Source organism: Pungitius pungitius, chromosome 11 (assembly GCF_949316345.1).
Source record: "Pungitius pungitius chromosome 11, fPunPun2.1, whole genome shotgun sequence".
NCBI classification, from domain to species: Eukaryota; Metazoa; Chordata; class Actinopteri; order Perciformes; family Gasterosteidae; genus Pungitius; species Pungitius pungitius.
The window spans coordinates 13335326-13457221 of NC_084910.1; the positions used below are offsets into that span (position 1 = coordinate 13335326).

General features: G+C 44.7%; 8 protein-coding genes and 1 long non-coding RNA gene across 12 annotated transcripts in view; 4 read left to right on the forward strand and 5 right to left on the reverse strand.

Annotated features, from left to right (window-relative positions):
* Positions 1–630, reverse strand: part of LOC134132886 (uncharacterized) — a 1927-nt gene extending 1297 nt beyond the window's left edge. For both annotated transcript variants that reach the window (XR_009957081.1, XR_009957082.1), the window contains exon 1: positions 1–630. This exon is cut by the window's left edge. This is a non-coding gene — a long non-coding RNA (uncharacterized LOC134132886).
* A 2983-nt stretch (positions 631–3613) lies between these two features.
* LOC134132884 (uncharacterized) lies at positions 3614–8280 on the forward strand. Its single transcript, XM_062565644.1, has 2 exons — positions 3614–3948; positions 4102–8280. The coding sequence occupies exon 2, from the start codon at positions 5416–5418 to the stop codon at positions 7372–7374; it is 1959 nt and encodes a 652-aa protein (XP_062421628.1). The 5' UTR covers positions 3614–3948; positions 4102–5415; the 3' UTR covers positions 7375–8280.
* On the forward strand, positions 8254–12632 carry LOC134132873 (uncharacterized). The gene is made up of 2 exons (XM_062565533.1): positions 8254–12437; positions 12591–12632. Exon 1 carries the CDS (start codon positions 8254–8256, stop codon positions 11506–11508), a length of 3255 nt encoding a protein of 1084 aa, XP_062421517.1. The 3' UTR covers positions 11509–12437; positions 12591–12632.
* Positions 12633–34377: 21745 nt separating this feature from the next.
* Positions 34378–84308, reverse strand: si:ch73-22o12.1 (nectin-2). Its single transcript, XM_037453394.2, has 7 exons — positions 83723–84308; positions 58252–58361; positions 57394–57643; positions 56251–56544; positions 55995–56112; positions 55228–55376; positions 34378–39197 (listed from the first exon to the last, which is right to left on the reverse strand). Exons 1-7 carry the CDS (start codon positions 83766–83768, stop codon positions 38620–38622), a joined length of 1545 nt encoding a protein of 514 aa, XP_037309291.2. The 5' UTR covers positions 83769–84308; the 3' UTR covers positions 34378–38619.
* A 2636-nt stretch (positions 84309–86944) lies between these two features.
* Positions 86945–97757, forward strand: g6fl (g6f-like). The gene is made up of 11 exons (XM_062565647.1): positions 86945–88025; positions 88755–89087; positions 89602–89868; positions 90181–90216; positions 90534–90860; positions 93286–93546; positions 96154–96279; positions 96552–96625; positions 96884–96910; positions 97275–97321; positions 97633–97757. Exons 1-11 carry the CDS (start codon positions 87953–87955, stop codon positions 97637–97639), a joined length of 1578 nt encoding a protein of 525 aa, XP_062421631.1. The 5' UTR covers positions 86945–87952; the 3' UTR covers positions 97640–97757.
* A 321-nt stretch (positions 97758–98078) lies between these two features.
* Positions 98079–104744, forward strand: abhd16a (abhydrolase domain containing 16A, phospholipase). 2 transcript variants are annotated; one of them, XM_037453370.2, is made up of 20 exons: positions 98079–98218; positions 98793–98849; positions 98929–98995; positions 99989–100075; positions 100285–100370; positions 100522–100595; positions 100701–100808; positions 100944–101058; positions 101159–101260; positions 101392–101461; positions 101537–101586; positions 101812–101935; positions 102065–102169; positions 102255–102318; positions 102482–102535; positions 102975–103037; positions 103110–103186; positions 103262–103360; positions 103480–103526; positions 104122–104744. In XM_037453370.2, exons 1-20 carry the CDS (start codon positions 98117–98119, stop codon positions 104227–104229), a joined length of 1659 nt encoding a protein of 552 aa, XP_037309267.1. In that variant the 5' UTR covers positions 98079–98116; the 3' UTR covers positions 104230–104744. The 2 variants fall into 2 exon arrangements, with proteins under 2 accessions (XP_037309267.1, XP_037309268.1); XM_037453371.2 differs by lacking the exon at positions 98079–98218 and adding an exon at positions 98349–98540.
* On the reverse strand, positions 104691–113555 carry vars1 (valyl-tRNA synthetase 1). The gene is made up of 29 exons (XM_037453307.2): positions 113435–113555; positions 112566–112918; positions 112336–112479; positions 112021–112228; positions 111819–111934; positions 111620–111695; positions 111146–111246; positions 110918–111045; positions 110615–110779; positions 110439–110520; positions 110237–110356; positions 109927–110035; positions 109664–109843; positions 109377–109501; positions 109156–109259; positions 108885–109043; positions 108544–108634; positions 108351–108456; positions 108121–108191; positions 107775–107900; positions 107572–107676; positions 107017–107164; positions 106738–106865; positions 106370–106525; positions 106010–106228; positions 105808–105919; positions 105244–105419; positions 104907–105056; positions 104691–104827 (listed from the first exon to the last, which is right to left on the reverse strand). The coding sequence occupies exons 2-29, from the start codon at positions 112914–112916 to the stop codon at positions 104759–104761; spliced, it is 3825 nt and encodes a 1274-aa protein (XP_037309204.2). The 5' UTR covers positions 112917–112918; positions 113435–113555; the 3' UTR covers positions 104691–104758.
* A 327-nt stretch (positions 113556–113882) lies between these two features.
* On the reverse strand, positions 113883–117853 carry LOC119197236 (uncharacterized). The gene is made up of 3 exons (XM_037453389.2): positions 116746–117853; positions 115133–115927; positions 113883–114719 (listed from the first exon to the last, which is right to left on the reverse strand). The coding sequence occupies exons 1-3, from the start codon at positions 117013–117015 to the stop codon at positions 114216–114218; spliced, it is 1569 nt and encodes a 522-aa protein (XP_037309286.2). The 5' UTR covers positions 117016–117853; the 3' UTR covers positions 113883–114215.
* Positions 117854–117994: 141 nt separating this feature from the next.
* ino80e (INO80 complex subunit E) lies at positions 117995–121307 on the reverse strand. 2 transcript variants are annotated; one of them, XM_037453469.2, is made up of 8 exons: positions 121178–121307; positions 120792–120874; positions 120596–120666; positions 120463–120515; positions 120240–120321; positions 119771–119888; positions 119376–119474; positions 117995–118903 (listed from the first exon to the last, which is right to left on the reverse strand). In XM_037453469.2, exons 2-8 carry the CDS (start codon positions 120870–120872, stop codon positions 118697–118699), a joined length of 711 nt encoding a protein of 236 aa, XP_037309366.1. In that variant the 5' UTR covers positions 120873–120874; positions 121178–121307; the 3' UTR covers positions 117995–118696. The 2 variants fall into 2 exon arrangements, with proteins under 2 accessions (XP_037309366.1, XP_037309365.1); XM_037453468.2 differs by lacking the exon at positions 119376–119474 and having other exon boundaries at positions 121178–121283.
* Between the last annotated feature and the right edge of the window lie 589 nt (positions 121308–121896).

Genomic DNA, 121896 nt, shown 5'->3' on the forward strand with positions numbered 1-121896 from the left:
GGCCACCAGTACGGGCCTCACGTTTATACGCAGCACGAGGAGGGTAGTCTGCATCCGGCCCGGTTCATTCAAGGCCCTGCTGCACCCAGTTCATATGGATAAGCTGCAGGACACAAGTGCTCAGAAGTCAATCCTCATATTCTGCATCTATAAGACTCCCCCATTTTGGCTCCTTTGGTGCAGTCTCAGTGCTGAAAATGAATCACCCGGATCTAAAAATAGTCTTCTTCCTCACGCCAGCAGATTTTTTTTTTTGCGAACTGTCAGTACTGGATTGGAGGAAATGCAGCTTTAGATAGAAATAGATGAGTCAGGTGTGCTACAGTAAAGCCTTCATTTCTAGAGCCCTCACATGGACAACTGGGGGTACTGCAGCCACAGCCTACAACTGCTATTTTGTGGTTATGCTTTCCACTAGAACATTTCACTGTACATGTACATATCAACATGTAGTGTCTTGACTATACTAGCTTATAACTAAAGCACTCCTAGTGCCCCAAGATATTCTATATTGGGTGTTAGTGTGCTAAGCATAGATGTGACGCTCTGCTGTGCTCGACCCTCCTATACTTTCAGTCCATACTGCAACCACATGGTGAAATGGGGGAATTACAATAAAAATACATTTAGCTGAAAATGATTAAGTAAATTAAGAAATGTCATTAAATGATTCAACAATGACCAAAATGTTATTTTTTATTGAATCAAAAATGTCAAGGTGATTTTCAAGATTAAATTAATTGGGTGCATAACAGATTATAATCAACATACTTGAGTTAAAAAAACCCCAGAAAGGATCACGTACCAACACTTTGAGACACATTTGAGTTTATGCTGGAGTGATGGACGGCTATATCAGTGTAGAGTGTACCCAAAACTATTTAATCCACTAGAGAGATGAATTACAACAGATTTCATGGACCCGTTACCCTGATTCATCTGTACATGCAAAGGGAAAAATATAAAAAAGTAAAAAAAAAGCTTTCAAGTAACAGATTCTCTCAAAATATACAGCACTGTTGCTACTAATAGTTTGACCATCTGGATAGTTTTGACTTTAAGGAAAGCTTTACGCAAACAGTAAAAGAAAAACCTCTAACGTTACAGCGACTGGGCTGCAAGCCAATGACCTTCATTATCTCCAAAGTTCTGTTCCCTTCCACCAAAATGTCCTTTACACATTCATAAGAAAGGCAGATCCCAGACAATACATTAAAAAAACATTCAGATAAAGCATTGACACAGTATTTCTTCTGCAGTTAACTCCCATGAGTGCTGTTTACACCCTGATTTCATCACGGTCTGAGAGTCTCAGCGCCGCCCGATTAACTTCAGCTAATAGCTTCTCCACAGGGCGCCTGTTTTACACCGAAATCATGCCAGCTGGGTTTGTAAATCAACAACAGCAGACAGATGAGTCTAGACAGGCGCAACGTGGGGAGCGCTCGCACGTTGCTTCTGCTCACCGAGCCACGTCTGCAAGCGTGTGGGGGATAGTCACATTCTGTACTGCAAGTCGGCCCATTGTTAAAATGCGCTCATGCTATTGCACAGAAATTGGTTAAAATAAGTCTGTTCCAACCGTGGCGTTACATTTATACACAGCATTTAAACAGCTTTGTCTTTGATTCATATACAGTTAACAATGAGTTTCATTATATTGTTCGCTGTATGATACAACTGTGCAGAAAGTACACAAACAACCTTTTGTGTCTTGCTGACTCAAGCTGATCAGGTCATAGGAATATTCAATTTCTCAAAAAGAGCAACACACCATTTAACTGCTAAAATTCATATCCAAGCATAGAATTCACATCCACTCAAACTTTGCATTTACACAGTGCAATCCCTCTCCTTGCCATGTAAGCTTCAGAAATCATCACTCGCCCAGTCTCTCTCTCACACACACACACACACACACACACACACACACACACACACACACACACACACACACACACACACACACACACACACACACACACACACACACACACACACACACACACACACACACACACAGTGTGTTTTCTCACACAAACATGGCAGGCGACACAAAGCTTTCCCCGCGGTTCACATTGGGGCCTTGAAGATAGTCCTGCGTGTCGCTTCCTGAGCCCACGTAAGGAGGCGGGACCTCATCGTTTCCGGGATCATCCCAGCCAGAGGGGGCAGCAGAGTGATAATGCACCACGTCACCTCCACCATAATCATCATTTTCATATGCATCCAGGTCCTGCCAGCAACAAAAAAAATGAAATTGTGATGAAATCTGACGAGCTTCTCTTTTATCAGTTTCTGGAAGGATAGAACATAAAAGTTATGATGCATCTTCTGCACAACCTGCAGTGTCTTAGATTAGTCTGTTTTCAGACCTGTACTGTTGATCTGAGACATTCTGCTATGAAAACAATGATTGCCACTCCAAAATTCTGGAATTTTTCATTCCAGGGGATGGGGAATCGAAACTGCAAAATACACATTTTTAATTCTACGAGAACTCACAAATAGTCTATAGTTGAAACACTTTTTGCAACGTGGATTTTTCTCAAACTCTTTCAATCCTAAACACCAACTTCCAGAAAGAAACACTTGAAGAAGCATTACCATTTGTGCATTATGCAACAAAGAAAGTGTAAACTAAAAACTGTATGATTGGTTAGTGTACTTTGGATGTCAGTATAATGGAAGGTTTTTCTCTTGAACAACGTCTACGGCACTTTACAAGGTCGGGTTGACAATGTTTCCATTATTGAAAAAAAACAAAAACTCAGACACCACCTTGATTAAAAAGTTAGAAAACCCCCCCTCATTGATAACATTTACTTGAGCTACAGTAATTGAGTGTACGTCTCCATTAACCAACGTGCTCCCTTACCGTGACTGGCTCTGCACTCTGGGTATCGTAGTATAGGTCCTGCAGGGGTCTGTTCTCGTCCACCGGGTCGGCCTTACTGATTGGCTGCTGAGGACGTACACAAATCGGATAGAATATTTCAGGATTTAATTCAACACCTTTACAAAGCGCCCGACACAATGGCCTTACTATAAAACAAAACAAAACAGTTTCCCCGACAGGTATTTGTGCACCGTGACTCACTCTGGTAGCGGAGCTGGTCGTCTTGGGGGGAGGGGGCTTGTACTTGGGTGGACCACTGAAACAACAACAACAACAACAACAACAAAAACAACGCTGTGAGTCCCAGAAACATTTCATCTCACGGGGCAGTTTGCCAACAACAAACAAAAAATACAGTGCGTCACACTACTCACTCTTTTTTGTTAGTGTGTTTGCGGTACATGGCTATGGCCGTCCCGATGATGGCCAAGAGGATAATGACTCCGATGATGGCTCCTATGATGCTGCCCGTCGTTGCACCCTTCTCTGGAAGACGAGTTCCTTGAAACACAAGTCAAGGAGAGAAAATACCTTCAGACGTGCTCAGAGGTGGCCGCATCGGTCCGTTACATAACGCAGCCTTTCATTTCAGATGTGAGGCCCTGTATCATTTATACAACACAGTGGTTTACAACATTTTGCCCCCGCAAGCCCCCCAAATAAAACCAAGTCCTCCATGAGCCCCTTTTCACTTAAGTTTCCACCAGAGTATTGTGAGATGTGGGGTTCTCTGTGTGTGTCTTCTTGTATTTACTTTTTAGCTTGTAGAATAGATGTCCGCTTGTAGGACAGATGGCGTGACCGGATCGGTCCTTATAAGGCAGACAATGTGAATGGTGGAAGAGAGAGCACAGGAAAAATGAAGATAAAATATTATCTGAGATAACACACCTGCGACCGAAGGGAGAGCCAGTTTGAACCCATTTTCAGGGCAAGGCCGAAGGCTGCAGGAGAGAGTACCAGACACTCATTGTTGTGGGAAGGCGTTTGTTACAGAAGGATGAACTGGGTTGAACCAACGTTCAAGGGCACCAGAGGGATTAAAACAGGTCAGTGCCAGAAGGCAGGCGAACTTTGGAAGGGATTTGCTTGCGATGCATTTCGACGTATTTCATTGTCTCCAGATATATCTGCGGAGAATTGCTCATGTACAACTTTTTCTCTTCTAAATAAATGTTAAACTTTTAACTAATTTCCTGCAGTGGATTCTTCTATCAACCAACTCGGGTGGATAAGGAATATCCTAACAATTTTGGGGGCTCGTCCGGGATAGGAGTTTTCCTGCAGGGGGAATTCGGTCCAAGAGCTTTCACCTGCTGAACACTGCGTACTCCCAGGCCGGCCTCAAAACAAGGTAAGCAGAAACCTGTTACTAATTCTGCATATTGATTAATCTAAAATAAGGAGTACGCTGTGGATTGGTGGTGAAGGAACCAAATTGATACATGAGCAATTCGCTAAAGTTAATATTAAGGAAACCGGTAAAAGTGCACAACAATAGTACCGGCGAGTACTATTGGGTTTAGTAGGTACCGGCGAGTACCAAGGGATCTTCTATCCGACACAAATTAAAGGATCAGGGATCCTATTGGGTTTAGTAGGTACCGGCGAGTACTATTGGGTTTAGTAGGTACCGGCGAGTACCAAGGGATCTTCTATCCGACACAAATTAAAGGATCAGGGATCCTATTGGGTTTGGTGGGTACCGGCGAGTACCAAGGGATCAATGATCTGACACAAATAAAAGGATTTTGAATCCTAGTCTTTGGTTTGGCAACCCCATCAGTTCCTGACGAGGGCTGAAGTCGCTAGGTGAGTGTCCTGGGGATTTGAGGACCCCCGAAAACTGGTCTTTGGTTTGGCAACCCCATCAGACCCTGACGAGGGCTGAAGTCGCTAGGTGAGTGTCCTGGGGATTTGAGGACCCCCGAAAACTGGTCTTTGGTTTGGCAACCCCATCAGACCCTGACGAGGGCTGAAGTAGCTAGGTTGGAGTCCTGGGGATTTGAGGACCCCCGAATCCCAGGGTTGGAGTCCCTAGGAGTAAAAGCTCCTTAAATCCTGGGCTGCAGTCTCTGAGCAGCTCGTGTGTGTGTGTGTGTGTGTGTGTGGGTGCAAGCAAGCAGGAGAGTGAAAAAAAAAAAAAAAAAAAAAGAGGGGAAACTGAGAACATAGACGGTCCGAGAGGTTTATATAAACTTTCGGTGTAATACATTGATGACCGAGAGGTTAACATAAACTTTCGGTGTAATACATTGATGACCGAGAGGTTAACATAAACTTTCGGTGTAATACATTGATTCTCGGAAGGTTAAGATAAACTTCCGTTATAATGCATTGATTTCGAAGGGTTAAAATAAACCTTCGTTAGAATAAAAGAATTCTGGAAGTATAACATAAGTTCTCAGAACAAACGGGGAAGCTTGCTGGAGCTGCGGAGAACATTTACTGTGTCACACTGAGGTGACCAGCTGTCCGAGCGGGTTAAAGCGATATAACTGGGAACTGTTGTTGGAATGGAAGATGAATATGATCGGGAAACTGTTGACGGCGGCTGGGGGCCAGCGCCGGGGTATCGATGGAAAATAATAAACGACCAGCTGAGGCTGTTGTTGGTGGCGGTGGGTGGAGAGACCACCGGGAAAAAGAAGCATGAGGCTGTGGAGCGCACGGAACGCGCAGTGAGAAAGTTGTTAGAAAAGAAAGGCGTTAGTTTGGCAGACAGGCTGTCACTGGCGCAGATTTTGTGGGAGAAGGAGAGAGATTGTAGAGAAGAAAAGAAGGAGCTTGAGTCGAAACGCGAGAAGGCGAGTGTGTTGAAAAAAGGAAAACTTCGTAAAGAGATGGAGGATGTGGAGGACATGAGGTCCGCATTGTTTTCGTACTGGATAAAAAGTAAAGCCGTGGGGAGAAATAACCAGGAACGGTGTAATGAGGAAAGACCACCGGCATACGATGTTGAAATAAACGGTGTGAATTCGGCTTCTGCACCTGCTGGGTTGTATCCTGTATTAAATATAACGGGGGGAGAGTTGGAAGTTGAAGAAAGTGTACCACTGCGGGGTTGTCGGGGCAACGAGGTAACGGGGGAAAGCCGGCCTTTCGAAGCGCGTCAAAATCGGGAGGGGTTTAAAGAATGGACGGACTCACGCACTCCGGGGAGAAGGGACAGCTCAGAAGTGCAGCGGAGAAATAAGGCGGATAAGAGAAAGTATTTAGCCGGGGCGAATGAGCGGGTGAAAACACAATTGAGATACGGGGAATCACCAGACATGGGGGAGAGAGAAAAAAAAGGCTCTGCCTCGGCTCAGGAGGAGCAAAACGGGGAATGCGGGAATAACAGCGACCCAGAGATTCACGGGGAACCGGGAAAAATGTATCCGTTATTCATGTCTTCTCGAGGGGTTAATAAATACAAGCCGTGGTCGCTGGGAGACGTGTCCGCTCTAGTCGCGCAAATGCCTGCACCATCTGAAGGGGGAGATAAGTGGCTAAAACAACTCGATACGCTTACTAACGGACACACGCTGGCGCTCGGCGACTTTAGGGCTGTAGCAGCCAGATGCATGACCGCACATGATTTAGCGGACGTGGAAAACAGAGCGGGGGTGACCCGACAAGCCGATGACGACAGATTTTTGTATTTCGCGACGGAGATCGGGGACGCAATGCGCGAGAAATGGCCACTTCTAATGTCGACTAAAATACCAAAATTACCATGGGACGCGAAGAAAACCCCGCGCGCGTATTTGGACGAATGTAAAGAGACCTGGGTGAAAAGCACTAGCCATCATCCGGGAACGGAGGGCATACAGAGAGAATGGTTCAGACAGGCGGTGCTGGAGGGAGTACCAGAGGGGGTAAAAGCTAAAATGATCACTAATCCAGACTTGCCAGGAAGTGAATCTGCTGTGTGGGAAAGACATTTACTGCACCATTTACAGGACGCGACTGAGGAAGCGACAGGGGAAGAGAAGCAGCTAAAAGAATTACAGGCTCAGCTTCTTAGGCTTCAGCTCACTAAGGTCAAACAGGAAGTGAGCGACAAGAAGCAGAAAGGGAAAGACGAGCGACAGATGACAGTCCAGGCTGCCCCAGCTGAAGGTAACGCCCCAGATTTGTATCCACTCCCACCATGGGAGGAGACGTCGTATGGGACAGCCCAGGGGTGGGGCCCAAACCGAGGGGGCGGTTATCGGGGAGGTTACAGAAGTAATTACAGGGGTGGCGCTGGTCGGAGAGGATCATACGGTGGGGGAGGAGAAAGAGGCGGCTACCAAGGGAGAGACGCTTGTTTCAACTGTGGTATGGAGGGGCACTGGCGCATGGAGTGTCCTAGCAAAAAGAAGAGACAGGGGAGGGGCAGGGGTGTCCCGTCTCAGGGGGCTTGGGCCCCCAATCCACATGCTGCGCCACCTAGGGGACAATACCCTGCACTGGAGGACTGGGGCTATGAGGCGGATGCCTCTCAGTGACACACCCCGATGGGAGACTCCGACAGCAGGGGCAGGGCAGACCCCATGCTGTCACTCACGGTACTGCAACAACAACTTCCGTTTCTCGTTGACACTGGGGCCACATACTCCACCATACAAGCAGCGGGCTCGTCTGCTATGTCCAAAGACAGTGTCAGCGTTATGGGATTCTCCGGGGTGTCACAGAAACTGCCTATAACAGTCCCCCTACCGGTGAAAGTGGGAAATCAGACATTGACTCACTCTTTTGTTGTCTCACCTCAAGTTCCAGTGAATCTTATGGGAAGGGATCTTCTCATCAAAACAGGGGCTTCAATCTTGTGCGGCCCGGACGGACTGAGTGTCACATTGCTGGATGGAACTGTGTTGCATTGCAATGACAATGGACAGACTAATGGCCAGTGGGTGATGCAGCCACTGCAACAACAACAGTGCGCAGACATCTACTGGGGCCTCCTAAAGCCTGAGTGTCCTGACATCCCGGGGGTGATGGCTCTTTACCAAAAGTGGAAGCCTTGGATAACTCTTCTTGATCCGTATGTTTCTCCTCCTGACCCGCCTCATGTAACATTGTTCTATGATAGACAAGGGGATGATTGCTACTGGGATGAATTTATGGGGCACTTAGAGAGCACTGAGTGGGAGGTGACGTCCCAAAACCTCTATGTGGGCCCAGAAGGGGTAGCCGCAGCTGTTGTCCTCTCTCCTGATCAATTGAAATGGTATTTAATGAGCCAAGAGGCGGTGCCACATGTATCGCTGGCTCTGCATCCCAAACATCAGGCTAAAGACTTGGGTCCAATGACTAAACGAGCAGTGCTGCTAGATGACTGGGTGTGCACTCAACTGCCTGATGTTTGTTTTTCTCCTTCCGCTAAGATGTACAGAATTTCAGGGAAAGCGACTAACACTTTCATTTTAACGCACGAACAGGTGTCCAGAGACCACGGAAGGGAGAAGACCGACCATCCCCACACAGCTATCCTTCTTGAGAAACTTCCAGACTACCTCTGGTCTGAAGGCCCGACTGACGTAGGTTTTTGTAACACATGTAAACCAGTAACGTTTGAAATTCAAAAGCGACCCCCCATTTGGCAGTCCCAATACCCTCACGAGCCAGCCGCGGCAGAGGGGATCAGGGACACTATAGAGGGACTCATTAAGTCAGGAGTACTGGAGCCCTCTCAGTCCGCCTGGAACACACCCATTCTTCCGGTAGAAAAGGCAGCAACTGGTAAATATCGCATGGCACATGATCTCAGAAAGATAAACGACATGCTGGTAACGACAACGGTACCCGTCCCGAACCCATACACTGCGTTGACTAGTCTAACACCACAACAACAATGGTTCACGTGCATTGATTTGGCAAACGCGTTCTTTTGCATACCACTACAGGAAAACTTGCGGGATGTATTCTCATTCACATATGGGAACAAGCAACTACGTTATACTCGGCTACCGCAAGGATTTGCTCTTTCACCTGGTATTTTCAATCAAGTGTTAAAACAAGCATTGACAGGTTGTCCGCTCCCAGAGGGCACGACGCTGATCCAATACGTCGACGATATCCTCCTCGCATCCACTTCAGCTGAATCCTGTGTGGAAGCAACAGACACCATCTTACGCTGGTTGGCCACGACCGGTTTCAAGGTCAGTAAGTCAAAGTTGCAGGTCGCCAGGCGGCAGGTTTCGTTTCTGGGGAGAGTGCTGTCAGGAAGCGGCTCAGGGCTCTCAGCCGCGCACAGGTCCAGTATTCTCCACCATTCGCGTCCACAGAGTGTAAACGAAATGCTTTCCTTCCTAGGACTCACGGGGTTCAGCAGACAATTCATTCCGCGTTATTCAAATCTCACTCAGATTCTACGTGCAAAGGTAAACGAGAAGGGGATGAGGAACCTCACTGCTGAACTCGATTGGGACCAAGGGGCGGAGGAGGCATTTATTACACTAAAAACAGAGCTGGCGCAGGCCGCAGACCTTGCAGTTCCAGATTACAGCGCGCCGTTTTACCTGGACGTTTCTGAAACAACAGGGGTAGTAAATGGGGTTTTGTTTCAGAAAAAGGGGGAGGGTAAAAGGAAGGTGCTTCTGTATATCAGTGCCATGATGGACAACATGGAAAAACGACACCATGAATGCACACAACACGCAGCAGGGGTTGCAAAGCTATTAATGAAAACAGCACACATAGTCATGGGCCACCCACTACACGTGCTAACAACACACAGCATAGTAGCTTATGTAAACTCACAAACTTTCACGATGACGTCACTAAGACAAAGAAGGCTGAGCAAGCTGTTAGAAGCTCCAAACCTCACCTTCACACATGAAGGCATCAACATGGCTGATCACATGAGAGAGGGGAAACCACACCAATGTGAGTACAAGGTGGAGCTGGAAGCAAAAGCACGAACCGACTTAAAAAGCACACCACTGACACACTTTGATTGGCAATTGTTCACTGATGGCAGCTGCTTCAGACATCCACAACATGGGTTGCAGTCCGGATACGCGGTAGTCAGAAGTAATGGGGCAGGAACAGAGGTTCTGGAAGCGGGAAGAATTCAGGGTCAACAGTCAGCACAGAGAGCGGAGGTACTCGCGCTGATAAGAGCGCTACAGCTGGCAGAAGGGAAGGCAGTAAACATCTATACTGACTCGGCTTATGCGGTAGGAGCAGCTCACGTGGAGCTGGGGCAGTGGTTAAGAGCAGGTTTTCTGACGGCTGGAGGAGAACCGATTAAACACGAACCAGAAATGAAAGACTTGGCGGCAGCCTTGGCTCTACCAAGCACAGTGGCCATTATAAAGTGTAAAGGACACGAGCAGTCCAACAGCACGGTGGCGAAGGGAAACCAGGCAGCAGATCAAGCTGCAAAACAGGCTGCAGGGTATCAAATGGGGCTCCAAATGGTAAGTGCAGAAGAAGAGGGACAGTTGGGGCCACAACTTAATGAGGAGCAAATTGCAGAAGCCCAAAAGGGGGCGTCTCCACAGGTGAAAACGGTGTGGAAACAAAGAGGGGCTACGGAGGCTGGAGGCCTCTGGAGGTCCCCGGACGGTCGTCCAGTGCTACCACCTGAAGTCAGAAACAGGTGTTTGCAGGAGGCACACGGGATGGCACATGTGGGACACAAACAGATGAATAGGAATCTTTGTCACTGGTGGCATCCGTTTTTGGCAGACATGACACGTGAATATGTTAAGACCTGTAAAATATGCATCACGTTTAACCCAAAACCGACGGTGAAGCCGGAGATGGGGGTGTTTCCGTTGACATTGGTCCCGGGACGGGAAATAGTCATCGACTACACTGACATGATCACCCGATGCGAAGGTAAAAGGTATCTCCTGGTATGCGTGGACGCCTTGACCGGCTGGCCAGAGGCGTGGCCCACAAAAAAAGAGGACAGTAAATCTGTTATCAAATGTTTGATAAACCATTACATACCAAGACATGGGTTCCCTGAGAAAGTCAGGTCTGACAACGGCACACACTTCAAAAATCATGACTCACAAGAAGTGGAGAGAATGTTGGGTCTGAAACATGCTTTTGGTACAGTATATCACCCCCAATCCCAAGGGAAAGTAGAACGCATGAACCAAAACTTAAAACAAAAATTGGCTAAAATCTGTGCACAGACAAATTTAACCTGGGTTCAAGCCCTCCCACTTGCATTAATGGCCATCAGAAGCTCAGTCAATCAGGGTACAGGTTTCACCCCATACGAGCTGACCACTGGAAGACAGTTTCCCGGACCAAGCGCAGGCTTGAAGCTCCAGCCTGACCCGGAGACACCGACAGGTGAGTATGCAAGTCAATATAACGAACTACGAGCTCTCGTTTCAGATTTTGCGGTCCAGGTGCGAGACAGAACCGGAGGGCAGAACACCCCTGATCCCCACACAACAGCCTGGGTCCTCCTGAGGGTCATTAAGAGGAAGTGGTCGGAGCCACGGTGGACAGGACCATACCAGGTGGAGGAGAGAACCTCACACGCTGTGAGGCTGAGAGGGAAAGGGGACACCTGGTACCACTGGAGCCAGTGCGCCCCCACGGACGAACCGGGTCGCACTCTTCAGGACATCCTGACAACGCAGCAGAAAGAGACGGAACTGGGCGCTGGATAGTGCCCGGACGTGCTCTCGGCGGGCAGTGACCGACAGACACCCAGTGCATGGTGTTCTGTGTTGACTGTCTACAACGAAAGAAGAAGACCAGCGACGAAGAAATGCACAATGCTATCCTCTCCTCTCCTCTGTTCTATCTTTCTCAATTCTCCGCAGTTAGTTTAGTTGAAATAGAGAATGTTGAGTACGCTTAATATTTCCATAATTGCTATGGGCGGGGTAACGGTTGTTATTGCATTAGCTCTTATATACTTAGCTGTCACAGGTTCCACCTTGTTTGTTTGAGTGTTATTACAGTGTTGATACTATATAGCTTGGGTTGTTTTTGGGTATATCTTTCTGTGAGTTGTTTGTGTAATCTAGTGGAAAGGAAGCGAGCCACAGTAAGCGACAGAACCAACACTTGGGGGTCCCTTCTCAAAGTCAGACACGAAAAGACAGGGCGTGGTGTAAGGTAAGAGGTTTAAAGGTCCGGGGGGAGGCCCTCCTCCATCAGTATTGAAGGGCGGAGAGGACTTAGAGGAGGAGGTCGACCTGGCAGACTTACTCCATTAGTTAGGGTGATCTCTGTAAGAGATCAAAAGGGGGAAATTGTGAGATGTGGGGTTCTCTGTGTGTGTCTTCTTGTATTTACTTTTTAGCTTGTAGAATAGATGTCCGCTTGTAGGACAGATGGCGTGACCGGATCGGTCCTTATAAGGCAGACAATGTGAATGGTGGAAGAGAGAGCACAGGAAAAATGAAGATAAAATATTATCTGAGATAACACACCTGCGACCGAAGGGAGAGCCAGTTTGAACCCATTTTCAGGGCAAGGCCGAAGGCTGCAGGAGAGAGTACCAGACACTCATTGTTGTGGGAAGGCGTTTGTTACAGAAGGATGAACTGGGTTGAACCAACGTTCAAGGGCACCAGAGGGATTAAAACAGGTCAGTGCCAGAAGGCAGGCGAACTTTGGAAGGGATTTGCTTGCGATGCATTTCGACGTATTTCATTGTCTCCAGATATATCTGCGGAGAATTGCTCATGTACAACTTTTTCTCTTCTAAATAAATGTTAAACTTTTAACTAATTTCCTGCAGTGGATTCTTCTATCAACCAACTCGGGTGGATAAGGAATATCCTAACAGTATGTATTCAGGATTTCTGTGTGAACCATCCACCAGTGATTTGTTTTTTTTTACATTTAAAGCACTTTTTAAAAAACAGGAACAAGAATGAGCAACAAATTGGACATTTGAGGAAATTCTTTGCTTTCGGGTTTAGAAAGGAGATCTGATACCAGACATAACGGAACCATGAAGCCTTGGCTTAGCAGAAAGTATTCCCTAAAAAGAGGAACAATAAGAAAGGCCGTGTGATGGGAATGTCAAAGTCAAAGTATGACTGGATTTATGACAGTTAAAGTCACTCCACATCGTCAGACCCATAGATATGGGAAGTAGAGGCTGCGGATAGGGATTGAGTCATTGTGTGCGTGTGCGGCTACACACGACGTGGCGCTTGAGAGGTGGAGGAAGGCTGCTGATTAGAGCCACACAGGTGATTAAGATGAACCAGAGGAATCATGCAGAGGTTCAACTAATGAACCGTGACCACACTGAACATGAACAGATACACATGCACGCACCACGTGTTTACTGAAGGCGCGACCCGGCTCATTATCCGCCCCCCCCACCCAAGTCCCAGGGGATTATGCTAATGAGGGGGTGTTAAAGGGCAGAGAGGATCTGAAGCTCATTTCATGAGAACAAACCCTGGTCCTAGTAATTGGGAGGGTTGTGATTGAATGTTATTGGTCCCCTAATTACAATTTTCCTCTAACAATAGACTACTTTGACAATTTCCTGAAATATGAAGAATTCCTTTGCGCATGCATTAGTCTCCCGAAGCTTTTTATTGTGCTAAGTAATTCATAAGGCGTGTATTTGGAGCTTTCTGTGAACCAACTACACAATACACTTCATAAAAATCAATTTAGAAGCGAATATAGGAGAATAGAAAATAAAAGGTTTGACATTTAAAAATAAATCAAGAGGATCTGAACCCACTAAGTCACAACAATAATCACTACGCTTTCCAGTTCTTTAATGATGAAACAAATGGGTCCCCTGAATACAACAATCAGAAAATCGTATTCTCATGGGGTGAAGAGAGTTAATTGGGTTGTTTGGATTTATTCTGAGGGTACAAATAAGCTTCCCATTGTTTTCTCCCTCCAGCACAAAACAGTGTGGTGTCCTCATTAGAAAAAGAAAAATCAGGCCCAACTACATGTTTTGAATTCAAATCAGATGATGTACAATCAGCTGTATTTTGTGACTACTTCAATTCATTATGACACATTTTGTCATTATAACATACAACAGAAACAAATGTATTAAAAAATAATTTTGAAGAAGTACACATTGACAGGTGATTAACACATCAGTACTGTAAAAATGAGCCTAGATATTTCTTTTTTGATTTATTATCATAATATATTATCACGTATTTCAATTTAGAAAGTTTAGGCAAATTATCGGTTATAATAATCTACCATAATGTAAAAATTCAAACACCACATTTATAGGCAAATGCTTTTAATGGTTTTGCATCTTGTAGTAAAGCTATTTCTCTGGAGAGGAAAGCGGTAAATTAAACAAATTATACTTGCAACTGTCAAAACGTTTGCCGAACAATGAGCGTGATAACAATTTTGTTTCAGCTCACCCATGAAAAAAAAGACCAGTTTATATAAGAACAAATAACTGGAACTATGAAAATACTATAACAATCCTTCTATTTTTACAATGATTGCCATTAAGGATCGTGATGAAGATTTTATTGAGTCATCTTCAAAGTAACCGTGGTTCAAGTGTTTTACACTTTGTAATAAAAAGGGCATGGAGGGGTTTGTTGTGCACACACCTGCAAAGATCCAGTCTGGATGTGAAGATTGCCAACTGTTGCAACTGAAAGCTTGCATTCAAGACATCCAATCTTATGACATGAACTAAAATAAATGGAATCCGCCACACGGTGGTGCTGTGTTGCTTTAGAAGCAAAACGCTGCCCAGCCACAGGGCACATTCGTTCCAAATGTGATAGATGACTGGTCTTTCCAGTATTGTTTGTGATACTCCTTCCTCATTCCAGTGCCGTGTCTGTTTAGCGTCACAACGCTCCCCCCCCCCCTCTGTTTTGACTCACGGGAATTCTTTGAAAACGCCATTGGACACCTCCCTCGCCTCCCCTCTTATCTCACAGGCGTCATGATCCAACCAAAGTCCTTTTCACTCAGCAGGTTTCTGGTGCCGATAACCTCTGATACGAAAGAAAGGGATCAGCGGAAAAAGGCCGAGGTGCGGCGCTCGTGTGTGAATGACTTGACTCCAGAGCTCGTGGACACCCGCCGTGCAGTGCACTTGGGAAACATCTCAGACAGTGTGTGTGTGTGTGTGTGAGAATCCCTGCAGCGCCTTGCCAAGGCCATACAACGACACAAGCACACTCACACATAAAGAGCACATTAAAGCCACAGACTTGAGAAAAACGCAAAATGCACTCATGTACAAGCACCTCAGACATTGTATTAAGAAGTATCCTCTGCTCTCTCACTCCATGTTTACACAAACACAGCGGCCTGCAGCGTGCCCTTTGCCCCGCTGCCCGTCCTTTCCACGCAAACCTCACATGCATACACAAAGATGTACTTACATGAATATTAAAACACAAAATTAGACGGCATAACAGCGCCCACAAAACATCAGATCTACAGCAAGGGAGTCGAACTCTAACTGACCGTGTGTTTTCTTTACTGTCAATGAGCAAAAGGTCCACAATTCAAACTCAGTTAAAGGTCAGCGGATTTTCTGTAAAGCGATCGATGCAGTGACCATCTAGTCAGAGAAGCACTTATCCCTTCCTTATATGTGAGCTCTCCATTGCCCACCACAGCCTGCCCGCCTAAGCCAGTCAACCATTCTCCCAGGGGCCTCACAGGAGGGGGAGGACGGCGGGGGAGTGAAGGAAGAGGAGATGCGCCTGGACGCTTGGCTGAAATGGAAATGATCGCAGACTCACTTAAAGCAAGTTTAAAATACCGCCAGAATCTCTGGAGCTTCAGGACGTTGAGCACTGGGCGTGGCGGTGCAGTCTGTGGTCAGTTTTTTCTGAAAAGATTCGGTCTCAAAATACTTTTAGCGGAGGGCGGAGGGAGGGGCATCAAGAGTCAAATCAGGAGACAAATCGGGAGTCCATGAAAAACCTGCCACACACAGATGGACACACACTGACTGGAACGCTGCAGTAAAGAGGAGTACTCCAAAAGACGATAGGTTGGTACATGAGTCAAGCCAAGATGACGGCGTCCGAAAGAGCCAGTGACGTTGAGGCTAAAGGAGGTGGGAAGAGGGAGCAGGAAGAGGGAGCAGAGAGCGCCAAGTGAGATGGAGGCTGTGATTAAGACGCTGGCTTTCAGATGAGCACAGAGATTTCCCAGCTGCTGCCTGCGACTGGCTGATCCCACGCCGAGGAGATGAGAGAGAGCAGGGAAGACAAAGATCTCACATCCCTCTCTTTGCCACTCAATCCCATGGGCTCCCTTCCTGTGTGTTTGTGCCTCTCCCTGAGGGGATTAAGGTTAGCATGCGGCTCTATCCTCAGCATCCCTGCGCATGCTGGGCTTTTGCTCCATTTTGTCTCCGCCCCTCCTGCCTTCCGCCCGTCCCTCTCATCATCATCCCTCTTTCCTGTCATCCCGCTCCATCACCGGGTTAATTTGGGATTCGCTTGTTTGGTCCGGTAATACGACAGCCCAAATCTGCAGCGTCTCCCTCTATATCTCTTATCTCCTGTACCTAACAAGTAGAGATAAGCCTGTTTTTATTACCCTCCCTGACCTCTTCCACAAATCTGTCTGCACTCACACAAGTTTTTACGATTTCCAAATCCCCCGAAAACAACAACCTTAAAATAAGAAATGTGTTCAGCTCTTCCGAGGTGATGTTGATTCATTGGAGAAAAGGTTGAGTTTTCAGTCAAAATCAATCCTGGTGGCTTCAGCCTGACTTTTGGGGGACAGTTGACCAGAACATCCTACGGCCGAGGCGTCCTGTCGCGACTGTGGTGAAGTTTCGTCCCGCTTGTGAATTCTGCAGCATGTCCCCATCTTTCCTCCCACACATCTTTTCCAGTGTGCTTTGTAGAAAACTGGCATTTCTATTTAATCATAAACCCACAGCGTTTGATCACTCCACATTAACGTCTTTGAAGGAGCAAACATTTGATTTGGAATTCCCTTTTATTATCCGCAAGTTACTCTTTGTTGCTTTGTAGTTGTAACTGGCTTCAGCTGACGCTTGCCCTCAATGCAAGTTGGAACATAATGAGACGGACTGGGTTGCAGCCGAAAATGCCAGCAGACTGAGACGCGACTTACAGTGCGACCAGGGATAGAAAGACACTAGCATGGCCACAGCAGAGTGCCTGGAGATGAGATTAGGACCGGACAAATTGATGGCCTCTGAAAGAGATTAAGATAAAGAACAGTACATCTAATCTCGTTGCTCACTAAGAGAAAAGAGGAACCCTACCCTTTAGATTCTAAGGTTAAGTTGGTAAAACAAACACCGTATCCATCTATCGACTCATCCATTCAGCTGTGTGCCCATCTGCCGAGCATCTCTGGCAATCTAGTAACCCGACAATCAACTGGATAGATCGCTGCACAGAATGGTGTGAACCGAACAAAGGAAAGAAAGAGGAATTACTGAAAACAGTTTGGCTAATCCGGTTCATAAGCGACACACACACACACACACACAATAAATTATTCACAATCAATGCAAGCGCTACAGAGAGTGCTGTAGATACCTCTGACATTCATTTGATGGCAGTTGAAGACCTGCTACACCCACTTGCACAATCACCATCGGGGGCATTTACTCTCAGCTGCACTCATGATGCCATTACAATTCATTTCAGGGCAATACAAATTGATTGCGCTGCTTTCGGACAACACGACCAGCTGAACGGCGCCAAGAGGACAGATTCACTCCACCGATCTGACTGAATATAGTGTGTGTGGTGTTAGTGTGTGATGCTGAGGCCAAGGTTCTTGGTTGGGGCAGATCAGTGATGCTGGTCATTTCTAATCTGCTGTGATTCCGGAGCTCAACCTCGGATTAAATCCATGTCACGGCCAAACTGTGAACGTGCGGGTGAGTGCGCATTTTGACACTTCAAAAAACTGTTGTGGTAATGTTAAAGAAAACATTGGGAGACAGTGTGTTTCCTGCCACAGTGCATCAAAGCACACTTAGTTGCCTTGGGAGAAGGCAGGAACTCATTCCACCCCAAGCCTCCATCTTCTCTCCCTTTCTCTCTCGCTCTCTCCCCTTCTCTCTGACAAGGTCGCAGTTTGCCTCTTGCTGTCAGCCTGTCAATATTTACAGTCCACTTTAAACTGGCACTGAGGTGGTCGGCTGCAGCCAGCAGAGAAGGCTGTGTTGCATTAACTAAATGTAGCCGTCCACTCGGGATGTGAAGGATCTGCTGTACTACAAGCAGCACTCAGGTTGTCCTTTTTTTCTCACACGCACAAGGTAACGGGTAGAGTTTAAAACCGTGAGCAGATACTGGGCTCAAAAAGCACAGGTCAGAATCCACGGCAGCATTTTTAATTTCTAAACCCATTTTAGCACTTTTGAATAACAAACATATTAAAATAATGATACATTATTGTCTTCAGATAAAAATATTGAAATGTTACATGTTGTATATTTAACATACCGTCTTTAAGAACTATAAAATCAGTTTTTTTTTTTTTTAAATGTCCTTAAATTTGATTTTGCTTTGCCTTCCTAAAACTATATTGATAAAGTGTCCCATAACATATGCAAAATGGATACAATATCACATATGTATTCATTTGGCTGTACAATGTAACAAACTGTGGATTTGGGTTATGTATTAAATCAAAAGGAAATACGTTATTTATTAGTATGTTCTTTTAATCAAATTGAATATAAAAACGGGTCTGGCAGTCGGTTTCTGGTCATGCTGATACCTCTGAGCAGCGTCAGGAGGCTCTGGGAAGTCGCTGCGCTCAGGCCGGGAAACTCTCGGTAACATTACATTTGTGTTTTAGGACAGATCAAACAAACTAGATAAGACGTGTTAGTTTTTGAGCATATTAAGATGGATGTTTCAAGGTTGAGAGAGCGAGGCTAGTTGCTGATAAGATAAGATGTTCACATCTTGGCTCTGTGGCTCCATACTTAAGAGAACTGAGAATCTGTTTATCTTCTCTTCCAAGCCTCTGCAACAAAGTGAATAAATGTCAAAGTGTCCCTGTTAGAGCAAAAGTGAGATATTCTAGGGGCTTATCAAGAAGCAGAAGGCGTCCTAAATTATCAACAAGTGTAACACACAAAAAACACGTTTTTCTGTGATACTGTGATTCCCAGTGTGCGGTGCCAACTGAATATCCAGCCATATCTGACCTCACAATGCGTTCAGGCTTCTCATCCATCATATCGCCCTGCTTTTTTTTCTGCTCCCCCCCCCCCCCGACATCGTCTACAAGTGTCACTGCGGCCTTGAGGCGAGCCAGTCAGGAGCATCTGGAATGTTTACCTGACCTCCTAACCACTGCTGACCTCTGGCTAAAAAAGGAGCCCTCAACTCATTACCTCACCACTCAGCCATACAAGCAACCTCAAACTCTGCTTTCCTTTTACATTTCTTCACCGCGGCCCGGAAGCTACACGGTGCATCGTCTTTGCGTGCCACACTATGCAGCCGCTGTGCAGAGGAATAAAATATAATGAGTTGAGGGAAAGGGTGACATGTAGGACTCTGCTACTGCTCCTTTGCTCCCTCTTCTGTAGGAGTCGGTTCGTTCGTTCCCATCTCTCACATGAGAGTGCTCTTCATCTCGCCCTCCCACCCAGTTCCTCACAGACTGCCAGAAAGGAAACAAGGCACAGAGGAAGAGACTGGGATGGCGAAGAAGGGAGGAGAGTGTAGAACATATAGGACAGAACATAGAACTGAGAGAATAGAAGATTCAACCTGGAGGGTGGAGAGATGTAAGGAAAAGTAGACGATGTGTAGGAGGGTGATAAATCGAAGAGAAAAAGTATGTGTCAAAAAAAACCAAAGTTGCAAATGTTCCACTCTTTTAGCTCAACTTAAAGCGGATGATACATGCTCAGAATGTGTGTGTGTGTGGATTTCCTTTCAAGTGTTTACTGTGTATCTGCTGCATTGTTGACCGCGGCGTCGGCTGCCTAAAAGAGCCTCGCGTGGCGAGTCCCGAGTGGCGCGGCAGTGACAGGCCCGTCTCTCCATCAACCTGCCTCTCATCAGCTACTGATTAATGACACACGGAGCAACAATGGCCCTGCACGCTCTCCAGTCATTCACTTTGCTCTTCATCCAGTGCCCCGGGGGAGAAACAACAACAACAAGAACGACGCGCCCGCTGCAGATTCAGACCCTCATTGAGAAAGTCAATTCCACCATTGTCATTCAGTTATGCATTGCCAGTGGGAGTGGGAAGGGGCGACGGAATACAGAAGAGACGAGAAGGTGGAGAAGAGAGCATTCCGATCAGTGTATGTGTATGAGAACAAAGAATTATTTCATCATTGCTTAAACGTGGATTTGCTGCTTGGTGGCGTGGAGTGCCGGTGATTTATTCGGTTTATAAAGGATGCAACCTGTATTCTGACACACGCAACAAACACAAAATCACTTGCACTTCAAAATCATTTTGTGGCTTTGCAAATAAATCCGTGGGAATAAGAACTCACCGCCGCTTGGATCCAGAAGCGTGTGTCAAAATTCATCATACTCTGTTACAACTCTGTCAACAATACGACACCCTGGCCAGTGCCTTTAAAATGCAAACACGAATGGGTGAATCCGTGCTGGCAGGCGCACACGCGCCGAGGCTAAGCAGAAAAGCACACAGAGCTCTACGCACAAGCGGAGGCACTTTCCTGACCCGTGCACACGGATGCAAATACTCCAACCATTTATGGACACGCTTCAACCCTCATATGTCACGGACAAAAGATGGCTAACGGCCGGACATACATCAAACGACATTACAAGAAGTAGCCGCCTGCTTGAAAACCCCTCTCGGCATTAATAATGAACAGATCTACTTTCTCTTCCTCCACCGGGTATTGACTGCACTGAGGGCCGTGCCCTCAAGTTCACTGTTCCGAAGCAAAAACTAGTTGCAAGCGCAGTTCATGGGAAAATACTCTTACATGAACTATTCATGAAAATATTCAGACATTTACAAAACTAGTACATCCCCCTCTATCTCCCATTTGTGCCCGTTGAGAGGATCCTGCAGGCTGTGCGGGGGCATCTGTGAACCGGTTGTTTCGCAGCAGCAGTATTTATGTTCAGCGTTAGAGAATGTGTTGGGTAATCAATAGCGTTTCAGTGAAGGACACTTAGGAGCCGATTGGAGCCCGAATCCACGCCAGCATGAAAGACAACATGACAGAAACACTCGCCGCTCCACCTGAAGGGACTCAGTGTGACATCTAGCCCGACTGTTGTAAGGAGGGCACACACATAAAAAAAGGACGCATGCGCTCCTGTACACGTGTGCCAAGACGTGCCTGTGAAACCATAAGAGTATCTTCAAATAGTTTTTAAAAATGTACACCGTTGAGTAAGACACGGTAAGACACGGGCGCACAGTATTACAATGTATCCATTCCAACCCGAAAGAACGCCAACAGCGTCCCCGTCACAGAGCAGAGTGCTATAATGAGGAGTGTGTGTATGTGTGCATGCCTGCGACTTGTGCGCGTGTGTCTGCACGCATACGTTGGGCTCACTGTGTGTACACAAGTCATTATTAGAGGTTTAGTGTGTGCTCACCAGTCAGTCAGGCTCCAGTCAGAGGAGTCAGCTTTAGGGCTCATAGCAGCTCCCTGAGGAGACACTAAATACCATCAGGCGTTTAAATCCATCCATGACCATTTTAAATATGCAGCACACACACACTCCATTTTTAATAAGGGCTCCGAGCGAGAGGGAGGGAGAAAAAAGGAGGAGACAGACAGAGCGAGGGGAGAAAAGGAGAGCGGGCAGAATGGGGTGTGTGGTGGGGGAGGAGGGGGTTATGAGGGGAGAGGAGGGGAGCAGAGTCTGTTGCATTGATTTCTTGGCAGTTTGGCACCGGCCGTGATTTGCCTGGAAAAGCCATAGATGTGTCAGAGCCACTTAGGCATGCCAGAAAAGAGGGATCTCACACACACACACACACACACGCACACACACACACACACACGTGAGTGTACACCCCCCCCCCCCCAACTCAGTCAGATCCTTGTGCACATATGAGCTCTTATGCAAACAAACACACAGAAGGGTATGCTCATAAATAGAGAAAATACACAGCATGCACTCAAAGTGTCTGCAGGAGTGTGTGGATTACAAAAAGCACCTGAGAGAAAGGAGCGCGCAAAAGCCGGCGATGTTGCCAGGTTTTTTTTTTTTTTCTGTGGGGAAACCATGCAGCCTTCTCTGAAGGCAGAGTCAAATATAGATACCATTACACACACACCTCGATGGGCAGTAAATTTATCCTTAATCCCTGGCTTAAGTTTGCTCAAAAGCCTGTCTGCTCTCCTCAGCTTTCAGAGCACACCTGACTCTGTGCGGGTGCATGCAGAGCGCAGCAGAACAGCAGGGAGCAGGCGGATGTACGTTTTGATCTGAGGGCGGATGAGACATTAGGATCAAAGACGGGGACTGGAGAGAATCAACCGATCTTAGCACCAAATCCATGAGCAACCTCCAGACAGACTACCTGATTAGACAGGCATTAGTGGCCTATATCTGGCAAGAAAAGTGGAGGGAATGTTGATGAAAAAGCCTCGGGCAGAGGCTTCTGCCAAATGGCAAAAACTAATGTCAAGTTTAAGGGTTTGATTTCCATCGATCTCCTAGTAATACAGAAGAGGAATAAATGAATGAAAAGCTTTTTATAATAATCATATGAAAAATGCAGCTGTAAACTGATTAGTAAACAAAGATGAATTATTACAAAAGACGAGGAGTTTCGTTAGCGTCTTATACAATATGCAACCCCTATATTGTTTGTAATAATATTGTTCCTTGGATGGATATTTTCTATCTTTGCATGTATATGATATGTTTTTATGTCTTTCAACACTACTTATGTATTTTCTTTCTGTTATGTGTCTTCAAGCAAAAGCTCAACTCGGCTTGTTTAACTGTAGTGACCCTCAGCGCGAATGATGTCATCGACCGTACCATAGATCAGACCAACACATGAACACACGTGCACAGCGACGCAGCCCCGGCCCCGTTGCTCCAGGTAACAGGTGGGTCGCGGCAGCATGGCTGCAACCCGGTGATCACACAAAGGACTGAATGACCGGTTAGTCAGGAATGGCTGGCTGACTCACCGACTGAGAGGACAAGAGCGCACTCACCGTCACGCCGGCTGCCATGTGTTAGACGTGGTTCTACTCTCACAATATGAGGAGGGAGGGGATGCGTCACTGTTTCAACGGAGCGGGATGTGGAGATGCTCAGTCATAAGAGATGTAGATTAGACACGGCGGGTTTATTCCCTCTCTGTGCCACAGACAAAAACCGGTTCCGAGACCTCCGTTCATTTGTCTGTCAGTAAAAAGAAACAATAGGAGCGTCGCACTGTTTTTAACGTGCCACTCTGGAATGTTAATCACCACAGAAAACCTATTATCTCGCATCGGCCCCCCCCGACCCTCATTTGTCTCCCTCTTCTTTTAAAACCTGACAAACCCATTGCTCGTTACTAGAAAGTACCATTGTTTCACAGAGCGCACATGGAGAGGGAGACAGAGACATGAGGCAGAGGAGATAAGAGGAGGCGCAGCAGAGAGGGGAGGCCTGCCTGGCTGCTGACATAAATTGGGGATCATAAAAAGTGTCGTCCCAGAATTAATCTGCGAAGAATGAATAAAGTGAGCACCGTGAATAAAGTACCTCAGGGACGTTGTGTGTGTGTGTGTGGGGAACAGTCTTGAATCCAAAATGAAGATGACAATGGAAGACAACATGAAACAAATGACCCTCAAACGCATTCATAAGGCCCGATGATCTGTGTTGACGGGGACGTATGTGGATGCATTTGTTTTTAGGTGTAATTTGCAAAAAAGCTGTTGCGTGTATACATATATATATATATATGCTATTAGTGTGTGTAGATGTGTGTGTCCCTGCCTCAGCTGCGACATACTCCTTGCTGCCCCGTTCTCTGCCGCAGTGCCTACAGGAAGTGGCGCGCACACGCACACGCGCACACACACACAATGAATTTTATGCATTAGGCTGAATGTCAACACGGATGCATAATTTTTGTGGTAAAATGCTAAATGTCAACAAACACCAGGGTCTGTTTTGACTGACGGCAGGCCCTCGTATCACCAGATGAAGTGCCAGGGGCCACAAGGCACCAGCCGTCACACCAGAAGTGAAAGGCTACGACTGTACGCAGCTGTGGCGGGAGGGGTGCAGTAGGCGACAGGGGAGATCGGGGACAAGGAGGGTAATACGATTTGAAGGAGGAGTGTGGCAAGTGCATTTCTTTCTACAGCCCACCCCGCCACACGCGCCTTTACAAAAGAAAGGGAAGCATTATCACACTGAACGTTTCGAGGCAGTGTTTTTTCTTATGACTGAGCCCCCTTTAGGGAAACAAGGTTTAACACAAAAAGAGTTAAAAGCTCCGTTCACCAAAATGATGAAGAACGTTTACTGTACTGCAACTAATCAAATGACTGTATTATGGTATGATCTGTATCTGCAACATTATCTGGGTAATATCAGTAAATCAAGAAGCCTTTGCATTTACACAAGGTTTTGTATCAATTAAAAAAATGTTTTTGTGAGAAACGTGCAGCTTTATTCAGAGAATGTTTAAACCAACAGGAGCATTGACTTATTAATGCAAACTAGAGAATAATGCTCTCAAGGATTCTACTCCATTCCTAAAGAGCCTTGTACAAAAGCTGAAAAACCGCAGGCTTCTTTGCATTTCCCCCTTTTTGCATATTAATGGGATCAAATGATAAAATCATGAGGTGCTTCTAGACTACACATCTTATTCAATGGAAAGTGGTTACATTGAAATCCAAAATTGAATCCAATTATCTGCTGGGCTGGATAGAACAAAAGGTATGCATCGTTATTGAGGGGAAATGACCCTTTGACATTTTTTTCTAATCTGGAAATGACCCTTTGACATTTTTTTCTAATCTGGCCTTTATTATTATTACCACTGCTTTATACTAATTATACCCAAAGGGAAGAGAAAATACAATGAAATCACACATGCACACATTTGTGGTTTCATGACATCCATTTCCTGGAAACTTACCCTAAGCTAACTTTTCTAATAATGTGCCCCCAAACAAGTCAGGAGGTGTTCATTTCTGTCTGGACTCAGAAACCTGTAACTGATAAATAACTGAGAAGTATTGATTGGGATGGAGCTAGTAGTACAAGGTGGTACACAAACCAATTAAGTGGGCTGTAAAACATCTCACGTAATGCTACTTGGCCAATCATATTTATGTGTATTCTGATAAGCATCGCCCTTGACTCGAGTGAGACATACAAACACAAGGGAGACAAAACAGCTGGAGAATTCTTTTCATATGGAGTGCTCGAAAAAAGAAATGGTTAGGTTGGTTAATACTTTATTTGTATTTATTATTTGAATTTGAAATCTGTGATAAAGATATCAGGTTCAACTTCTTTAAATTTGACTACATTTAGGTGCATGAGGAAGTTGTTTCTAACTGGACCTGGTGCAATATTATAATACCGAAAAATGTAATGATTTCCGTTTTAGGTACGTGCATTTAGTCCCCACATTGTGACTGTTGACAGATAAAGCAAAACATACACACAGAATGTGAGGACAGCAGGAAGAGGCAACCAAGAGAAAATAAGTAGGCAGTGATGCGGACATATGGCTTAAACTCTTCCTCCAGGGCATATGACCACCAGCTGAGCTTCTCAAATGAAAAACTACACTATTCATATCAATGTGGGGAGCTGGCATCAAGTACTTTAACAACACATGCACCACAACACGCAGTGAGGTGGGGGGGCTACGCAAACAAAAAGGGCACCAACACAAGGACGCAACGGTTACACAAAGAAGTGTGATAGTCTTGCATTGCAAGTGCTATGTTTTTACTTATGACCTTTAAGGCTGAAGGGGTGAGTAATGAGGGGCAAGGCGACTCAACCGAGCTGCCAGAGAGGCAGCTGAAAGAAGCACAAGGATGGAGGGATTGGTGAGAGAAAGATGGAGGCCGACAAAAATAAGAAAAAAGAAATATGAAGGCACTGTCATCTCATTTTTTTCTCCCCTCTGGCTTCCCCAGCTGTTGTTCTATATCTCTCTCCCTCTTTCTCAATCATGTCTATTTGTCACTCATCCCCCCCCCTTAACCCTTGTGCTGCCCTCCCCAGTCTTGCTCTCTCCTTTTCATTCCCTCTCTTTTTCTACATCCACACAAATGACTCAGTGAAACAGGTCAAGTGTTACAAAATTTCCCCTGCAGCTCAACCTGCCTAATACAAGGTCTGGCTCATTGCACCAAGACAAGTAATACGCTGCCTACTCCCTGGGGGGGGGGGGGGGGGGGGGGGTGCATGCACGCCCGCACGCACGCAACCAATACAACATGAACTCAAGCACATAAAATGTCTACACAATAACATATTTATTTATTATGTACAACGTGCCAACTGACACCACTAAACAAATCAACGAAATACAGCCAAAAAAACCCCTCAAAAGTCAAAAGGTTAAAAAAATGATTCCTGTTGCTTGTGATAATGTAAACAAGAAAAAAAACAGCATCCTCTGAGGCGAAAATAGCTGAACTGAAAATATTTGTTGTCGAAAAACAATCCGCATTTATTAAATAACAGCAACAACCCCAAAACATTTCCTAATCTGCCCTCTAAATTAAAAAGGTATGATTACTTAATTGTGAAGATTTACATCTCGTCTTTGTATCATGTTATAGCAAACATCTTATTTTTAACTGCTAATCTGTGATAATGAAATGTCAAGACATCACGTTGAGCTTTTGTAAATGGTGAAAATGCACATTCCAAAGACCACACAACGAATAAAACAATGTTCTAATTAATCAGTTTTCAAAACCACTGTCCATTTGCAATGGTAGAGAAAGAATAAACTGGGAAGCCATATTTTAAACACACGCTGTCTCTCTTTCCACCTATCCACACTAATGAAAAGCAATTGGGCAACCGAACCCTGAAGCAACAGAGTGAAAGTGGTATTAAGCACAGGGCGGCAGAGTAAAGGGCCTGAAAATAGGATAAATGACCGGAAGGCCTAAAGCCAACACACACACACTGGCCTTTAACTCACCATGACGCAGCATTATGCAAGTGTGTCTGCACGGCAGGCAGAATATCGAGATATAGAAATGCAGCAGCTCCATACATCATATGGAGGATAAACGACCTGCGAGCAGCACCTGGACAGTGTGTTTAATACACATAAATAACTGGGAGCCATATGATGACAAACTCCCTGAGAGAGAGAGAGAGAGAGAGAGAGAGAGAGAGAGAGAGAGAGAGAGAGAGAGAGAGAGAGAGAGAGAGAGAGAGAGAGAGAGAGAGAGAGAGAGAGAGAGAGAGAGAGAGAGAGAGAGAGAGAGAGAGAGAGAGAGAGAGAGAGAGAGAGAGAGAGAGAGAGAGAGAGAGAGAGAGAGAGAGAGAGAGAGAGAGAGAGAGAGAGAGAGAGAGAGAGAGAGAGAGAGAGAGACTGAGAGAGAGAGATGAAAGAGACACCAGCGGCGTTAAACCCGAGCTTGAGCTCCTTTCACAGGATTTTGTTTGTCTGAATACCCGAGGAGCGACGGCCGTTTGGGAGGGTAATGACTTAGTAAAACCGAAATGTACCAGAACATAAATAAATCAAAATGTGAGCGCTGCGTTCACGCACACTGGGAGTGCTCAGCGCCATCTATTTCTGCTGTTCACGCCCCCTCGAAGATGCAGCTTTTGCACGCAGCGAACCGAGCACCATTCTGCATCCATGTTTTTCCGGCCAGTTGAAGGCGGACCGGTCCGAGGAGAAGCCTGTTGTTGGACGAACCCGGCGTTACCGCCAAGGTGACAGAGCACCTCCAGGTGCGCGAGAGCGATAATCGGCCCCGTGTTTACAAGCACTTCGCGTAGAGCTCTTGGGAACGCCAAATTTCAATAACATTTAATTTCCTCCTCCAAGATAAGACCTTTTGTGCGTGCAAGACCATTTGATTCTTTAGCAGCCCTACGCTGGCCGAGCCGTTTCCTCAAACGCTGCCTTTCTCCCATCCTTCGCCGCTCAACTGGGATTCAGCGGCGTTACCCATGATGCCTCGGCTGTGGGGGGGGTTGAGTGACGTTGTTGAAAATCATTGACGGCCCCACGAGGAGGGATTAGCGAGGTGCCAAAGACGTACAGGAGAGGCCCAGCAGGCGCTGCCATGTGGTCACACAGTGGCTCCACGCGAGGCACACAAAACGCGCACTCAAGAGACGCGAGTGAGTGACAGGGACTGAGAGCAAAATACGGTCCGACAATAGCTGGGAGCAGTTTGAGTTCGCGCTTAAACTTCTGTTTCTTGGGGCCGGAATTAATGAGTCAAACCAATAGTGTCATTCCGGTTTAAAAATGATGCCTGCGGGTTCGATACAGAGTGATTGCAGGGAGGGAGAAAAATAGGAATGATTAGAGATTGTTTTATACCCTTCGGAGAAGATGGATTTATACAAACAAACGCACACTTTTCTTCAACAGAGTTACAATGCTTAACGCAGTGGTTCGTGAACTGGGGGGGGCGCAGTGAAACTACAGGGGGTGGGCAGCTTTATCACAAACCCATGCATCCACACACATCGGTAAAACAATAAACAAAAATGATCACAAATACAACTGTAAACAATTTGTAAAGAGAAGGAACTATGCCATATGGTTGCTGCTTAGAAAGAAAAAAGCCCAAATAGAAGAAAGGAAGCAGTGATGACTGGAGAAGATGACAGATGAATGGGGAGGACTGGACTTTAAAGGAGGAGCTGAGTGATGCAGCAGACACACACACACACACACACACACACAATATTGAGCCCAACAGTCCTCGCCTCATTACGACTGTTATTTAACGTCAAGCCAAAGGAGCAGAGAACCAGCCAGTGCAGATGGATATAAACCGCTTTATATCGGTGTATAGTGAGGATTTAATATTACTGGAAATCAATCTTTCAGTGGAATGTTAATGAAAGGCAGGGATACAAAAATCTGATATACATTGTATAACTTGACTTTAAGTGTTTTGTGTGAGCAGTAAACATACAATAAAAGTACAATGCTATGAAATAAAAGGTATATATGGAATATAACATGATAGACCATTAAGAACAAGACAATAGACAGTTCATTCCATTGAACATTGATTCATTTAAACGTCATTATTTTACTTATCAAATGGAGACAGCCTTTAGATTATATCCTTAACATAATTTCACAAAACTGTCTTGGGCAAATATGCACAAAAGGGGAGGAACACGCGCACACAATGGGCTCATTTTAATATAATAGCCTCGCGTATGATATAAATCAGATCTGATATGGTTTCAAGATATTTGTTGAGGGAAAGAAAGAAAATAAAGAGCAGCACAAGCAGTAGATGTTCCACGGCAATCATTTGTGCACATTTGTGACAACCTCCCATACAGACAGAAACATTTGCATGCAGTCTCATCTGCACAGCCGCTGCACGCACAAATGAACGTGAACACAATCATCCACGATTTACTATGGACTCAGCGGACCCCGGAAGACTATCTCCAGTCCCTAAGACCAAATATTTGCAGACCTATTTAGTTTTTATCTCCATATTCTTCTGAATGTTTATATCAGAGGTTATGCAGACGTGCACGTGCCGGTGCGTGCACATTCTTTGTAAGGGCTGCTTGTCGAGACGGTGAATTAAACAGCAAGTGCATTTGATCTGCAAAGCACCCCTGGGCAAAAACGCACAAAAGGAGAGGAACACGCACACACGCAAAGGGGCTTGCATAGCGCATCAAAATAATTTCCGTCACAGAAGCTATTCTTAGGAGCAGAAACAAACCATTCTTTCCCTGATATAAATCTATTTTATTCATACCCCAACAAACCTATATACACACACACTTCGCTCAAAGCTACACTCCCCGGTGGTCAAAATGCATTCACATAATGTTCTTTGTTTTCTGTTTTCTAGAAGAGGATTTGTTCCAGGTAAGTCACAGTAGGGAGACCTTTTGGGGCTTATTTAAGTCGCAAACATGCAGGCAATCGCGCTGAAACTTCCATCTGGCGATGGTGGGCGTGTAGGTGTGTCGGGGTCAGCGGCGTTCAAAGCTTCTTCCCCAATCTCCCTCTTCCCCCACAGTCGCACAAATAACATGAACTGCGAGAAACTAAATCAACACAGCTGCATCAACTCAGCAGTCTTCCACTCCATCTTAAAAAAAAAAGTCTCCTCACTTTTCTCTGTGCTGTTTTTTGCTCTTTTGTTCCTGCCGGGTTCCTCCTGTTTCTTCTCATTTCACCCCCTGCTTTTATTCCACCTTGCATTAGCCACTAGTTACATTCAGCTTTTGCCAATACAAAAGGCTTCCGATGTCGCCCTTCAATCCCCTTCCGTCGCCTCACACCATCACTCCCTCTTTGGCCGCCCTGCCTCCTTCCCAACTACCGTTTCTCTTCCTGACCTTCACTGCCCTCCCGGCAGTCGGCCCAAGTATGTGCTACCCCGGGAGGAAAGCTTCATCCGCCTAACAATGCACTCGGACCAACCAGTTAACTCCAGCCCCGTCAGCAAGGGCCAGGAAGAGCCCACGGGGCCCCCAGGGGAAACAGGAGCATCCACTTCCCCCAGTCTGTCTGCCCAAGTGTGTATATATAGAAGGGTGTGTGTGTGTGTGAGTGTCAGACAGATTTCTAACAAAACAAACAAAAAACTGACTGACCAGAAGCCAGAAGATCGGATGTTATCATTTACCGCAGGAGGCAGAGGAATGATACAATTTCCAATTTCCTGTGATTATTTGTAAATGTAACCCTCTCTGCAGATGGTTTTCACCTGGCTAAACACGATAACGATGCTCTCGTCCACCACACTAATACATTTCCCAGTCTGGTACTTTTAACATGCCTTCTTATTTAAACTAAAATATGTGTTAATATTCTTTAGGACAGTTTAGTGGAAATTGAATGTGTCAAACAAGCTCCTGATTCTTTCAGTGCATTTCTAATATAGTAAGGTAGACAGGCACTGTGTTGATTGATATCTTTGGTAATGAGGTACGGTTTATATTTGACACTGCTGCCTTCCCGGCAATCAACCAAAAACAAACTCCTTAAAAGGTAGCAAAGCCAAGAGATGACAGATTAGTAGACTGTATATCTTACAACAAAGCACTTGCCGACAGCACTGTAGCCTGTGCCACTGAAAAGGATCTAATCCAACAGACAACCATAGTCAAGAGCTAAATGGGTCTTTTCCTGACTCCGTAACGTCAAAAAAATCAATTGTATTAAAAAACTGGCTAAAGCAGTTTGAAATGAAAAATTTCAAATATATATATATATATGATTTCACTCCATTTAAATCTAACAGGAGTGTTAAAGTTAACATTGTGAACAGTGAATAAATGGGTGTATGGAATACTGCCGTCAGAGATTATTAGGAGCTGAGACTGTGCATGATTAGAACAGTGACACAATGTTCATGTTTAGACTTTGTACAATGACTATGAGGGTTAAGTACTGACGTCAATCCTTAGAGGGGGTTTATAGCAACACCAGACATGCAGACAACCATGCAGGTGCTGTCTTAATTCTCAGCCGTGCTGGTCGGCCCACCACTTTGATCCAGACAGAAATAGCTTAAAGATTGGATGGATTCCCTAGAACCCTTGTAGCCGTTCATTTGATTAAGCCTGTTCTATGTCATATACAGCAACATTCTTATTTGTGTTAAAGCTTTGTTGTGGCGTTGAAATTCAGTTAATTTATATCTGTGTATTCACTTTGGATTTCCAACTTTATCCAATTAAAACCGTCTCAGGGTGGATGGTGAATGAGATGTTGGTAGATGTGGTATGTGCCTTAACCCCCTGTAATCATTTTGCTGACCCGACATTTTATATCAACATCTACAGATTCTGATAAGCAACAGTTTCGTACTTGGTCGTAAACCACCTTCCTGCTACTTTGCTTTTAGTGCAAATTGGCAAAACCTACCTGCTAAACATTAGCGTGATCACTATGAGCATGTTAATGTTAGTATTTAAATCCTTGCAGAGTATGGATGGCGAGATAAATGATTGGAAAAAGTTAACAAAGGCTTTGAAGTAGTTGTGTAAACACACAGACATCACCAGACACTTGTTATCTCGCCTTGTGACATACTGTCAGGCTTGAACTACAGGGGCCTCCTTCAGTAAAGTAAACACATGCATGGACTCGGGTCACATGGTTGACTTGAAGAACATTCCACAGTGGGGCCATAAAACTCCTTAAAGACCTTGTTTTCATTCTTCATTGCATCATTGTTCCAAAACTGGAGGAGAAAGCACAATACTAAGAGCTCTGAGCCAAAGCGTCGAACTAAAGAGACTAGGGTAATGAGAAACATATCGCTATCAGTTTAAAAGATTAGCCACTGAAAAGTCAGGGTTTGATACAAATATTCCAACAACAAGACGCGGCAGCTGGAGATTTGATGATTCACCACAGGCAAGAAAAAGAAGAGCCATCCGCTTTTAAAGCCAAGAAAAATATGCAGGGACCAACTTAAATAATTGAGGTCAGAGGCAGAGACTTGCTTAAATCCCTGTGAAGGCCCAGTTCACCGCATCAATCACTCAGAAACCCATGCAGCAGTGCACGCCATTCATCACTCACTCTGGGATTTATTAGTTAGGTCTGGAGCCGGGAGGGTAAGAGGTTAAATGAGGAGCATTGTGCTTGCGGTTATCAGCAGAGAGAGCACCAAGTGAGTCTGTCTGCTAATCCACACACAGACACACACGTACGTGCACGCACACACACACGCTTAATCAACTGTGTGGCTGCCAGAGCTAAATATAGATCCATGTAGACAAACATGCATGTGCAAAACCATAAATACACAAACAAAACACTCAACGGGTGCTCAAACACATAAACAACATGAGCGAAAGCACACACTCACACATTCTTCAGCTGATACACTTGTGCACACAACTTTGCATTAGCAGGGCCACAGCTAGCCGGATTGCCTGGGGGCACCTCCCCATGTCTCATCACTGTAAGATAATGTTGAGCACAGCGGTGGAGCTTGGCCTAGCTGCTGTCACTTTGGCTTTGGATCCAGGTTACGCACTCACAGCTCACATAGGCCTGGTTCTGCGTTATGCCGCCACCGATTTTACAAGAGACACACACCTTGTCAGGGACAAGCACAGATCCACGTGCGAGTGTAGCACAGGCTTTCATTACCAGCCGCAGCTTAAAAGCCTTCCTGCTGCGCTCAAGTCTTCTACAGTCGGCCACAAAAAACGAAAGGAGCCGGACTGTGTGTGTGTGTCTGTGGAGTGCATGTAAGTGCTCTCCATCTCGCCTGCCTCAAATCCAAAGCAATTAGAGAGGCCAGATGGTGGGCTGGACTCACAGCAAATAGCTGTGCAATGACAGAAGACGCCTGCAACTAAAATGAACTGTGACAAGGAGCCAGGATGACACACACAGACACATGGCGGCATCAGAGCACCAGGCACACACCGATGATGCGCCGCCGCGACCGCAACAGACCGACTGTCACAGTTGTGGGGATGTTAACAGCACAACTTGATTTTATTGTTTGATGGCAAAATAGAGGGGGCACTTGTGTGTGAAACAAAATACGGCAGATGCACATACACGCATGAAAGCACACATTCATTCCCACGCCGCAACGGTCCTACACAAACCTTTACACACACACACACTTTCTACGTGTCAGTCTGTTAAAATTTGACCAAACCAACCAGTTTAGTCAGAGTTCAAACAATGCAGCCTTTGAGAGGCGCTCCATTCACCGAGTTTCGGCCTGGCCTGCACATTCCCCAACTGAAAACACAAGCGGCCTCCCACCCGGAAAACCACTGGGGCTACAGTACCGCATTCCTCACATCTACCCTTTTCTTTCTGTGTAGGTGTGTGTGAGTGTGTGTGAGAGCACTGCGTTTGCCTGAGAGGTGTTGGGGCTCCACTGAACATAATGATTATGTGTAGTTTATGCATATGGAAATTCAACCTTCTTCCACCGCTCTTCATAATCCACATATCCAGCTGAGAAATGTACCCTTTAAAGAAATACTGCTGTCTACTATACACTGGTTACCAAGGTAGCCAGTTCGCTACATCCAACCAGAGAAACGTAAAGGAGTCTGGAAGGGAGGCAGAGCTTGAGTACAGGACGATTGCAATGCCCCAATGCCTATTCCTGTACTCAGTTTCATAAGCTTGTTATCACACCTATTGACACAAAGATTTATCAAAACAAAACTTAGACAGCAGCGAGAGCAGGAAATGAGAGTGAGATAAAACACACAGGGCGGGTGGGGGGGGGGGGTGTGAGAAGGATGGGTGACAAGAGACTGAGGGGGCACTTCATATCCCGATCAATTAATCTATAAATCTAATCAGTGAAAATCAATGATCGGCACTTGTATGCTCAGTCATCCGAGCTAACCAGTGTTGAGTCAGTGGGAAGAAGAGAAACGGCAACATTTCAAAAATCAAGAAACCTTTAATAGCAACCAAATACGAAAGAAAGATATAGAAAGACAAAATGGTGACAATTCTAATTTAGTTTTTTCAAGCAGCAAAATAAATTCAACAAAAACAAAATTACAAAAAAACATAAGTAACATTTACACAGAGCAGTCGATAATAAAAGCACATTTGGGATAAAACTGTTTTGTTGTGTGTTGAGTTCATTTGTATAGAAGAAGCACATTTGCCAGTTTTGGCCGCAATCACAGCGCAGCAGTCAAGAATAAAGCACTCAGAAACATGATAAAGCACTGCAAAATAACAGAAAACACAGGAAACTAAAAAAAGGGTAAAATAAATCCTTCATGCTTGCCGTCACAGAATTACACAAACGTGACACCATAAATTAGTAATATCTTTTTCTCTGCTACATATTTATATATTTATACTATGTACACAGGGAAGTTCTTTTTTTTCTTCTTTTATGCAAGTGAGATGGGAGATAATAAGGCTTTGATTAGTCATCAATTGTTTGGAGCGGAACATATTCCAGCGGAATAGGACTGTGTGTGTGTGTGTGTGTGTGTGTGTGGGGATACATTGTGTACTTTAACTGCCTAACCCCTGGGCTAGACCCGAGCCAGGATTGTTCTCCAAAAGCATTTGGTACTAACAAGCCTAACTTGGTGCTCAGGTGGGTGCCAATGATGTGTGTGTGTGTGTGTGTGTGTGTGTGTGAGTGAGAGAGAGAGAGAGAGGAGGCGGTCGCAGAGGTTGCTGAAGTTAGAGCACGAAAACAACATTTTGGAGACAGGAGGAAAGCTGTGCGACTCTAAAAGCCTTTGATGTGATTCGGGAGGGGGAGCAGGTCAGCGTGGCAGCATTGTTATGAAAGCAATATTCCCCGTGTGAAACAAAAAAGGGACCCGACAATCCCAAAAAGCCAGTTTCAGACACAGGGTGAAAGGTGTGCCCCTGAATGGGTGTTTGTCGCTGTTCCGCTGGGTCATTCAGGCGATACCCGATGGGGTTGGACCATTTGGAGGAATACAAACGCAGTGGAGCAGGGGGACACATCACGCTGCAGCTCTTTTCACTGTAAGAGGACTCTGTATATGTCCTGACAGAGCCACTGAACAGGAAGAGAAGTGTGTGTGTGTGTGTGTGTGTGTGTGTGTGTGTGTGTGTGTGGGGCTATGGGAGCACATTTGTGTGGGCTTATGTCAGGAGAAGGCAGACTTGTCAGGTATGACGCGTCTTCTGGACAGTTTGGCTGTGAGAGTGAGCATAATGAGAGTGACTGAGGGGTGTTTGTGTGTGGGCGAATGTTTCTCTGCATTCTGCGTATAAGAGTGTGTCTTCAAACTGCACAGCAATATCTCCAGGTGGCCAGTTTTACCGTGGTGACAAAGGGCGGCTACTCGGGTTACAGCCCCAACGGCAGGGAGATATAACCCAAAGCCTCCGAGCATCATGAAAACACACTACTCCACACACACACACACACACAAAACAGACCTGTGTGGTTACGGTCCACGCAATAAATGTTGAGTATTGTGGGTATTCTTGCATTGTGCTGCGTGTCTGTCGTGACTAAGGAGAGAAGCCAATTGTGCAAAAAAACTGTGCTTATTATGTGGAAATGCAGTCAATGTTAACAAATCACTATACAGGCATTTATCGCTTTTTTTTTTCACCAATACAAATTGACCGTTTAGGGAAACTCTCAGTCTGTCCAACAAGTTTTAACATCTAAACCACCGAGGCAATCATTAGATTAAAAATTACATTCTGACTGCCATCTGAGACATTTGAAGTTTCGGCCTAAAAGACAGACAACACCTTTGTGTGTACTTCCACAACACCGGCAATACTGGCTCCATCCATCTGATATTTACATTGTTATAAATATCCACATTTTCACAAAAAAAATAAAGATGCTTACATATATAGTACACGATACCTCACACCAAGATGTACATACACAGCTTTGTTGCTATTTTCACCCACAAAACCAAGGATTTCATACGATTCATATTTCTCTTGCAGTGACACACAAACTAGTGCAAAAATAAGTCAATGCATTCTTTTTTTAAATCTTTAGAGTGGTTGTGTAAAATCAGCTGTGTCCTGTAAATTGACTGTACCCCAGGTTGACAGAAGTGGCATTTATGTAAAAGGCCATTAAGACAATAATCCTATTGAACACACTGGCTTTCGATATGCCAGACGGGGCTCAAACACTGAAAGCCGTATCCGTTATCTGTCATGTGTTCCCTGTGACTCTCACCGCTCTGCCTCTCTAAAAAGGTTAAAAGCCATCACTATGGCAAACTAGCAATGCCTCGTCCTATACAGGTACTTGAACTGTACGCGAGGGTTTCTCACCTCAAGGTTTATATCGGCTAAGACAGGAAATGCTGGCAAGCTCAGTCCTCCTTGCTCTTGGCAAAGGGTCACCATGCATTTGACCTCGCGACCGGCAGCGAACTGCAACCCTGTTTTTACAACAGGGAACAACAGTCAGAAAGCTCTTCTCCCCCGATTCCCAGTGGGTCAAGAGGTTAGTTGATTAGAAGGCAAGGAAAATCCTGATTAAAAAGGAGCTACACTGGGCCTTCTCTTACAGATTGTCCATCACAAGCCTCCAGTGCCTAAATAAATACAGTGATGCATGCCAATGTAAAGACTCCGCCTTAAAGGCCGCAGCGTGCAGTAACCACGCAGTAATATCAGTCTGAGCGGGCCTCCCGTGGCTTGTTAGAAGGATAAATAACAATCAGGAGACCATCGGCCTTGAAGCGGCATCATGGAAAGGGCCATCTCATTGCTTTTTGCCCGTTAGTCCATTCGACTCCTGGAGAGTTGGTGCGGCCGCAACCTTTGCGTCTCTTCCCACACTTACTACAGTGTGGGAGGAGACGGTGGCATCCATGCGGTGGAGTTCACACTGGTCACTCCAGGTGGATTAGTCAGTTCTAGCATGTCAGGGAAGGCGAGGATGGAATAGAGTAGGTAGGGCGTTTGACACATCGGGAGCAGTAAAAAACCACAGTGCTCCCCGTGGCCCTGACCCCGACACTACCCGATAAATCATGAACTCCCCATAAACTCTCAGAGAGAGAGAGAGAGATAGAGAGAGAGGGAGAGGGAGAAATGAACGATAGAGAAATAGAGGGTGGGAGGGGGAGCAATCGCCACGTCATAAATGATAAGTAGTGGCAATCTGTTGGTCCCAGCTAAGCGAGCAACTTCACGGCTCATTACCAATCAAACTCCTCCTGTCGGGAGCGTTTTGAAGAGACGAGGGTGAGGAGGAGGAGAAAAGAACAGACAAGCTCCTCTCTAGTCCTCCTGCATGCCGCTCTCCCTCCCTTGACCCCGTCAGATCGATTACTCCTCACTCGCTCGCTTACCACCTCTTACCTCCAGGCACAGGACAAAAGTTCTGCATGTGAATGCCTCGATGAGAGCTTTGCCCAAACTCCGTGGAAACCTACTTTCAGATGCTCTGAATTAAACAAAGCATTAGGTTCTGGTGCATCAGAACCTAGTGTTCCTTTTAAATGTTAAGTTGAGCGCGTCTACTGTTGCCGAGGTTTGAAGGGAAGGCAGAGGGAGTGGAAATGAAAGCTCACCAGCAGATGAGAGCAAATTCTTTGTTCCCTCTAAATCACCTGATGGCCACGGTCCATACCTTTAAAACCTCCCTCCCGACCCCAGCTACTGAAAACACACCGGCTGTGATAGCTCAGTGCATTACCAAATCAAAAGGTGTCCCACAGGAGGTTGCAGGCAACATGTAACTGCTTGACAACCCCTTCCACTTCTACAGTTTGGGTGAAGATAAGAGTGAATATGCAAGAGAGCCGCCGCCTTTAAAGCAAAGCTTGTATCGTGAATCCATTATTCTACTCCTACGCAACACAGTTTCTCAGTTTTAGTCTGTCAAGAGTCCTTGTCAAGATCCCAGTGATGGCATGAGCAGAAGAAGTGTGACACAAGTTGTTCCTTTTCATGGTTTGAGTTTCAGTTCAGTTACAGCGACGCGGCTTTGAGAGAATCCCTCCAAACTCTCCTTTTCATTGTGGGGCTGCACTGTGATTGATAATAGGCCATGTTTAAAATCAATTTTCAAAACTAAAATGGAATTAATTTCTTTATCAGACAGCCAAAAAATCTTCGCATGGAATCCTCCATCCCTCCATTTTTTCTCCTCTTCCTCCACCTCCTCCTCCTCCTCCTCCCTTCCTCTTCTATACGTAAACAGCAGTCCGTGAGATGACTGAGCCATCCCGCTGGGACTCCATGTCGTCATCCATGTAATCTCCAATCATGTCGTCCTGGTCGTGTGGGCGAAGCTGAAGGATGGGGGCCCCTCCGGTGAAGTGGTCGTACCTCTCCTCCGCCTCGAGCTCATCGAACTTCCTCCTTTCCACGTCGTCCAATTCATTGCTGAGCAGGATGTCTTGGGCGGTGGGTGCGGTGGGAACATTTTCAGGCCGGCCCCCAATGGTGAGCGGCTGGTGCTGGTGGTTGGTTTTCTCTCCGAGGCCCTGGTGGGACGAGCTCTCGTTGTAGCCGTACATGGGACCGTTGTTGTTGCCGCCTATGACGCCGCCGCTGACCCCACTCGTGCCGTTCTTGCTGGCCTTCTTGCCGCCAAACATGCGCGTCTTCATGTCACTGCCACCATTGGCGCGGTAACCCTGCTGTTGCCTGCGGCTACGGGTGACAAGTACGGCGATGAGAGCGGCGACCAAAAGGAGGGCCAGCAGGGAGCCGATCACAGCGCCTGCCACCACACCGGCATTGGATGGGTTCACCCTGGGCTCTGTAGGAAGGAGGAGAGGCAGGGAGGGAGAAAAAGGAAGAAAGGAATATGGTTGAGAAAAGCAGAAAAAAAAAGAACAGTGTGAAACACGGTGAGAGAGCAAGAGGGAAAATGGAGACAGCATAAAGAGGAGAAGGAAGAAAGGGTGTCAAGGGAAAAAAGGAGAAAGGTAAGAGTTGGAGGATGTCAGTGGTGCTGGTCTGAATTGTGTTCAGTGAAGTGTGTAAGAGTGCTGAGGTGTCAGTACAGTCAGAGTGTGTGTGTGTGTGTGTGTACGTGCTGAGCCTCTTCCTACACTGACATTTCCTCCTTTCCCTCAGAGCTGCTCCTGTCCCAATTCCCACAGCCACGTCATGACAGCAACGCAGCCACGTCTCCCACCGTGTTGCCCTTCAACAACCAGGGTCCTTTCAAGGCTCACAGCAAATCACATGGCAAGGCAAGGGGGGGGGGGGATTGAAAGCCACATGCACTTTCTGAAGGAGTGGGGAATGGCGCGTGCAGGGGGCAAAACAGGTGGAGGCCATGCAGTGGAGGAGGACAATGATGGATTGGGGAGTGGATGTTGGAAATTTGAAGAGGAGGAGGCAGCAGAGTGAGTAAGTGACTGGAATGACTAGTCTTCCTGAAAGCCATGAGCAAGGGGGAAACTTCAGCAACCCCTCTCTGAGCGAGTGAGAGTCACTTTTATCAGCAGCACTATTTGTTTAGTCACGACAGCCATGGTACACATGCACATTCGCAAGAGAAGACATTTCACGTTCATTTTGAACCAAACTGAGGCTTTTACAAAATGTAGATTGAAGAGGACGGTACAAGTTAAACTGGGCTCTCTAGTCCTCCGCTCAGTACCTCTGTTTGTGTTTTAAACCTCCAGGGAGAGGTACGGTAGTGTATTGTTTAGGGTTATGGAGACATCCCATATGACTTGTTAGCCATATCGTACTTCTCTAAGCTCACACTTTCCGCTCCCTTGACTTCCCTCTGCAGTGATATTAGTACAGTGTGTTTTAACAGGTATTTCAACAGCAAAACAGTCTAAATACAAGTGGTTTGCAGAGAAGGATTGGTATTGTTTCAAATGTCACAATTTACTGTGGCAACAGCATACAAGTCTCACCACCACCACCAAATTCTGTTTGCATTTTGTTGCCTGTTTCAGGGAATGTTTCTCAGAAATCAAAATCAGCCTATTTATACACTCACCGGCCACTTTATTAGGTACACCTGTCCAACTGCTCGTTAACACTTCATTTCTAAGCAGCCAATCACATGGCGGCAACTCAGTGCATTTAGGCATGTAGACATTGTCAAGACAATCTCCTGCAGTTCAAACCGAGCATCAGTATGGGGAAGAAAGGTGATTTGAGTGACTTTGAACGTGGCATGATTGTTGGTGCCAGAAGGGCTGGTCTGAGTATTTCAGAAACTGCTAATCTACTGGGATTTTCACGCACAACCATCTCTAGGGTTTACAGAGAATGGTCCGAAAAAGAAAAAACATCCAGTGAGCGGCAGTTCTGTGGGCGGAAATGCCTTGTTGATGCCAGAGGTCAGAGGAGAATGGCCAGACTGGTTCGAGCTGATAGAAGGGCAACAGTGACTCAAATAACCACCCGTTACAACCAAGGTGGGCATAAGAGCATCTCTGAACGCACAGTACGTCGAACTTTGAGGCAGATGGGCTACAGCAGCAGAAGACCACACCGGGTGCCACTCCTTTCAGCTAAGAACAGGAAACTGAGGCTACAATTTGCACAAGCTCATCGAAATTGGACAATAGAAGATTGGAAAAACGTTGCCTGGTCTGATGAGTCTCGATTTCTGCTGCGACATTCGGATGGTAGGGTCAGAATTTGGCGTCTACAACATGAAAGCATGGATCCATCCTGCCTTGTATCAACGGTTCAGGCTGGTGGTGGTGGTGTCATGGTGTGGGGAATATTTTCTTGGTACTCTTTGGGCCCCTTGGTACCAATGGAGCATCGTTGCAACGCCACAGCCTACCTGAGTATTGTTGCTGACCATGTCCATCCCTTTATGAGCACAATGTACCCAACTTCTGATGGCTACTTTCAGCAGGATAAAGCACCATGTCATAAAGCTGGAATCATCTCAGACTGGTTTCTTGAACATGACAATGAGTTCGCTGTACTCAAATGGCCTCCACAATCACCAGATCTCAATCCAATAGAGCATCTTTGGGATGTGTTGGAACGGGAGATTCGCATCATGGATGTGCAGCCGACAAATCTGCGGCAACTGTGTGATGCCATCATGTCAATATGGACCAAACTCCCTGAGGAATGCTTCCAGCACCTTGTTGAATCTATGCCACGAAGAATTGAGGCAGTTCTGAAGGCAAAAGGGGGTCCAACCCGTTACTAGCATGGGGTACCTAATAAAGTGGCCGGTGAGTGTATGCAATAGTTATGTTTGCCGCCAATCAGAACAAAAAGACAAAATCAACTAAATTCTGATTTCAATCATAAAGTATCTGATAACAATTAAGCTAACCACCATTCGGTACTTGCAGAATACGCATTTCAGTCATTTCATCAAAAAGTATGGATGTTTGATACCATGTTAGAGACGACTGATGAGTAAACCCTTTGGAGAATCATGACTGTTACTGCATTGCAAAGGCTTTTCTTTTAGGGGGCCAGGAGTTCAGGCCTCTAAGTGCTTTCTGAGAGTATGACAACTCCCTGCAGACCCTCCGACCGTTCCCCCATGATAATCAAAAGTTTCTTTCTTTGTGCTAAGTTAGAAAATGTTGCCCTGTCCTGCTGAAGAATTCAAGTCAGAGACAGTCTGGCAGGATGGGGGTTCCTGTCTGGACTTGATTTAAGAGTCGGGACCCGCACGGACAAACAGAGGTTTCTCTGTGTGTATTGATAAGGGGATCGGTTTCTGTTCTGACTAAGGAAGCAAGGTCAGCGGGTCAACCAGCAGATGTGTAAGATAAGGAGGGAGGTTCACACCACACCCCAACCAACACTCAACCATTGTTCTTTGTTTACGTTAGGCAAGTTGGTCTGCACATTGGATGTGACCGGATCCTTAGAGGCGGGGGGAGAAGGTTCATCCCCTACGCCAGCTTAGGGCCAATAGAAATCTTTTCTTTGTCTTTTGGGTTATAAAACATGATGTTTTTGCTGATGTTAGTTAGTTGTTCCTACAGCCTGCGTGCTGCCTGAACTGCTCCTGCCTTTGCAAACGCAGCGCTTATACTTGACCTGTGATCTGATGAATAAATCTACCAGAACGAGAGAAGTTGTTTGGCTGAATTCTTCCAGACGTCCCCATCCAGGCTTCCAATTTTTGAACACGAGCCTCTCTTTTGAAATTACTAACAATTTTGGTGACGTCCCGACGTGATTGGCTGACCTGGATGAAGATCGAGGGGGCATCCGTTTTCCGGAACAGGCAGAAGGCCGGCGGCGTGGTTCAGCGTTGACAACAAAGGAGCGCGCTACAGAATGGGTGAGCAGACGAGCCCCTTTTTGTTCTAAAGGAATGAAAAGTCTGCAATTGGACAAATCTAAAATAATTGTTGTCAACTGCAGAATACGTCTCTGTCCTATAAGACCACTAAATTTAAACTAAATTTCAAAATTTTCTGATGATCACATGTAAAGTATAAGCACATAATCACATTGAATTCAACATTAGGGAAAGTGAATGAGTGTCCATAGGGTAGGGAATTTAATTAAATATATACTCAGTAGAAATCCAGAGTTGAAGTTTGCGTCCCTCTGGTGATCGCAGTCCTACTTTCGCATGCAGTAGGTTTGGCGGTTCAGTGTAAGAGTAGGGACCTAGCGGGTAGGGATTTAGTTAATTAAATACAGGGTTTAAAAAGGAACGACGGTGCTCACTTGAGCTATCGAAGGTCGACCCTCAGTCATTAGAAATCCAGAGTTGAAGTTTGCGTCCCTCTGGTGATCGCAGATCGTTACGTTCGCATGCAGTACGGCTGGCGATTCAGTGTAAGAGTAGGGACTCAGCGGGTAGGGAACTTTAGGTAATTATATAGAGTTTAAAAAGGAATGACGGGGCTCACTTGAGTTCCCTGAGGTCGACTCTTAGTCGGTAGAAATCCAGAGTTGAAACGGTCCCTTTGGTGATTGCAGTTACACGTATGTATGTCGTGGACTGGCAGTTTAGATTAGAGCAGGGTTTAAATTTATGTTAATCATTAGTCAGAAGAAAACCCAAGTTGAAAGGTACCTCTGGTCCTGCAGCCCCATTAGTGTGATATGGGGACTGGCAGGTTAGAATATTAGATGACGAAATAAGGACACAGGGAAAGATTTGTTATTTTTCATACTGGGAAATGTGTGGGTGGTTGGTGTAACTCCTGGTGTTTTACCGAACCTAGAAGCTGTGGATCAGGACTTGAAAAGGACTGAGAATCTGACAGTGAAAAGTGTTTGACCGGATTACACATTTGTGGGGATATGTATTAAAGGGTAAAAGGGAAAATCATAGTCAATAGTGGTGATACAAACATGAGAGAAATAAAACAATACAGGTGAACTGGTGTTATAAGCCTCAACAATCGAGCGCTGTATTCCTCTAATACAGTAGAAGCTTCTTGATTGGGTTCACAGTATTGGGCATTGTGTCCTTTCTCTGGTGTTCTAAAGCCATGTGTGAACAAATAAAATAACCTGTGAAACTGTGAGGAAAACAGAGGAAACCATAATGATATGGGATGATGCAAAATAGGCACTCTGGGTCTATTTAAGATCTATGAGAGATTTATGAAAAGAAAAAAATTTAAATTAAAAAAGGAAACATGTAACAGAAATAAGTGGAGTGGGACGTAGAGATGCAGGAAGGCTGCAGCTGCGGAGCCCCTTATCATGATGAGACAGAGACTCAGCCAGCAGGGTGCTGCAGCCGGCTGCGGAGCCAGCACACACACAAGCACACGCAGTGCTAGGAGCTAAAGGGAGACAATGTGGAAAGAAGATCAATTCTTATAAAGTTGTGTGATTATTGATGCCGACAGAGTTTCACACAGGCAGTTAGAAAAGTTCAGTGCAAGAAGTGAATTAGATAGACGTAGCAAAAGAAAAAGATATAAAATAAAAATTGATTGTAATGGTTTAATGATTTTGTGTCATTTGGGGTTCACATAAATCAGTTAGTTTGACGAATCAGAATAAATTAATATGTTAACACCCCTTATGGGTGAGACACGCACAAGCGTCGGTGCAGTTAGGGATTGTAGATCCAACAACAGGTTTACAAACAAAACAACAATTGGAGATATCAAAAAGTTTTGGTTATCCTGTTTTTTCAGAGTGAATAAAGTTGTTATAATGAAGCATGAATGACTTCTATGTGAATGAGTTTCTAGGACTCCAAGCTATTACCCCAATGTTGATTTAACTATATGAGGTCAACAATAGGTTATTAAGAACTGTAACTAAATGTGGAAATGTGGTAGAACATTTCTGGGAGAAACAAGTTGGGTATTTGAAAGACAGACCCCAGCCGGAGCCTGTCAATTAGAGTAATCTAAACACACCACAAGGTCACGGGATGGTCAGAAAAGGTCCCAACTCGTAGCTTGAGGAAAACAGCAATCAATCACCCGGTTCGGACAGAACAAGCATGAGACAGGGTGATGTTATCAAGGAAACTCGGCCAGATCAGAACCTGCATCAAAGTAATGATTTGAAACCTAAGAAGTGATGAGAAATGAGGAGAGTAGGTGTATATAGTGTCAGTCGTTTGGTATTAATGTTTGTAGTTTTAGTCTCCTACACTCAGAGATGAGCTGTAAATCGTTGAGTGCTGATATTGAGTGTATAGTGCACGATACACTTGATACAGTATCTTGATGATGGAAGCAAATGTCTGATCAAGGAATATTGATAGTAGCAGGACATAAAATATGGAAACTTTGTCACAGACTGTCGTCTTGTAATGGTTCAACAAGTAACAAGTATTACACACTGCATTTGACTGCTAAACATGAGAGATCTGTACTCTATCAGTGTTGAATGAATGAATGAGTGAATGTATTGGATCCCAACTTGGACATGAGCTAAGTTGTGTTTGCAAGTAACAGATATGCCTTCGTTTTGCTTTTGGGCCGAAAAGCAGTAAAAGTGGAGACACTCAGGCTGCTGTAGGATAGGAAGTCCTGACCAGATGGGTCTGCTGCAAACTGAATTTATCGTCTCTTAGTCCGATTGTTTATTTCACTGGTGGTTTGGGATTAACCTTCTGATACATTGTTTAAAACTGTGGGTTTTAGTGATTGATACAACTGCAGATGTCCATCCACTAGTGATAGTAGTTCACAAGTTTAGAGCAAATCGACTGTAATGATGGGGGCCATTGGATGGTTTATTTAGATGGAAGGAAAATAGGGAAGTAAGTAAGTGAAGAAGAGATTGAAGTTGAAAGGTTATGAGAGAAACACACAAGTGTTTCAGAGTATGACAGAGGGTAAAGTGGAAGTGTAAAGAAGGTTAGAGGAGGTTGAAGAGTTTTACAGCAATGAAAGAACTGAAGTAAAATGCAGGAAGTGAAATCATTAGAGTTGTAGACATGCAGGAAGGAAGATATGCTAGAAGACACATAATAGATCTTGTTGAAGGGTTTTATGGGAGTAACAAGGTCACAGCAGTCAGAAGATGCGTGGGAGAAACGGTGGGGCCATTAAGGCTGGACAAAGAGATGCTTGCTCACTTGGAGCAACTCAAGCAAATTCTTGAACCACACACACACACACACACACACACACACACACACACATACTGTTGAATGACATGAATCTTAAATGTAAGTATTCTTCAGTGATGTGATTAAGTCTATGTAGTTTTCTTAAATATTAGGACATAAAGAGGATATTTTTTCCTTTTAGTTTAGATGATTTGGCTCATCACTACTGTAATGTCAAAAGTTACAAAGTTACACAAACAATTGGATTGTAGATGGGATTTTACAAACAGATTGATCAAATATATTCCAACTTTTCGAGGGTTAACACACAACAGGTGCTGATCGTGTTTCAACAGGAAACAACGAATGCCCTGACCTACTTTCTTTTTAAGTGCAACACTTAAATCGAGGATTTAACGTAGAATGATTAGAACAAATAAAAATGAACATTTTTAAACAAATATAGTAGAGCAAGAAGGGAAATTCGTTTTGGGGATAAACACAAAATTTGAGATATCGCCTAAGAGGTCTTGAGGTTATTTGGATATTAGATTTAACTTCATATGGGCATATTTTTAACCATGTTTTAAATTGATACAGGCCTCAACAGGAGTGATGGAGATGCGTGTACACAGTTTTGCTGTGCTACTTACTACAAAAGAGAAATATTGGGCATGGATTGATTGTGCAAAACACAATCCTCAAGTTTAAATGATCAGAATTTAATAAAATTACACAGATACATTATGATACAATTTGAATATTAAAACTAAAGATCTTTGACCCTAACCCTTCTAGATTGATTGAATTGTGTTCAACAAAACAGTAGATGTTTGAACAAGTAAAGAGAGAAATTATACCAAGGCTTTAGATACCGGAGAGTAAGAACAAGTTTATCTTTGTGATGAATGTACAACATTGTTTCTTATCAGCCACAGTTAGCAGGACTAATGAATAAACTACAATTAAATAAAAATTAAGAAAATTAGCTAATTGTAAGATAATTGGGTTGCGAAGCTCTGGCCAAGGATCAGACTTTAATATCCCAAGAAGGTGAACTGGGTGAGAGTGAGCACCAATTCAGCCTTTATCCAGATAACCCTCCCTTCTCCTAAGGCGCCGTCTACCAGCAACCAGACGCATACCCTCCTCCACAGGCTCTCTGTCCCTAACTTTATGCCTCGTACAAGCAGGACTACAGGACATGACGGGGGCCCCACTGTACGGTGCTACAGCCAACCGAGAAGACAGTGGGGAGGGGCAACCGAGGCCGAGGTAAGATGAATGAGGGGCAGTTTAGACAAAGAAAATAATTGTTTCTGTTGTGGGCAGTCTGGAAATTGTTCCAGGGCATGCTCCTAATCACCTAAAGGCCAGAGGCCTCAGTCCAACACAGCTCGAGACCCTCATGATGTCCATCCACCACAAGCACCATACACACTATAATAGATGCCATAGTGGTGCCCAGATCCGATGGCTGATGGTAACCTGTTCCAGAACCTGAGGTTACTCTGACGATCAATGGAAGACATTACAGATGTATGCTGGACTCTGGTGCTATTCCACAGTGAACATGCCATCTGCCACCATCAAGGAATGCTGTGCCGGATTTTCGGGCCAATCAGAGGAGTGGCTGCTTTCTATCCACGCCCCACTCTGACAGCCAGCTGCTGCAAGCTGAAGTCCAGCAGACACAGACAGAGGCAGACGTCTGGTGGGAGAGAGTGGAAGACTAAGACCAACCTGATCTACATGAGACTGTTCACTGTTGGAGCTCCTGATTCAAGGTGTTACACCGGACTGAACATTGTACAATTAACTGTTTGTCTTCTCCTGAGGAGGACTATGATATCCTGTGGATTACGACTGGAGTTTGAATGGACACCCAACGTCTGTGACATCTTTGTGGGGAAAACAAGGCGTAGCAGATGCGCTACGAGAGACGTCGGCTCCTCACATCACCTTGATCATCCAAAGCAGAGGAGAAGCTGAGAACATGGGGTCAATCGTTAAGACAGGGGTTGATGCCACGGACTGGGAGCCCACTACAAATATTAAACTATTGCACACACATTTGAAGTAAACTCAAATCAGAGAAACACATGTGAAACCACACACTGACAATGGAAACACAACTCATGGTAGATTTCTTGACACATTTTGGACAAAAGAGGGAGCTTGATTGATGTGGGATTGATTCCAATTGCAACGGTGGTAATTGAATTGAAATGGTTAAATGGAACGGTCCAAATTTACCGTCCTTAGTACCCCGTAAGGGATAATAAGCAGTAGGGATAGAAATAAATTGAAGGATTGCTGGATGCAGGCGTTTTGGAAAAGACGAGGTTCCCCTGGAATACCTTGATTAATTGGGTCCCTAGAACCAGAAGCTCGATTATCATGCGGTGCACAATTTGAGTTTTAAGTTGTGGTGTCAACACACTATTAACGCCCCAAATTCTATGTTTAACACTATGTTTAATGCAATAGGCTCTGACAAGAGATGTTTCACCAGCATCAACCTGGAAGATGGTTTTTCTGTGTCCTAACTGACAAATTGTAACTGTTTTATCTGGGTGTTTATGAAAAGAACAGATTTGTGGTTTCTGTTCTGTTTCAAAAGGGGGTGTGTAGAACAAATTAAAGAATTAAGATTTTGATGCAATATAGTGGCAAATTAGATAATATGGAAATATGGCACCCCACTTGTGTAAGGAACATAGCTAAAAAAACTAACTAAAACTAAAATAGACCAGTTAATAATGGAACACGAGACTGTTGTGCGTACATCACATGGGATAAAAGGCGTTTTTATAGTCAAATATGTTGACACTCTCCTTTTAAATAACTCTGCCCCAGATGGATCCTTTACTAGAGCATTAAATAGACTACGAGCCATGTCCTTTAAATAAGCTGAACACTCTGGCATAGACAATCCCATTAATAACTGGTTAAGTCAACATTTTGGACAATGAAAGGGTTTGATAATGTCACTGTTTTTGTACTATAGTATAGCATAGTAGCCTTCACCCTTTGTGGATACTAGATCCCTGTATCAGACAATTATGTCTTTAATGCATCACCACTGCAGTAGATGCTAAAATGCCCCTGCCATACAAGATGGTTTTGTTACATGAAAGGATCCAATTGTTAGGGCTGTGGGAGAATGGAGGAGATTGATATTGCAAGAACCGACCTCAATGGACCTGAAGAAGAAACCCCGTTAGGGTCAACGTCCCTGAATAGATAATCTGCTAACTGTTGCACACATCATATATAGTGGATGCATGCACGTAGGTGGTGTGATAGTTTTTGGGGCTAGGATGTATTTCTGTGTCTATTATACTCGGTTTAGATGTGATATAGATTTCTTAGTATTTCTTGTGATGCATAGAAATTTCCACAACTGCTGCATACACCCTCTACACTGATATAGGTTCTAGTGTTTTTTAATGTTTAGAAATTTCCACGACTGCTGCATTCACCCAATACCCACTGATATAGATTTTTAGCGTTTAGATTAGTCGTTTCTTTTGATTTTTTGGTTTACATAATGAATTATGTAAAAAGGGGGATTGATAATCAAAAGTTTCTTTCTTTGTGCTAAGTTAGAAAATGTTGCCCTGTCCTGCTGAAGAATTCAAGTCAGAGACAGTCTGGCAGGATGGGGGTTCCTGTCTGGACTTGATTTAAGAGTCGGGACCCGCACGGACAAACAGAGGTTTCTCTGTGTGTATTGATAAGGGGATCGGTTTCTGTTCTGACTAAGGAAGCAAGGTCAGCGGGTCAACCAGCAGATGTGTAAGATAAGGAGGGAGGTTCACACCACACCCCAACCAACACTCAACCATTGTTCTTTGTTTACGTTAGGCAAGTTGGTCTGCACATTGGATGTGACCGGATCCTTAGAGGCGGGGGGAGAAGGTTCATCCCCTACGCCAGCTTAGGGCCAATAGAAATCTTTTCTTTGTCTTTTGGGTTATAAAACATGATGTTTTTGCTGATGTTAGTTAGTTGTTCCTACAGCCTGCGTGCTGCCTGAACTGCTCCTGCCTTTGCAAACGCAGCGCTTATACTTGACCTGTGATCTGATGAATAAATCTACCAGAACGAGAGAAGTTGTTTGGCTGAATTCTTCCAGACGTCCCCATCCAGGCTTCCAATTTTTGAACACGAGCCTCTCTTTTGAAATTACTAACACCCATGTGGTCATCATCTATAACTCAGTGGGCATGGAGGACGAACACTGCTGGAGATAAGGGTCAGCTCCACTCATGCTGTACGAATCCACTGTAGCACTTTCAAAGACGTTATACGTACAAGAACAACTTGTATAGGAAGGAAAAGTACTTCAGTATAATTGATGTACAGCTTTGACTTTATTCCAAAAGCTATTTTTGAATCATCGTGCTTCCCGTCAAAACCTACTTTTTTAAACCTAAGGGAATATTGATCCCTGAAATGTTATTTCTACTTACAAACCAGACAAGTTTAGAGCTTAGATCTTTTTAGAAAGAGTACAAACATTTCACAATTTTTAAATTGATCATTTTCAATGTTCCAGGGGAAATAAACTGAATTAATTGTACTGAACATGGTTAGAGAACCCTTATGTTATGGAATACAGTTTTTTTAATCATCCATTCATATTAAAGTGATCCCGCTTCCTTCAGGTCTTAAGCACATGAAGTGCACAATAAAATCAAAAACTCTCGGCTAAGCTGAACATCCTGTCGGTTTCTCTGGCTTTCCTTTCCACTCATTGCACTTCACCAGCCGCAGCAGAGGATTAAACAGCAGACACCGCAGTAGAAATCCCTGCCTCAATTTGAAAAGTAGTGAATCAGTCAGGTTCTTATTGTCATTGCCAATTGAAATCCATCAGAAGCCGGCTCCTCTTGTTAAGTTTACAGAGTTGACGGAATTACTCTTGTAACACAGATTCTTGTCAAGAGAAAAGAGCTTTGCGCTGCTCTCCTCGTCCTCTTTGTTTCAGCCTCTCCTCCACTAGTCCTTTCTCCATCTCTGCCTCCACTCCACCAGCTGTCTCCCGCATACTCTTCCCCGGATCCACTGAATCTATTTTCACTGCCGTCTTTCCACTTAACGCATGTATTTGTTGCACACTACAGTTTCCTCTGTGCAGGAAAGGATTAATTAAAATTGGTAATATTTGGCTATATTTTCTCAATTTCTTCCACCAGCATGCCCCGAGCACATCTTTCTCCCATCGTATTTTCCCCACTAGCACTGCTAAACATTCCTGTTCACAATGACAGTGGGAGCCGGCCCTTAGTGTCCACTTGTAACAGGAACACAAGAAATGCATTATCACCTCAGGCTCAGTGGGGCTCTGGCACACGCAACCTGGCAACAATCTCTGTGCACTTGGAGACGGCTGCTGCCACACATTGCATTGTCAAAGGGAATTACACTGAAATTGAAATGCAAATTCTCCCTAAATTCCTCTCATCCAATTATTTTGAAAGCGTCAATAAAGTAATTTCTTAAGGGTTGTTGTCAAAGTCTATGCTGGGGAAAATCCTTTCGTGGGTGATAATTCATATTTCATTCTACCATTCCAGAGACAACGCTTAAAAGATTCAAGAGATTGATGTAAAAGAAACTACCCCAGGCTCCGGATACAGGCCACTACAGACCCAGACATCTTAACAAAGCACCAGAGAAATTTATTTCAGTGGGTGAGGAGAGGACATCTTCTAAACACATGCTGCTGGATGAAAAAAAAATGCAATATGCATGATGTGTGGATAACAGGAGGGGAGGGAGAAAAACAAACATCCAGAACTACAGTTCCCACCCCTTCCCCACACAAAACATACTGGGGAAGCCAAAAAAGCAAACGCTTCTTATGAAGTCATGTCCAGCACAACCGTAAGCTCCAAGTGACCACGAGTAATGAGAGAGATGGAGCGGAAGTAACGTCTACTGCAGCCTCGAAAAACATGCATGGTCGGACACACACACACACACACACACCCACCAGTGGCCTGATGCTGGGCTGCACCTAGAGCATAGCTTAAAAGTATTCTCTGTCAGCATGTTAACTTATTGAAGAGAGCTGTGTGTGCTAATGAGCGGTGGGCATGGGGCCAGCAGCCGGCTGGAGGGAGACTTGGCTCCATCAGACCTGTTCCCTGGCCGTTTTCGCATGGCCGGAGATGTACACTGACAGACAGACAGATCCAGGCAGACACACACACACCCAAACCCAGGGGAGGAAATTGTCAAAACCCTGTGCTCTTGAACTCCCCTTTTAGATAACTTTGCAAATGGGAAAGAATGCACCAAATTTAGAGGAAATATATTTTGGGGTTCAGCTCCCCTATGCAAAACAATGGGAGGTGAGGGGGGAGTTAGCTTCAAAGAAGCCCTGCAACAGGAGACTGGAATAGTGGGATGGATGTATGGATGAAGAGATGAAGACTACTAAGCTGTGATTAAGGAAGAGCTACTGGTTTTAAAGAGTTAAGCTTAAAGGGAGAGAGTGAGATAATGAATGCTGGGGGCACGAGTCTTGTGAGCGGGCAGATCAGCGCCAGACTTGAGGAGGCTGAAAGACAACCTCTGAGAGATAAGGAGGATGAGAAGAGAGCATATGCTAACTGAGGATGAGGAGCTGCAAAGAAAAGAGCGATCTGCAAGGAAAGATCGCGAGGGAGAGATAAATCGAAAGAAAGCGGAGGGGAGAGCATTGGTAGACTACTGCTGTGTGTGTGAGTAAGCAGCAGGATCGAAGATGAGAGGAGGTGAGGAGATGACATGCATCCCTCTCTGCCTCCGAGGGCAAAGGACAAGAATGAGGGCAGAGGGATACGGGCCAACACCCACACAGTCAGATTCATGTGTGCGTCAGCAGCTGTGGGGTAGAGGAGTGGGGGGGACCTGCTATGTAGCAGGTGCTGGCCATTTCACGCCTGTCGGCCCCTCTTAGCCCGGTTTGTCTACACACATTCACATTAGCCTCCACAGGTCCGCATTGCAATCCCATCTGGAGTCATTCCGCATCTTTCTCTCGCTCCGTTTGGACCATCATCCACTCTTACATTTCTCTCAAACTAATACAAACGCAATCTCTTTCTGAACACGTCTCGCCATCACTTGGCCTTTCAGCCAATCCTCATGCACTCGCTGGTTGCCTCCTTTTAACTGCTCGCGAATTTAGCTCACACCTAATCCTCTCCCTCCTCCTCCACTGCAAGTGAGTAAGAGAGAAGGAGGTGGTCGGTTGAGGGAGCGCAATAGCAGATGGAGATGTTAGGACGAGGAAAGTGTGGGAAGTTCAACACTGGGAGAGACGAGAGCAACAAAAAAAATCGAGGGGAAGAGAGGGAAGTACAAAGTGGGAGGAAGAACAGTGAAAACGTAGGATAAAAGACACGAAGAAGAAATGGAGCGGATGGTGGAACGAGCAGAGAAGCAGCCAGGAGCTGAAGCAGCAAAGGGTGACTGATCCGCTCTGAGAGGCTTGGAGACAGACCGACACACAAGCTATGCTGGGAGATAGCGGAGGCCGAAAGCACTGGAGATAGGATGCAGCGGCACAAGATTCCCAAAGGGGAGCTTTAAATGCCGTCAGCATCTGCTCTCTGCCTCTCTCCCTCATGCAAGCCTCTCTCGGTGTGATGAGAGCTTGCTGGCACTGGTTTGTCCTGGCGCACGTTCTCCGGGTTATTACTTTAAAAGCCTCCACCTTCGTCCCTCTGCTCCCTCGATTGTTGCATCCTCCTTGCTTGTTAATTCTAAAACACAGCATGAGATGGTGACATCCTTTGTGCTACAGAAGCCAGTTACACCACTGTGCAGCAATACAGAACGGCCCCAGAGGAGTGGTGATGCATGCTGTTCCACCATAAGGAGCCAAGGGACTGGGAGAGAGATTGGGGGGTTGAGAGCAAAAGACAGAAAAAATAAAAAAGGGAAATAAGTGGAGACTGAGTAAGAGCACAAGAAAAAAAAAAGAAAAAGAAAAAAAATGAGGGCATGAAGTAGCTGGGTTGCTTTTAAACTAGAGCCACTTGAGAAACACACCGCCTCTGCCATCACAGGCAGGATTTAGTCCTATGTCAGCAGAAAATAACTTCCGGTTAAGTGCAGGCAGAAGAGTGGAGGGATGTATTTTGTATGAAGCAAAAATGCACAAGTTGCACCACAGGCACCATTACGTATGGTACAACAAGATACACGGCGCACGGACACACACGGACACACACGGAGCGTTCATCTAGTCTCAGCTAAACCAAAGGCATCACTGAAATCCTCTGTTTCAAGGTCAACGGTGTCACTGAGTTAAATACATCACTTTTCGTGATTGCAGACTCGTCTTCAAGTCACTGACTAATGAACACGCTCATTTGCTTTGCTTTAGTCTCTCCTTTCATTAGTGACGGCAAATGGTACTGCGGAGAAGCTACCCCGAAGCTTTTGTGACCACGGCTTTAGCGGGCCGACCGCTCTCTCTCATTTTAGAAAAATGAAAAGCAAAAATATAATTGTGTCTATTTGCAACGCTCACAATGTGAACAGACTAAAATAAAACCATGTGAATAACTGCTTCGTAAATGCCATATGATGTACAGAGCCGATAGACAGACCTTGAGTACAGCTTAAGAAGAGAATCTTTGTGATTCAGTTTTACTGAGCGCATGCAAAGACACAGAACTGTAAAAGGCATCCTCAATGGGACACAAAGACAGAGTATCCTAAAGCATGCAAACACACACATGGACAGAGCAGCTGCACACTCACCCTACTCTAACACAGCCAAGACAGGCCCCTGCACAGAGAACGTGTGTGTGGTCACGTGCCATGCGAGGCAGAACAAGGTGTGTGTTGGGTCGCTTGAGTGTAGCACACCAGGAAAGTGTAGCAGGTGTGATGAAAGGTCACTTGGTTCCATTCGATCGAGTTGCAATGATATGAATGCTTTTCTATACAAGCCAGGGGAAGGTTTGGATGATGCGAGCCAACAAATGTGTTTTTCATTTCAATTCTGAAATGTTAACTGCTTTACTGAAACATTCCCTTTAATCCAATTCATCTGCGTGGTCGCACATTTGCAGCCGGCACAAATTACACGAATGGATGGAGTTGTGATCTCGGAAGTGATTTTAATGGTAATTCATCACAGACAAGTACGGTTTTACTTGTGTCAAGCACACGCTGCTTTAATGAAAGCAGGTTTTCAAGTGTATTTTTAAATGCCATCTGACCTACATCTTGGGAGCGGTTTATGCACACGCATATATACGTGCACACATGTATCTCTATGCTTTCGTGTTCACTTGTTGCAGCGTCTGATGGTTTGTGTGCTCAAACTCACCTCTGACAACAACCGAGACCTGGTCCCTGCCGGTTCCGATGCGGTTGCTGACCTCACAGACAAAAGTGGTGTTGACAGAGTCGTCCACTTTCAACACCTTCAGCTCGTTGTTGGTGATCTGCACCATGGACGGCATCTCTCCTGACATGCTGGTGGCACACGCGCATGGCAGCATGAGAAAGACAAAAAGGACAAAACAGAAATTTAAAAAAAAGGTAGAGGACTGATGTTTGTTTAACTCCGGGCTCAATGGAGAGCATGGAGATAGAGAGAAAAAGACTGTATAGGTCATCTAATTATCTAATGATCGGCAGTGCGAAACCAATCAGTACCCCCTTCACACAGGGAAGGAAAATACGACGCATACAGGGGGAAAAACCTTTGGATCCGGGCCCAAAAGCTCATCACTCCTATTTTTGAGTAACAGACGTTCCGTTTGTGTCGTTATTCTTTTATATTTCTTGCATTAATAGCAGAAAATACCAAAATGAACGGGAAAAGAGGGCACCATATTGTGCTTCTCAATACGCGAGGGTTAAATCTCGAGTCGCCGACTCCATTATGAGAAATTATACTCCTATCTCCATAATCAGAGCGCGGTGCTGTAGTGGCAATAATACAAAGTGCTGATTATAGCTCCGTGGACCTGGAAATAAAGAGTAAGGAAGATTAAGCGGCAAAGAGATAAGATAAAAAGGAAGAAAGAAACACTGGGAAAGGCATAAGGAGCAGGACATAAAGGAGGTGAAGGATGTGCGGATACTTACGTCTTCCACTCGGTGGTCATTGGAGGAGGGTTTCCGTGAGCCTGGCAGGTGAGCACCCTATTTGTGCGACCCACATACCAATTGTTGTCATAACCAACTATTGTCACCTCGGGGGGGTCTGAGGTGAAAGGCAGAAGTAAGGAGAAAATGACAATGAACTCAATTAGTCAGCTATTAGAAGAGTAAATACAGCAAACAATTTCATAGAATAGATGTAGTGCTGTGCGTGCGTGTGCGTGCGTGCGTGGCGTCTTACACTGAACTGCTAGCTTCAACACAAAGCTCTCTGGTTTGACCTGCGTCCTGTGCACCACCACGCAACTGAGGTCTTTCCCGTTGTCTGCCGCTGTGGGAACCATGCGGTACTCGCTGGTCACAGTCATCGTGTTGTCGGCACCCGGCTTGGTCAGCGTAGTCGCGTTGCCGTTGGCAGCGGTCACCCAGGAGATCTCTGCGGCGGGGCGGCCGTCGACTGACTCGCAGCGAGCCACAACGACCGGTGTGCTGCCTGCTAGCACTGTCACGATGGAGGCCGAGTTCTGAGGCTTAGCTGATGGATGGATGACAAGTATGTAGAATTAGATCAAATAGGACTAATCAGGGAAAGTTAATGTGCACCATTATCTATAAACAATTTCAGTCGAAAGCAAATCCAAAAACTTACATTGATCAACACTTAGAAGCACCGGTGCAACATTAAATCTTCGTTAAGTCTCCCTACATTTCTTTAACCTATTCCCCTCTCTATCACCATCACCCGCCAGGGTTTATGAACAATTGGAAAATAATTTGCATAAACAAATTCTAAATCACTACATGATCACAGTCGTGCCTCAACCTCCACTCCTCCTCCTCCTCCTTCTCCTCCTTTAATCTCCCTCCGTAATATGAGTGTTGTATCGGGGGGTGGGGGAGGAGATGACAGCAGGCATGACAAGCAGCCGGATCAATATGGTGCCTTTGGGGAGGCACGATGCGTTGGAGAGTGAAGAGAGGAGCAGAGGCACTGGAGGCCAAGGTTGGACACACGGTTCCATTGCATTACCAGGACACAATTGATCTGACAATATCACTTATAATAGCAATTAAGCCCCACTGGACATGCTTTTAACCCGCTTGCTACCTCTGCGGGTGGAAGAGAGCTAGAGAGTGGTAGGCGGAGGCTACTTTGCAAAGCTGCAACAGCTTCAACGCACCTTGAATCAACAGGTGTAACACTGCAGGAGACCATGAGAGGTAGGAAACTATAGGTACTTGGCAAGAAAAGCCAATTCATTGTCAACGGTAGTTTTGGACATTCGGCCAATTCTCTAGTTATACATAGTTTTGACTGAACAACATTCATGCTGTGAAAGTTGTACATACATACACACTACATTGATTACGTTAGGGACCTTACCCAGCATGACCAGGTACGTGATGCCTTGCTCGTTGCCTCTGGGGTAGGTGGCGTACTCGCAGATGTACTTCCCCTCGTCGGTCATCCTCACATCGGTTATCGCGATGGAGGGACTTTCCATGCTTGAAGGACTGGGACTGAAGCTGACTCTGCCCTTCACGGGCGAGTCGGGGTAATTGGGATCGAAGCTGGGGTGAAACACAGCGATGTTGATCCGCTCTCCGTCCTTGGGCTCGTAGATCCACGTGACCTGTGGCAAAGGGGCACCGGGTCAGCGGTCAGGGTTGATACAGTGACTGGGGAACAACAGCAGGCCTCATTTATCATAGCATTGATAAATGACACAGCAAAGCATTTTAAGACAACATCCATTTTGTTTTCTGTAAACTCCATGGGGCCATGTATACTGCTGCATCACAATCAAGTGGAGCAGGTATGAATATGGATGGGACGCTTTCTGGGGAAGCACTCAATCTTAGAAAGAACCAAACAGTTGTGAAATTCCCTTGGAATGCAACCAAGAGTTTATGTTACCATATTCAATCCCTAAGGCTAAAGTAGTTAGAATTGTTTGTTTAAAGAAATAAAATATGAAGTCTAAATGTGATGAAAAACAATTACCAGTCTTAGGGATCTTTATTATCCCTTTATGTCTAGTCAAATATTACATAGTGTATCCGTCTAATGACCAATATGTTCGCTTCGACTGTAAAAGCAATTGTGGTCTCTCGCAATTTCAAGCACTTGCACTGTGTTTTTATTAAAATTTCATACCACAAGCCCAGTTGAGAGGTGTATGTAGAAGGAAGTGATCCAATCCTAACTTAAACAAAAACAAAATGGTATAAAAGGTCTGACCATTGTGAGCTGAGTCCCAGTAGCATCTGTGAAGGCGCAGCGCAGGTTGACAGTCTGGCCAGGATACGACGACACCTCTCGTTCCACCTTCACTCGCTGACCCGACGCCCCTGGGAGACGCAGAGAAACAGAAGGGGAAACATTAATGTCCGTCTGCCTGAATCTAGCAGAGGAGACAAGGAAAGGGAGCCGAGGAATCCTGTTGGTACACAGTCTCCTGATAAATGAGGACAGTGTTGAAGTGTCTGGTACAACAGAGGACAGCATTAGTGAACCCAGGCAAGTAGGCCAGGAGTCTGGTATCTCTATGTGTGTGTGCAACAAAAAAAAGGGATATGTGCTTTAACACAGACAAAAAGAGGAAATCCAGTTCCCTTTTGGGACGCAAAAGGCCATAAATCATCCGGATGGGTAATGCTTCTCTGTAGGCTGCCATTTGCTGTGCCGACACATTCCTGCGTTACAGGAAAGAATTAAAATAAATATGCTTTTCTTAGTGCGTCGTGTCCATGGGTATGCGAGAAACGAGGGAGCTTTTAAAATGATACTCTGTCCACGTTTACGTGTGTGTGCGCGCGTTTGCATGTGTGTAATCCAGGTCTCCGTGAAAATGTAATTACTTGTATGAGTAAGCGCGCATTAGTGTATGTCAGCAAGATGGCACCTGTTTTAAGTAAGAGTGGATTACCTGCGGAACCTCAAATGTCTGCAGCCAGTGTGTCTGTGTGTGTGTGTGTGTGTATGCCGGTGTGCTGTAGATGTGTCTAGCAGCAAGCTACACACATGCAACAGCACCAAAGAAACCATTTCCCCTAAAGACAAACAATTACTTGCAAAACTAGTTCCACCAGTTTGTGCTGAGCCAAAGCAGTTGCGAGACTAATATGATCTGAACAGCTGATGGGGCGTGCGCACAGGCACACACACAAAACCTTGACGAGCGATAAACACCACACCTTCTCCACTCTGGGGAGATCTGAGTCATCAATATAGCGGAGGAGAAAAAGGGTGAAAGGAGGAAAAAGACTGAGTGGGTAAGTGAAGGAAAACAGGCCTTTCCTAGAATAACACCAGCTCTCACAGGGCCAGCCCAATTTACAACCATGAAACAACCCCCTTGTAGGCCACAGAGGAACCACTGGACAACCACTAAACAGCCCGCGGGGGCAGAACACAGCCTTATTGGGCTGAAGAGGAACAGCTCGCGCTTTTTTCTCTTTGATAATGACACAAGCATATCTGTGTGAGTGGAAGCACAACAGCATGTACACAAGCCTCATGACAGTTTTAATGTTATTTTCCTGACATGTGATCTTTAAAATGTCTCGAGCACTTAAAGACTAAGCTTCAACCCTCTGTCTATCCACCTGAGCTAGTCTGACTACGGATCAGAAGCTGCACAGTTACCACACGATGCAGCAGGGCAAAGGGAAAAGGGGATGAAGGGTTATTGAAAACCCTTGATTACTTACTAGGCTTGCCTCAGTGTATGGACCAAAGTTAGGTCCTTACACAACGTAGGACTGGAGGTTTGTTACTCTGCCTCAAGTCTCACTTGTTTGCACATGTGCAAATCCCCCCCACCCCCCCCACACAGAGCTGGTCCTGTTGTCTATCATTCTGAGGGGAGCCGGCGCGGGTCGGCTCCTGCCATGGCTCAGATGAGAGACGGGCTGGCCTTATGAGAGTGTACTGCCCCAGGGAAATGAATATTACACACAAGACATACAAAGACTTGCACATCTTCATCCTCCACAACAGTGCCCAAATCCCAGCCCTGCAGTGTCAGAGACTGTCATTAGAAGAGCAGACAAAGAAAAAGTCAGCGGGTGCACGCGTGTGCGTGTACCGACACAACAAGCTTTTGCTGGTATTTGAAATAGTAATATCCAGCATAAATATTTAGAGCGCATTGGCCATATTAAACATAAGAGAGGGAGGGAGAGAGGAGGAGGAGGAGGAGGAGGGGGGAGACAAGAACTAAGGGAATTAAAGAATAAAAGACGGTTCAAGGGTAAGCCCGAGAGGAGCGGGGGAGCGTCAGAGGGGGGAGACGCAGGGAGAGAAAGAGGGTTGGGGAGGAGAGTAGTAACAGAAGCCTTGTGTCACCGCTGCTCTACTTGACAGTAGCTTAGCTGCCTGCAGGTGACACAAAGACGACCACCAAACGCACATGAAACACACAAACGCATGCGCACGCAAACGGCCCTCTTCAACATCCTCAAGTGGTCCGATGTCACCATTCAAAGGACTGTCACCCCTCATTATGTCTTTAAGAAGCACATGATGTCCATGCAGACGCACGCACACACACACACACACACATTAGGCTGCGACCATCTTGACATATTAACACAGTCCTCTCTGATCCCCTCCCTGGTCACCCTGACATTTCCATATTTCCTACCATCTGTCTGAGAAGAGGAACTTAATAAGGAAAGAAGGAGGTGAGGCGGGAAGGATGAAAGGAGGTGAGGAGAGAAGGATGAAACAAGGAGACGAGGGACAGCCTGGGAATGCCAAAGTGATGGAGCATGTGGGAGAGTGGAATGGGGGGGCGTGGGGGAGGGAGGTGTACTGAAAGTGGGGATGAAAGTGGGTGAAGAGAACACTGTGCCAGGAATAGAAAATGAAAGAGGAAGTGCAAAGACGAAGGGCTGAGAGAAGAGGATCTCAAAAACGAGACAATGTGGGCTATAAACAAGGTTAATAGGAGACAGCTGAGGGACAAAAGAGACATTTAGAAGAGAGGAATAAGAAGTCTGAGGGAAAGAACAAAATACACCAATGGGTAAACTAAAATGGAGAAGTGGGGGGTTGGTACAGTTTGGAGAAGAACCAAAAGAGACGAAACAGGAGGTGTGGAGCAGGGTACACTCCACACCTCACCTTGTGAGAAACATGTGGCTGCGAATGGAGGGAGGAAGAAAATGGACAGAAGTAGCCAGAGGAGGTGAAAGAAAAAAAAATGGAGGAAACGCTCAAAAAAAAAGAAAGAAGAAGAATCGAAATGTTCTCTGCCGCGCATATGAGCCAGCCGAGGCTTATAAAGCGAACGCACGCTTATCGGCCTGTGTCCGCCTGCCGCGCTGCACGGCTGGCTGACTCCGGCGCCTAACGGCACTCATGTCCTCTGCCTGATCCCCGCTATAGTGGTGAAAAGCACAACGTCAGGGGGCGAGGGAGGGCAGGCCATCACCTAAAACATCCAATGGCCTTCAGGGCTCACTGACTCTGGGCCATTTCATCAAGTTAGTGGCTCTGCACCGTCAGGTGGGCTAGAATGAAGCTTTGCCCCATTCTGTGTTCTTAAAGATTTCTCCAAAATCTGTGTGAGCGTGTGCGCACATTTGAAAGAGCACAAGAGAAACCGATACGAGTTTGTTGTTTTCCTTGGCTTTTGCACTGCGGACTCAATAAGCATTTTGGGCTTCCATTTTTCCCCCGAGGCCTGCGTGAATTTCTCCATTATCATCTTGTTGTCATTGTTGTGCTCTGCCGTCTCTACTCCTGAACAATAGCTATGATACAGTGCGGTGTTGTCCTGATGGGCTGCTGCTTTTTTGTAATGGAATAAGAGTGAATCCCATATTTCAAGCTTGATGACTTCGACGTGCTGCGTATCTGACCCAAAGGGGCCACTTATGATGTTGGGACGATACTGCGAGCTACACTTTGGTCTGACTTCACGATCATTTCTTTGGTGGCTGAGTGAATTCTGATGAACACATTTTTAAATCACGTGCACACTTTGCTTTCTCACTTTCTCTTTGGGTGTACATGGAGAAATCATCTTTTTATGCATCTGGAGGGATATATATATATATATATATATATATATATATATATATATATATATATATATATATGTATATATATATGCCACGTTTAATGTAAGAAAACGCCAAATAAAACGCCTCTTTGAATGTTAACTCCGCCCACCGAGAGAATCCATCCCAACAGTTTCTTTCTCATTTTTTCAATGCTACAGGTTCTATTGCGGAAGTGTGCGCGTGTGTTTGTGTGCAGGCACAAGTGGTTTCTAAATGACTCAGCTGCCAAAATACCAGCTTTTTGTAGCTGCTGTGCAATTTAGTTCTTGGGGGATTTTTGAGACACTGGCACAGAGAAACCGATTCAATTCCACAATAATTACTGGGGTTGTAGCTTTGTACGGTGCAACTGGTAAGAATTGGGACAGTGACACATTTTCGGTTGCCTTCACTCCAGCGAATGGACCTGAGATGAACGTACTAACTTTGCCCATTGAGGATGTTGACTTCCAATTAGTTCAGTTCCGGAGTAGAATTTTGAACAATGCAGCAGGGCCGTGACAACACTTCCTGTTTTCTAAACACTTCACTATGAAAAAGGAGCTAGGAATGTACCGACTACAGTTTAATTTTCAAAAGTCTGTTGTTCCCATACACAAACCAGAGTAGCCTTTACAGAAACAGCTTGTGACCTCTATAAATCTTGAATAATTCAGGTCCCCTTGTTACTATGGTCACTGTAATACTTCGGTCCTGACCGACTTCGTTTTGAACAGTTACTTCCTTTGTGTAGCTTTAGAAATTCAAGCAGAGACGGTTAAAAGATGTGACTCATTTTAAATCAGACACTCAAGTTAAAATGGAGTCCCGGTGTAACTGGGTTTCCTGTGTGACGTTGTGTCCTCCACACACACACACACACGACACACGTGACCTGTTCAAACTGCCACTGGAATCCACGGTTAGCCTGAAAGTCTGAAACCACAGCGACCTGAACCAGCGGCCGGCTGCAGCTACCCGACACCGCTGTAGCGGCGGCTCCTCTGACCTTCACACGCGCCCGAATGTGAACGTGCATGCAACCGCTCATGTGCACGCACAGACACAGACACACATGTAGATGCGGAAACTTTAGTATGCATGGAGCAGAGTGGGAATGCAGCTTAGCTTTGACAGGCGAGGCAGTTTGACAAGCCAAGAATAAAACGTATGAAGACTTGTGATACGCCTTCTTATTGACCTTTGCATTGGGGACCTCTATGAGGGGCCAATTGATATCGCATGAGAAGTCTACATTTGGAAGTAGGCAGTGCTTATGACATCCTATTAGAATTCATCCATGCGGTAGGATTTACCAGTGGGAGCAATCAAGCCGAAGCCCCTCTGTTTGATAAAAGGAGCACACTTTAAAAAGCAGCCAAGGCCATTGTGGGAGATCTGCGCCACAGATGTTCAATGGGCTCGGAAACGTAAAGAGACACACTCGTTAAAGAGCTTTCTATTACACAGAGATTGCATGCAGACAGCAGGTAAAATAAAACACAGAAAAATAGAGCCTGTGATGCAACAGGAGCAAAAAAAAAAAAGGTGCAAGAAGGGAGAGCTATGCTTCACTTTGTTCAGTGACATGATGAAATATTTGATAACTCACCCTGAGAAGTGTGGAGAAAGAAGGGAAATCAGAGGGAGAAATGAGGAAGGGAGGCAGAAATGTAACAGAAGGGGAACGAAGGAGAAATAAGGGTTTGGAGGGAGGGACATCGAGGAGACATGAACAGGCTTCAAAGTGCCAAGGAGAAATTAACAGCTGGAGGAAGAATCTGAAAAGGGAGGTGTGTGTGTGTGTGTGTGTGTGTCCGTAAACCCACTTGCATGAGAAGACCGATACATATTCTTGTTTAGCTGCCTGTTAATGACAAATATGCCGTAAGACTAAATCAAATATCAATTGGAAAACTAAGCATTTGCCAATTGAATTAAGTGCATCATCTTAATAAAATAAAAAAACCAACAGGGGAAAGTAAAATACTCTTAAGAGAGACCGTTTCACACTCTTGGAACAGTGAACATGTCAGCTTCAAATGCCAAACCCTTACTTGTACGAAGCTGGACCATGACCTTTGTCTTGCCGCAATACTATACATCCATACAGGATGTACGAGTTGGAAGGTAACAGGAAACTGACAAAATGGAGGAATGCACAATGGGATCTCCCAGTAATTTAACTGCAGGGGCCCAGACACAAAACTACATAAATAGCCTTTGCATCTATCTCTCTGTGGGGCCACTCCACTCATCTTTCATCCTCAGTTATGGACATTCCACAAAATGATCATTTCAGGTCTGTTAAGCTCTGGCTTCCGGTATAAGGCAGAAATTCTGTTTGCTTGAATGAAATTGGGAGAACAGGAGCGATACTTAAACTTTATATATGGTTTCTTTACCAAAGTGTAACACAGCTCGCTACAAATTAACCTTACAACCAACAACATGCACAATATGCTCAATCATTTAGGATGTGCCGAGCTAAGGGAAAACCATGCTTTCAGTGTGAAAAAATGGTGAGTGTGTGTTCATACAAAACACATTTCCGCACGTACATCTATTCCGTAAAGTATAACTATGCTCAGAAACACACAATCGGGCGCGCACACACACACACACACACACACACACACACAGGGTGGAGAGCCACTCTTCTCCACTGGGTGAATAATTCATACCCTGTAAGAACGAGAGCAGTGTGCTCTCCTCCTCCTCCTCCCATCTTTTCATTATTGATAAACACCAACATTCACACTGTACCTGACCCAGGAGGGAGAAGGAAATGGGATAGAGAGAGTCAAACATAAAAGAGTGCGATAAAGAAGGACGGCGGGACATGAAGGGACGCAGCGGCTGTGTGAAGCAGAAAGTGTGTGTAAAAGTGGGCAAAGAAAAGAAAAGGGCCGTGTCGCCATCGTCTGGTACCAAGGTTGCGTTTAGGGTCAGTAAAGTCTCGCTTGTAACGGGCAGTTTACTGCGGACGGAAAGGACACAGCTCTCTCGAGCCAAACTAATAACTGCTGCTTCTATGCTGCCGCGCTGCCGCTATTGCTCCGACCCACTGAATAAGTGACTGAATAACTTACTGGCTGGATGGCTGACAGACCCCCGGCTCCCCTGCGGCTCCCGGCTCTGCTTTGTCTGCCCGGCACATCATTCTACCTCCACCGCACTCGCCTTCTCTCTCTCGGCGTCGCACAACTCCCCCCCCCCCCCTCCTCCTCTATGCCACAGCCATGTCCTGTCTTTTCATTTTGGAATAAATCCTTTTTATCCCTGTGGCTTATTCTGCTCTTCCTTGACTACTTAAAAAAAAAAATTTTTTTTTTTACACAGTTCCTTTTTGTCTGACTTCTTTATTCTAGCCCTGTGTGCCATCACTCCTCATGGTAATTGAACCCGGCATGTTATTTTAGCCCTTCGTGTCAGTTTGGGGTTTTACTGCCGTGTGACAGATCTGCAGTACGTGCTAGAGCATGAAATTTAAATCTTAAGACTTGAGAAAACATTTGTTTTTTTTAGACAGGTCTCAGGTCAGAGTGGGAAATATCTTGATCCATTTAAAATGGTGCAAGGTTATGCCTTGCACCTCTCCACCAGGTATGGAAAAAAAACTTGCCAAAACCACCTTCACACTTCACTCTTTGAATGACTTTGGAAGAGTGTGTGAAGTGTGTTTGTCTGTATTCAAATCAACGTCTCACTTTGGAAATTGCTGAATTAAAAGGATCAGGCTAAGTCAAAATATCAGGAGAGCAAATCTGGAGAGCATTGCCAAATACTTTAAAAAATGTTTAAGGCAGGCTGTGTATGTCTTTCTTTCCATCCATCATTTCCTGTATATGTGTGCATGCATGCCTTCATCCGCCCCTTGGTGTGGCAGATGTTAACATAATGTGATAATGCGTCCTATTTTTGCTTCCCTAACAACACTTGGATGCGAGTCTACCGAGGTGTCACAGAGGATATTTCAAGCTGGGTGTGATCCTACACCGAATTAAAAACAGAGCCGCCTGTTGAAGTGAAAGGAATTCCATGGCAACCCCGCCTTCGGAGTCAAACGCAGCTGTATCAGGGTCTTTTTCGACGCCAACGCTCACCTCAACATAACCTTGGAGGTGTGGCGGCTTCATTTCCCAGCTTCTATTCCCCACATTGAGGGCCGTCGCCCAGCCCGCCCAATGGTCAACAACGCTGTCCACGCGCAGCTCATTCACAGTCAACCAATCCAATTCAATTCATACTGCACATTGAAAGGATTAACATGCGGAGCAGTGATACGAGGGAGACGGCATTTAGCACAGTCGATCTGTCAGGAGCATCACAGCGGCGCGTTAGCAAATTAATGTCGGCCATATGGAAGACAGAAGGTCAGGCTCCACAAGCAAACAAACACGGGAGGTGCGTAATAATATTATGACAAACTCACGAGTGTGTCCGTCAAAAACAGCCAGCTGGGTGGAATTGCTGACAGCTACTCAGTGTAGGAGCACCAAAAAGAGGTCTGCAGGGGACGATTTCAGGACAGAGTTTTGTTCCAAAATATGACACTCACCAGTAAAATCACTGTGTATGGTCTTGCAAACGTTTTACTAACATTGGAGCAAAAGCGATGATTCATAATGCAGCGTATATTGCTCAAATGTCTTACTTGTTCATAGCTGTTCATCAGTCTACCTCCATTTTGAAAACTACCCAGCCATGCAATACTTCTAAAATGACATTTTCTTTTAACTTAAAGAGCTCATCACTGAGGTTTGGAGATGGTAGCCATTGGTAAACATCAGGCTGGTAGGCAGGATGTGGGAAAAAAAAAAAAACTAAAAAGATACAAACAATAGATCAGTGAAGCAATTACAAGCAGAAAGAATCCTCACCCAGTGTGTTACAGCCGCCTCAGTTTCCTCCCCGCAGGTCTGCAGCGAGCTGCGAGGGCGGAGGTGAAGAGCCTTTTGTCTTCAAGTCTCAATAGGAGGTAAGATTAAACTTTTCACTTCAACAAGTGAAAAGGAGGGAGGGGCAGACACGTGGTTTGGACTGCGGATTCTATAAAACGATGCAGCAGGGGAGTAGCAGGAGGGACGGATGAGGCTGCTCTCTGGTCCTCCCTCCGGCTGAACGTCAAGATCAACTTTGAGTATTCTGTGAAGGACAGTCACTGTGACAACTTGCCTTGGCAACATGGCGCATGGTTTTTGGTGCTGGCGGCTGGGTGATTGACTGAAAGACTAACAGACGTCCAGCTGAAGGAGACGGATCAGAAGAGGGAGTTGTGCATAGCTCGTATTCTCAAAAACTGCACACCAGTACATAAAAACTGAAAAAAATGTACATACGTCTTATAAATAAATGGCAAAGAATATATATATATATATATATATATATATATATATATACACCATAATTTCAGCAATGGGAGTCTTTGCGAGCATCATTCACTCTACACCGTGTTTACATACCACCTTAAATGATTGATTCTTGTCTCTAGGGCGTGATGAAAGTCGTGGATTTTCTAAATATTTTTTTTATTAAGTATCCTTCAGAACTAGGAAAAGCACTCAACTGATAACATGTATGATCATCATTTACTTCCTGCAGTAATTTGTTAATGACGTAATGTTTTCATTTTGTAAAATGTTATGTTTGTTGATTCTGAAATGAATTCTTCATCCCCATTAATGATTAGTAGAGCTGAAAGAATTAGTTGGCCCTAAGATAATCAGACCATCAACTGTTTTGATTAACTACATATTATATATATATCAGTTATTTGAGCTTAAAAGCCAAACACGTACTATGTGGATTTGGACCCTTGAGCTTAATCAAAATCGGAGACAAGAAGACCCGTCTCCGGCAAATTTCGCTGGTTTATTTTTTTAAATGAATAATTATTAAATAGTGTTCCCTGAACATTTTAAAAGAAACAACCACTAAGATCGGTAACTTCCAAAAGAAGATGGATCTTAGTTCCTGGGTCGAGAATAAACTGCTCGCTGTACCCTAACAGCTTTACTTGAGGCAAACAGTAACCGATCGAATTTCCCCTCAACAGTACAAACCCCGGTTTAGCCTGTAATGGCTCGACAATCACAATTATGCTGCCATTGATCTGACTGCGATTGAAGCTCCTTGCTCCAGTTTAAAAAAGGGAGGAAACACGAGATGCCCCCGTCGGGTCGTCACTACACTGGGTAGGAGCCGCTTTTTGTTTACCATCTACACCCTGAAGGCAGAGAGGCCGATGGAGGATTGGGAAGAGAGGGATGGATGAATGGATGAATGGATGGATGGGGGCATGAACAGACCAGAACTGGCCCCCGCCATGCTCCAGTGGCCAGCTTCAAGGACAGACGGGTCCTCCGATATCACAGCTTCTGTGTAATTAGACAGCGCTCTTTCATGCACCAAAGAATTGCTCCTATTTGTGACATTAAACGCGGTACAGATACCCCTGCTGTGCTTTGCCGTAGAGCCCGACGCAAAAAGGGGAGCAAAGGGGGATTTGTACAAATTTAATTACATTCATAATTTGCCCATCGTCAGCTGTAATCACTCGAGGGTTAAGTTAAGTAAATCCACTTCTACGCTATCCGCCGATGCCCTGCGTTACTTCGTGAGCAGTGCAACGTCTGCTTTTATGGGGGGGATTTTAAATGACTCAAAGTGAAAGGGAAGAATAACAACCGTACTCTTCCTAATCCCAGTGCTTTTGGTTTTGGTTTGGAGCACTGCAGCTCACATGTTTGTGTGTTCCTGTATGATACTGTGTCTCCGAGGCCCCCCTGCAGGGTCCCCGAAAGGCAGGGGGGAAGCCTGCCGCTGCGTGCATCTCAGTGCGGCTGTTTTTCCGCTCTTTGTGTGTCGGGTGCCCCTTGCAGCCAAACCGTGGCCCAGCCATGCAGGCAGTCTACTCGACAGAGAGGGAGAGGAGAGACGCAGATCAAACACGAGCCAACTAATCACAGACGCCGACTAATTAGCGCAGGCCTCAATGGGGAGCCAGGAATGAGTGATGAATCCCTCTCATGAATTTCCCAATAACGCTGTGCGGTATGCCAACAGGAGCGCTCGCCGGTCACACAGAGGAAGGACCGGCGAGGGTAAAGTGCAAAAAGAGCCATCGGGGATCTGGCCTTGTAATCTCATCATCCGAGAGGGCAAAGTGACGCTCGATATTCCTTATCGGTGTTTCAGTCACGTGCACAGAGCACACGTCGCTGTCAATACCTCTCTCCCTCTCACACACACCCACATTACACAGGCTTAAGTTTTATCTCATCATCCTCAAATTAGACTTCACGCAGCGTTTTCCATTAAGGGATTTTTGGTGCGATTAAATCCCGAGTGCGGTGATATTCCAGCCTCCAGAGCGCAGCACAGGTTGGCGTCCCTGTGCTCGGGCTCCGAGGTGCTGATTAGCAGGCGGATCTGCCACGCTGATCCCAGATTTCCACAAGATCAGAGGCCGCGCTGTGAGCGTGACAGCCGCGGCTGCAGCAGCCAATTACGGGCGTGGCACGCGCGCGCACGCACGCTTATGTACACACTGCCACACCGGCGCACTACGCCCCGTCCAGAAAAATAGGTTTCCCCAGGCTGAAGTCATCAAAGTGACATGACCACCCCCCCCCCTCCCGCTTCTCTACCTCTTCACTTCTAATCTCAGACATAAGGGCACCTGTCAGAGAATGCTCAGTTCGCCAGCCAGCCAATACGGGCAGAAACGGAGGCTGAGAGCCCGAAAGAACCATGTAAATAAGCGCGGGGCGAAAGCCGAAATAAATGCCCACACTTCATCTTCAATCATGTGTCCAAGTCCCGATTTGCCTCCATGAATCTAAATGACAAGCTAGACATAAATATTCTTATTCTAGCTTCGTGACAGGCTTTGAATAATATTGTGTCATTAGGTGAAGGAACAACAATACAAATTATTTTGCATTTCTCTCATTTGGCCAGATTTATGTTTGAACAATACCCTCCCTCTGCCCTCTGTAGGGAGGACGTCAGTGGCTGGCTATCGTTTCTCACGACTACAGACATTCCAGACGTATTATGACTAAAATCCTAATGGGCTTTGAACGCTAACAGCTGCATCAGGGAGGCCGGAAAGTGAAACAAATTGGTGAGGCTGGTCAGATAAGACAGCAGATCTGGGAATTCAAATATGAAACGAAGCTGAAGCTTAGCAATTTACAATTAAGTAATGGCGTAGCATGGAACAAAGACGCACATCTAAATAACAACCTAGTAGATATTGGAGGGAGGAAATGAGATTTTATATTATATATATATATATATATATATATATATATATGGGAGGGGGCATACTGTGTATGACTGCAGAGCAACAGCTGCTCAGCATCACATCTGCTCCAAGTGGAGTCATCAGCGAACAGACAGACTGGAACCAACCCACTAAGGCAAGCCCCAGGGGAAGCGAGGGGTGGACAGAGTGGAAGGGAGAAAGGGAGGCAAGGCAACAAGAGGATGAGAAGGATGCAATTAAAGAGGGGGAAAAAAGGAAATGGCGCAGCACTAAGCAAAGAAATTTTGCAACCCGTTACAAAAATGGAGGTGATGGATTAGGGCGGGTCGCTTGGTGGATGATTTTACAGGAAACAGGAAACACACAAATCACATGTCGTCCCTTTTTCTTCTCCTTCAACCACCCCTCCTCACCCCTGCACTGACATCCTTCCTCTGTCGTTGTTCCCCATTCCCCTTCTTTCTCTTCAGTGAGACTAACAGAACAAGAGACGCCTGTGAGAGTAAAGATGAAAGGCCTGTGAGGGAGGTGTGTGTTGGGTGCGAGATGAATGAATGACCCCTCTCATCCCCCACTGGGGCCGTTCTGCCCTTAAAAATTAAATACATACAGCACAAAAGGGTGTAGTTGCCGTGTTTATTCTCCCTCGTATCGAGTTCGCATGGTAGAAAATGAGACGCGCCCAACATGTCTCTAACAAGGCTCCCTCAGCATGAATGTCATCTTTAGCGGAGTTTTGTTTCCCGTGGTGCACACCTTCAGGCCCCGGGAGGAGTGTGGGAGTGTGGAGGGAGGGGGGGGGACCCCCTGAGAAGTACACATTGTTCACTCAGGATCGAGGCCGCTGGCAGCGAAGGGGCGCCCCAGTAGCGGTGTGAGCAATGTCATTTGGCACCAAATGAAGGAGAAAGAGTAAAGCGGTTTATTTGGCCCGGGCGTGCCGGACAAAGCTCAGTTTGTTTCCTCTAGCTCGCCATCTCCTTCCCTCCCTCCCCGCTGCTCAAGAGAACAATCTACCGGCGCAGCATGCGCCCTCCAAAATATTTACCCACCCACCATTGGCGGAACACAAAAGGACATTTTCTTGCACTCACTGATGTCGGCCATTAAAAAACAAAACGTCCACCCGCTTGGACTTGCACCTGCACTGTATCGACCGTAGGAGGGAAGGAGAGAGGGAGGGAAGGGGGGGGGGGGGGTATAGTCACCCCGTTGAGCCTGCTGCAGGGAGTGTGTATCTGCGCCGCACACCCATCCGACGCAATACCTCTGACACCGTCTTAACACCTTTTTCCTGAGCAGCTTGTGCCCTTCTTTCCTCCCTTTTCCACTGCCTCTATCTCAATCTGTCACCTTACATTCTCCCCCCGAGTACACCTTAATCTTTTTCTCATTACACCCTTTCTGCTAACCAATTTTCAAAGCAGCTTTTCAGACTAATCTAACATTTTCAGTTTTTAGCAGGCAAACCCGAACACAAGATTATTAACAATCAAGTGCTGAAATCAGTTGCAGTGTGCAGAGCTCTGGCCGTTCCCGGGTCCCCATTCATCAGCATACTTTTGAAAAACAAGTCTAAATGAGATGATCACAGATGATGAACCACAAACAAAGACCCAGAATTATTTCTATGATGCGCCTGCTTGTCATTAATGTGTTAATGTTTTTTTCGACAAAGCGCTCAAAATATGAGTGTTGGATAAGGCCAGTGCGCCCGGAGTAATCACACCTCCCCGGGGATCCTACAGTTTTTGGATGATTGTTTAAGATTTCCTACGGGGTTGCGCATGAGTAATAATGTTCCATCAAAGTGAAATGTTGCATCGAGTTTCCCGGGCTGGTAGCTGCAGTTATTCCAACTACTTTCCCAGTGCTCCGCTCCGATGAGGGACGTGGTTCCACGGGGCTGCACCAGGGTCTCATTACCACCGCTGACGGTTCGGTAACCGGCTTCTCTCTCCTCACGCCATTGTGCCCTTACCCTTTAGCTACTGCCAACACATATTTACCTCCAACGCCGTGGCCCACACTCGGCTCTCCCGCTTGCTAATCCTTGTCCGCCGCCAGTCACACGATCTCTGCATCGCCGTTTCCTCCCACCGCTTCTTCCATCACCGACTCGACACATGTGGGCTTTGTCAACTGGCAGGTGATCGAATGGTTTTGTGCTAGACCGAGGCGTGCCTCAAATTTGTCAAGAGCTCCTAGAAGCCTTTCACATAAACTCACATCCCTCTTGTATTGTAACGCGAGGATCGCAATGTCATTTTATATACAACTTTGTATATTAATTTGATCTAAAGAAATCTATTCATGATCAATAAACAGCACATTTTCCATTTTTTGGAGCCCAAAGTGCGGTCTTTAAAATTACATTCAGTGAGCAAATCACAAAAGAAACAAAAGCAGCAAACCCTCATAACTGAAAAGCTGAAACAAAGATGTTTCGAGCTGAATTAATGAGTTGATTTCAGGCGCGAGTCAATCATTACAGTACTACAGCTCAGTGGCTGCTTTTCTCCTCTCCAATGAGTCTATGCCAAAACCGTGTCTTGCCACCGCCTTTGTAAAGACTTTCAAACGTTGTTTATAGGCTCAAGTTTGGCTGACCATGTGTGAATAACGCAGAAGAGTCCAATAGCAGTCAGCCACGTGCAGACAACAATTTATGAAATTATGCTGCAATTTAAAGCATATCTGGCAATTCCTCACTGACAATTTACGTTGACTAAAAGTGTTTGTTCTGTATTAGACTCATGGTGTTCTGATGGCCGTACAGGATTTTTTTTTAACTTCATCCATTCTGTTTGTTTTGCTCTCAAGAAATCTCCTTTGGAAATCTTGCATCGCATAATGTCAAATTGAGCAAAAGTTTTCAGCGAAGACATGGAAATTGTTTAACAATAATCTTTCTGGAGTTTGACAGAACGACCTCTGACACCGGCACTCTTCTTTTTATCTCTTACATTTCCACTGTTTTTGGGCAGAAAGTGAGATGACGCAATATCAAAGGTGACAATGTTTTTTTACTCTTTAATATCTCCATAATGTCAGCAACTTAATTCTAAATTTCACAGTCCATAATTCATTTGGAATCAAAAGGTTGGGAACATATAGTCCAGGTTCAAGAATACTTATGTTACCCTTTAACCCGCTGGCAGTTCATCATCTGAGCCAGAGACCTGCTTTAATATTTCAAGCTATACGTTCTGTTCTCAGGCTGCTGACTCCCTGAGCTGACCTGTACTTTGAGTTATGATATATGGCAGCTGCACTAAAGTTATTACACCATCTCATCTTTCATATACAAATTACATAAGAATAACATTGTTTTAGTTTGAGGATGGAAAATTCTTTAAAACAACATTTGAATCATTAAAAACATTTGGAAATAGTAAAACTATTAAAAAAGTAAGTAATTATCTGGAAGTGTCACATTACAATCTACACGTTTGGGATCTCCGTAGGAATTTAGTGAAATATTGAATTATGTATTAAATACTTAATCAGACTGGCATTACTATGATATCACCGCCTATCTAATTCCCTTAAGGTCAATTAACCCCAGTGTCAGCATTTAATGACCAAGTAAAAACTCAAGTGCATTCATTATACTTGACAAATGAAGGCGATACAGATGGAGATTACACAAGCCTTAAAACATTCCACTGGGTGAGAAAGACGACAGTGGAACATTAGCATTGATGGCTTCAGAGAGAACTCCCTCCAGCGCGTGATGGCTTCCCAAGATGAGCGGAGGGAAGAGAGTAGCTGTAAGCATTAGAAGATCATGGACAAGCTGCCTCCTACGCTGTGCATATTAATTCTTCTAATGCAGCTAAGCTCAGCTTGTCACACGTTGACACTGGATAATTATGTCATCCACAGAGCTTTTTACAAAGGGCAGATGTGCAGCGCAGAGTCGATGTCAATGGAGGGGTCCTGAGTTCCAAGATGACAGCATCCTTCTAAAGAAGGTTTTACATTTGCCGCATTAGGGCCACATTGGAGAAACAATTACAAAAAAGGACAGCAGAGGAGAAAAATGCTCATGTATCAGGTGAGTATTCCACATATTTGTACAACAAACAAGCCAATTCTTTTAGTATCGTGACTGACAGGGGCTTCCATCAAATGTCCAGATCCCTTCACCCGTGGCCTCTCGCAATCCATCAATCCATCCCGACAGCCCCATCTCTACCCCTCTCTATGGAAATCCAACTGAGAGGAGGGGAGGAGCAAAGAGCCAATGGGGGAGGGAGAGGAAATTAAAGTACGACACTCAGGGCCCGAGCGAAGACTGCCGAGAGAATGTAAACTCAACACAATGGGCCGAGGTGATGAAGGGAGAGGCGAAAGAAAGCCATCTGCAAGGGGCGAGGAGGACATGAATTGAATGAGGGGAAGGGAGGCACAGGGATGACGGCCAAATGAGCTGCCACGTGAGAGGGAGTCATGTAAAGGGATGCAGAGGAGAAGGAGATGGGCAGCGCGGAGGGACCCGTCTGTGAGTACATCAGGCATTTATCCCAGATAAAGCAATTCTGTGTCAAAAGTAAAGAGCAAAATCTAGAATGAGACATCAAACAAATGAACAAGGGAAAGTTGGAGGGTGGAGCCTCAGGGGCTTCTATTTAAAAACAGAACAATTGAGAACACTTGTGTTAGTTTACACAAGCAGAGGAAGGGGAACCACAACCACACAGCCCCCACTCACCCAAGATGTTCCTGAGGCGGTGTCTATTTAAATGTGCGTTTAAACAGCGAGTGCTATTCCTCTAATCAGGGCTGGCGTCACAGCACATCCCCTTTGCGTCTCCCTCTTTTACACCCCCCCCCCCCCCAGCATGCAGCCTTTTTCTGTCGCTCAGGCCCTGCGCCCATGCACACACACACACCATGCCAGACATGAATTCATGAATCACTGGTGCACGAATCAGCCGGGAGCTGGTTGCAATGAGAAAAATGGGGGAAAGGACAGAAGTAAGCGGTTAAAGTGCTTTCTTTCTTTTTGTTAATAGGGGGCGAGTTCAGGAGACAGCTCCCAGCGAAGGAGCGAGTAGACGCCCAGCGGGCCTCAGTGACAAGTACGAGGCAGCAGAGGAGATACTGTGCGTCTCCTGCTCGCTCCGTCTCTTCCTCGCGTCTCTTCCTCGCGGCTCTTCGTAAAGAGGCCAAGATGGAAAGCCAAAACAGCGCGCAGCCAAATAACAAACAAGTGTGTGATACATGCACAGGGTAAACATGCACGTAGGAATAGTTTGGACTTTCTGCACACAAATGCTCTTTGACAGGAATATCAGACTTAAGCAAAGACACTTTTTTTTATTCCATGCAACAACAACAACAACAAAAAAAGGCCCTCCATCAGCCTTTGTTCCAACAGAAACTACCCAATCATCTCTTTTTACAAAGCCATGTTCCCTCTGGGGACACAACTCAAAGGCAGGTCTGTCCATCGATACAGGTGTGGTGAAGAGGTAGGAAGGGGAATGAAGGACAATAGACCCCCTTTTCAATGGTATCACTCCACTCACCTGGATTAGGGGAGGCGGAGGCAGAGTGGGATGAGGGGGGGGGGGGGGGTGTCTCATCTTGGACTGAGAACAATAGTGTCTCTGTTGTCAGTAACACTGAAGTGCATTATTGTTATTACTGCCTGTACTACAACACAAGGTTGCTGCTGGCCAATGTAGAATGATCCTTGTGCAGATGTATGTGAAAAATATAGTTGACATATCAATGGCTTTCTTTAATTCGTCAAATATATTTTTTTGTAGTTGATTTGCATTTTTTTGTGCTGAATGAAGCGTTTTCACTTGTAAGCTCATCTCTGGTTAAGTGTTATCTGACAATTTCTTTGGCCAAAGACAGCCATCATAGTTTCCCATTTATATTATTGTTGAATAACAAATGGATTATCCCATTGAATATTTTCTGCTCTAGAGGTTAAAATACATCCGCTTTTAGGCTGAACTATAGCTGAACAACTTCTATGTAGGTCATTGCTTTTTCTTTTTTTAAACAACGTTAAATCATAACTCTGTATTGACATTTCAAGAAGCTTATGGACATTGTTCAGTTCCGCATATCTGGGCGTGCATTTACAACAATGTTTGTGTGTACTGTATTTGTTGCTAAAGCTCAAATACATATCTTAAAAAGCAAAGTCACATGGGTCTTCACAGTTAAGCGATAACCAAGATGGGTCAGATGACCCAACGTATATTCAGCATTATACTGCAAGCGGATCTGTGCACACGTTTCTGATTTCCTATTTAAGAAAAAAGTTTCCGGTTGTAATGTCAGTAGAGTGGCAATTAAACGCCTCTCTCAACTTTTAGGCGAGGCTCCGGTTATTTGAGTCGAGCTGTATTACCGGCCGAGTAGCCTCCTGCGGAGGAGACGAGGGTGTGACAGCATGTAGCAGCGGGGGAGTGGACATCGTCGGCTCCATCCCGGCACTGCAAGACAGGTCAACTCTGCTGAAATTAAATCAAATCCTGCATCTGTTTCCATTTCGCCAGTTTACCTCATGCGTGGCTCACACACACACACACACCGACCTGACTTTGTTCCATCACTTCCCCTTTCCTGTCCTCTGTACAGTAATCAAGTGAGTCAACCATCAAATCAGCCCAGAGAATTGGGTGCATGTGTCCGCTATGTACGTGCCGTGTGCGCTCTGCGTTCGTGTGTGCTGTCACGTGCAAGGAGGTGGTGATGAGTGTCGTTCCACAGCACAAGAGAGAGAGGCCCGTGAGACAAATTGGAGGAGGGGTGAGGTTGGGTAAAACACTGTAAAAGTGTCACAGCAACTTAACCTTCAAAAACAAAAAAAATGCCCAGCAGGGTGGAGTGGGAGGAGGTGTTCTTGGCCATTAGGAGAGAAAGAAAAAGGGAGGGGGGGGGGGGGGTGGGGGAAGATTGATGTGTAGAGGAAAATGAAGCAGAAGAAACCTCGTTAGGAGAGTTAGGAAGGTAGATGCCTGCAATACCAACGTCTGTAGGGAGGGTGGGGGCTGTCAGGGAGGTATGAGAGGAAAGTGGAGGGAGAGACAGAGGGAGAAAATGGGAGTAGGAGAGGGAAAGAAGCATAGGCAGTTTGGATAAGCTTAGAGAGGGAAACTCTGGAGCTGACTTAGGTGGAGGAGACAACTGGGGAATTGGACGGTGGGACGTGAAAAGAGCCGCAGAAGACGAGAAGACGAGAAGAGAGCGACAGATTAAAGGAAAAGAGGGAGTAAGAGGATAGAGGAGAGCAACAGACAGCCCAATTTCACAAGCACAAACAGGGGAATTGATGAGTAAGAACACATCGAAGGAGAGCAAACAAGATGAGAGGAGGAAGAGAGATACAGTAAGAAACAGCAGATAACTGAGCAGATGGAACAATTATGGCAACCAAATTACAGAGAGAAGGAAGTTGAGCATTAGACAGTTAAAGAGGGCAGAGGAGGACAGAGTCAAGATGGAGGAGTGGAAGCAAAAAAAAAAAAAAAAAAAAAGGCACAAATGTGACAACCCAAGGAGCCACACCGAACAAACGGCACGCCCTGTTGACAAAACGCAGGCTCGATAACGGAATAAACCGGCTGCCTCCATTTGACCTGCGCCGTTTGCTTCGGGGCAGGTCTTTAATGCTCTGGCCTTTTCAACCAATGACGAGTGCGCTGCTTGTTTAGCAACAAGTGAAGCTTCGGTTCAGATATCGGTTGCTAGATTCAGTCGTGACGGCACAGCTGGTCTTGTGGAAGACAACAACACTCTCCTCTGGCTTTCATGAGGAATCAACCTGTTGTGCATTATGACGACCTCGCTCCATTTTCTTATCTCACATTTTTTTTTGATGATATCTAGAAGAAAACCAGATTTTCTTTCTGCGTGTCATGTTACGCCGTTCCTCAGATAAGTCTGCTTGGATCAAAGGAAAAGCTGACTGAATTGAAAGCAGGTGGGCATAAGCTTTTTTGGGGAGCATGACTACATCCAGAGAACCGACAAGATCCAGTCACACCAAATTCAATTTTCCTTCCTGCAGCCAGGCTTTCCACTGCCTAACTGAGAATTTGACATGACCTTGTCAAAGTCAGATGTGACGAAGATGCAGCGAGCATCTCAGCGTGTGTATTAGTAGAGGAGCAAAAGGTGTGCAGATTGGTAACAAAACAGCCGCAGTGCTGCGGGTAACGCATTTTGAAGAAAAAGCCATGTGGGGAAATTTAAAAAAAAGATGGCAAAAAAAGAAAGAACGAATAAGGCAACGCGAAACTGGCTCGACATAGCAAACTGAGGATGGAGAGGACATGGGAAGGGAGAATGAGGGGGGGGGGAGAGAGAAATGTTTCATAGTGCCGTCAGGCCGACAGAGCGAGCCCTAAATGTTTTCAATATCACACGAGGGCACTGCATCATCCACCATTCAATACCGGATCAATAGCGCAAACCACCCTCCACCCCGCTTACTGCATTTAGACACATTAAGGTGACTGCTAATGAGCTGCCGTGTGTGTGTGTATTATATATATATATATATATATATATATATATATATACACACACACACACACACACACACACACACACACACAATAAGTAGGAACACGCTGAGGAGGACAAAGTCAAGGGAGATCTGCTGAGTCCACTATGAGAAGGATTTCTGAAATAAAAGAATGTGACAAAGACAGAAGAAATGGGAGGAGAGATGACAGGAAGATGGTTATGGGTCAGGTAACTGTAATAAAAAAAGAAAGATGAACACACGCGGCCCATTTATGTCCACAATGGAGGGCTCTTTGGCTGTTGAATATGCGTCCCGTGCTTTAAAGGAGCAGGAGATGGGAGGGAGGGAGGTGCGACTGAATTACAAATGAGACGATAATGTTTGGCCTCCCTGGTTCGCTCCCTCACACCATGTCAGTGAAACCCTCCTACATCCCCTCTGCCAAGATGCTGCGGTGTGGAATGTGAAGATGTCGACATCCTCACTTCCCTACACCCCCACCCACCACCTCCCCCACCTCGCTGCTCCTCCTCAGTGATTTCCCTACAACGGAGTCACAGAGACGGCAGTATCCCACGTCTAGTTAATTAAGGGGATTTTATTTAAACAGTTTGGCTGCCTTTCAGTGCATCTTCAATTGGAATTACTGCTCGCTCATCCTCCACATTGGCTGAGTCGGAGTGGGTTTGACCCGCATCCCCTCACATTCCAGCTGGGGGTTTGTTAGACAAGCAAAATGCAGAATTGGCAGAAGGTATCCTCACTAATGGCATGGAAAAGTAAGAAAAAAGAAGTAAGCCACATTCCTTATGGCATTTTCAGACAAGATAAGCTGCTGGCATGCTACCCCTGCAAATAGTACTGAAAACTCGCCGTTATCAGCAAACACGTGGGTGGTTTTTGTAGGCTACATTTTGGAACGATCTCTCGCAGTGAGCCAATATACACGGTTAACCTGAACACGTCTGCCAACAATATCCTCGACCCCCGGAACAGTTGTGCTTTTTGGAAAACCCTCAGCTGGCCCCGATCACATTAATGACATTTGGCATTGCTTCGCGATAGACAAAGATTTTTCTGCTAATTTTCCTTTGGATCAGATTGGAGCGACTCCAGCTGTCTGGGGGCCAAACACAAACATCCCCGTGGGGGGGGGTGTGACCTCGACATAAGCCATTGTCTATCCAGCGTTTACAAGAAGGATAAGAGGAAGAGGAAAAATAACAGAGTTAGAAGATGCAGGAAGGCCACTATCGTTACTTACATGTAGGCAGCAAAGCATCTTGAAGGAGTTAAATGGGCGGGAAGCAGCAAGAATAAAAGAAAAGATATCCTCAGATTTGATATCTGTGGGAGATAACTGGGTTGCAGAAGACGGCACAAGCACACACTTTGTGAAATGTGACGGTACCTCTGTAATATTGGAATGTCATCTGGCTTATGGTGCAGTTACTGCCCCTTTTGATCACCGGCTGTAAGTGTGTATGTGCATGTACTTCGTTGTGTTTGTGGTCCAATATTGCATCCTAGAATGCAACAAGATGCAGTGCCTCATGCTCATCGACCTCCCTCCCTTCTGATCCATCCATCCTGTCTAATACGATTTGCCAAGTCAACAATAAACCTGATGGATCCTTTGTGTTTCTGGTCATTGTATGCGGAGCAAAGTAATTTCAATTAAACTAATTTATTTAAGGACATAGTGTAAAACCCTGAAAGATCAACATTACTTATTATATTTAAATTCCTTGCTGCTAAAATGTTTTAATGAAAGCATTTCATCGGTCTCTAGTTTAAATGTTGGATAAGAGGTACTACATTTAGAATAGGGTCATTAAATATTGCCACCAAGTTTAAATTAAATTTTCCAATTGCATCTCTGTTTAAAAAAAAGAAACTAGAATAAAATCATTAGGCTCATTTGGTGAAATGACAAACATTAGCTTCAGGCTTTCTATAATTTAGTTAGTTACCATTAATGGGGTCACATTTGCCACATAGACGCACCAACACACTTCCAAGGTATCACATCTCCATCAAGCTGTAAATCAAAGCACACTTTTATGCCTGAATCAAAACAAACTCTTAAAATGTGATTATACGGCAGAGGAGGAGGTTATTGATGTGTCATTTAAACAGGAAGACCTGTTAGTAAGTGTGTGTGTGCGCATTCGTACTAGTGAATGTCAGGGACAGAGCTACACTTTCCCACACACACACACACCTGACCTTTTAAAATCCTTCCGACATTTACAGGAGCGATGCAAAGGGGCGAGGACAGCTCATTTACATAATGATAGGACCTTACCGAGACAGCCATTAACACAAAAACCAAATCAAGACCTAAGCCCCTCACTCCACTGGAACTAATGAGATACTAAAGGACTTACTTTTTCCTTCTTTTATTTCAGGTGGAAAAAACAAACCACTCTCATCATCCATCAAATTCCTCTTAATAGACAGAATGTACTGCTCCCTGCATCTCTCTGTCGTAATGATGAATAATCTCTGGCTTGGCAGAACTACACTGTCCACTAAGAGTCTTTACATATTTCAGGGAAGGAGTTAGAACAAAGTGTCAACAAGTAGAGTTGCCAAACGAAACATCACGTCAGACTTTCTGTTTGCTTGTTGCAGCAGTGTTTTGTGAAAATGCTGGAAGGGGGTTTATTTGTATTAAGGACAGATCACTTCATCGCTCCGGCTGAAAAGAAGTCCTACCACGTTGAGCTCACATGTGTTTAACTCTCCTGTTTGTCTGCATGTAATTTCTGTCACAAACAGCATGCCCTTCAGTCAGAAGAGAGGCTGGGACACTGGCGAGGAGGAAGAAGGATGGGGGGAGGGGGGGGGGGGGGGCTCTTTGAATAAACCAATGAGTACCATCCCTCATGACAAAAGCACTGGACCGGAGAGAATGAGAGATTGTTGTAAATAAAGAGGGACGAGAACAAGGCCCCTGTATGTACTGGGCGGCAGAGGTGGGGGAGGCAGCGAGGAATGGCGGGAGATAGGAGAGATTGGCGGGTGGGAAAGAAGGGAAGATGGGGCGTCGCCCGTTTTAAATCGGACGCTGCCAGTCAGTTCTCCAGCCAATCATGAAGCAGCCGCAGCCTGCTGCACTCTGCCGAATAAGCCACCTGTTTCTTCCCAAACTAAAAGAAGGAGAGCCGTCTACGGGTAGCTTTGCAGCGCATTTTAGCCCCGGACTTCAGGTACAGAAGGACAAACGTTGTTTTGTGAGCTGAGAAGGAAGCGGCCTTCTCCTCCCCCGGCCCTGACCCTGCACCAGTCTTCTCAAGGCCGCCAGCCAGCCGGCCGCCCCCTGCACACACGCAGCTTACTCAGCCATAAAGACAATGCTGCCAGAGCCCCGTATCCACCTCCCCACCGCATAAGCCCACCCATCTACCAATAAAAACATCGCCATGGTAATGGGCCAAGCGTTTGACCCACATCCGTGGGCTTGACTTGGGAGGTGGGGGTATTATGGCGTAATTTCAGAGTCCAACTTTGACCCCCACCAGCCAGCTTCTATTAAGTTCTGTACAAAATATATATATCATATATATATATATATATATATATGGGCAACTACATAGGTCTACTTTGATTAAAAAGCCATCAACCCGAATAAAGATTTCTCTTTTTTCACATTACAGCTGGGCCGTATTAAAGTGGAAACTTTGCAAGGAATTCAATTAGCTTCTACGTAGACAAGGGAAAAGTTCTGGCATCACAGTTGCAGCTCAAGTTGCATATATTACCCATATCCAAAATGGGGTCAGAGGTTGACTCTGGAAGCTGACGTAAATGAAAGAAAACTAAAAGCTTCTACTAGTTGAGCATTGCGCTTTTTCCCTCGCTCATAAATATGTAAAACCTTTTGTTTTGTTTTCCCTCACTTTTCATCCTAAAAGCCCTTCATGCTCAGTAAAATGAAGATGAAAAAAAAGCTCCACCGCATGAATAAGTCAAGAGTGAGTATGCTTATGAGTCGCGATTAAAAACAAAACCCGCAATCAACTACATTACTGTAGACTACTGCAAATGTATGCTGGGCCAGAGCGTTAGATCTAGCCCTACATCTTTGCCCCAATTTTTGCACTAAACAAATGGCCTGGCCCAGCAAAGGAGCGGAGGAAACATTGAGCTGGTTTCATGCATTCATATGGTAATGAAGTGCATGCCAGAGATATTTCCTCTGGTTTGAGAGTCTACTCACTGTGACAGTGGGCACCTGTAGGCTACACCTACTGTAGGTGTATGGAAAACACGTGAATAATGTACCTGTTTAAAATGGTTGCCAGGCAGGCAAAGTGGCCTGCGCCATTGTTAAAAAAAATGAATGCCACTTAATTTTCGATAAAAGGCCAAAACCGTGAGGGGTTGACTTTATGGAAACGGTGCTGAAGTTGGAACAACAACATCAAACATTCGGCTGGGATAAACACCTTGCTGCTCCACAGAGAGAGAGAGAGAGAGAGACACACCTTAGGGAAAGCAAACATGACGTTGAGTCACCGACCGAAACTCGGGTCAAAAAATCGATACGGACGCCTCTCACGACAAGAGAATGAGGAAGAGGAAAACGATAGTTGTTATCAACTTTTATATCGGAGGACTGGGGTGGAAATTCGTTTGACATTTTTTTAGGCGTTAATAAGGTGAATAAACTCCGCCAGCACAACGAGGGAGTAAATTACCTGCCAAATACCCCCCCCACTGACAGGTGGTGCGAGTCCGGTTTAAACGCATCTCCTCTTGAATTATTAAAGCTCGGGGCAGAAATGAACGGGAAGTAGGCAGCATTCAAGCGGCAGCATACTACATAAAGTTTTTTCTGTAATAATTATATACATAAAAGTGTTAATTTCTTACCGGGTGCAGCGAGTATCGACGCGACCAAGCAGAGCAGTCCGATCATTTTGGAGCAGTCACGTCTCGCCGTGGATTTACGGTCCTTTTAATGAAACCAGGCACGCGGCGTCTCTGGCACAATTGTTCTTTTTTTTTTAATAGTTTTAAAAAGGGCTAAATAAACTTGTTTGTCTTCGGGACAGCACACAGGAGTCCGACGGGGTGTCCTCAAACAGAGCAATGGGAGTCCTGGTGAATTCGTCGTGGCGGCGCTCAGGTGAATATTTCCTCCAGCTGGTGCTCTCCGGACGTGATGAAGTGCCGCCGCGCTCTCGCCACTCCAACAACTAGTTCCCTCCCAGGCGCGCGGCTGGCCAGGTCTGTGTGTGACGTCATCGGGCGGAGAGACGTCACAGCTTGCTGCCGCCCGAAAAACCAATTAGAACCATCGACGGCAGGAGGAGGAGGAGGAGGAGGAATTCGGAGGAAGAGAGATACGGGGACAACTTGTTGAAATCGCCAAAAGTTGCTTTTATTGTAAAATAGTAGACATCTAAGGTTTAGCTTTATCCAATAAGCCTGATTTATATCCAGGAATATTTCTACTAGTTAATATTTTCCAAATGCCACCTCCGGTCATTTGAGCTCAGTCTTTTCTAAAAGTAATCTTGATCGATGAGTGCGATTGCATCATTAGCAATTAGCCTAATACAAATACTATCCGCAGAAGAGCGTCCCCCGACATACACGTGAAGTTACTCCTCAATTCACATCAGAGTCACACCGTTCTGGTGTAGTGGCGAGCTAGTCCTGCGTGGAAACAGAGGATTCTTACGCCCCCTGCTGTATACATACACACACACACACACACACACACACACACGATTGAGACGAGCTCATATAGTATACTCAGATGCAGCAGATGGCAGAATCAATAAACATTCGTTAATGGACGCCAAAACACAAATCCAGTGGCAGTCACCAAAATCAAATCAAGAGGAAACAGCTTCTAGCATATTTATTTACAGACTCTTGTTCGTGAGAATTTTTCCTTCCAACAAAATAACATCCAATTCATCTTTGCCCTATTTTCCTCTGAGGCAGGGTGCATAGCGAAGACATTATCTGGTTTAGGTCTAATCCCTACACCCAAGTGTTTTAGAGCCAATGTAATTACAGCTTCATAAACCCAACAGTTTAAATCGTGCTGCTCACAAGAAGCAGAAGCTATACGGCAAAATACACAAATTCAAGGAATAGTGGATGAAGCCGGCGCAGACCATAAAATAACTCTGTTTGCAGATGACATTTTGCTTTAGATGAAGAATACGCTTCCCTCCATCGCTGTACAAATGCAGTGTCTGCACAAACACGGCTCAGTGTCAGGGTATAAAATGAATGAAAACAAATCAGAGGCGATGATGATATCTGCATTTTGGCCCATGCATAATAAGTTGATTTCCTTTTATTGGTTTAAATATTTTGGAATTCATATTACACCTTGCCCCAGACAGTGGTTTGATGCCAATTACAATAAGTTAATCAAACAAATAAAAAAGGACATGTCATGTTGGGAAAGCGTGTTGTTTTGTATAGCGGAGACGGTGAAAATGAATCTGTTAAATGAACACGCTGAATATTTGGGAAATAATATTTTAAAAAAGCACTTGAAGGACCAAGCTCACGCTCAAGGACTATGACACTTGTAGCCAACATTGAATTTCCTTCCTCTATGTGGTTTATTGGATTTAGAAGATGGGCGGATAAAGGTCTTGAAACTATCAATCAATTATTTGACAAAGCAGAACTCAAATCCTTCTCCCAGCTGAAAGAGATATATCGACTTCCATTAAATAACTAACTTCAAATTAGACACTATGTTACAAACCATAGACAGACAGTTAGTCAGAAAAAAATAGAAGACTATTCCATTAGTATTGCAGAAAAAGGCTTTCCAACTAAAAACCACGTCTGCCACATGGAAGGTTCACAGATGACAATTCACAAAATACATGGAACATCAAGGAAAAGTGGAATTTAAAATGAAATGAATGTCTTTTGGGGCTGTCCAGTAGTTCAAGTATAGATATATAAGAAGATGGAGCTGTTATACATCAAGCCTCAATGCTTGGACAACTGAGAGGGGTTGTGGTAACACAACTGAGCTGGAGGAATACCATTGCAAAGCCAATACACAAATCCTGCTTTCATATGAATGCCAATCTTTTTATTTAATTTTATATATTTGCTGCAAATATAATTTGATTGTAATCAATTGCTAAGTGTATGAGTAAAAGTATATACGTTGGGGTGTGTGTATGTGGGTGTAGATGGTTGTGTAGGCGCATATGTATTTATTGGTGTAGATGGGCATGTATATAGAGATTAGCACTTGCTATTAGCTAAACTATTGATACTAATATAACTGTCTTGATTATTTACTTTATTTGTATTATGTTTATTTAAAATGTCAATTATTTCCCTTACGTTACGTTGAAAATGCAAAATAAAAAGTTTAAAAAATAATAAATCCTTCTGCTGGGTTCATTCTGTTCTTTTCTCTCCAGTGCCGCCCTCTTATCTGTCAGTCTGTATTTCTGAAGAGGCTGGGAGTGATCAGAGGTCAAACAATGTTCTGCACACCAGAAAAAAACAAAACAGTACTGATACGTTCCTATTTTGGAGATTCATGTCTTCGAGGAGACAGGAGGGGCTTCCTTTTATTTTTCCCTCCATGCTCACAGTAAATCCAGAGAAGGAGAAAGCAGATGTGGGTTTTAAATGCCGATGGTACTTTGCATAGCCATATTCTGTTATTGTAGCCTCCTTATGTCCGTGTTGCTGAAAAGTTTGCTCCCAGGAACAGTCTGCTGACAACACCCTTACGAATGTTGCCACCACTGACTTAAACGCATTCATTGTAGAATAAGGCGCTTTATAGAAAACGGCTACCAAATAGAGGATTCCATTCCATTTCCATCCCATACTCATCTATTTTTCATAACCATACCAAATCGACCTTCACACGTTTCACTTTCCAGCTACCACCCACTTTACTTATACACTGTATCACTTTCCCTCGCCATCTTACACTGTCCCTTCGTTGGCACTTCGCTTTTCTCTCTCGTTCCCCATCGTTCCTCCTCCCCTTCTCCTCTTCCTCTTCCCATGTCATTTGATTTTCCTTTGTCCACTTGTCCTTCACTCCTCGCTGCTATTCATCCTGCCCTCCATCCTCGTGCTCTCCGGGGGTCTGTAGCAGTGATAATGAAGCGCGTAGTTAACAGATATTAGCTCATTGGCAGTGGATTCGTCAGACGGAGCCAAGGCTTATGGTGATTATTTACCCGTAGAGGAGGGGCCACAGGATCAGTCTGCTCTGTGTCAGCAGCCGCAGGCTTATTTGAAGCCACACAGTCACTGTTCCTTTGCAATGCACTTCTCTTCTTCTTGTTTTTTTTTCTTCTTATCATTCTGTCTGAGCACCTCTCACTCCACATGTCTCCCTACTCGCTGCGCTCCCAATTCTTTTTCTTCTCTTTCCGTCATTAGACACCCGCAATACATATCTGCGCTCTCTCCCTTTCCCTTCCTTTCGCTATCTCTCTTTACCGCCCCCATTTACCCAATGGTAATTATGGAAAAATCTGTAATAGTGCTCAGAGGAGCTGATAATACCTTTAGCTTAATTAAAGACATTTATGGGATGTAAAGACATGTAGCCTAGAGGTTACTGTGCACCCACACTAACCCAAACTCTTTATTCTTGGCTTTTTCATCTCCCTCAATCCCTCGTATTCTGCTATTCTTATCGTTTTCTCTGTTTCACACACACACACACACACACGTTGTGATGCACACCAGTACAGGCTCATTCCTGTCAACCTACTTGATCTTAAGGTCAGACGTTCTGCAATTAATTCCTCAGACATTCAGTTCTGAAGTGTTTCGAAACGTTGTAGACCCTGCATTGTTGAGTACGGCTTCATGTGTGGGTTCACGTTAATGCCAGGACATGTGGTTTATCAGCTTTGAACACACATGATGGCAATAATGACAGTCTTTTCCTGTTGATTATCCCAGTGTCGGCCACATCCTGTTGAGTTGAGATGCGCAGCGTTAACACGTCAGTCAGGGACACCAGTAATATTGCAGAAAAAGGGATAAATTCATGGTGCATACTTAGAAGGTCACCGTGTTCAAAAGCTGGTGCAGTGAGGACGCTTTTTTTTCCTCATCTTTCAATTGGTGATGGATTCTGTATTTCTCGCCATTATTCTTGTTTCTACCTCTGAGGTTTATTCCTCTCACGCTGGGATCACAGGTACGAAATACTGAAATTTATTTGGTAATTTTTAGAAATGATGCTAAGCTGATCTGGAAAGGGAGTCTAATTCTAAGCCAATGTTTTCAGAGTGACTTGAATGGAAGTGTATCCACCGTATTTATCAGCTATAAGCCGACCATCTTTAAAGAAAAGGTTTACACGAAACACATGAAAAGAGTCAGTTGTTCATTGCAAATGTTCAGGAACATTTACAATGAATAACTGACTCTTTTCAAGCAAGTACTGACTGCAAAAAGATTCCTTTTTACCCCCAAATGATTTACCGTTAAACGTAAATCTGCAGTACTTTCTGTGTAAATAATATTATGTTTAAGCATTTGAAGCTAATGTCTAATGGTTTTGTTCTGTCTTTGGTCAGTAAGATGGATCCAGTGGTAATCCTCCAAAGTTAGTCTTTCTTCAACTAAGTTCTCTATTTCTGTTTCTATCATTCTGTTACCACTCTGCAAAGAAAAGCTTCCCAGGGATACAAAAAAGAGGAAATTTGGTTCATAAAGAGACTAACTTTGGAGGATACCTAAACCTGACTAACTGCCTGGGCCCCATATTAGCTTCAGCAAAACAAGTATCTTCCTTTTTGTAGCCACTATGGATAGAAAGAATGATTAAAATGGTAAATAACTTTTCATAGAAACATATTCTGCATTACAACTTATCTCAAATTACACAGTTATAATGCTTGAGTTATTGTCCCTTCTCCCCCAGACTGGGAAGATGCCATGGTGGTGAGAGAAGGTGTACCCACGACCTTGGTCTGCACTGATACGTCAGTGAGCGGTGCCGTGGCCATTAACTGGAGGGTGAAGTCACTTGGTGTGGATGAATGGAAACTGGTTCTATCAGCCAGCGAAAACAAGAAGTTCTCTGGTGGTGCCTCAAAGGCTTCCATGAAATTGATTGACCCTAACTTTCAACACACGGGGGTTTTCTCCTTGTTTCTTCTTCCCACGACAAAGGACAGCGGCCTCTATTCATGCTTGATAAAGCAACGAGAGAGGAAAGAAAAGGAGAAGATTATCCTGTTGGCCGTGCTTAAAGGTAGGAAAATCACATGAAAGATTTGCTCCCCATAGGAATGTATGTTTTTTAGTTTGTACAGTAAATAAGTGCAGATCAACATCTCTTTTTATTAATTTAAATATTAATTCACATCATGGTGTTTCATAATTTAATGATTTTGCAGTCTTTTAAATCTCTTGATGTACACTTTTGTAAAATGTAACATAACTTATTATTTGCTTAATTCGCAAGTTATTTACAACCTAAACAAGAAATGACCACTGTGTTACTTAATTTACATTTGGTGCAGTAGTAGTACAGATCTGAGGTTACTGTAACTTTATTTGAGTATTCCTATTACTATACTCACAATGATTGGTGTATATGCTATTTACCTTTTAATCCACCACAACTTAGGTACCAATTAGTACACGGGTTGATAGTTTACAACCATGACCAGGTGCAACACTAAAATGCTGTTTAGGTGTCACTTCATTGTTAATGACAATGCACTAATAATTCTACTCCTGATTTCCTGCCTCCTCATCTCCAGTCACTGTTGCCCCCGCTGCACCCATCCCTCAACTTAGCACTCTGCGGCTGACTGCCAGGGTTAATCCTAGCTATGCCATCACCAAGATCACCTGGGCAACCCCCAGAGGCATTTCAATGAAGAGCGTGAAAACACAAAATACAGACACAGTGGCCAAAGTGCCACTGGTCAAACTCGGTGAAGGCGGGGACTACGTGTGTACGGTGCGCCTCTGGGGTAACACCAGCAACACGGCTTTTGTCTTCAACGTGAACGTGATTATTGATGGTGAGACAGGTTTGAGAGGAGGAAAAGCAAAAGCATTGTGGAGTTGAAAACATTTATTGTTACTTCTGTTTGCTTCTGATGTATGAGTGGGCATCAGAGCGAGAAACTCCAGCAGCGGCATTATTTATTTAAGCATCCTGTAGCTACAGTTCTTCAAAGTATTTACTTTAGACCAGTTCCAAGATTGAAAAGACTACTGTAGACCTTGACTAAAATTCTGCTAGCCCTCCTGTGAATATTATAGTTGCTGCATTTATGTTTTATTCATTATTTGTTTTTTGCCCCTCTGTCTTGCTTCTCTTCTCTCCATAGAAAACAATCTGGCCAAATTATCCAACATAACATATGGTGAGTGACTTTGTAAACACAAGCCGTTTGAAAGTGATGTGTCAGCAGCTTGATAATCAGGCCGAGCAGAATGCAAGACCAACTCAAGAAGTAACTCTCAGCATATAATCCCTATTGTAGTAGGATTTTCTTTTTATCTCCATTCGCCCACTCTCTCACTATTCTGTTTACTCTGTCTTTATCCGTCCACATTTCATCCTGAATTCCCTTTCGTCTGCACGCTCCCTTCCTCTTTATATCTATCTCTACTCCATCTTCCTCCATGTCTCATACTTCCTCCCTATGGCTTCTCTTTTCTCTTCCCTACTTGCCTGCAGAGACGGAGATCTCCACCGCCACCCAGGCTCAGACACCGTTTCTCCTGACCTGTCCTGGTGTCCGGGGCGACTACGTCCGGCTGTACTGGCAACGTTCGGACAAGAGTGGTTTTGTGCTGGTGTACAAGAACGACAGCTGGGGGGGTTCTACCTCTTTTGCAAAGCCTGACAAGAGACTCCAGCTCGCGGGTCCACCCTACGATGCAGAGTCTGGGAGCTTCGCCTTCCTTCTCATCCCTGAGTTAAAAGACAGCGGCCGCTACTCATGTGAAGTGTTCCTCGATGACGTTGTCTCCAGCCGCATTACCATGCTCAGCGTGCTGAAAGGTACGGATCGGGGTCAGGAGGGACAGAAAGACACAAAGGTGGTGTATTAGGAGAGATGAAAGTGGACACACATGTGCAAATGAGCTGTAAAGAAAGAGTCAAGTAAACCCATGGATGACAAATTACCATCATTTGGTAACGTTTTAATTGGGTTAAGATTTGGTGACTGCAACACATTACTCCCACACATAACACATTTCCCCAACCCCCTTTCCCTCCCAAATAATAATGTGCTTTATTTGTAGCATATCTAAAGGCCTAACAGCATGCAACAAATGCAACTGGGGTGGTAAAACTAGTGAGAGTAATGGAGATGCAGGAACAGGTGAAGTTTGTTGAGTGCAGAGCTAACGAGAGTCCGGTGGAGCCAATTAGGGCGGGACATGAAGTGATACAAAACAAGAACAGGAAGCACTAAACATGAGTGAGTGACATTCAACCTCAACTGAACAGCCATAGGCATACAAATACATACACAAAGATGACCTTTGTATTTCACTCATCCTACGCATTACAACCAGTGGGCTGTGGAACAACTTGGGTTTAAGTGACTTGCCCAAGGTCACTTTGATATGCAGCCAGGGGGAGCCGGGCATCTTTTATTTTGACATCATATTATTTTGCGATGGGGTTGTTGATTATTTTCAGGCAGTCTCTTCTATAAGCCAATCATAGTGTTGAATTGTTGTTTGAATGAAAAGTGAAATAAGTAAAGATACAGTTGTGCCAAATATGAAAAAAATATAGATTTAGAGCACCTCAAGTTCAAGCCCTTGCAGCTCTCTCACCTCAACGCAGCAAGCTTATCACAAAATTGTGAGTTTCTGAAAGTTACAGAAATGCTGGTACACCACCCCTCTTCTCGTTGCCTGGCAACCTAACAGTGATGGGAAGACTCAAGGCAACCTCTTATCACAGCATGTAACTCCCCTTAGCCACAACTTTTTTTTGTTTCTGTTAAACAAATGAGACATAATTAAATAGCAGTAAGATAAATCAAATCCTGGCTCCAGCTCCGTACCGAGGGCACAGGTAGACTTAATAAATGTCACATAACGCCTTAAATCTGAAAAACTTTCAGTCAGGGAAAAAAAATTGTCAGAGGGTAAAATTGATGGTTTAGTGAAAGGACCCATGTTTCAAGAAACCAAAGCTCTGCTAATTTGTCCTTAAGCAAGATAGTGAGTTCTCACCAGCACCCAGTGTATTGTGCTGTGAAGGAACTACAAAGACAATTTAAGTCATGGATATATGTAAGGGGTGTGGGTGGTTCGGGCTCCGGACAAACACGACTCAACACCAGGGTCGTGGCATATAATGCTGTATTTCCATCAGGAAAACACGCCAGCGTCCAGCTCGCTCGTTGTTCCTCTCTCCTCTCTCGCTTACTGAGTATATGGAGAGGAGAGCACACACACATCGATCACCGCCAGCTGATTGTCATAGTTTCCACCTGGCACTGTTCCCCGAGCCACTCCCCCTCTCTCCCCCCTACAGCCGAGCCGAAACCACGCCCGCCACCACAATATAACGTTGCATCATTTTCCTGATTTATTTATTTAAAGATAAAGAAAATTCAGCAGAACACCTGTTGATTGTTATAGGAGCTCCTGAGGTTTTCAAGCAACTAAAAATATGCAGAATACAGTTGCACCCATACATGCAAAGCCAACACACACATACATACTCATCCAAAGCTGAGCCGTGTCATGGCGGCCTTGGAAGACTTTACTAATCACAGTCTCACTGGCATCCATCACAGCTGCCCAGACGTGACCGGTCAATGCGTCACTGTCACCCTGCTTCATATCTGCATCCCTCATGCACACACACACACACACACACACACACATCCACATCCACTCACGCACTAATCATGTGACGCATATATTTTTACCTCACCTCATTATAAGTATCATTATGTATGATTATACCTGCAGCCCTCCCACCAAGGCTGTATGTGGCCCACACTGATCACACTAATCAAGGCTGAAATGTGCATGTTTTATGTGTATGTGTGTGGGGGGGGGGAGGGGGGGGTGTCTGTGAAGCTTGATTACACCCCCCAGATGGATTCTCAATTCAGTTTGACGAGACACAAAGCATCAGTCACAGTCGACCAATGCATTAGCAGCTAATCACTTGAATAGATATTATTTTGCCCCCTTCTGAATTGTTCTTTGTTTTTCATATCCTTTTCCCTTCACCCCATTACTCTCTTTCTGTCTTTGGCCTTGTATATATATTCACACACTACATTTTAACTCACTTTCTCACCCTGCCTCTCTCCCTTCTGTTCCCTCTTGTCTTTTTGACGTACTCATGGAATCTTCGATTTCTTTTCATTTCTTTCATGCATCTGTAACATTCTCTCTCCCTTATCCTCCCACACTCTTCTCTCCTCCCCCTCGCCTTCCTTTCACAGTTAAAACCCGCCAATCCTCCTCCAAGCTGGAATTGGTGTGCCTCTACTCAGAGCCGCCCCAGGTCAAAAGAGCCAATTGGAAATACCAGAACAAGAGTCGTCAGCTGTCCTTGATCGGCAACAGCCCCGGCAGCATCATTCTGCCTTTACCCATCACCTCCGACACTGCCGGGAACTACACCTGCACCATACAGCTGGAGAATGGGCAGACTGCCTTTGCAACGCAAGTGGTCCAAATGCCCCATGAACCTGGGAGGGATGGTAGGGTTTAACAAAGACTGGTCTGTTTTCTAATTTTCTTTCACAACACTAAAATATTTTAATCGCATTGGAGTTCTGGCAGACCTCCTGTCAACTCAGTGGAGATAATGAACCGTGAATGTGTTAGATTCACGGATATGTGGTCCGTGAAGTGTTCTACAGCGAATTCAAGCCAACCTCAGGTCAATCCATCTGCTGAACAGCCCACGGTTTATGGAGGAAAAAGCTCCTGGCAAATACCATATGTTACGCTTTCTTAATGTGAATAAAAAGGGCACAAGTCAAGACTTCCATGGCATTGTGATTCACAGATAATATCCAGAAGGAATAACTAATGTGCATTTATAAGCCCATATGTCATAGAAATCCACCACAATTTAATACTGTGCTCAGCCTCTATAGAACATAAAACTCTCCACCAGTTGATATGCGCTTTTAAGAAGACAGGACCTTAGGACATCTAGCCCCACATAAACTAAATTATTCAGGCTTATTGTATTGGTCGCTGTGGGGTAGCACAGGAGGATGTGACAGTTGAATGGATCCCTGAGCAGAAATGAATTCACTCCCCGTTACCCCAATACATCACTTTGGGTTTAGGAGCCCAGAGCTCATCATGATGCACACTGATGGTACTCCTATAAGAGTAAATGGCAGTGGAGGAAATAGAGAGGAAGCATGGTTTTAGCTGATTGGAAAGGCAAGATCATAAATAAATATGTTATGTGACATTTGTCCAGTGTAATAAGAAATTCATCCTGAGAAAAGAAGAAGAGACGTTCAAATAATAGGAATGTTGGAAGACCTGCATATACACAGTGGAAAAGAATTGACAGGCTGCAAGGGAGCTCAAGAGTTCTTGGTTACCTATGAATGGTATGATAACAAGTGATGACCGTTAAACATTTATTAATAGCTGTTTTGGTTAACAAGACATCCAGGATGATTTATGCTAGAAGCAAACTACATCATCATTACTGAAATATACGATTTAGTCATGTCTTATGTGCTCTAAGCCTCATAAAAGTATAGCGACTCCTTATAATAAAATTCATTTTTACTGGTGGCAAAGTTCAGAGAATGCAAAATGGAAGCAATCATTGTGCTTTGAAGCACATAAAATACTTCAAATGTCAGGGATGTTCTGAAATCATTTGCTATCCTGAGATGGCCCATCATTTGCGAAGCGTTCAAGCAGTTCTTCGCTCTGCCTTCTACGAGCCACCTTGCTCTGCAATCGCACTGATATAACTCACCCCCCTAACTCATTTTAGATGAAATAGAGAAGGAAATGAAGAGGTGAGAAAAAGGTGTAAAAAGGAACAGGAAAAGAGAAGAAGAGACGTGCTAGTGAGAAACAGGGAGCGTTAATGCTTCACTTCACTGCACTCAATTACCATAATTCATACCTTAAAGCTGGCGTGGAGAACTAAGCAGGTCAATCTTCGGGTCACCCCTCACCAGAGTATTCTATTAACATCCTCTACACACACTCACCAATCAATTACACCTCACACAGCACATAAAGATTGATCATGTTGATGCCGCCTGAGAGCTGTGACACCAGGACCGATGTGAAGGCCGTGGGCCAATGCTTATATCAAACATGAGATATATATATACAAATATGAGATGTCAGATGCCCAGTTTCTTTCCATCAGATACCGACAAACACCACAGACAGACACTGAGCAAATTGTTTAGCAAAAGATTATTCGATAAAAAGTTTTGGTTGTTCTGCAGGGAGCAGAGCAACACATTGGATTAGATTACAGCAGCCTGCAGAAGCGAGTTCTTCCCTCTTGCTTCTCACTTCACTCCGTGGCTGTGTTTTGCGACACTGATGCCATCCTCATTATGCAAACAAAACAGACAAGTTAGATGGCATGCACAAGCTCTCCCAACAGAATTTGACTGGTGCTTATGTAATGTTTGCGATAATCTGGCCTACGCCTTCTATTCACAGTTTTTTTTTTACGATGGTGCACAGGCAGGGTTTGGCTGAAAGACTATTTACATTTATTTGTCAGTGTGCCTGCAGGCAGTTTGTTTCCCAAATCTGATGCCTGGAGAAAAAACTCTCCAAGCTTTACCATTGCTACATACATGACAATGGACATGCTTTGATGCTGAGATAGGGAATAGATTAGCAAAGAATGCCAAATCAAACTACTCGGTGTGGAAGTATTCAGCATGTGATGTCTTTGATATTGGTGTTTTTTCTTCTACGTAGTCATTTTGACAGTGTTTGTTGTCCAGACTGAGGGTCTGTCAGATCGATGAGTGCTCAGCTGTTACAGACGAGACAGATTTCATCGCCTTTTTCCACCGTGCCCGTTGTCTGTGACTGAAAAATGTTTGGGAAATCTCAACCACAACATGTCCTTTTAAATTTATAGCGTGGAGTTTTTAGGTGAAGGAAAAGGTTGCCCCCCCCCCCCTCCCCCCTCTTGACTGGAACAAAAGGGCAAACTTCAGAACAAACAGCAATAACTTCTCTCCATATCATTCAACCCCACACGCTCTTAGCTCTACAAGTTTTTTATTACTGTTCTAAAAAAAAATTGTGGCTTTTTTCTGTCTCTAACTTTTTCTCCTGTCTTTTAGTCGAGGGTGTCAGTGTGACCACCCCCTCCCTGCTCCCTTCTCTCTCTGCTTTATTACTCCTGGTGCCCCTGGTTGCAGCAGCTGTCTTTGTGTTGCTATGGAGACAGAAAAGGATTTCTGATCGCGGTGAGTCTTCCGGGCGTTTTTTTTTTTTTTTTGACAGCTTTCCGTGTTCTGTCCTTCTTTTGGCCCCTGTCGGCTGCCACTGAGTGATGTGGGCCGTGACATCCTCTGGGGTTGTTGTAATGAATCTGCCACTACCTCCTTCCCTCCCCTCCCTGTGCATTTAAGTGTCTGTGTGTGTGTGTGTGTGTGTGTGTGTGTGTGTGTGTGTGTGTGTGTGTGTGTGTGTGTGTGTTTGAGAGACACTATATCGATAACCATCTCTCTATACTCAGGTATTGAGCAGTCTCTGTCTGTCTACTCGCGTGAAGTTGAGAACGTCTATGAGAATCCTGACGATATCAGACAGGTGATGAATTCAATAACAAAATGATACATTTTCCTTTTCATTTTCCCCTTATATTTCTGTCTCCCACTCCTCCCATATGGTACTAAGCACTCTTACTCTTTTTTTTGCCCTCTCCTCCCGTGTCTCTATTGTGCACTTCTTTTTTTTTTTCGCTTTTCTTCTTTGCCACTGTTTTTCCTGTGATTTTCATTATCCCTCCCTCTCTCTCACTTGTTGTTCATTAAACCTGTTTTCTCCGCTCTCCTCCCTTCCCAGCAGGCTCCTCCCCAGGGCTCAGTCTACATGGTGAGTTATTGCGTTGTCCCTCGCGCACACACACAAAGGCGAGGTGCACATGTGTGTTTGTGAGGAGATGTGGCACGCGCATCCAACAATACACACAGACTCTCAGTCTCTCCAATGCATCTTCCCTGTCAGCTGATTTGTCGTGTCTCACATTTGAAGTCCTCTATTCCAATCGGTCAGCGCTCTCTCAGATAAACCCATTGTCTATCAACTGTCACTGCAACATTAGTTGTTAACAAATCAATCTCATTAGAGAGGGACATAAATCGGGCCCCCACAACCATTCGGATCTCTCTTTCTCCTCTCTTTCTCCTCCTCTTCACTCACTCCTTCCCTTACTCCCTCCCCACTTTCTTTGTGCCAGGATTTGAAGCCAAGAGGAGAAGATGATGTCTATAAGGAACTGGAGCGGTAAGAAAAAAGCCTTGCATCACCTATGTGGGCTTTTTCATGCTGAACTATATGTGTGTGTGTGTGTTCATGTTTATGTTTGCGCTGTCACTCATCTGCCCCTCACATTCCTCTCACACTCCCCAATCACGCTGCCCTGAACATTACTCTGACATTGTGGCATACTATCACGCCATGCGCTGACAGGCAGCGCTACTTTGCCCATGTGTTGTTGTTGCGTGGGCTGTCTAGTGTTTGTGTTTAAGGAAGAATAAAAGAGACTGGGGGACTTGAGATTTGTCGGCAAAATTGTCTTTGTGCTCTGTTTTCAGATACTAACAGTGTCAGAGCTGATCACCTACCGGCATCTCATCCACCTCCAGCTGTCACATCCGCTCAGGTCCCAGTCGCAGCTGAAGGCCTTTATAAACAAAAGTAACAACTGAATGTCAGAGTTAGGATTTTAAGAAAAACTTCAGTGCTTCAGGGAAATGCCTCAATTGCTTGGATATTTATTCTTTTCTGTTGCTCTTTATAAGTACTTCATTACTGATTTGCTCTGATGGCTGGTTGCCTACAGAGGAAACATAAAAGATTTAACATTTTAAATGTGTGGTAATTATGTTATATTCTGTCTGATTTTACCACAGTTGTTTTGGATTTCTATGGATATTTGTCTTTAATTATAGACTTTTTTAAATAAACATATATGTATCGTCGCTTGTCTCAAAATATTTCTTTCCCCAAAAATGACTACGCGCTTTTGCCTTTGAGTTTATGGTCATTCCGGGCTTCCGTAGTTCCCGTGGTGGAAGAATGGCCGGCTGGATGTGGCTCCGCTGTATTTTAGGGCCTCACTTGCAAAGAATTCATCGTTCAACGGACCAGTCTCGCCTCGAGGGCAGGGCTGGGAGGAGGGTAGGAATATCTATAATGTGTTGTCTTTATTTTAGAACAGTCAACTGCAAAACAATGAGCGGTATTTAATCCCAGGGCACTGACGTAGCCGCGGCTGTTTCCCGGAAGTGTCAAGTAAAACTCAACTGTCACTGCACGGTACAGCCAAGATGGTCGTAAATGAATGAAGTGACAGGTGCACATCAATACGCATGTTTTTGCATCTTCAATGAATTCATGCTTCACCAAGACAGCAACAGCCCACCTAACTGAAGCTCCCCGCAGCGTTTTCCTCAGCGCCATTAATCTTGTTAAGCTAACGCTAACGTTACGTTGGAAGCAGGTGAGGGGAAACTTGCCCACACGAGAGGAGGAAATATGGAAGCTAAACGGAAAGCGAATAAAAAGAGTTGGTACACATGTTTAGGTACACATGTTTACTTCAGCAGAGCCACTGTAAAGACAACGGGTAGCTGGTTAATTTATCTGCATAGCTAAGCGGATGCCGTCAGTGGTATTCGCTAACGTTAGCCAAAGCTAGCTGTATAAAGGCAGACGTTAAAACTGATGATGTGAACGTTGTCTCTCCCTTCAGGGATGGAACTACCAGGCGAGGAGTCTGGAGAAACACACCGACAGCATCCTCGGTTGGGTCCGTATAGTTGTTTGTTTGATAATACTGTAAAAAGATGAAGAAGCTGTGTCGAGTTAAATTTGTTTTCTTCCTCCAGGCTTCCACGCTGTGGTCTCTGTCCTACTATAGCTCTCCTCTTCTCCTTTGCTATCTGTACAGGAAAGGTACGTTAGGTTTTATGAATTGTGTTTGGTGGGGAAAAGGGGGATTTATTTCTTCTCCACTGCAACGGTTATGATTGGAGCACGGATGATTGGAAATACATTTACAATGGTTGACCAACTGAAAACAAATGAGCCACAATATTGAAAAAGCATCATGCTATCTCTGGTCCCAGCTTGCGAGGATGTTCAGTTTAAATTTGTGAATTCATTGTTTTGTTTTGGGCTTCTGGCTGGAGCAAAATAAAAAAGGAATTTGAAACTCGCGTAGAATTTCATCATGAAGAATTTTATCGTCAAAGATTTCTGAGAAAGGTGTAGAGCCAACATTTTTGTTTGATCAATTTTTCATTTCATTGAAGTGATTGAAGTGGCTATAATTGTAATCCATTTGATTTTGTTTAGATTTCCATACATTTGACATGTGGGTCATATACATATACGCTGTATATTAGAACATGTCCAGATTAGGGTCAGGATTATCCTTCTTATCTCATCCCCTAGTCCTACTCCTACTTACAATCACTGTTTTGGGGAAATTATTAGGAAAAAACGGTATTGTGACTTAATATTATATTTGAAGTTTAGAGTAAGTAAGAATGTGAGATTGACATTTTCAGTAGTGTCATTCTCAATCCTACGATCCGGCAGTGGCAATGTTTAAAAAATATATATTTTTACCATATAATACATTACTCCTTCCATTAAGAAAGAAAAGCTGCCGCTTGGGCAAAATTCTCTGTTCTTCTGCAAGTGGGATTAATATGAAGTTAATCAACTGAATCACCCGGGAAGGCCGTGCCACAGTAGAAATTAATTGCTTGAGGTTGTGTGCTACTCAGTAGTGTATAATTGAGCTTCTGATATTGATTTATGCATATGGTTCTGGGGTAGTTGTCAGACTGTGAATCTTTATCTGTGGCTGTTAATGAGGCTGAAGTTTGGGGCGGGGGGGGGGGGCCAGGTCTGTGTCACTGATGCTTTGTGTATTTTTAGGTTACATCTGCAGCAGTAAGCTGGTTCCAGTGAGTCAGTATGTGGGAACAGTGCTGGTGTGTCTTCTAGGAGTGGCCTGTCTTAGAGGTGAGGATACAAATTTCAACGGACTGTCAGGCAATGACTAATTTAGTACATTCATCTTAAAGATATCACATCGTCTGCTGTATAGATAGTGTGCAAAGAAGATTACATTAACATTGAGACCCATGCACAAGGTCTGCACCCAGAAAGCATCCTAGAAGCTTTGCAAATATATTTTTTCCACACATACTCCTCTTCCTTTTCTCACGTAGGTTGGGGGAGATGGAACAACTCTGAGTATCTTCAGTTTCTCTCCATTCTTGAAGAAACCAAAAACAATCCCACGGCATCAAATAAGGTGCGCTCATAGAAACCTCATCAGGATTTACTTTTGATATTTGCGTGATAATTTTTGGGGGAATAATAATTGAACAGGAAGACAGGAATTAATACTGTATCCACATTGATACATCAGAACTTAACTGAAGTTGTGTCTGATTGCTTTGCAGAAAAAACTGAAGTGCTATGACTTTGACTTCTCATACTGGCCTTTGGATTTCAGCTGGACAGAAGTCAACAATCCGTACGTTTCTATTTTATGTTCTTTTGTTCAGTTCATTATGAATGCACCCAACAGATGTCACATACATTTTGGTTCATCTTAAGTCTTTGACTCTTTGTTAAACAGAAAACTATCCAAGCCTGGTGTTTCTCTGCTAAAGCCAGAGCCCAAATTACGAGGAGCAGCAGACAGTGTCCTCCACTCAGTGCGTACTCTACCATGCCACATTATCAGGTAAATGCATTGTTCCAGGACAACACTGCAGAGATGGTCTCACAGTGAGGGGATTGATGTGGTCTGCTTCATAGCAAGTTTGCCTCTTCTTTTGCCCATTGTTGCAACAGTGTCTTCATTTTATTTCCTCTCCAGTTTTCTGATTGCCCACTCATTTGGAAGGAGGATGCTGTACCCCGGCTCTGTCGGCTTACTGCAGAGAGCTATGCGTCCCATGCTGCTGCAAGGCCAGGCTAGGTTAATAGAAGAGGTAAACAAAGCAAAAAATACACACCATGGCTTTGAACTGTCTATATTAATTTCAATAAATTTAGACTATCATTCTCTGTTGATATGCCCTCACTTTTCAGTTTGACGGCCAAAGGAACAAGCTTGTGGCCTGTGATGGCAATGAGATCGACACAATGTTTGTGGATCGGAGGAAGGACGGGGAGCAGACTGGCCGAACACTGGTGAGTGGCCGCAACAATTTGTTAGTTGTTTGGGGTTTTGGGGGTTTTGTGCCTTGGGCTTGTTTTGCCGGAACTCGTGTCAAATCAGTCGCACAACTGGTGGCTCTTGAAATGCATGAATTCTGCCACAGGTCATCTGCTGTGAGGGGAACGCAGGCTTTTACGAGGTGGGCTGCATGAACACGCCACTGTCCCACGCCGGTGAGGATTTCCCCTTCTTGGAATTGTTGTCGTTGTAATTGTATTGTAGTTAACTTGTGTCAATATTCACTGTAGGTGACTACTCTGTACTGGGCTGGAACCACCCTGGCTTTGGAGGCAGTACGGTAATGCAGCATTTCCAGATCTTCTACTGCATCTTTAAACTAGCATTGTTAACGACTTCACATAGTTGGTACAACAACATAGAAACGGCATGTTGAAATTCTTGTTTCAATTGGACAGTATTGCACAGAAGGATGAGGTACACTCTCGTGGTCGATATTGTAGGTGGGTTGAGCGTTTGTTCACTATTGTTTTTATAATAAATGGAAATTGCCTCTTTCTGCCAGGGAGTACCATTCCCCCAGAATGAGGCCAACGCCATGGATGTAGTGATCCAGTTTGCAATACACAAACTGGGCTTCGAGATCACTGACATTGTTGTATATGCATGGTCCATAGGAGGATTCACAGGTACAGAAAAACCCCCACCAATACACAATGCGTTTGTATGCTATGAATTTTAACTGCGTTTTTTAGTCCTTACTTCCTGGTTCTGCTTATCCTTGCTCATTTTTTTCCCCCCTTCATTTCTCTTCTCAGCCAGTTGGGCCGTGATGTCGTACCCAGAGATTCAATCAATAGTGTTGGACGCTTCCTTTGATGACCTCCTGCCTTTGGCCCTCAAGGTCATGCCCAACAGCTGGAGTGAGTCCGAGAGCACACAATCCATTATATGTTTGAAGCAAGAAGCTTTAGTTTTAGCAACTGAAATGTCTTTGTTCTCTCTTAGAGCCGTTGGTACAGCACACAGTGAGACAGTACATGAACCTCGACAATGCTGCGCAGCTTCTCAAGTGAGTGGGACAGTTCATTTATAGTAACACTAGTCATTAAAGTCCAAGTCGGCATTAAGCCGACATGTTGAAATGCGATTGTGGAAAAGCAAACCTTTTTTTGTTGTTTTCACAGCTCACGGTGATGGTGCCAATTAACATGCAACGCTTTCTCTTCCTCCAGATACCAGGGACCGGTTCTGCTGATCAGGAGAACCAAAGATGAGATCATCACCACGTGAGTCTTCAAAAATATGTGAATGGTATAAGCAGGTTTGCGTTTTCCACAACGTCAGGACATATTCTGGTTGAAATCGAATGTTAAGGAAGACAACCTGTTCAGTAATATCAAGTGTGTAAATTATTTTCTCTAATAAAAATAAAAACTACCACCTAGGGACAACTGCTGTATTGTCAGTGGGAATATTTTAGTACACCCACTAGAATATCATGAACAAGTAACATTTGGCTATGTACTTTGTAAAAAAAATTGCAATAAATATAATATATTGTTTGGCATTTGCTGTTAAATGTGTCATTGGCATCTGTGTGTATACATAGTAGAAACATGTCATCTTCTGAACATTGTATTGCTATACCTTACACCCCACAGTAATGTTGAGGTATAAGTGCTGGTTAATCCAGATGTATATAATCATGTGCACTGTATGTTACAGGGGTCCAGAGGACATCATGTCTAACAGAGGCAACGATCTCCTGCTTAAACTGCTACAATTCAGGTTGGTATTTTCAATGCGATCAATGTAATTTCAGTTGTTGAGTGACACAAGTGGTGTTCTTTTCCCATCTAGGTATCCAAAGATAATGACAGATGAAGGAGTTAAAGTGGTCAAGCAATGGCTGGGATCCTCCAATCCCATAGAAGAAGGTATGCTTGACCACCCTTTCACTCGGTTGGTATGATAACCGCTGTGTTTGACGCCAGCGCCCTCCTTCTCCACAGCGTCTGTGTACAGTGGCTACGAAGTGGACGATGACTGGTGTGTGACTGTGCTCCAGTCATATCAGCCAGACAGCGAGGTCTTGTTTCCATGGAGTGTTGGTAAGGCCTCAGGTCCTTTTCACATTTACAAGGCAAATAGACTGCACACAGAGCCTCCCCGTACATGCATGTTTGGCTGTGCAGTACATGGCTTCACACTGTTTTGTGTCTGTTTGCAGGCGAGGACATGACTCTCGAGGGAAGACGGCAGCTGGCTCTTTTCTTGGTAAGAAAAGTCTTTTGTCATCCGTGCAGTTGTTTTTTTTCTGTCTGGTTTGGAGGGAGGGAGGGAGGGAGGGAGGGAGGGAGGGAGGGAGGGAGGGAGGGAGGGGGCACCACCTGTTGTCTTTATCACGCCGCTCCGAGCGAGAATACAGTCTAATTTCCTTTTCCCCAGTAAGCCCCATTGAGGACTCACCGTACCTCTTCTCTCACACAAACACATCGCAGCTATTCAGACGTCATTAGCACAGAGGAACACTATTCTAGTCGCCATAGCAACCAGTTCACCTGTGCTCTCAGGTTGACTGGTGTAATATATTTCGCCCCGCTCAGCTTATTGAAGTCATTTAACATCAAACAAGACCAGTGCCATCAATTACAGCTAATGCTATGCTTTTCCTCCCTCGGTAATTCCTTTTGAATTGGGCTTTATTCACCTCCTGTGTAAATCCTTAAGAGATGGGAGATTTGTAAGGCGCTGAGCCACAGACTGAACCTAATATAATCAAGCCCTACACTTTTTGTATATTGCCCTCCCACACCGCTCATATCTATTCCTCCTCCATCCCCACTGTCTTTTTTTCTTTCCATTCTCCCAGGCACGGAAGTACATGCGAAACTTTGAAACAACACACTGCACTCCTCTCCCCGCCTCCGAGTTCCACTCACCCTGGAGACTGTATAGGAGAAATGCTGACTGGATGTGAGGAAACCAGCAGCAGAGGATTTGGATGGCCTGTGGTCAAGAGCGTGTTTATGGCATGAATGTTTTACTGTGATTATTGTCCGAGACAGATTCATTGTCATATTTAGTGTTGCTGTGGTGGCATCTTAAAGGTCTAATACTACTCATCCATAGGCACAAACCTGTAAAACATGGTACTCTTTTTTTAATTGTTAGATTTGATTAATCAGTTTTTCTCCTACGAAGAGGCAAAAACCATTTCCCTCCTTCCATCACTCCCTCTTTGGCTGGATAGCTACTCTTTAAAATGCAGTCAAAGTGTTAAATCTGAAAAGATTTATTTCTGTGGACTGTCCTTCTGAACACGGCTGTATTCTAAAATGTTTGCCATAAAGCACTCATTTGCTAACTTAATAAAAGTGTTGCATAATATTAGCTCGGAACACACTGAAGACTTTTTTGGCCATAAGAACTTTATTAAATTCCCTCACCACAACAATCAACTAAGACGTGAAAATAAATCCTGATTTACAATGATGCAAAAGTGGAATTCATATCATTTTCCTGAAGTTGTCCACTGCTTCATTTACTTTTTCAAGTTCAGTTTGGGTCTGACGTAGCTGTGGAGAAAAGAAAGTAATCATTTTTTTTAAAGTCTTACTCCCCAAGAAACCCTGCAAGTCAATTTATTTTTCTCACCTTCTCAGCATCTTGCTCCTGCACCTTCACTGGCACCTTCTCCTTGTAGTCACTCTTTGCCATCTTCCCTCTCAATTTTTCCATCTGTTTCTCCAATTCACCTTTCTTTGTCATCAACTTAGCCACTTCCTTATCCACATCGATGAGACCCTTGGGGAATTAAAGGGTAGGAGGGCTTGTTATTTCATAGCAGTAGATGAGACAGATTAATATAGTATTCCATGAATGATTATCGTGTTGCATCAATCCTTCCAGACTACCCATTAACAAAAACAGTTGTTTTTCAACATAAATTGTCAATGCTTGTCCACTGCTTCAAATTGAACCCCTTTCTCACCTTGAGCATGAGGTTGACCGTGCATCTGTCAGAGGCGATTGCCACAGCACAGCCTCCTGGGACGGGCTGGTTAGCAGTCACCGCGATGACGGCCTGAGAATACGACAAGGTCTGAATTGGCAGACTGTACTTCTGCACCTGGGACACAGTCGCAGCGTCGATGCACTGGAGGTAGCCTGGGAGAGAAATGGGACGCAGTGAAGTTTAGGCAGCATAACGGATAAATTAAGAGTTCAAAACACCATGGCTTGAAACATTAAGGGAAGCAGATTATTGATTAAAGGCAGTAACACCACAATGTGAAAATACTTGAGTTATAAAAAAAGTATGACATTGGCGTATAAGTATAAAGTAGTATAATGTAAATAATCATGTACATTACAAACACCTCAAGTGGATTGAAGTACATGTTACTTTTCATCATAATGTCTCCTGTGTTGTGAGAATTACACGTAGGTTGACAAAAGCTTGTAATTTCATTTATCCAGATAATGAATGGATGTTCTAAAACCAAGAGTTATTTTAGAGTAACTGTTGCGATAAAGCTCTTGATTGGCATCTCACAGTCAGCTCTGGTCTTGGTCAGGTTGTAGTCGGCTCTCAGTGACCGGATCGTCTTGATCACAGTCATCACGAACTCCATGTCACGGTCGACCTCCGCGCTGTGCCAACAGAACTGCAAAACACAGAAAAACACATTGCTCACCCGCTCACTTTGGAATGTCTTTAGAACCCCTGTGAGTTTTTAAAACAACCCTTATCTCACCACCTCTGTGTCGGGGTAGGATGTGACACAGATGCTGGGTGGATCGCTGTGAGGTCGTCGCCGTGGTAACCTCTGATATAGTTCCTCACTGACGAAGGGCATCACAGGAGACAGAAGGCGCAGGCCGACTTCTAGACAGGTGTAGAGGGTCTGTCTGCACACCAGGCGCTGGCTGGTGCCGTCTTCCTCTGATTTACCGAGCACTGGTTTCACACTTTCCTGGGATGACAAGACGAAAGGGACGAAACGTCTTTGGCACCATGTATTCTGCATTATCATTTACTTTTTACGCACCCTCTGGGCATTAATTCATTCAAGATGGAAGGAGCTGATGTGCTCGCAGGTCTCAAAGTTCCTTACCAGGTAGACGTCGCACAGCTCGTACAGCCAGAAGTTGTAAATGGCCGTCGTGATGGTTGGGAAGTCGTAGGCCTTGAAGCCAGCGTCACAGAGACCGACAGCGGCACTCAGTCGAGACAGAATCCACCTGTCTGATACACTCTCGTCTCCACACAGCTGAGTGGGTGGAGCAGAGTGCAAAAGAGGAAGAGCTGTGGTTAACGTCGCTCCAATCAGGGTACCTCCGAGTTAGCGGGTACACATTTATGGATGCAAAGCAGGACAGCGTGTGGGTAAACAATTATGTAGGTCATTGGATCCAAATGAGAAGTGGGGACGAGCTTGTTTATGTTCTCCCTGTCCTTCATCTTTTACCCTGTCACCCTCACCTGGGCCTTCTCCGAGGGTACAAAGTTGTCTCCCAGTGTCTTCATTGCAAACTTCACAGCGTTCCACAGTTTGTTGCAGAAGTGACGGTAACCAAGGATGCGGTTGACATCCAGGTTGATATCTCTACCTGAGAGACACACACACACAGGAATACAAGGGAGATTTAACACTACCAGAATGTATGCGTAATGTATGTAGTCAAGGTTGAGATCCAGGTTATTAGATGCACAAAAAAGGGGGGGAAAGTAAGAACAACTGAAAAGACAAATGAAGTTCACCTTGGCCAGTGTAGGCACATAGGGCGAACCGGAGAGCATCTGTGCCACACTCCGGGATGCCATTTGGGTAGTCGGACGTCTGGCCCTGCTTTGCCTTCTCCACCTCCAGAGGATCCAAGTTACTGTCGACCAACAGGGCATGAAGACCCTAGAGGTTGTGGAGACAAGAATAAGGAGGGCTGTCAAGTCAAATTAACATGAAAAAAATAAAACCGCTTGTTGGTTTAAAAAAAAAAAAAAAAAGGGAAAAAGCTTTAAAAAGGAGTTTTATTATTAGGTGTATAGTTTACTACTAGTCCTTCAGTGCCCTCTATAGGACAGCTCTGCTTCCTCTGACTGCAGTTCTCTGCCCAGCTGGGGAAGAAATTGATGGCCTCAATAAAAGCTTTTGGAAGCCGAAAAGGGGGCTTAATAAATCTTAAAAGAATATGAGCCTCAAGGGAGCAGTGTGTGTGTGTGTGTGGTGACCATGTAAGAGACAACCCAAATGGGGGAGAGGGAAGACTAAATGCATGTGTGAATTTGAACACGCATCAAAGCGGGATTAGGCTCTACCTCGAGGGAGATCCCTGTAATCACATCCAGAGGGTCAATGACGTTGCCCAGAGATTTGCTCATTTTCCTTCCATGGGCGTCCCTCACCACTGCATGCAGATAGACCTGAAAGAAGTAGTCATCATTAATTAGTCCACCTAATATGAGCAGTATCCCGCCCTGTTGTGTTGTGTTACGGTTATGGCTGTTTTGATTGGTCACACCTCTTTGAAGGGCAATTTGCCGGTCAGTTTGAGGCCCATCATCACCATACGAGCAACCCAGAAGAACAGGATGTCATGACCCGTCTCCAGCAAGGTGCCAGGGTAGAACACATTCAGGTCCTGGGTCTAAAGGAAGACGTCAAATAGCAACATTAATGATGGAAACACAGCCAAATGATTCAGGAAGAAATAGTCACAATTTGGGTGGCAGCATTTCCCATTTGCATTTGTGTTCCATGATTATATATTTGACGTGTTTTTCTACTGCATAATAGATATCCTTGCTATGTGCAGCAGAAACATTGCCATTTGTGTCAGAGAGGAAGGTGGTTGACCCGTCTTTTACCTCATTAGGCCACCCGAAGATAGAGAAGGGGAAAATGCCAGACGAGAACCAAGTGTCCAGAACATCCTCATCTGAAAAACAGGGACAAAAACGTATCTAACCTGTATGAATATGGAGTAGAATTATTCACATTTGGTCAATCTGTGTAGCAGCAAAACTATAACTCATTACAAAACCTTTACATTAGTTATGGAAATGAGAATGCTTCAATAACATTTTTTAAATCTTACCTTGTCTGAGGGTTACTTTGTCAGCAGACACATTGAAGCGTTTTGCTGCTTTCTCCCTGGCCTCCTCCTCAGACTTCCCACTCACCCAGTAATGACCATCCGTGTCCTGTGGGAGAAATAGTGGAAAAACAACATATTTATCTGTTATCCACAAGCCTCCAGCCCTTGACAAGAGTGACAGAGATCATCTTACTTCTCCGGGTTTCACGGAGGCATCGCTGACAGTGATGAAGTATGCAGGAATGCGGTGACCCCACCAAAGCTGCCGAGAGATGCACCAGTCCCTGAGAGGAGAATGAATGAAATCTCAAACTCAAAAATCATCTCTCTATATCTGCAAAAATATTTGGTTCATGAATTAAGCAAATTATTATTTTAACTAAGTCTGTGCAACTATTTTGATGAAGTTGAATTACTTAATTTGTTTTTATCAAAGGATCAGTGATTACTGTGATAACCACGTATTCTTGCTGGGATATATTTGCAAGTATAATGTATGATAAAAGAAGAAACAAACAAAAGGGTGATAACTACCTGATGTTGTCCATCCAGTTGAACCACGTCTTGAGGTGGTGATCAGGGATGATTTTGAGCCGTCCCTCTCTCACAGCGTCTGCGGCCTGCTTGCCCATATCCGTGCAGTTCACATACCACTGCGGCTTCAGCAGCGGCTCCACAATGTCCTTTGAACGACTGATCGAGGAGATTCATAACGTTGCTTTAAGGAATGATCCTGACCAAGATGAAAATAACTAAAACATGAGTAACTTTTGTTCTATTCATGCACACATGAGCCTTCCTTTACCTGCAGACTGGGACAACCATAGGGTTGTCTTTGATCTCTTTAAAATGCCCTCTGTCCTTGAGAGCCTGCAGCACAGTCTTCCTGGCCTCAAAACGCTTCATGCCCTGGGGGGGGGAATTAGAATTTGCAACAGAAAAACAGAAAACTAAGAACTTTGACTTTAAGTGTCATGGCGGAAATGCACAAACTGCAGGGGCAAGGACGATAATGAGACACTATACCAGGAAAGGAGGGGGCACGTTAATGAGCAGGCCATTTTCATCCAAAATGTTGATGAAGGCCAGATTGTGTCTCTCTCCAACCTCGTAGTCATTATGGTCATGAGCTGGGGTGATTTTGACAGCACCTGAACCGAAAAGGGTGCAGAGGGACAGGGGAACGAGAGACAGGAAAAAAGAAAACAGCCATAATTAGGAAGGAGGCCTGCCTTAACGACATGGTATCATTACTTATTCTCAGGACAGAGCAGACACAAAGGCAGATCATCTCTTCCTGTAACCATGCCTACCTGTTCCAAAGCTCACGTCCACAAAGTCATCGAAGACAATCGGCATCTTGCGGTCACAGAAGGGATGCAGCACCATTTTCCCCTTCAGGTGCTGATACCTGGAGTCATCAGGGTGGACAGCCACAGCAGTGTCTCCCAACATCGTCTCAATACGAGTTGTTGCCACAATCACTTCCTCGTCTGAGCAACAGAAAGAATAGTGTATATAAAAAGGTATTACTGAAGTGCACAATGTGTGTTTGTCTTAAATATCCTGCAAATACCTGATCCATCCACCTTGTAGGCAAAAGACACCAGCACACCAAACTCCACTTTCTCTTTGTACCCAGGGACAGGCAACAGAGTCCTGCCTGTGAGCTCCTTCTTATCCACCTGCAAACCAACCAACGATGTGACATAGTGAGCACAGCAGGGCCTTGTTCCGTGACCATCACAGCCCCATAAGAGTAGGGCTGGGAACTTTTTGAACAAAAACCTAGAAATTAAAATAAAACTAAATAGCAACAAGTCACCTTGATCTTCAGTGTTTCCCCTGCCATTATGAATGATCTTAATAACTCTAAAACAACTTGCCTCTATGTCAGAGATGGCGGAGTTTAGCGTGCAGGACCAGTTGACCAGACGCTTGCTCCTGTAAATCACTCCCTCGTCATGCATGCGGATAAAGGCCTCCTGAACTGCATAGGACAGTTTCTGGAATGAGAAACAAGTCAGGACATGATAAGTAGGATTTAGGATTTTATCTACACTACTTCAGGGATTTCAGAAAACTCACCGGGTCCATAGTGAAGCAGGCTCTGTCCCAGTCCAGAGAGGAGCCCAGCTTCTTCAGCTGGTGGTAGATGCGGTCTCCCTTCCTACAAGGCAGAGGGACAAAAGTTATTTCAGGGTTCTTTATTCTAATTTCCAGCCAAATTCAAACCCCTCCTTTCTCCGTGTTCCTTCACTCACTCGTTTTTCCAATTCCAGACTTCCTTGATGAAGTTTTCCCTCCCCAGATCATGGCGGCTCATGCCCCTCTCTCTCATCAGCTTTTTTTCTACCACCACCTGTGTGGCGATACCAGCGTGATCACAGCCCGGGTTCCACAAGGTGGTTTCACCTCGCATCCTGTGCCTGGACAGAGAGAGGGAAGCACCTCAGTTAAAAACAAAGCTTTAGATGACAACAAGATCGAATAGAAACAGAAATGAAAAACGCAGTCTCACTAAGAATATGGTTTTGAATATAAGGAATCAGTCCACTTGTAGATACCATCGAGTCAGAGAGTCCTGAATGGCGTTGGTGAGTGCGTGACCCAAGTGGAGTGATCCTGTCACATTGGGGGGAGGGATGCACATCATGAAGACGCCACGGGGATTCGGGTCACTAATACTCTTCCTCTGCAGAACACAAGACATTTTATTGCAGACCACTGATAAATGAAAAATATGACCGTTTTCTGTGGGATGAATATACCACAAGGCGTGAGGACTTCCTTACCCCGTACTCCGGCTTGAAGAATCCCTTCTTCTCCCACCATGGATACCAGGCAGCCTCCACGTACTGAGGACTGTAAGAGTCAGGAAGCGGGCTGATGACATCTTACACCAGAAGGGAAAGAGAGAGAGAGGCGGTTGACAAATGGATCTGGAGATAATCGCAATAAAACACAACAAAACTTTACATATTATGTATAAAACACATCTCTCCCACCAATTGTGATGCCCGTTGATGTTTTTTTTTACACAGATCTATTGTGTGTCATTAAAGAACGGCAAACAATTTGGATGAACCATCTGTCAAAGTCTTGCAATCTTTGTCAATCAACCTTTTTTCAATAAAGAAATTGTTGTTTCGAACTCTGTCACACCTAAACTTCCCCGTAGCTGCGGTTAGCTCCCCATCGAACGCCAACTGCTTTGAGTACACCTCTTGTGACAAGAGAAAACCCTCCCACACACATTGACCAACCACCTTTTTTCTCCCCAGCAGCAGTGGGAACACTGTATGTGATCACTCCCAACTCCTTCTTCTCCGGTTTAGGCTTTTTCTAGAAGAGAAAAAAAATCAGAGCACAACACATCAAGTTACGTTGTTGATATAGACCATTTATAGGTTCTAAAAGCTGCACATGTGTCTACAAGACGTTGTTTTTGTAGAGGTTCAGCAGTACCTCTGTTGATGGCTGAGTCTTTTTCTTTGCCTCCGTATCCTTCTTCTGCTGGAACTTTTCCAACTTTTCTTTCTTCTTAGCTTCCTTCTTCAGCTGAGCTTCTGTCTTTGGTGGGCCTGGAGGACGAAACGTGGAGCAAAATGAGAAAGATGTTTCCACAAAAAAGGAAGTATTCATGAACTGTGGCACAAGACTCCCTGACCATTAGCTGTGGCATCAGCAGGATCACCAGCAGGACCGGCATTAGCAGCTTTAGCATTCGGAGGAGGGTTCGTATTTAGTGTAACTGGCACCATCTTCTCACAAAGAGTGGTCTTCCCCAACACCTTCAGGAACTGTGGCTGATTTGTGCACGTTGTAAACCACCGCGTAACATTGGTCAAGACTTTCCTGTCTGAGGGCTCCAACACCTAAAACAAAGAATATTGAATCATTGACTGATCTGAGATTTCCCAGAACTAACTTTTTTAGCATAGACAAAATGCTGACACACATGAGGCCTGCACCGCATACTTACGTATTTAAAAGGGAGAAGAACCGCGGTCGCTACAGCCATATCGGCCAGGGTGATGCTCTCCCCCACCAGGAAGGTTCTCGGTTCCAGTGCTTTGTCGAGAACCTTCAGAAGGCGGATCAACTCAGCGCGGGAACTCTGCTGGAGCTGAGAACGCACGTGTCCTTTTAATACAAATCCTCACATGATATACGAGAAATAAGGACAGGACGGACCTTTAGAAATCACCTTACCTTCTTCTCCACTCCCGTCATCCCCATGAGTGGGAAGACCACAGCACAGGACACCGGGGTGAGTTCATTGTCTGCAAAGCTGAGCCACTGCCACACCTGGCTCTGCTGCTTTGGGTCGACACCAGCTCTCTTCCCCTGATTGGCCAGGTACCAGGACACGGCGCTGGCCCCGCTCAGAACCACGCCCCCCTCCCGGGCGTCCAGCACCAGGATGGGTCTGGAGCGGGCATCCAGGGACGCAGGAGGCTCCTCTGTGAGAGTCCGCGGGCGGGAGGAGCTAAACTCTGCAGCCACGAGAGCCAGAAGGCTCCTGAAGTCATCAGGGTGAGGGGACACGAAGAGAGCTGCCATCTCTGGTAGAGACACAAGACAAAGAGTACGTTGACAGCTGCTTTTGATTATTCGTGCCTTGTACATGTTTGCTTTCAGTAGGTAGTATGTTATGTTGTGTTATTATCACAGACATTCTTTGGGTTGGGCTGTGTTCGGCTCATGCCTGCTGGGTAAAATAGGGTGACGATCCTTCCAGCGTCAAACAAACCGGTTTAAACATATTTATTTTCATATGTAATCTTTTTTTCCTACATCATCGTGTAAAAGTGTGAGACGACAGGTGTGTTAGCTGGTGGGTTTCACTTTCTGCATAAACCTCGCCTCTGCCACCTGTCACAAGCGGACCTAAAGTTGAGCCACACGGGCTAGTTAGCTTCGGCTAATCAGACAAAACTAAATCTCCATTCTCTATAACCGCGTCTCTATGAGCTTTACCTGTGTTTATATCCGTAGCGATACACTTGAATTGTTGTTTTTTAAGTTCGCGTTTATTGCACCTGTCGCGTGTCACTGGTCATTTGTGTTTGAATCCATACCTTTTCAAATGAAACAGAAGGAGGACGTCAGCTTGCACATGAATCCTCGCGGACTCTCTGTTGTCTGACGCAACATGCACCGTTTTCCGGGTTTGATCCGATACTTCCGCCACAAACCGGAAGTCCATTCAATGCATTATTCAGAATTCAAGAATAAAGTTAGAGCTTTACAATCACAACGTTAACAAACCAGTCAAATAAGAGCACTTAAACCTAAGTATCTTCATCAAATGTTTTCAGTTAAATAATTAATTTGGAGTAGTTGCTGTGTTGTACTAGAATACCATATTCATTATGACTAATAGCCAGTCATTAAATAAGCATAAGACAATATCATGGCTCATCTAGCTCCAGCCCATTTAAACTACATCCCCCATAACCTTGAGAGTTATTGTATTAACGTGTGTTAACATGAGTGTTGTAAAGAAGAGGACAGAACGAGGACAAAAACAGTAGGCCAGCATCCATTTTAATTCAAATGTACATGTAAGCAAACAGTTGTCATACAATAATTGTTTTGATTCATTACATCCAAAAGCCTTGTGAACAGTTGCTTTTAATCACAGTTGGGTCTCTAATCCCAGCAGCAGATTATATATAGAGGCAGCCCAAGTGGAGTGTAAGACTTACAGAGTAAGACATTTGTGATTCACAAAGTGTGGTGCAAACACATCTATCCTTATCGAGGTGATGTTCAAATGACATCAAACTGAAATACCCCCATCTGTTTCACCCTCTTACATAAAAATTCACAAACCAAAATTGAATTTCATTCTGACTCCTACTCAAAAGACATGTGCCCTGCACCAAAGACTGTATCCACGATGCCCAGTACTAAACCCCCTGCCATCGTAAACACATTACCCACCCCATTTCCACTTCGCCACGCCAGCCTCCCGAACCCTCCACCGACAGCTTTTGCCTGACCCCCCATCTCTGACACCACTGTTCCTACGTAACCCTCGCACTGCTCCCACAGCCGGCCTCCGAAGAACTCGGTCACCCACCAAATATTGTCCAACGCCCCGCAAAATATCCCCACTGAGTCTCCAGCAAGGGCCCCTATGCCAGTGAGCCCAGTGTGGCAGCTGTTCAGCAGGGCCTCCAGCATGGAGGAGACGCAGTGGTAGATGCTGGAGCAGCAGTCGCCCCCTATGTCCAGCAGCGTTTCTCCAGCAGAGCCGGTCCAATACAGGAGGTCAGAAGTCAAGAGGTGGAGTACGGAGAAGGTTTCACCAGGAAGTGCAGCCAGAACCCCGAGGTCTTCCTGCAGAACGTATATCACCTGAGTTGAAAGACAAACATGTTACTTTAGGGGTTAAAAGAGAAAAAAAAATGTATTAATAACAAAATGACCAAATGAACTTTTTCTGTATTCAAGTATTTGCTGTTAGAAAATAATGTATATGCAATTGTTCAAAATTAACCGTTTCTACTCATAGTTTACTAGACTTGTGACGAGGGATTCAACTCAAAACACTGAGGACAGCATAATGTCTTCCTCAGGCTTGACCTCGCATATTTGTAGCTGTAGTGTTAAGATCTGTGGTGTGGTCAGCAACATTATGGAAATTGCAAGCTGCATCAATGTCAGCCCGTCCCATGGGAGCTGTATGGTAGTGTGGTACCTGCTAGAGTACCCCTTTATTTTGAGTAAGCGGAAACAAACTGTCTGAAGTGTTCAGTAACTTGTTTTACCTGTCCAGGTAATTTAATGACAGTGGAGAACACCGGCTGCAGCGGAGCTTTGAGGATGGACAAGGTGGTGGAGAGGATGGACAAGGTGGTGGAGAGGATGGACATCAGAACATCCAACATGGAATTTGCATCCGTCTCTTGTTCATCCGCAGGTTCATTGTCAGCTGAGGATTCGGGAGACGCCAATGTCACGTCTCTTGAACGGGTCGCAGCGCGCAGATCAATTCTTTCAGCGGCTTCTGACTCAACCTCCTCTCCTTCAGTGACTCGACCAGCAGTTTGGGAATCTCCATCCACGGCGCCTGTGTTTTCACCAGTGAGATCTGCACCCAACGTTTCTATGTTACCCGGCAGCCCCTCGCTGTGGAGACCCACTCCGATGCCGACAGTCGCCCCATCTGCTCCTCCGCAGCCCTCTGAGAAAAGCTCTGCCACTCCGAGAATCTCCTCCAGCTCCTTCACGCTCAATTGCCTCTCCCCTTCCCCTGTCTCTCTGATTAACCCCACACTGAAGCCGCTCTTCCCCTGCGGGAGAGCGCAGCACACTGCAGACCACAGCGGCGTCGTCTGACACTCCTTGTGTCCATCCCCGAGACCTCCGACCCCGGTGAGGATGTAGAGATCACCCCCTAAAGTGCTGCACTGGGGAGAGATGCTTGACTTGACCAGTGTTGTGACGGTCAAGTCCCAGTGATGAAGCGGGGAGTCTGCTGGCGAGGCAGGATGAGATGGCTCCCCGCCTCCTCTGAGAAGGGCCGGTACTGCAGATTTGATGTTTTTTTCTTCTTTATCTGTCTGTCAATTAAAAAAACAGTTACTAGTTACTAGTTACTTCCCTAATAAATTACATTTTAGTTAAAAGAGTTGAGAAATGAACATACATACAATTTGCAACGAATAAATGTACACAATATTGTGCAACAAAGTTAAATGACAAATAGTAATAGACAAATATTACTTCCTCTTTTTACATGTAATAGTTTAACCCAAATATGACCTGATGCCCAAAGTTACCAATGAATAAAACAGGCAAATCCATATCAAGGATGTGAATACAAATTTTCTCCCGTTTTCTTTGGTATATTCCATTTTCTTTAACACATGGATCTGATGTAACGAGTAAGAGTCTTACATTATACACAACCATATATAAAACATTTACAAGTGAATGTCATGGATTCAGAACCACAAGGTAGAAGGATCAAAGTAGAACAAGTAGTACCTGTTCTGTAGTTAGTTACACTAAAAAAGGGGTTGTCAGAGTTTGTATTTATTTTCTTTACTTTTTTAGTCATTGCATTTTGTAAAATGTCAAACACGTAAGTATATTGGGAGTCAATAGTACCATTAAATAAAAATAATTTTAGCTTATTAGTATATCACATCATTTATGTAAATCTTTATTTTAGAAGTAGCTACTGTTGTGGATTGAAAACTACAAATCTTCTCTCTAGAATGTCATTGAGTAGAAGCACAAAGTAACAGATTATGGAAATACTCAAGCCAAGTACCTCAGAACGGAATCTGTGATTTTGTACTGTACTACTTTTTCAAAACCCATCACGCAAAAACAGAGAGCGCTACTTGAAACATTAGGAGGGATGCGTCCTTACCACCAGCCCTTCCCCCTCCCTCTCTGTCCATCCGTGGCTGAGATGGAAGGCAGAGAAGACGGCGGTGCCACAGGTCGCTTTGAGCATGGTGGCGAACATCCGTCCCCCGGGCAGGCCGTGGCACAGCAGTCCTGCAGAGGCTCCCCGAGGTGGCGTCTGTCTGTAGAAGCAGTGGGTGCAGAGGCTGCTGTCCTCAGCTGGGAGAGACAGGCCCGGGCCCAGCACGGCCAGCAGCCACACAGCTGAACTGACGCCAGCAGGACGCAGCATGTCGGCGGTGAGCGCAGCACAATCCTTCTCTCGCACAGACAGCCCGGAGAGGCTTGTAAATAATCCAGTGATTTCCGTATATAGATGGAAAAGATAAGATGGTCAAGGTTGGCTGCTGATGGCTTGTTCCTTCTTCTTACCTGCTCCTTGTCCTCTCCTGCAGGTCGTGTTAAAAAAATGTCTGCCTTCTGTTGAATTCAGCTGTACTCCCAGTGAATCTGTGCTGCAGGCTCAATCTTGCTTACTCCTTCCATTCGCCTTTCCCCCCCTCTGACAGTTCCACCCTCTGGCTGTACCTCCACTTCAGCCCTCCCTCTTGCGACTGTCTGTGGTTACACCTTGAACTCCCATTGCTGTTAGGTACACAAGCCAAGCACACACCCTGCAAGTCTGCATTCCCAAACAATTGTTGTTTTACAAGTCCCTTGAATGACAAACTGCTGTTATCCATTATTATTGGAAAAACACATGACTCAAGGAGTTGATTCTATATCATGTTAAAACAGTCGCTTTAAAATACTTCCATATCAAGCAGGGGTTCACACTTGAACCCCCAGGGGAAATGTGGGCGCCCATCCACTAAATTTAACAGTGTCAGTCAGTTCATGAAATCCTCATTAAAGCTTAATCCTGACAGTGTCAAAACCACGGGTCATTGTTTCACACGGAGTACAGCCATTCTTTGTTTAACTTGCCAGACAGTGCCTCGCTGTGTTCATGCCCACTTTCCTTGATATTAGAACCACGCAATGTTTGCGCCGATTGTCCTTTAGACAAACACATATCATGCTTTCTTTCTGACTTCTCTGAGAAGCGGGAGTCCAGTCAGGCTGCCTTCATGTTGCTTAATTATGGCATATTTGACCCATCGGCAAGAGAATGTGCAACAATCAACGTTTTCATGAGCTTTCCATATGCATAGCTATAGTTGAGTTAACGTTGTCGGCGTACATAGCTTTTTCACACACACTTTAGCATACCTCAGTGACTGACTGTGGCTCTGGAATGACTCTTAGGGTGTGATGCTTTGGGTGGGGCATCAAGTTTCACACAACACTGCATTTAAAATGGTGCAATGAGCTTGTTATTTTAAACCGGCATGCAGCAAACAAAACACAATAGCTCCTGTACCATGTTTCCAGCACAATCTGTGAATTAGACGTGACACCATTTATCTTTAAACAAATACTTTTAGTGATCTGAAATTATAACATCATCACCTGTTTTTCCTCTGACACACAATTTGATGCAAAACAACAACAATAATGAATAGGATGCATCTTTGACAAGTTGTTAAAATAACAGTGCATGTTGAAATGACTACTTGAAAAATCATAATCATAATAATGGAATGCTGTTTGACGCAATTGCAAGTCTGAGATGGTGTTTGGACAATGCAAAACAAACAGGCTTGAAACTGTTTAAAAGGCATATTCTATTCTTCCAGTGGATTTTTCTTAAAGCGGACAAACTCAATTCTTAACATATGTTTGGAAAACCGCAATCATCTGGGAGATATTTTTAACAGTGATATTGCAATAAAGCAAAAGTCCACAGGGGGAGCAATGGCTACTCGATGCAAAAAATACATTCGGTCACATTCGTCTTTTGCTCTCAAACACACAGATGTACAAACCTTCCATCCACTGCTTTTAAATACATCCAAAATACACAGCAGCTCTCACTCATTAGGGAGGTCAATGACCAGTTCAGCCTCGTCTCCCTCCCCTCTATCTTCATCGCCCCGGTCGCTGTCTCCATCGCTCTCTCCCTCCTCCTCAGCTGCATCTCCACTCAGCATCTGTCTGGGAACCCAGCTGAAGGGGCTGTTGGCTGCCGGAGGGACCGCAGGTGCTGATGGGTAATTAGCTGCCATTGGGGCAACAACCTGACAAGAATTTGAAATACAGCAAACGTGTTAAGAATGACAAATTGACTGGAGAGGTGATGAAGGAAGAAGTGTGGATGGAAGGCCGCATCACAGATAGAATGCACCGTGTACATTAAACCCTAAACCAGAGTGTCACTTCAGCATAGTGTCAAACTTAAATGCCTCAGGGGACTGAATGTCAGTGTCTCGAAATGTCATCATTACTGGTAATAGTGAATAAAGTTGAGTGCAATGTATATATGAAAACCTGTAGGCAATATTGTGCAACAAAGTAAAATGAACAAGTAATAGAGACACATATTACTTCCTCTTTTTTTATGTAATCCTCCTGTAACCTAAATATAACCTAATGGAAACGTTATCATTGAACATAAAAAGGCAAATTCATATGAAGGATGTGAAAAGTAAGCAGCATAACTGGACTATTATCATTTATTTACATTGCTTATATTTCCCTTTTCTCTCTCACCTTCCCCGTTGTGTCTCTCTTGTTTTTAGGCGTCTTTGTTTTTCTCGCTTTCTTCATTTGTTCAGCTGGGGGAGCCAAATACTCCGGTGGGAAGGGCATCTTCCCAACACACATGCAGGCACCAAATTTCCAAATGACCACACAAACACACATGCAAACAGGCATAAGCCATTTACAAGACAATAAGACACACACACACACAAAAACACAGAAAATGAAAGGACAGTGAAGCTATTATAAGTAAACAAAAACAAATGACGAGATAAAACAGACTCATGGATAAGATGACAAAAAAATCAAAATTATATAAAGAATCCAAACCCAAACAGGGACTGTGTTTGCTGATGAGATGACAGAGGCAGTAATCTCTTGGTTTCTGAGATATGGAAACTCACAGTGTTGAGGTAGGGTCCGGAGCCTGATGACTGCAGGGGATTTACACCATGACGCGAAAGCAGGGAGAGATGAGGGGACGAGGATGACGGATGACAAGCGCCTGGACTGCTTCTTCGCCTTAAAAAGAATGCCAGAGGAATTAGCAAAAATACAGCGTGGCCATAAATGCTCAGGAGATTTTTCTCCACTTTGGTTACAAATCTAGCTAAGAATGATTATTTAATTTTTTATGTTTTACACTTCTACATGAACTAATCAATTGTTTTAATCCAAAGGTTTTTTTAAATGTTTCATATAGCAGATACATCTAGAAATGTCAGTTTTAGTCTGGCTATGAAAATATCTGTGATTTTGAAAAGACAGACAAAAAAATTAACGCACAAATTCTTGAAATCAACAAATGTCATGCCGTTATTTAAAAACGAATGGGTCGGATTTCTTAATTGCATGTTGAAATGAGCAATTTACTTTTTTGCTCCTTCTCGTTCTCGTTCCCTCTCCCTTGGGCCGTCTCCTTCACTATTGTCTGAAGAAACAGTTGCTTCCGAATCTACAACACAACACAAGAATAACCTGAACCAACAGTGTAGTCGATTGGTTTCAACTCTTAAGACAGAAATGTCAGATTGCGTCAGCCATAAAGAATCAATATCTTAAAAAAGCCTTGGGGATGAGGTGCATCATTACCTACCTGAGGAGTCTTCATCTACCCTCTCATACTGCAGCAGTCTGTCCAGAAGGAAGCTGGAAAACAAGTGAATGACACGGTGTGTGTAGTGAACGCACGTTGTGTTTCACATGCACACGTTCTTATGTGAACTCACCTTTTGTCCCTGGAAACTTTGAGGAGTTTTCTCTGCGCTCTCCTCAGCTCCTCCTGAAAACATTCCTGCTCCTAAGGAGATGAACCCAAACACGAAACCGGTGCAGTTTAATAGGGATGTGTATATTAGTTAACTACTAAAAACACGATGCTCAAGACTGACCGTTCAAACTCAAAAGCGATGTAACGTTACTCACATAGACAAGAAATTTTAATTTTCGTTTGAGATTTTTGTATTTCCGCTTGTAGTCAACTTCAGCGTCCACCTGGCCGTTCATTTCTGAAATAAAATACATATTATTGATCACTAAAATATACCTTACATCGGAGCTGTTAAAGTTGAAGTAACGTTAATACAGAGTTTGTTCAGTAACACTGTGAGTCAATACAATACATACGAAGCTATGCTAAGCTAAAGTACAGCTGTCGCGTTTCGCGTTAGTTCCATAAACATACAGAGCTTTTGGTCTCACAGCCCACCTCAAAACATCAATCTAGATTCATTTAAAATATGCATGTCGTCTGAAAAACATCATTTTTTGTGCATTGCAAGGATATTTGATCTGTGAAGCCCGAGCGGTACCTCTTGACTGAGTCTCTCTGTTCGACGTGCTCTTGTTTACTTTCGGTAGCGTCTTCTTCTTCGTCGTCTTCTTTGCTTTCTTCTTCTTCTGTGCTTTAAAGCAAGCCAACCTATCAGGCGCACTAGCGCCACCCTGCGTTCTTCACGTGGCGCACCTAGTTAATGACGTACTAATCCTATTTGTCTGATCTAATTAATTCCCCTGTTGGATCATCATTCATAATTCATTCAATTTCTTTATTTGGAGACCGAAATTACAGCTTTCTTGCAATCTTGTTGAATACACTGTCTTTCTCTTTCCACCTTGTAACACTTTATATAAATACCCCCAAAAAGGAATAAAGACTTAACACGGAAAACCGAACAGATGTACAAAGTACAATCATAAAAACTAAAATAAATAGTGAGTGTGGGTGTTTCAGGGGGGTCTATTGTTACTTGCGGCAGAGCTTAATGTTACATTAATAACCTCCAATTATACTGCAAATCATTTTGACAATTGCCAACCTTGCTGTTTTGCTTCGTGCCTTGTTCCCAGCACACCATTAATGACTAATGATGATGAGTGAAGTGTTGTTCTTCGTGTACTATTAGGTTTGCTATGATTCATCAGTAACTGCTTCCATCTAGTGGCGTCTTACCACCCTTATATAGATGTGGGCTGGGTTTTATTTTCGAATAGATTTTTTATTTTCTTAAATATACGGATAATAATAAAA

Bases quoted from the DNA above. Each gene is read 5' to 3' on its own strand.
- LOC134132884 (XM_062565644.1), top strand. From the start codon at position 5,416: ATGGAAGATGAATATGATCGGGAAACTGTTGACGGCGGCTGGGGGCCA.
- LOC134132873 (XM_062565533.1), top strand. From the start codon at position 8,254: ATGTACAGAATTTCAGGGAAAGCGACTAACACTTTCATTTTAACGCAC.
- si:ch73-22o12.1 (XM_037453394.2), bottom strand. From the start codon at position 83,768: ATGATCGGACTGCTCTGCTTGGTCGCGTCGATACTCGCTGCACCCG. The intron at 56,545-57,393 runs GTAAGGTCCCTA...TCCATCCATCAG, and splicing joins CACGTACCTGGTCATGCTGG to CTAAGCCTCAGAACTCGGCC. The intron at 39,198-55,227 runs GTGAGTTTGAGC...TCCTTCCTACAG, and splicing joins GGTCTCGGTTGTTGTCAGAG to AGCCCAGGGTGAACCCATCC.
- g6fl (XM_062565647.1), top strand. From the start codon at position 87,953: ATGGATTCTGTATTTCTCGCCATTATTCTTGTTTCTACCTCTGAGGTT. The intron at 89,088-89,601 runs GTAGGAAAATCA...CCTCATCTCCAG, and splicing joins CCTGTTGGCCGTGCTTAAAG to TCACTGTTGCCCCCGCTGCA. The intron at 96,626-96,883 runs GTGATGAATTCA...CCTTCCCAGCAG, and splicing joins ATCCTGACGATATCAGACAG to GCTCCTCCCCAGGGCTCAGT.
- abhd16a (XM_037453371.2), top strand. From the start codon at position 98,427: ATGAATTCATGCTTCACCAAGACAGCAACAGCCCACCTAACTGAAGCT. The intron at 100,076-100,284 runs GTGAGGATACAA...TTTCTCACGTAG, and splicing joins AGGAGTGGCCTGTCTTAGAG to GTTGGGGGAGATGGAACAAC. The intron at 103,038-103,109 runs GTTGGTATTTTC...TTTCCCATCTAG, and splicing joins CTTAAACTGCTACAATTCAG to GTATCCAAAGATAATGACAG.
- vars1 (XM_037453307.2), bottom strand. From the start codon at position 112,916: ATGGCAGCTCTCTTCGTGTCCCCTCACCCTGATGACTTCAGGAGCCTT. The intron at 109,260-109,376 runs GTATAGTGTCTC...TCCCCCCCCCAG, and splicing joins ACGTGCCCCCTCCTTTCCTG to GGCATGAAGCGTTTTGAGGC. The intron at 106,526-106,737 runs GTGAGGGTGACA...CCACCCACTCAG, and splicing joins TACCCTCGGAGAAGGCCCAG to CTGTGTGGAGACGAGAGTGT.
- LOC119197236 (XM_037453389.2), bottom strand. From the start codon at position 117,015: ATGCTGCGTCCTGCTGGCGTCAGTTCAGCTGTGTGGCTGCTGGCCGTG. The intron at 115,928-116,745 runs GTAAGGACGCAT...TTTAATTGACAG, and splicing joins GGGAGGGGGAAGGGCTGGTG to ACAGATAAAGAAGAAAAAAA. The intron at 114,720-115,132 runs GTAAAACAAGTT...CTTTCAACTCAG, and splicing joins TCATTAAATTACCTGGACAG to GTGATATACGTTCTGCAGGA.
- ino80e (XM_037453469.2), bottom strand. From the start codon at position 120,872: ATGAACGGCCAGGTGGACGCTGAAGTTGACTACAAGCGGAAATACAAA. The intron at 120,667-120,791 runs GTGAGTAACGTT...TCATCTCCTTAG, and splicing joins AATTAAAATTTCTTGTCTAT to GAGCAGGAATGTTTTCAGGA. The intron at 120,322-120,462 runs GTAGGTAATGAT...GTTGTGTTGTAG, and splicing joins GGTAGATGAAGACTCCTCAG to ATTCGGAAGCAACTGTTTCT.